General features: G+C 43.5%; 1 protein-coding gene across 1 annotated transcript; it reads right to left on the bottom strand.

Annotated features, from left to right (window-relative positions):
- Window positions 1-38957: 38957 nt before the first annotated feature.
- LOC311110234 (uncharacterized protein) lies at window positions 38958-130343 on the bottom strand (the record flags this gene model as incomplete). The annotated part of the gene is made up of 6 exons (XM_084188771.1): window positions 38958-39090; window positions 39678-39787; window positions 39877-40001; window positions 64509-65132; window positions 65345-65435; window positions 130143-130343. The coding sequence occupies 6 exons, from the start codon at window positions 130341-130343 to the stop codon at window positions 38958-38960; spliced, it is 1284 nt and encodes a 427-aa protein (XP_084044897.1).
- Between the last annotated feature and the right edge of the window lie 13836 nt (window positions 130344-144179).

Genomic DNA, 144179 nt, shown 5'->3' with positions numbered 1-144179 from the left:
CAAGCCACCTTGTCATTCAAGTTACTTGGTTCCCCTTCCATCCAATAGCTATAAACAACACAGAGAATCAGAGTTTAATATCATCCAATAGAAAATAGAGAATCAGACGGTTAACCTAGTCTCCAGGCTCAATTGCTACCATTCGACAGAGAGTGAGAGAGACATCTGGCTGAGGACAAGATTATCGGACTGTAAAAAGTAATTTATTACAACAGAAAAAAAGTCCTCCAGAACCTGTTCACTTACGTAGGTTTAAATGTTGAGTTGCCAACCCACTTCCAGATTCCGTCTTTTTTATATGCACCAATCCAGACATTCTTCTTAAATCCATTGATAAATATCTATAATATCATTTTGTAAATAAAACAATGACCATTATTTAATCTCCACAGCAGAGAAACACTTTTACATGTTTATAAATAATAATAGTAGTAGTAGTCTAATAGTAGTAGTAGTAGTATAATGTACTGAGCCTGGTCAATAGAAATACAAGGGGATTTAGGATGTTTGAAAAGGTCCTGAGTACTTTGATATATGCCTTCTTCAGCGCTCACAAAAAAATACAAAAAGTTGCCGAGCACTGGTGCAAACTCAGGAAGCTTGGAGGGGAAGTGTGCTCACACCACACAGACCAATCTGCACTGACGACTGCGCCACGGCAGTTCACAATGCTCAGGCAAGAGGGAGAGTACTTGATGGAAACAGAGCGTTGTTTTTAATCATTTTTGTTTGAAGCCTTCCCCAACCAATTGCCCTAACCTTAACCCCTAACCATAACCCTTTGAGTTGTTTCTGTTTGAACGCTGTAACCTCACAGAATTAACCCTGTAACCACATGGAATGAATGCGTCAAAAATAGACTTTCATCCAGATTACGTCGAATGTCGAAGTGAAACTATGAGATCAGGTTGCAGCCTCAGCTGCTATACTATAGTATAGGTATAGATATAATTTCATGCAAACTTGCTTTGCTGACAGGAAGTATATTCTATAAATTGACAGTGACATGAACATTGGTGATACAATTATTTACACATATTGAATACTAATCAGAGATGTAGATAATGATTAATAATTATAATAATAATAAAGAAACAGTAGTATTATAGCATTACTAATGTATTCTCTATTACCTGTTCTTCTCTGCTGTTTATAACAACCAAGTCAGCACCCATTGCTCTGCACTGCCGCTGACCGTCCCCGCCTGTGTCCCTCGTGGAGGAGACATAATAACAGCTGGTGCCAAACTTCCACCATTCCTTCAGACAGGGTTTCTCTGAAATAAACGAAATAGAACAGAAGGCATTTCAAAGTCTACAAATATATGAAATCTCTTCTAAGTATGAAATAAAATGATACTTGTAAATTAAGAAAATAAAAGACTGCACTCACCATAGGACCTAAGCCTGGTATTTAACTGGTCTCTCTCAGTGTTCCTGGTATTTAGACTATTCTGTAACTGGTCTCTCTCGGTGGTCCTGTTATTTAGACTATTCTGTAACTGGTCTCTCTCAGTGGTCCTGGTATTTAGACTATTCTGTAACTGGTCTCTCTCCAGAGTTATTGTGGTGAGATTATTCTGCAACTGGTCTCTCTCCTTAGTTTTGGTTGTGAGACTATTCTGTAGCTGGTCTCTCTCTGTGGTCCTGGTATTTAGACTATTCTTCAACTGGTCTCTCTCTTTGGTCCTTGAATTAAGATGATTATTTAATTGATCCCTTTCAGCAGTCATAACGTTAAGTCTATCTTTCTGCTGGTCCCTGTCTTTGGTCCTTGTGGTGAGACTATTTTGTAGCTGGTCTCTCTCTTTGGTCCTGGTATTTAGACTATTTTGTAGCTGGTCTCTCTCTGTGGTCCTGGTATTTAGAATATTCTGTAGCTGGTCTCTCTCTGTGGTCCTGGAATTTAGCCTATTCTGTAGCTGGTCTCTCTCTGTCGTCCTGGTATTTAGACTATTCTGTAGCTGGTCTCTCTCTTTAGTCAGGGTGTTGTAACTGGTCTGTAGCTGGTCTCTCTCTTTAGTCAGGGTGTTGTAACTGGTCTGTAGCTGGTCTACCTCTTTAGTCAAGTTATTATAACTGGTGGGTTGCTGATCTCCTTCTTTAGTCAGAAGGCTGTAACTGGCCTGTTGGTCTCTCTCTGTTGAGTAGTGATGACCAATAACTCCACCTTTAAAAGGGAAAAGTTAATCAATTATTCAAATATGTGTAACTATCACACCATGGAAGTTTACAAATGTTTCTGTCCAAACCTTCTAAACTTACAGTAGACAGACAGGCCTATGATCCCAGCCAGTAGGAGAACACACAGCAGCCCCAGACACACTGCAGCAACTCCAGAGGGTCTCTTCCACCACTGAAAATTAGCTGAATTACAGGGAATTATCATGTAAGGTCTTTGAACTATCTCTGGTAATGTTAAAAATACCTATATCATCCAGGATTGTAAGCAACAAAAGCTGTGTGTTTGTACTTGAATTGATACCTGAAAATGTAACACTGGGCTTGATGGGATACGTGTCGTCATCAATATCCATGGTCTGCATTGTTGGATTCTCCACCTGTGGTTGTATAGATTGTCTCTTACATTTCTAGAAATCAAATGCTATATTTTTCTCTGTTACTTCAGGAATCATCATCTAGATTCAGCCATGGGACCATTTTGTAGGTTTGTATCTGTGCCTTATGTGTCATCAACTCAAATACTTGAGGTGAGCTTGACTTCGCTTACCCGGTACAAAGGAAAAAATAGGATAGTCCCAAGTGCAAATTTTACCCAACTAGTGACACATGCACGGTGGTCAAATTCAATCAAGCTTACTTCAGTATTTGACATACAGTGCATTCGGAAAGTATTCAGACCCCTTGACTTTTTCTACATCTTCTTACGTGGCAGCCTTATTCTAAAATGGATTAAATTACTTTTTTTCCACATCAATCTACACACACAATACCCCATAATGACAACGTGAAAACAGTTTTTTTGAATTTTTGCAAAGGTATAAAAAAACAAAAACAGAAATACCTTAATAACATAAGTGTTCAGACCCTTTGCTATGAGACTCGAAATTGAGCTCAGGTACATCCTGTTTCCATTGATCATCCTTGAGATGTTTCTACTACTTGATTGGAATAAACCTGTGGTAAATTCAATTGATTGGACAGAGTTGACAGTGCATGTCAGAGCAAAAACCAAGCAATTAGGTTGAAGGAATTGCTCAGAGACAGAATTGTGTCGAGGCACAGATCTGGGGGAAGGATACCAAAAAATGTCTGGAGCATTGAAGGTCCCCAAGAACACAGTGGCCTCCATCATTCTTAAATAGAAGAAGTTTGGAACCAGCAAGACTCTTCCTATGGCTGGCCACCTGGCCAAACTGAGCAATCGGGGGAGAAGAGCCTTGGTCAGGGAGGTGACCAACAACCTGATGGTCACTCTGACAGAGATCCAGAGTTCCTCTGTGGAGATGGGAGAACCTTCCAGAAGGACAACCATCTCTGCAGCACTCCACCAATCAGGCCTTTATGGTAGAGTGGACAGACGGAAGCCACTCCTTTGTAAAAGGCACATGACAGCCCACTTTGGAGATTGCCAAGAGGCACCTCAGACTATGAGAAACAAGATTCTTTGGTCTGATGAAAGCAAGATTGAACTATTTAGCCTGAATGCCAAGCGTCACGTCTGATGGAAATCTGGCACCATCCCAACGTTGAAGCATGGTGGTGGCAGCATCATGCTGTGGTAATGTTTTTCAGTGGCAGGGACTGGGAGACCAGTCAGGATTGAGGGAAAGATGAACAGAGCAAAGTACTGAGAGATTTTTGATGAAAACCTGCTCCAGAGCAATGAGGACCTCAGACTTGGGCCAAGGTTAACCTTCCAACAGGACAACAACCCTAAGCACACAGTCAAGACAACTTAGAAGTGGCTTCGGGACAAGTCTCTGAATGTCCTTGAGTGGCCCAGCCAGAGCCCAGACTTGAACCCAATCGAACATCTCTGGAGAGACCTGAAAATGGTTGTGCAGCGATGCTCCCCATCCAACCTGACAGAGCTTGAGAGGATCTGCAGAGAAGAATGGGAGAAACTCCCCAAATACAGGTGTGCCAAGCTTGTAGCATTATACCCAAGAAGACTCAAGGCTGTAATCGCTGCCAAAGGTGCTTCAACAATGTACTGGGTAAAGGGTCTGAATACTAATGTAAATGTATATTTCAGTTTTTTTTTTAAACCTGTTTTTGCTTTGTCATTATAGGATATTGTGTGTAGATGGATGAGGAGAAAAAACAATTTCATACATTTCAGACTAAGGCTGTAACGTAACAAAATGTGGAAAAAGTCAAGGGGTCTGAATACTTTCCGAATGCATTGTAGATATGTACTTTGTCCCAGTTACAGTTCACCTACTTAGTATCCCAGAGACTCTAACATATTACACAATAATTAGACAATGCATAAAATAATAATATCTGGTGAAATAGAGAAAATAAATCTTACCACAATCTTTGAGAGTTGAAAACGGATACATACAACTAAGTTATATTGGTTTGTTATGTCAACCTAATGAATGAGCATGATATGTCAGATTGGAGTAACGTGTCCACAAGTTTTTATAGTCTAAGCGACCCCACCTTTCGTGTCAACATCAGCATTTCCTTTACCTTATTTAGCCTAACAATAATGAACTAATATACCACTGGATGGTAGGTTCAGATATGAGGTAACGTGTGGTTAACATGTGGTCAAGCTCAAGTCAAACTGAAAGTTCAAGTTACAGAATGCTGCATAGAAGAGTTTCATTTCCCCTCTCTCAAGCACATAAGCTACAGGAGTATAGTTTATACTTAAATTTATGGTTGAATGTTCAGCTACTCCAAAATTCTAAAGCTTGGTAAACTTGGAAGACTGAATGTGGCAAGGCAAAATGTGTCTATACCTTATTTAAAGCCCTGTCAACTGCCATTATATAACAATGTTCAGTGTTCAAACTTGGTTCTGAACTTTCTAACCCTTTTCCTGTCCTGACCTACAGTAACTCAGTAACTGGTTGTTGAACCCTGTTCAGGAGGAGGGTGCTAGAATGGTTTTAGCCAACAACAGATTCACCGAAATGTCCATGACAGGCATAGCTGGTAACATCCTAATCATTCTGGATGCAACGTTAAACATTCCCCCTTCACTTTAATGGATTTGACATCCTGCAGTCAGTGCGTCAGCATCCTGTAACGCATTTGTCATTCCCAAGTTTTCATCACTTGTAAAAATACAGCTTTCTCTTTGACATAGGGTTGCTAGCTAGCCTATAGCCTATTGTAGGGGTGCTGGCTTCATTTAGACTTGCTAGTTAGCCTATTGTAGGGTCGATAGCTTAATTTACACTAACTTGGTAGCCTATTGGAGGGTCGATAGCTTAATTTACAGCTACTTGGTAGACTATTGTAGGGTTGCTAGCTTAATTTAGAGTTGCTAGTTTGCATATGACGTGATTTGCATCTCTGGCGGGTTGATTTGTATCTGGCAGGATGATTTGCATCTAAAAGCGGGCGCCCTGCCAGTAAGGCCGGTGAGCAAGTCTGCTGTCTCGCTGCCCAAATCATTTTGGAGAGCCACCTGCCTGCTGAGTGGTTGTTGATAACTGGGTAGCTAGCATCTTGGAGAGCCACCTGCCTGCTGAGTACTTGTTGCTAACTGGGTAGCTAGCTCTTGGAGAGCCACCTGCCTGCTGAGTGGTTGTTGCTAACTGGGTAGCTAGCTCTTGGAGAGCCACCTGCCTGCTGAGTGGTTGTTGCTAACTGGGTAGCTAGCTCTTGGAGAGCCACCTGCCTGCTGAGTGGTTGTTGATAACTGGGTAGCTAGCTGTTGGAGAGCCACCTGCCTGCTGAGTGGTTGTTGCTAACTGGGTAGCTAGCCTGTTGGAGAGCCACCTGCCTGCTGAGTGGTTGTTGCTAACTGGGTAGCTAGCCTGTTGGAGAGCCACCTGCCTGCTGAGTGGTTGTTGCTAACTGGGTAGCTAGCTCTTGGAGAGCCACCTGCCTGCTGAGTGGTTGTTGATAACTGGGTAGCTAGCTGTTGGAGAGCCACCTGCCTGCTGAGTGGTTGTTGCTAACTGGGTAGCTAGCCTGTTGGAGAGCCACCTGCCTGCTGAGTGGTTGTTGCTAACTGGGTAGCTAGCTCTTGGAGAGCCACCTGCCTGCTGAGTGCTTGTTGATAACTGGGTAGCTAGCCTGTTGTAAGCCTTGTAGGGCCTACTATAGGTTAACCAAGATCATGTGGTTTACAAGAAACTGTATAGGACTTTAAGAAGTCACATGGTACCATCGTGGAGTGTTAGGTGGATTCCTTCTCATTACCCTGACACAGCTCCGTCACTTCTCCTTTTCTCTCACCAAACTTTCATATTTTTCATCTTTCACTTTCCTCTCTTTTTCTCTCTTGTTTCTGTAGAATATTTAGACGGATGTAAAATCTAAAGAAAGTGCTGCGTTAGCAGACTCAAGTCAGGGCCCATATTTATCACGTCTCAGTGCAGGAATGCTGATCTAGGATCTGTTTTTTGATCATAATGAATAAGGTGATGTAGACACTGATGACTTGATCCCAGGTAAGTATTCCTGAGATGGTTGATCTCTAGATCTGCATTTGTTTTTGCATTGAGTCAAGGTTTGGGTTTATTTCACTGAAGAAGATTCCCTGCACTGTCATTCACACAGACTACATTAACTTTAGTTACACTTCCTGCCTGTTTCCAACCACCCACACATTCTGTTGTTGCCACATGTTGTATCTGAACCTACCAGACAGCGGTACATTAGTTCATTATTGTTTGGCCAATCTTAATAATGCTCCATCACTACTATTGTGTTATGTTTGTGTTAACAACAAACCAACATGATAAGATTTAGTTTTTTCTTCATTTCACATGATATGATCATTTTATGGATTGTCTGATTCTTATGTAATGTGTTAGTGGTTCTGGGGGACTGAGCAGGGGGTGATAAAATAACATGCCAGCAGGGTTGAAAGCAAATAATCCAACTAGAGCAATGCAGACAATGGATATTGATGTCGACACCTATGCTGACAAGCCCAGAAAAAAGGATGGCATTAGTGTTACATTTTCAGGTTTCAATGCAAGTACAGACAGACACATAGACAGAAACACACACACACACACACACTTTCTGATTTCATATGTAGAATGAACATTTGGTCCATATTCAACTGCTGTCATTTAAATGTATTGATAGCTGTAAAAACGTACAAATGAAATCAGTATGTGGTTAAATTGTTACATCACACTATAATGGTAAATATTGATATTGCAACCACAGCCTATTAGACAAAGGCGTGTGTCCCCTGGACCTGATAAATGATGGACAAGCTCACATAGCTCCAATACAACTCCAATAGACATGGGCTACAGCACGAAACATCGTCGGTAATTTACGTTTGAAGCGACATGCACAGCATTTACCATTAATGCGGTTTCTGCAAACATACTGTAGGGGAAAATGCCTTTAAAAGACGCATTGTCTGCTGTATAGTGCTCCACGCTATAACACGCCTTGCATTGAATCCCAGTCTGTAGCCCTTTACACACGTATCCCATATACGGGTTGAACATGGCAGATTTGGACACGGATAAACGCCTAAATTGGAATGCTGTGGCTGTACAGTAACCTGCTATACATGACATCAGAGCTCAGGGTCTCCCCTTCACAGTTCTGTATGGGTTTTGACAGACAGCTGTTCTGAAATTGAGCGCTGCGCGCCACAAGAAGTTGAACCCATTCCTTATCGCTAATTGGGAAACGTTGAAAATGTTTTGTTGTCTGAGTGAGAGAAATGCTGTAAATTAAGATGACTCAATGTATTTTGAAAGATGAGACGTTGAGGATTATAATAAATACCACGGTGATGTCATACAAGAGCCTATGTTTGTTGTATTGTGAAGACAATTTGCAGCAAATGACGAATCTGAAAGCACTCAAGACTCCATTTTATGCCCACCAAAATTACCATCTGCTTGCATGAATTGCCTTGTGAAAGCTTAACACTGTCAAATCGTATTTTATAATTCTTCTAGTCATGTTGGCAATGATTAAGCTTTCAAATGATGACAACCTGACCCAGATTGTGATTTATAATGGACCGTTTTTGGATTGCGTAAACAACAACAGTAATTGTGTGATGGCGGGGATGCAGGGCTGTTTCCAAACAAAACGATTACACATTTGCTCGCTCTAGTTCCTCAACAGCACAGCTAGGAGAGCTCAACAAATCACCTTTATAGTTGAATACTATTCTTTGAGTCATAAAAGTGCATTGAAATGACTTAGGATCTGTGCACACTTTGGAGAGGTGTGTGGCCACTTGGAGACACCAGTTAGACCTTTCACTCAAACCCTAGTTGTCACGGATTCAGCCGAGGCTGCCCCTCCTCCTTGCTCGGGCAGGCTTCGGCGTTCGTCGTCCCCGGAGTACTAGCTGCTACCGATCTATATTTCGGTGTTTGTCTTGTTTGGTCTTAATTGTGTACACCTGTTCCCAATTATGTTGTATTGTATTCCCTATATAACCCTCTGTCTTTCATTGTGTGTGATTGTTTTCGTCATTTCGGCAGTTGCTTATTGTGCGGGTTATTTTCCTCCCTGTTTGGAGGTTGTTTTGTACTCTGGTTACTTTGTTAGTAATGTACATGTCGTGTATGAAGATTATGACTAGTCTAGAGGGACAAAGAAAATATGTTTATCTTAGTTCAAATGTAGCAGTTGTAGGGTGACGCCCCAGGGGGGATAGGTGATTGGACGAAAGAGGGAGCCACCCATATTCTGCTTTGTTTATAAGTATGAGCTAGACGAAGAGGGGGGCAGAAGCATTCAGATTAATTTGGGACGGTGCTTCTCCAGACACCGCGGGTCTGTAACTTATGCTGTAAACTTGTGATATTAATAAAAGCTTCTAATCAAGGTGCAGCCTAAGCGGACTCTTTGTTTGACAGCAATAGCCACCAACAGCCGACGGGACACGATAGAAAGGAGGCTCCGCTGAGATTGGCCTGCAACTTCCCTTTGTTTCATTCATAAGCAGCGAGGTGACTACCGCTCAAGCCGGCAAAAAAAAAAGGTGAGATTACTCACAAATTTTTGGGCATTAGTTGTTTGGCTGGCTTGTGAATGTGCGCTGGTGAAGGTGTACCATGTAAAATTACTTGGGATTGTGCGGATGTGGTGCTCTTGCGGTCGACTAGGAGTCTGTAATAATTATTCTAAAATGTGGTTGCATTGGTAAACGGTAAATAATTTGAATTTTAGAGCAATCGATGGTAGGGATTAAGGCAGATATTGGCAGATGTACAATTAAGGCAGATATGCGTATACATTAGAGCACTGTACCACGTAAGACCCCAGGGGGGCCATTTAGAATGGGTCGACAATCCGGTTGCGCGTTAGAATGTGCAGTCGGTGTGTTTTAAAGAAAACTTGGGTTGATGGAATTTATCTGATTGTGATTATTGCTCGACTTTCATCCGACGGGGGGTCCGCTTGGGTGTAATTTCTCAGTCGATTGTCATTAAATTCACGGTAGCACAAACGGTAGGAAAATAAGTCAAAAGGAAAGGGCAGTGCAGGATGCTTGTTGCGTGGGGTAGGCCACAGTTAGCTTAAGGCTAATCTTAATGCTAAATGCTGGCTGGGTTTCATGCCACATTGTACATAGCGGCTAATGCTAAGGCTAAATGCTAATTGTGTTGCGTGCTACATGCTAACGGGTGTCCTTAGAGGTCCCATTGCGATGGAATAACCCTCTTAAATGTGTTTGTGTGTGTGGAATTCAGAGTTCTACGCAAATGTGAGCTCTGTTAAATGTTATTGTCTGACTATAAGTGTAAATTAGAGAACTGAGGTAGAATGCTGGCGTTCTATTGTTTGGCAATCGTATTGTTAAATGGATTTGCGCATGCGCTTGATTTTACGGCGCTAAAACTACAACTCGTGGGGATGTGCTAAAACTACAACACGGGATTGTGGGTAAAGTGTCATATTTCTGTGGGGCTGCGCGCTGCAGGGGGAGACAGAGAAATAGCCACAGACAAGAGAGATTTGGACACGAATCTTCTAATCATTAAAGTGACTGTTGTTCGAAAATGAAACTATTTGTTGAGATGTAGTGAATTTATAAATTAGATATATGTTGACGGATTATAATAAATTAAATTAAAAGACGATTAAAATAAATAAAAATTAAATAAAAATGTTATTGAGCTAGTTAGTCCTGAATTAAGTCTTATAGCGAGTGGGGGAATATTGAATGTGGATAACTTAGTTAAGTGTATAAACTTTAAATGCTTGTCTGTCCCGTTTTGTTCCCTTGTCATATGAGAGGCGATAGGACGAGAGCAGAGGAGAGAGAGAGGAGGGGCTGACGTGCGTCACGTGACAAGGTGTGACGCAGGCAGAGGATCAGTCAAAATCAGGCCAGTGTTTTTGTTTACAAATCTTCCCCTACAGGATATTTGATGTTATGACAATTTCTCAGACGCTTGGCAACAGACTGATCATTTGAATAAAATTTGCATTTTGGAGTCTCTGTGCATCACTGGGCTGGATTAGGGGTTCGGTTGGAAATCAAGTACTGACATTATTCTGTGCAATTAAGATACTTGGGTGTATATTAAACAATGGAAGTTATGAGTATTGTAGGGGTTTAGGATTGGAAGTCTTTGGTTTTTGGGATTGCTGTGAAGTTGACTACTTGTATTTACTGTCCGGATGGGTTGTGGTAAGATAGCCACTAATTGATAAATTGGTAAGATAGGATATAGAAATAAAAGATTGGTTTTAATTGTTCATAATTTTTAATTGATTTTTTAATTGATTTTTTATTTTAATTAGAAATATTTTTTGAATAAAATTTTTAATTGAATATTTTAATATTCATATTTTTATTAATTATTTAAAAAAAAAAAGTAAAATAAGTTATTTTTATTTTTATTTTTTTTATTTTTGGGGGGGGGTTGTTTAGGTTATATTAATAATTAAAGGGGGGAAGCCATAGGCTATATAGGCTAAAATAAAATATTTCACAATAAAGGAATATAAAAGAGTAGTTACAATGGGGAGAAAGGACAGCAATGCTATGAAAGTCATTACACCGGTTGATATAGTGGAACATAGTAATCCTTTAGTTAAGGGTATTGCGAGGTTATCCGGCAAATGGAACAAACGTTGGCCTGACATTGAACAACCATGGCCAGTGGAAGGGACTCTTAACCCTGACGTCATCAACATCATGAAAGTGCTTCTGTCAATTTACAAGGCAGATCAAAAGAAGGGAAAACAAAAGGAACGACGTAAAGAAAAGAGACAAAGGGAGCTGGGTGTTCTTAAGCTGTTTGAAGATGAAGGACAAAAACTGATGAAAGATACCAACGATAAGAGAAGCAAAGGTATAGAGAAAAGGCTAAAGGAAGAGAAGTCGACAGAAAAACTAAGGGTAGAAGTCAGTATACCTTTCTCACATACGGATTCAGCGAAAAGACCCCCACCTTATGAGAAGGAAGTAGAGCTTAGGGATGCTTATCCTCAGCTTCCAGTGATCCTCCAGCAGGGTGATTATTGCATCAGAGATGAAGATGAACGAATAATAGAGAGAGGACAAGCAGAAACGACCATAAGAATGCATCCAAGCTCCAAAAGTAAAAAGAAAACGAGAAGTCTGGAAACTAAGGGTGGAATGAGGTTAAGTAGGATGAAACTGGATGAGGACGATGATGATCAGAGTGATTTAGAGGGGATCATGGGTGGATATGATCCTGTGATCAAACGGAGGTTGGCCAGAACGGAGAGAAGGGGTGAGGAAGGTTTGAAGAAGAAGGATACAAGATATTCCAGGGCTGAGGAAGGTTTGAAGAAGAAGGATACAAGATATTACAGTGCTGAGGAAGGTTTGAAGAAGAAGGATACAATATATTCGAGTTCTGATGAAAGCAAAGATGAAGAAAGCGATAAAGAGGAGACTAAAGGTGCTGTGTATTCGAAAGGAGTTTATCCTACAAAGACTGGCACAGAAGAAATAGAAGGAGATATACACCGATGCTTATCAGACCTGGAGAACGCGAGGACTTTAGAAGACGTACTGGAGCTAGAGGAACAACTCAAGACGCTGAGAGTACAGAAGGAGAAACAGCGGAAAAAAGAATCCAAAGAAGTTGAGACAAAATATGCATTAAGGCCAAGGAAAGAGACCACGAGTAAAATGATGCCAGTTATCATTCGAGGTCAAAACTTTGAATATAAGCTGTTGCAAAATACCGATATGTCAAATATACTTGAGAAGCTGCCTATTCTTCAAAATGGGGCCTATCCTTGGATTTCGAAATTGGAAGAAATTACGGTGGGAACACAGTCAGCCATAGGAGACGTTAAGAGACTTTTGGCTAATCTCATTGGGATTCCAGATATGGAAGAAGTCTTTCAGAGAGCTGGACTCATTAGATATGTAGGGACTGCAGTGAACGATCCTGAAATTTTGGCTGCAAGTAGGAATCGTCTGTGGAGAGCATTGAAAGATATATTTCCAACAAATGTGCATCCTGATAATATTCTGATTGACCCGCTAGGACAACAAGAAAATCCGAGAGCCTATGTGTCAAGAGTTCATCAAGTGTGGAGAAATATTACTGGAAATGATCCAGATGTGAGTCAAATTGAGCAGTCAATTTTGAGAGCTAAACTGCAAATGGGACTGCCCTCACCAGTAAGAAGCAAACTGGCAGAAGTGGTTGGACTTGGAAGCATGACAAAAGGCGTCTATACAGATCATATAGCTCATCAAGTGGATCTGTACAGGAAAAAGGAACACAATCAGAAAGAACAGGACGAAGAAACTCTCAGAAAGCTCAATCAGATACAACTTGGGGAGAATAAGAAGGAGAAGAAACAAGCTTTGGTTATGCAGAATCAGTGTGCACCAAATCAACAATCACTGCCACAGCTTCAACCAGAACAGGTCCAACCGCAATTGTACCAGCCACCAATGTCGGCACCAGTTGTTTCATATCCACAGCCAATTTCTGGACAGACACAGAATTGGAGAGGATGAGGACGAGAAGGCTTCGAAGGAAGAGGAAGGTTTCAGCCACACTTCCAGCAATCTCAAGATGTGTGTTATAATTGTGGACAGGGTGGTCACTATGCCCGGGACTGCAATTGGTCAGGAGGAAAAATCTGAGGGAATTTCAGAGGAAGATACAGGGGCCAGTCAAGATCATCTGGAGGATCGGTGAACCCCTACAGGGGTCCGGAGCAAGGATTCTAGAGGTGCCTAGATGATCCGAAAGGGGGGTGTCAGCTGGTAGCATCAGGACCGGAAAAAGACCCAACAATTGAGGTGAAAATAAACAACCGACCATTGGAAGTGATGGCGGATAGCGGAGCTGCGTTCACCTGTGTTCGGCCTGAAGATGCTACACATCTCCCTATGTCCAATCAACTCATTAGGACAATCGGATTTGAGGGAGTAAAACAGCTGATTCCTCTTACGGAACCAATTGAGCTCTGCTATAAAGATCAGAAAATTACAATACCCATACTGGTATCAGAATATACACCTGTTGCATTATTGGGAAGAGATGCATTGTGTAAGTTGAACTGTACAATAAGATGTACACCAGACGGCTGTCTGATAGAAATGCCAAAGGAAAAGGTTGACCAATTGTCGATGATGACAGAGATGGATTCGTCTTCAGTATTCTGGATTGGAAATCTCAGTGAAGATTTTATGAAGCAGGCTAAGATATGGGAGAGATTTATTGTTGCAAATATGCCGGATGCGAAGCTTCCGGAATATCCATTCCATTGTACGCTCAAGTATTTCAAGAAGGCTGCCCAACCACACTCAGAGGAATGGTTGAGTCATCAACCGAAGAATGTTCAACTTAGCTCAAGTTGCATTATTTTAGGACCACAAGGAGCAGCTATGAAGATAAACACAGACGACTATCTGAATAAAGAATTTGAGATTGAGAAGAGTGTGCCACATGTTACCTTATTGGTTTCGGAAGGCTATGAGCAGAAGCAAATGGGAAAAATGATGACAGAAGCAGAGAAACTTATTTTCAGACCAATGAAAGAGAATTTGGCGATCTGGAGAAGTGAAGATCAACGATTTCTTAAAATAATGATTTCGGCTCAAGGACAAGGAGAGCCACAGGCTGTAGGAATGACAAATGAATCTATTTGCAATATGAAGATGGATTCAGACTCTATGAAAGATGTTGCAACAAGTTCCAGAAGGGTTGTGGTCTCAACACAGTACCGATATTGGACTTGTTAAATCAGCCCAACCTGTGAAAGTTGAACTTCGACCAGGAGCCAGACCTCCATGGAAAAATCAGTATCCATTGAAAGATGAAGCAATCCAAGGGATTGAACCACAAATTGACGGACTTTCGAAAGCAGGTGTTTTAAGGACAACAAAAAACCCTCGGAGTTACACGCCTTTGTGGCCTGTGGAAAAACCAGATGGAACTTATCGTGTAGTTCATGATTTGAGAGCAGTAAATGAGGTAGTGACTGACTTTCCAGCAGAAGTGCCAGACCCTCATACCTTGTTAGCCCAAGTTCCTCCTGATGCGACTCATTTTACGGTACTAGACTTATGTGGAGCATTTTTTAGTGTTCCACTTAGTGTAGAGAGTCAGAATTTATTTGGGTTCACATATACAGTGGGGAAAAAAAGTATTTAGTCAGCCACCAATTGTGAAAGTTCTCCCACTTAAAAAGATGAGAGAGGCCTGTAATTTTCATCATAGGTACACGTCAACTATGACAGACAAATTGAGAAAAAAAAATCCAGAAAATCACATTATAGGATTTTTAATGAATTTATTTGCAAATTATGGTGGAAAATAAGTATTTGGTCACCTACAAACAAGCAAGATTTCTGGCTCTCACAGACCTGTAACTTCTTCTTTAAGAGGCTCCTCTGTCCTCCACTCGTTACCTGTATTAATGGCACCTGTTTCAACTTGTTATCAGTATAAAAGTCACCTGTCCACAACCTCAAACAGTCACACTCCAAACTCCACTATGGCCAAGACCAAAGAGCTGTCAAAGGACACCAGAAACAAAATTGTAGACCTGCACCAGGCTGGGAAGACTGAATCTGCAATAGGTAAGCAGCTTGGTTTGAAGAAATCTACTGTGGGAGCAATTATTAGGAAATGGAAGACATACAAGACCATTGATAATTTCCCACGATCTGGGGCTCCACACAAGATCTCACCCCGTGGGGTCAAAATGATCACAAGAACGGTGAGCCAAAATCCCAGAACCACACGGGGGGACCTAGTGAATGACCTGCAGAGAGCTGGGACCAAAGTAACAAAGCCTACCATCAGTAACACACTACGCCGCCAGGGACTCAAATCCTTCATTGCCAGACGTGTCCCCCTGCTTAAGCCAGTACATGTCCAGGCCCGTCTGAAGTTTGCTAGAGTGCATTTGGATGATCCAGAAGAGGATTGGGAGAATGTCATATGGTCAGATGAAACCAAAATAGAACATTTTGGTAAAAACTCAACTCGTCGTGTTTGGAGGACAAAGAATGCTGAGTTGCATCCAAAGAACACCATACCTACTGTGAAGCATGGGGGTGGAAACATCATGCTTTGGGGCTGTTTTTCTGCAAAGGGACCAGGACGACTGATCCGTGTAAAGGAAAGAATGAATGGGGCCATGTATCGTGAGATTTTGAGTGAAAACCTCCTTCCATCAGCAAGGGCATTGAAGATGAAACGTGGCTTTCAGCATGTCAATTATCCCAAACACACCGCCCGGGCAACGAAGGAGTGGCTTCGTAAGAAGCATTTCAAGGTCCTGGAGTGGCCTAGCCAGTCTCCAGATCTCAACCCCATAGAAAATCTTTGGAGGGAGTTGAAAGTCTGTGTTGCCCAGCGACAGCCCAAAAACATCACTGCTCTAGAGGAGATCTGCATGGAGGAATGGGCCAAAATACCAGCAACAGTGTGTGAAAACCTTGTGAAGACTTACAGAAAACGTTTGACCTGTGTCATTGCCAACAAAGGGTGTATAACAAAGTATTGAGAAACTTTTGTTATTGACCAAATACTTATTTTCCACCATAATTTGCAAATAAATTCATAACAAATCCTACAATGTGATTTTCTGGATTTATTTTCTCATTTTGTCTGTCATAGTTGACGTGTACCTATTATGAAAATTACAGGCCTCTCTCATCTTTTTAAGTGGGAGAACTTGCACAATTGGTGGCTGACTAAATACTTTTTTCCCCCACTGTAAGGGACAATTCTATGAGTACAGTAGAATGCCACAGGGGTACCGGCATTCTCCTCATATCTTCAATAAAGTACTAGCCTATTTCCTACTACTCTACTGCTTATTCAGAGGTAGAACTAGTGTTACCACTGTGCTACAGAACAATGGTGGGAGTATATTCAATGTATGACAAAGGTCACAATGACATCGGTCACAATGGGTTACCCAGTAACAATTCTTACCCATCATAGTCTCAGAAATCTTCTGAACTATGGGAAATATACATTGACTATGCCTAGGCTCAGAGACTATCATAGGCTCTTAGAGCAGGAAGATGTCACCCTAGTGACGTGTGATACAGTAAATCCAGCCGAGAGTTTACCAACTTCAGAGGATGGTGAGCCACATGATTGTGTCCAGGAAGGAGAAAGATATTCGAGGCTTAGATCAGATTTACAAGCCTTTCCATTACGTGAGGCAGACCTGGAGTATTGGACTGATGGGTCTTGTCATCGGGTGGGAGATAAATTATGTGCTGGTTATGCAGTAGTTAGAGGCAGAGGAACGGGATTTGTTGTGGAAAAGGCTGAAGTAATACCACAGCCTGCGTCTGCACAACTTGCTGAACTTGTGGGGCTAACAGAAGCATGTTTGTTAGCAGAAGGAAAGCGAGTAACTATATACACTGATTCAGCATATGCACATAGTGTATGTCATTTGTTTGGGGCAGTATGGAAAGGTCGAGGGTTTATGAAAACGGATGGTTCTCCGATACAACATCATGCGCAAATAATGAAACTGTTGCATGCTATGATGAAGCCTAAAGAGATAGCGATAGCTAAGTGTGCAGCTCACAAGACAGATATGTCAAGAGTGACACAAGGGAACAAAGCTGCTGATGAAGCTGCAAAAGCCGTCGCAGGAGCGGATAAATTGGGAAAAGTTTTTCTGGTCACTCATGTAGTGGACTTGGAAGACAAAATTACGCTTCAGGATGTAATTTTGATGCAAGAAGCTGCTTCTATGATCGACAAACAGCTATGGCTAGACCGAGGAGCGGTCAAAGATGCTACTGGTCTGTGGAGAAACCATGAGGGGTTGATAGTAGCGCCTCTAGACCTCTTAGGTCTGATGATTCAAGAAGCACATGGGTTAGCTCATGTTGCGAGGGGGGAGGTTAACAGAAAGATCACAAAGGAATATGGTTTTTGGGCTCCATATTTGTTTGAACAAATTGATTATATGATAGGAAGGTGCACTATCTGTCTTAAAAATAATGTTCGAAGAGGGATAACTGTTCATCCAGGTTACATTCCTACACCAAGGGGTCCTATGCGTGAGTTGGTTATTGACTTTGTTGATATGATAAAACCAGTTGATGGGAAAAGATACATGTTGGTGGTTGTAGATAGATTTTCACGATGGACGGAAGCTTGTCCAACCAAGCGTAAGGATGCTCAGTCGGTTGCCAAGTTCTTGTGTAAAGAAGTCATAAGCAGGTGGGGATTACCCGATCGAATATCCTCAGACAATGGAAGGGAATTTGTGGATAAATCAGTTAAATTGATGTTGCAAAAATTGGGAATTAAGCAACGTCTTGGAGCAGTTTATCACCCACAAAGTCAAGGGATGTGTGAAAGAATGAACGGTGTCTTGAAAAATCGCATTGTGAAAATTTGTCAACATACAGGTCTAAACTGGATAGCGGCGCTTCCTTCAGCACTAATGGTGTGTCGCTCAAGTGAGTTACGTGATCTACGTATGACACCCCATGAGTTGGTAACAGGAAGAAGGATGCCTACGCCTTGTTTGCGAACAAGCGGAAATGGTCCAAGCTTGGCTCTGCTGGAAGATGAAATGAGAGCGTACGTTACATATATGGCCAATTTTCATAAAAGGTTGTCCACATATGTTTCTGACAGGCAAAGACAAGAAGAGGTGCAGAAGGCGCTTGAGGAGGATAAGAGGAATACAGTACAACCGGGAGACAAAGTATTCGTAAAGGTATTCAGAAGGAAGTGGTATAACGAACGTCGTGAAGGACCATTTGAAGTGGTTCGTAGTACTGGAACAGCTGTCCAGGTTAAGGGGTCTCCTACGTGGTATCATTTGTCACATTGTGTTAAAGCGCCTACAGAAGAGGTGCCACGCGCAGAGAGTGAGGATGGAGATAGGAGAGAACAGGAAGAGGGAGAGATTGTCAATGTTGGGGATAACGTTGATAATGTGTACACTTCTGATGATGCCAGAGATGACTATGCAAGGGATGGAAAGGAAAGGGGATTTGGGGAAATTGATTTTCAATACGTCCCAGAAGCAACAGGGAATATTTCAGTCGAATGTGAAGCAGCAGAGACCACCAAGGGCAACTCTGTTACAGGAGAAGCTAGTGATTCAGTTAGACAAAGTAGGCCTAGACCAGTTAGGAGAAAAGTCAGACCAAAACGTTACGAAAACTAGGGATGAAGTAACAACAATGACATCAACACTTCAGTCTGTTATAACAACAGTGGGAAGCAATTTAACTCTTTCAACATTGGTAGTTATTAAAGCCATAAATATATTGCGTTTGATTACAAGGGAACCAATAGCTCCAGCACCAATTTTAGAAGAAAAGACTGTTATTAAGGTTAGGAGGGGTGAGACAGCTCATCTTCTGTGTAGCTGTGAGAGATGGAGTGGGGGAGGGGACGTTCCTCCCACATGGAGAGATAATTATGGAGAAGAAGTATTGTTATCAGGACCAGATGTAGAAGCGGTGCCCCCTAGTCAAAGGAAGTATATTTTGTACAACAATATGGAGGGGAAGAGGGTTATGAGTGATTGTTCACTTATTTTGCGTAATGTTACAGAGAAAGATCAGGGAGAATATATGTGTACTTATCTAGTGCAAGCATTAAAATTTGTTCCGGTTAAGAATTATTGGTTAAAAGGCTATGTAATTCGTAAAATAACGCTTATAATGGAAGAGTTGAGGTCTGTTGTAGCCTCCACGGTCACCAAAGGAGTTCAGGATAAGTTTATTACAGTAGTCACTCCAACAATGAATAATACACAGAGTATATCGGTAACTTTCCCACTAGAAGTAATTAAGGGCGTTAATTCATCAACTAAATCAACTACTTTAATGGTAACTTTGGAAGGAATTAATGGTACGACGGCAATAACAAATGTAGGAAGTATGACACCGACACCGACAACAACTTTTCTGAAATTAAAGGATGTAGCAGGAATGACTCAGCAAATAGTGGTAGAGAACAATATAGGTTCATCTGAAATAGTACAGGATAATATCATGGAGGTACAGGATGAGTTCTTTGGGTTCAACATAACATCAGAAGATACATCTGATCAATAACGCTCGTTAGGGAAAAGAGAAGCTAAATGGAAAGCATATGGATTTGATTCGTCTGTTTTGAAGATTAAAGATGAATGGGCAGGGAGAAATCTTTGGTTCCAGCAGTTAACTCATTCTGTAAGATCAGTGAGGAATCTTGAGGGTCCATGTCTGTTGAGAATTCCAGCACCAGAGACGTGGGGTTCCATTTTAGAGACGGTCGCTCAACCGCTATCAAGTGTGTGTCAGTCTTATGCGTTGTTATGGCTGTTGTATCAGCAACGAGCATTGACAGATAAAGTAATGTCGTTGTCAAAACATTTGTTTAAGCCTAGGTTTAGGTGTTCTTGGTTAAATGAATTACCCTATGTGAATTTGTTGGATGGTAAGGAAAGTCAGGTAACAGCGACCCCTGAAGCATTGGAGGTGAAAGCAGTGAGGGCTAAAAGTTGTTTTTGTTCTAATAAAACATATGATGTAAAGGGTATGTTCATGGGAATATCAGATTGTGATGATTATATGATGACTTTGGATAAGCATGAACATAAGGTTAGAGAGGACAAATATAATGTAACTTTTTATGTACCAGATAGTAAGAAGAGCAGGACTTTGATGGTGAAAGATCAACGTTTGCCTGGCAATGTGACTATTGGGAATTTTAGAGATATTTGGTGGGTTTGTGGTGATAAAGCATATTCTTACCCTATGGATGGACAGGATGTTGTTACATGTCGACGTTGAAGCTTCCATATGAGGCTTTTACTATTAAAAGAGGGGTAGCACCGAACACAGATCAATCTGAAACTAGAGTTGAAAATAGGGTGAAAAGAGACATGGCTACATTTCATAGTCTTGAAGCCTACCATTGGAGAATAAGTCTGGGAGAGAAGTGGGGACTCGGTCTTTTTCCATGGTATGGTGTAACATTTTTGGCAGATCATATTGATAATATTACATATACTTTGCAGGGGTTTGCGAATGAAACAATAAGAGGGTTTAACCTTCTGTCAAATACTCAAAGAAGTCACAGACTGACGCTGTTGAAACATGACATGGCTCTTGACTATATTTTAGCAAAACAAGGTGGCTTATGTTTGGCTATGAATATGTCGTGTATGAAGATTATGACTAGTCTAGAGGGACAAAGAAAAGATGTTTATCTTAGTTCAAATGTAGCAGTTGTAGGGTGACGCCCCAGGGGGGATAGGTGATTGGACGAAAGAGGGAGCCACCCATATTCTGCTTTGTTTATAAGTATGAGCTAGACGAAGAGGGGGGCAGAAGCATTCAGATTAATTTGGGACGGTGCTTCTCCAGACACCGCGGGTCTGTAACTTATGCTGTAAACTTGTGATATTAATAAAAGCTTCTAATCAAGGTGCAGCCTAAGCGGACTCTTTGTTTGACAGCAATAGCCACCAACAGACGACGGGACACGATATACGTTTCCAGTAGCTCGGTGTCCTGCGTTTGACTTCGCCTACCGCATTCACGTCGCACATGACAGAATCACACACCACTGACATGGAGTCAGCAGGAGCAGCGGTGCCAGCTGGATCAATGGAAGAACGCGTACAACAACAAGCGGCCATGATCCAGGCTCTCAGCACCGCCATGGAACGGGTAGTAAACACCATGGAGCGATGGGAGTGAGGAGGTCTGCCTACACCTCCTCCGACTATACCACCACCATCAGCGATGCCCATCGCTTCACCTCCGGGGTCCAGTGGGATTCGGCTCTCGCTCCCGAGGGCTTATGATGGCACAGCTGCCGGGTGTCAGGGTTTCCTGCTCCAGGTCGAACTATACCTGGCGTAGAGTGTCCGGCGTGTCCGCCTTCATCTCCTGTCTGTCCAGCAAGGTGCTGGAATGGGGGGGAATAGACGCCGCTACTGTCAACTATGCAGAGTTCACCCGCCGCTTCAGGGCAGTATTCGATCATCCACCAGAGGGTAAAGCGGGTGAGCGTCTATTCCACGCAGGAGTTCGCACTGGACTTCCGGACGCTGGCTGCCAATGCGGGATGGAATGAGTGGGCCCTCATCGACCACTACCAATGTAGCCTGAGGGAGGACGTGTGTCGGGAATTTGGCCTGCAGGGACACCAACCTAAGCTTCGACCAACTGGTGGACATGTCGATTCGCCTGGATACCCTGTTGAATACCCGCGGACGTCTGGATTCGGGGCCGTCCATTCCATCCCCCAGCATTTCCGAACCGACCCCTATGGAACTCGGCGGTGCTGGTACCAGGGAGACCAGGAGTGGGGCCGTCCCCTGCACCAACTGTGGCCGCAGAGGACACAATTCTGGTCGGTGCTGGGGAGGGTCTCCTAGGAATCGAGGCAGTAGGCAGCGCACTGATGAGTCATTCCAGGTGAGTAGGAACCCAACTCACCCAGAGCTCCCTGTTGCGCATATGTGTATTAAAGTTGTGTTTCCCGAGGTTTCTCCTCATTCCCAGCATAAGGCGCTAGTAGATTCAGGCGCAGCTGGGAATTTTATAGATCGCCAGTTTACCTATAAGTTAGGGATTCCTATTGTTCCAGTTGATGTGCCCTTCCCTATCCATGCCCTAGATAGCCGCCCTTTGGGGTCAGGGTTGATTAGGGAGGTCACAGCGCCTCTCAGGATGAAAACGCAGGAGGGCCATGAGGAGATCATTCGTTTGTATTTGATTGGTTCTCCTGCGTTTCCCGTGGTGTTGGGGCATCCCTGGTTAACTTCTCATGACCCCAACATTTCATGGCAACAGAGGGCTCTCAAAGGATGGTCTGATCAGTGTTTGGGGAGGTGTGTAGGTGTTTCCGTAGGGGCAACGACGGTGGAAAGTCCGAACCAAGCACATTCCACCTGTATATGCCGATTTGGCTCTCGCCTTTTGTAAAAAGAAGGCGACTCAATTACCACCCCATCGACAGAGGGATTGTGCGATAAACCTCCAAGTAGGCGCTGCGCTTCCCCGAAGTCATGTGTATCCTCTGTCTCAGGAGGAGACGGCAGCTATGGAGACATACGTCACCGAATCTCTGAGACAGGCATAAATACGGCCGTCCACTTCCCCTGCGTCATCGAGTTTATTTTTTGTGAAGAAGAAGGATGGGGGTTTACGCCCGTGTATTGATTACCGTGGTCTCAATCAGATCACAATCAAATACAGCTATCCTCTCTCTCTGATTGCTAGTATGACTGAGTCATTACACGGGGAGCGATTCTTCACAAAATTGGATCTCAGGAGTGCGTACAACCTGGTGCGTATTAGGGAGGGAGATGAGTGGAAGACAGCATTTAGTACCACCTCGGGTCACGATGAGTACCTCGTAACACACAACAAAGTTACCAAACAGAGTAACCAGCAAATGAGTGATTACACAAAACACAGGACACCACAGTATCCATGCTCACATACGGAAAAATAGTCTCTCCCTACAAACACAACTGACCGGCTTTTAAACAATGGGATGTGTGATTGAAAAACCAGAAACAGGTGGTGCAATTCAGAGGAATGTCCACTGATTGGTCCACCTCAGCAATCAGCAGACACCCCAACGACCACCAATCAGGAACATACAGGACACCTGTGATTAGGGCAGAAGGAGAGGAAAAACACAAAAAGACACAGGATACCTGTATCCGTAACTCCTCGGCTCCGGTGCTGGCACATCCGGATCCCTCTTTGGCCTTCCAAGTTGAGGTGGATGCGTCCGAGGCTGGGATCGGTGCTGTACTGACTCAGCGCTCGGGTACGCCACCAAAACTCCGTCCCTGTGCTTTCTTTTCTAAGAAGCTCAGTCCGGCGGAGCGCAATTATGATGTGGGGGACAGGGAGCTGTTAGCTGTGGTTCAAGCCCTGAAGGTGTGGAGGCATTGGCTTGAGGGGGCTAAACACCCTTTTCTAATTTTGACTGACCATCGTAACCTGGAGTACATCTGGGCGGCGAGGAGGCTGAACCCTCGCCAGGCAAGGTGGGCTATGTTTTTCATCCAATTCGTATTTACGCTCACCTACAGACCAGGTTCCCAGAACGCTAAGGCAGACGCCCTGTCCCGACTATATGACACAGAGGAGAGGTCCATTGAGCCCACTCCCATACTTCCGGAGTCTTGTCTGGTGGCACCGGTGGTATGGGAGGTTGATGCGGACATCGAGCGGGCGTTACGTACCGATCCTTCTCCCCCACAGTGTCCAGAGGGTCGGAAGTACGTGCCGCTCGAGGTTCGTGATCGATTGATATATTGGGCTCACATGTCACCCTCCTCTGGTCATCCTGGTATTGGTCGGACAGTTCACTGCCTTAGTGGGTAGTACTGGTGGCCCACGTTAGCTAAGGACGTGAGGGTTTATGTTTCCTCCTGCTCGGTATGCGCCTAGTGTAAGGTGCCTAGACACCTGCCCAGAGGGAAATTACAACCCCTACCCGTTCCACAACGGCCGTGGTCTCAACTATCGGTGGACTTTGTTACGGACCTTCCCCCCTCACAGGGGAACACTGCGATCTTGGTCATTGTGGATCGGTTTTCAAAGGCCTGCTGTCTCATTCCTATGCCAGGTCTCCCTACAGCCCTACAAACTGCTGACGCCCTGTTTACACACGTCTTCCGGCACTACGGGGTACCTGAGGATATAGTGTCTGATCGGGGTCCCCAGTTCACTTCTAGAGTCTGGAGGGCGTTTATGGAACGTCTGGGGGTCTCGATTAGCCTTAGCTCAGGTTTTCAACCCGAGAGTAATGGGCAGGTGGAGAGTGAACCAGGATGTGGGTAGGTTTCTGAGGTCCTATTGCCAGGACCAGCAGGGGGAGTGGTCGGGATATATCCCCTGGGCAGAGATAGCCCCCCCCCAAAAAAAGTTAAATGCACAAGAAATCAACTGATTAATGTTTGGATTCAGTCTTGTCAGATGAACTGTTGTGTTCTCACCTTTAGTGTAATACATTTCCCATAAACTGTTCCCTTGGGATTGCTACCATGGTTATGCATATGCTTTCCATAATTATTCTGTATTTAACATTTCAATTGAGCCCTATCCATACAGTCCAATTCCCATAAAGGTGTGCATTTTACAATTTAACAACATAACATTTTGATGTGATAAACGTGTTATTCCACCTTGTAGACAAGTACCAGAAAATCAATATATGATTAAAGATGTATGTATACTGTACTACTAGCTGTTGTAATGTACTAATACTATATTAACACCAGTATTTCACTTCTAAATGGTGTCAGTTATACCTTGGCAAAACACAGTTTGAAAAAAATCTAATTGAATAGATAGAAACCAATGATAAACCCCGGAGTGGTGATGCTATGTATTGGCCAATGAGAGGCTTTGAAGCCACCGGTCGGCCATATTGGCCCTCCCCAGTAGGAGCAGTCCTCCATAGGAATGAATGGAATTCTACAGTATTTCAATGAAATGTTTCAAGGCCCAAATGACATGTATTTAAGTATTTCTTTGTTGTAGTGGTGACAGTAACATTAGTACTCTCTAAAATCTATTTGAAGGAATGTTTTTATATGGATGGTTTAGCTGACAACTTCACTAAAACAATGTGCACGCTTCCATGGGACAGAAGTCAGACTATAGTCTTCCTAAAGAGCATGATGAAAAGTCAATACACCCTGTTCCTATTGGACGGTTGAGTAACTCAGAGATTCTAGAAAACCTTGATGTCTTTTCGGCATACTTGTCTCCGGAGGAAAAAGGGGACATTGTTGCACTGCTTTTAGAATATCAGGGTTTATTATCAGATGTGCCAACTCCGACATATGTACTAGAGCATGACATTGACGTTGTGGACTCTGCCCCAATCAAACAACATGCCTATCGAGTGAACCCTGAAAAGAGAGAGAAGCTCCGCAGTGAGGTAGTTCATGCTTGAGCATGGCATTGCAGAACATGGCAACAGTCTGTGGAATTCGCCCTATATACAGCTGTGGAAAAAATTAAGAGACCACTGCACATTTTTCTTAAAATCAGCATCTCTGCATGTATGACAGCCATTCTATTCCAGTGTCTGTTGAATTCCAACACAGGCACACCTCATTCTACTGAATTAGGTACTGATTAGGTGATCACATGAACCAAATCTTATTTAAATGAGGAAAAGTATAAAAACCACTGCTGTGGTCATCACTATCCTCTTGCATTAGGACCAGCTGGATGGCAAAAACAGTGCTGATAGTACCTCAAAAGTAATATTAATCAAAAAATAACTATTGCCCATGCCAAAAGAGTTGAAAAGGAAAGTTTTGAGTAAGGAAAAGAAGGGTTCAATTCTGGCTTTACTGACAGAGGGATACAGTGAGCGTCAGGTTGCTTCCATTCTTAAAATGTCAAAGACGGCGGTTCATAAGAACAAGGTCAAGCAGCAGACATTGGGGACAACAAAGCTACAGACCGGCAGAGGGCGAAAACGACTCTCTACTGACCGGGATGACTGCCAACTCATTCGAATGTCACTCAACAACCATAGGATGACATCAAGTGACCTACAAAAAGAATGGCAAACGGCAGCTGGGGTGAAGTGCACGGCGAGGACGGTTCGAAACAGGCTCCTAGGGGCAGGGCTGAAGTCGTGCAAAGCTAGAAAAAAGCCCTTCATCAATGAGAAGCAAAGAAGAGCCAGACTGAGGTTTGCAATAGACCATAAGAATTGGACCGTAGAGGACTGGAGTAAGGTAATCTTCTCTGATGAGTCCAATTTTCAGCTTTGCCCAACACCTGGTCGTCTAATGGTTAGATGGAGACCTGGAGAGGCCTACAAGCCACAGTGTCTCGCACCCACTGTGAAATTTGGTGGAGGATCGGTGATGATCTGGGGGTGCCTCAGCAAGGCTGGAATCGGGCAGATTTGTCTTTGTGAAGGACGCATGAATCAAGCCACGTACAAGGTTGTTCTGTAAGAAAACCTGCTTCCTTTTGCTCTGACATTGTTCCCCAAATCTGAGGATTGGTTTTTCCAGCAGGACAATGCGCCATGCCACACAGCCAGGTCAATCAAGGTGTGGATGGAGGACCACCAGTTCAAGACCCTGTCATGGCCAGCCCAATATCCAGACCTGAACCCCATTAAAAACTTCTGGAATGTGATCAAGAGGAAGATGGATGGTCACAAGCCATCAAACAAAGCCGAGCTGCTTGAATTTTTGCGCCAGGAGTGGCATAAAGTCACCCAACATCAATGTGAATGACTGGTGGAGAGCATGCCAAGACACATGAAAGCTGTGATTGAAAATCAGGGTTATTCTACCAAATATTGATTTCTGAACTCTTCCTAAGTTAAAACATTACTATTGTGTTGTTTAAAAATGAACATGAACTTATTTTCTTTGCATTATTAGAGGTCTGACAACACTGCATCTTTTTTGTTATTTTGACCAGTTGTCATTTTCTGCAAATAAATGCTCTAAATGACAATATTTCTATTTGGAATTTGGGAGAAATGTTGTCAGTAGTTTATAGAATAAAACAAAAATGTTATTTTTACCCAAACACATACCTATAAATAGTAAAACCAGAGAAACTGATAATTTTGCAGTGGTCTCTTAATTTTTTCCGCAGCTGTATATATTCGGATGTGTCTCCGCGGTTTATTTCCGAATTTCGGAAACTCAATGCCGTTACTAAGTCTGACTCGTACCCTTTGCCCAGGGTCGACGATTGTGTGGACCGTGTTGGCGCTGCTAAATACGTTAGAAAGTTCAATCTACTGAAGGGATATTGGCAGGTCCCTCTAACTCAGAGCGCCAAAGAATTGTCTGCTTTTGTCACTCCTGACTGTTTGTTTTCCTACCTTTGTCTTCCGTTCATGTTATGAAATGCTAACAACTTTTTGGTCTCTTCACCAGTGCTAACTGCTCCAGATTTCCGTCGTCCATTTGCTTTGTACACCGACTCCAGCGACGTAGGAGCAGGGGGAGTTTTTCCCCTTGAAATCAGAGATATCTGCAGTAAGGACAACTTGGTTGCTGATTGTCTTTCAAGGGTGGGCAGTCAATACGTTTTGTGTTTAGCCAGTGTGTAGCTCTGGCTCACAATTTATTGACTGCACGTTTTGCCGTTTTGGGCATTCGTTTTGCTTTGGTTAAAAGTTATAGAAACGTACGTGATTTTACCTATGTTTCTCTAACTCAGAGCGCCAAAGAGTTGTCTGCTTTTGTCACTCCTGACTGTTTGTTTTCCTACCTTTGTCTTCCGTTCATGTTATGAAATGCTAAGACCTTTTCGGTCTCTTCACCAGTGCTAACTGCTCCAGATTTCCGTCGTCCATTTGCTTTGTACACCGACTCCAGCGACGTAGGAGCAGGGGGAGTTTTCCCCTTGAAATCAGACATATCTGCAGTAAGGACAACTTGGTTGCTGATTGTCTTTCAAGGGTGGGCAGTCAATACGTTTTGTGTTTTGTGTTTAGCCAGTGTGTAGCTCTGGCTCACAATTTATTGACTGCACGTTTTGCCGTTTTGGGCATTCGTTTTGCTTTGGTTAAAAGTTATAGAAACGTACGTGATTTTACCTATGTTTCTCAAAACTTCTGCGTTTTAGGCAACTAAATAAAAGTTAAGGAAAAAAAAGTGTCTGTTTTGTCTTGTCTTTAAGTGTTGACAGCCAGTAGACACCATGTTTATATTGAAGGAGGCAATGATTAAGTTGATCATATTGTGAGAGATGGAAGAAACTTTCGGTTGGTTGTGAGCAAACTTGTCTTAAGGGGTAATGTGTTACAGGCTTTGGTTTTTCCATTTCTATTTTGAGGTTGGATGTTAGAACATTAGTCAGTATGTCTTACACCTTCTTCTTCTATGGTATCTTGGCGATCACACAATTGAATGTGTATCCCGCCACCTACTATGCGGGATGGAAACAGGATTCCCCTGAAAAAAACTGAACTACCAAAAAATGACCAAAAAATGAATAAATCTAATAAATCAAACAACTTTTCTGTTAAAAATATATAAATAAAACAGATCTGATCCCTACACAGGCTCAAGGGGAACATGGGAGCGCGGGTCTTCCAGTACAACCTTGTAAGTCTTTGGATGTAAAATCCCTGAGTCCCAAAAACCTTTCTGCTGCAGCCACAATAATGTCCAGTTTCTTCGACTTCTTTGAGACTTGTGCCGTACAGTTTATAACTGTGGCAAGGAACGCAACAAAATCCACCTTTTTAACACACAGGGTATGTTTTGTCTGGCAGCAAACATTTACTACATGCTGTGGTGTATCCACTACCATCTCTTCACTAGCATCACTTGTTTTCTCAATTATTTTAATCACCTCCACATAGGAGATTCGATTGACCGCTAACTTTTGCCACCTCAATCTCCTTCACCCTTACACGTCACTCCAGGAACTCAGGATCATGATCCCCACCACAATTGCAACACCGTCGTCCTTCTACACACCTTTCTTCAGTATACTCTGTTTGTCTGCACACACCGTTGAAACATGGCCAAATCCTTTACAATTCTTAGACTGCAGTGGTTTGGGAACGAAAGCTCTTACGGCGTATCTTACATAACTAAGCTTCACATACGCAGGTATTTGCTCTTTATCAAAAAACAACAGGACCGACAGACTTTCTTATTTTTCTCCATTCACCCAGCGGGTCAGACGCCGAGCACCAACCACACCAGGAATTCTCTTCAGGTATTCAACCTGAACATCTGTTATCACCCCTGAGATGACTCCTTTGACGGATGTGTCATGAGTCTCTCACTCCACCGGGTTACCACCTTAATTTTCTTCCACTCTGCTCACCACTCTCTCTACTCAGCCTAACTAGCTCCACCTGTCCCTGCTCTGCTCTGCTCTAATTACTCTGCCAGCTGCGCTGCATTACCCACTACCTCTCCCAGTATTTAAAGCCCTGTCTTTCAGCTCTCCGGTGTCAGATCGTCTGCAAAGCTCACACCCGGAACCTGTTTGCTCGCGCTTCTGGCTCACCCTGGTTTTGTGACCCCGGACCTGCCTGATTTTTGGATACTCTTCTGCCCCAGGAGATCCAGACCTGCTTTCTGCCATAACGACTCCTGACTACTCTTCAATCCCGGTAACTCTGACCAGCCTTCTGCCTTGCTACTACGTATTTTGGATTTCCCTTGAACTGTACTGCTGCCTTGTTTCATTCCGCCCTGTTGTGTCTGTGTCTCCCCCCCCCCAGGACTTCTGGACCACCCACCACCGGCTTCATAGGACGCATCGCTGCCACTGGGGGGGGCACAGACCCAGCACATTGGACGGGATCCCTGTTACCCCTGGAGCCTTTATTCACTCCCTACTTCCCTTTTCCCTTAAGTTTTAATAAACTTTCTGGTGTGACGCAATTGTGGTCCTCTGGTCGTCTGTCTGAACCGTGACAGTACGATCTGACCATTATGGACTCAGCGCACACTTTCCCCGACATGGAAACCGACGAGCATGAGCAGCAGTTCCAGCAGCAGCAACAACAACTCGCCATGATCATTCAACTCCTCACCAACCTTACCCCAGCCAGTCTGCCCACCAGCCCTGCCCCCGAGTTACCTGCCCCGGTCATTGCAGCCGCTGCTCCGGAACCCAAGATTGGAAACCCCGAGCGGTTCAACGGCGATTCAACCCAGGTCCGGCCATTCCTGACTAGCTGCCGACTTCAGTTCTCCTTGCAGCCAAGGACCTTCGCCACGGAGGGGGCTAGAGTTTGGTATGCCATCACTCACCTGACGGGCCGAGCTCGACTCTGGGGAACAGCAGAGTTCGAACGTCAAACCCCCGCATGTGCAACCTTCGACCTGTTTGCTGAGGAGATGCTGAAGGTGTTTGACCTGGATTCATCAACCGCAGAGGCGTCTCGTGAACTGTTCAGTATTCGACAAGGCAGACGTACAGTCGCAGACCATTCCATCGACTTCCGAACCCTGGCTAGACGAAGTTCTTGGAACACACCATCGTTGGTGGACGCGTTCTTCCATAGTTTGGCTGACTATATCAAGGACGAGTTGGTTTCCCATGAACTGCCTTCCACTCTTGATGAAGCCATCGCACTGACTGTCAGGATCGACAGAAGGATACAGACCCGTCGTCGTGAGAGGGGGCGCCAAGGTCCACCTACTACCGGCATTCGGAGAGATCCGACTGGGCTCCTGTCATCTACTGCCACTCACCCAGGTCAGCTTGATCAGTCTGAGCCTATGGAGATTGGGCGAGCCTCTCTCACTCCTGCAGAGCGCCAGCGCCGCCTCACCTCAAACCTCTGCCTCTATTGTGGAGGTGATGGACATCGTGTGGTAACCTGCCCTTTAAAGGGCCGAAGCTCACCGGGCATAGGGGGAGTCCGGTTGAGTTCAATGACCATCCAGTCCTCCGACCGCAAACCCCTGCTGCAAGTTCACCTCCGCCTCTCTGACTCAACTCACACCCTGGCTGCTCTGGTGGATTCTGGCGCCGAAGCCAACATAATGGACATCAAGCTGGCACGCCAACTGGGACTGGAGAACCTCCGTTTGACACCTCCTATTCCTGCCCGGGCACTGGACGGACACTTACTCGGATCGGTCACTCATGTCACAGCCCCGGTCTCGATGGGTCTGTCCGGAAACCATCAAGAAACTATCCAGTTTCACCTGCTCCCCTCTCCAGGCCAACCCCTCATCCTGGGTTACCCATGGCTCCGCCGGCACAACCCTCAGCTCGACTGGGTGACCGGGGTGATCAGGGAGTGGGGAGAGGACTGCCACCGAACCTGCCTGCTTGCTGCCGCACTACCCCCTCGGCCAGTACCTACTAACTCCGCTCCTGACCTCTCCAATGTCCCAGAATGCTACCATGGTCTCAGAGAAGTGTTTAACAAAGCAAGAGCCACATCTCTGCCCCCTCACCGACCGTACGACTGTGCCATCGACCTCCTCCCTGGAACAGCCCCTCCTAAGGGCCGTCTTTATTCGTTGTCTGCTCCTGAAAGAAAGTCCATGGAGGACTACATCAATGGCTCTCTGTCCGCAGGATTAATCCGTTCATCTTCATCTCCTGCTGGTGCTGGCTTCTTCTTTGTGGGGAAGAAGGACGGATCTCTTCGCCCCTGCATCGACTACAGGGGACTCAACGACATCACAGTGAAGAACCGTTACCCTCTGCCTCTGCTCACCTCTGCTTTTGAGTTGCTCCAGGGAGCCACTGTTTTTACCAAGTTGGATCTCAGAAACGCTTACCACCTAGTGCGGATCCGGGAGGGAGATGAATGGAAAACCGCATTCAATACACCAACAGGCCACTACGAGTATCTGGTTATGCCTTTTGGCCTCACCAATGCTCCTGCTGTGTTCCAGGCTCTAGTGAATGATGTACTGCGGGACATGTTAAACAAGTTTGTCTTCGTTTACCTGGATGACATCTTAATCTACTCCAGAAACCTGTCTGAACACACCCGCCATGTCCAGCAAGTCCTTCATCGTCTTCTGGAGAATTCCCTCTACGCCAAGGCAGAGAAATGTGAGTTTCACGTCAAGACAGTGGCCTTCCTGGGGTACATAGTGGCAGAGGGAAGTATCCAAATGGATCCTGCCAAAGTATCAGCAGTCACTTCATGGCCAGTTCCGGAGAACAGAAAGAAGCTGCAACAGTTTCTGGGGTTTGCTAACTTCTATAGAAAGTTTATCCGGAACTACAGTACCGTTGCTGCCCCTCTCACTGCTCTAACCAGCACCAAGCAACCCTTCACCTGGACCCCAGCAGCCGACAAAGCCTTCAGTACCCTCAAGGTGAGGTTCACCTCCGCTCCCATCCTCCAGATGCCTGATGTGGACCGGCAATTCATTGTGGAGGTGGACGCCTCGGATGTGGGAGTTGGTGCTGTGATTTCTCAGTGGGCTGCGGAGGATAGGAAGCTCCATCCCTGTGCCTTTTTCTCACGTCGGTTGTCCCCCTCTGAGTGCAATTACGACATAGGGAACCGTGAGCTGCTGGCTGTGAAGCTTGCCTTGGAGGAGTGGCGTCACTGGCTGGAGGGGTCCACCATTCCATTTCTCGTTTGGACCGATCATAAGAACTTGGAGTACATCCGCACGGCCAAACGGTTGAACTCCAGGCAGTCCCGCTGGGCCCTGTTCTTCACCAGGTTTAATTTCACTCTGTCATACCGGCCTGGATCACGCAACACCAAGCCAGACGCCCTCTCCTGTCAATTCCAGAAGGATGACACCCCCTCCAAGGACCCTGTGTCGATTCTGCCAAGTCCCTGCATCGTAGCAGCTCTGACCTGGGCTGTTGAGGAACAGGTGCTGGAAGCTCTCCGTAACCAGCCAGGTCCCAGCACTTGCCCAGCTGACCGCCTTTTTGTCCCCGAAAACCTGAGGTCCCAGGTCGTTCAGTGGGGACATGACTCCCGCCTAGCTTGTCACCCTGGCTCCACCCGCACTTACAACCTGCTCGCCCAGAGGTTCTGGTGGCCCTCTCTGAGAAAGGATGTACGGGAATTCGTCCAAGCCTGCCCCATCTGCAACCAACACAAGTCGTCCTGCCAGCCCCCAGCCGGATTGCTGCAGCCCCTGCCTGTGCCCAGACGTCCCTGGTCTCACATCGCCCTTGACTTTGTCACGGGGCTGCCCCCTTCAAGTGGCATGACCGTCATTCTCACCATAGTTGACCGTTTCAGCAAGATGGCACACTTCATTCCCCTCCCCAAGCTCCCAACCGCCAAGGAGACCGCCCAGGTGGTCCTGGAACACGTCTTCCGGATCCACGGACTGCCAAAGGATGTAGTTTCTGACCGTGGTCCACAATTCTCCTCCGCTTTTTGGAAGGAGTTCTGTCACCTGCTGGGAGCCACAGTCAGTCTGACTTCCGGATTCCATCCCCAATCCAATGGGCAGTCAGAGCGGGCAAATCAGGAGCTCGAGAAGGCACTGCGATGCATGACTTCACGCAACCCCCACTCCTGGTCGCAGCAATTGACATGGGTGGAGTACGCACACAATTCTCTGACCTGCTCTGCCATCGGTATGTCCCCTTTCCAATGTGTTTATGGATACCAGCCTCCTCTATTTGCCAGCCAGGAAGAGGAGGTTACTTGCCCATCTGCACTTGCTTTTGCCCGTCGATGTCGCCGCACCTGGTCACAAGCCCGAGCCACACTCCTCAGATCCGTTGCCAGCTACACTACCGGGGCCAACCGTCGGAGAATTCCTGCTCCCACCTACCATGTTGGTCAAAAGGTGTGGTTGTCATCGAAGAACCTGCCACTCAGGGTGGAGTCGCAGAAGCTGGCACCTCGGTTCATTGGCCCATTCCCTATCATAAGAGTGATTAGCCCAACTGCTGTCCGGCTCCAACTGCCTAATTCCCTGAGGGTGCACCCCACTTTCCATGTGTCTAAGATTAAGCCCATCCATGAGAGTCCGCTGGTCCCTGCTGCGCCTTGTCCTCCTCCTCCACGGCTCGTCGATGGTGGTCTGGTTTACACCGTCCGCCGCCTGCTTCGGTCCAGACGGAGGGGTAGGGGTCTCCAGTATCTCATTGACTGGGAGGGCTATGGACCTGAGGAAAGGACCTGGGTGCCAGCTAGTCGGATTGTGGATAGGACTCTCATCACCGCCTTCCACCAACGGCATCCTGATCAACCTGCAATCCGTAGGGGCCGCCCCAGAGGGGTCCCTAACCGTCCTGCCCGCTCGGCTTCCTGTCCTGTGCCTGATCCTGTCTCGGGACCTGTCCCATCTCCCGACCACGGCCCTCCGGCTTCCTCCGAGGATGAGGACGTTCACTCGGACCGTTCGGAGGAGTTCTAGCCCTCCTCCGGCTCCCCTCCTCCCGCCCGGCGTGGTGTTGCTCTTGGGACTTCTGGGGCCGTCCCTTGGGGGGGGGGTTCTGTCATGAGTCTCTCACTCCACCGGGTTACCACCTTAATTTTCTTCCACTCTGCTCACCACTCTCTCTACTCAGCCTAACTAGCTCCACCTGTCCCTGCTCTGCTCTGCTCTAATTACTCTGCCAGCTGCGCTGCATTACCCACTACCTCTCCCAGTATTTAAAGCCCTGTCTTTCAGCTCTCCGGTGTCAGATCGTCTGCAAAGCTCACACCCGGAACCTGTTTGCTCGCGCTTCTGGCTCACCCTGGTTTTGTGACCCCGGACCTGCCTGATTTTTGGATACTCTTCTGCCCCAGGAGATCCAGACCTGCTTTCTGCCATAACGACTCCTGACTACTCTTCAATCCCGGTAACTCTGACCAGCCTTCTGCCTTGCTACTACGTATTTTGGATTTCCCTTGAACTGTACTGCTGCCTTGTTTCATTCCGCCCTGTTGTGTCTGTGTCTCCCCCCCCCCAGGACTTCTGGACCACCCACCACCGGCTTCATAGGACGCATCGCTGCCACTGGGGGGGGCACAGACCCAGCACATTGGACGGGATCCCTGTTACCCCTGGAGCCTTTATTCACTCCCTACTTCCCTTTTCCCTTAAGTTTTAATAAACTTTCTGGTGTGACGCAATTGTGGTCCTCTGGTCGTCTGTCTGAACCGTGACAGGATGCTCTACTCCGAAGTTCAAAACATAAAACTTCTGTTGTCCGGATTCTTTTGAGGCCCACTACAATCTTCATCTGCTCTTCAGAAATACAATGAATCAAAATAAGACCACTCCTGGTCACTCTGACAGACTCCACTTTTCCCAGCGCATACTTCACCATTTTTGACACCTCAAACGTGTTTCCCATATCCTTACTCAACAAACACATCCCAACAAGAAGCCATTCATTATCATTTACACACGTATCTTCCACTCCAGTTTTAGACAATTTCCTTTTTGTTCCAGTTTTCGATACTACTATTGTCCATTCAGAACATTCGTCTTCACCATATTTACTCGACGCGCTGCTTAATTCGAACTCACCATGTGTTACACCTGTGCTGGCTTGTCCATCTCATTAGTCGAAGGTGTTGGCCCAGTGATCCAGTTGTGTTGAGAGATGTGGAGGGTCAACACCTTTAGTTGGTGCTCCCTATTTGATTTCTATGAAAACATGCCTTTGTCTGATCTTCCCTGATTTCGTTTTGCTCCACTTTTTGGTTTGCTTCCTGTCTTTCAGTTTGGGTTTTTTCTTTTGTTTGGCTCTTCTTGGGCAATTTTAGTGGGCGCTCATGGTGGGTGTCTTCTAGGTTCCAGTTGTTGTTGCTAGTCAACTTCCAGTGGACATCTCCATGAGTGTTTTTCATAACCCCTCCTAAAAAGCACTGGTTTCTTTTTGGTTGTGGTCAGTGACTCTTTGTTAGTTCCCCTTCTATTTGATCTACGTTATTTGGCTTTCTTGCTGGGGAATATAAAAGTGGTTCTGGATTCTGGATGGCCAGATTGCTAGTAAGAATTACAAGAAACTGCCATGTGGGGAGTGGCTTGTTTCATCTTGTCATTCATACCATGTCTTGTTTTGAGGTGTTTTGACTGACTTCACATCAAAACTTACAGTGAGGGAAAAAAGTATTTGATCCCCTGCTGATTTTGTACGTTTGCCCACTGACAAAGACATGATCAGTCTATAATTTTAATGGTAGGTTTATTTGAACAGTGAGAGACAGAATAACAACAAAAAAATCCAGAAAAATGCATGTCAAAAATGTTATAAATTGATTTGCATTTTAATGAGGGAAATAAGTATTTGACCCCTCTGCAAAACATGACTAAGTACTTGGTGGCAAAACCCTTGGCCACCAGGTTTGCACACATCTCAGGAGGGATTTTGTCCCACTCGTCTTTGCAGATCTTCTCCAAGTCATTAAGGTTGAGGCTGACGTTTGGCAACTCGAACCTTCAGCTCCCTCCACAGATTTTCTATGGGATTAAGGTCTGGAGACTGGCTAGGCCACTCCAGGACCTTAATGTGCTTCTTCTTGAGCCACTCCTTTGTTGCCTTGGCCGTGTGTTTTATGTCATTGTCATGCTGGAATACCCATCCACGACCCATTTTCAATGCCCTGGCTGAGGGAAGGAGGTTCTCACCCAAGATTTGACGGAACATAGCCCTGTCCATCGTCCTTTGATGCAGTGAAGTTGTCCTGTCCCCTTAGCATGAAAACATCCCCAAAGCGTAATGTTTCCACCTCCATGTTTGATGTTGGGGATGGTGTTCTTGGGGTCATAGGCAGCATTCCTCCTCCTCCAAACACAGCGAGTTGAGTTGATGCCAAAGAGCTCGATTTTGGTCTCATCTGATCACAAGACTTTCACCCAGTTCTCCTCTGAATCATTCAGATGTTCATTGGGAAACTTCAGACAGGCCTGTATATGTGCTTTCTTGAGCAGGGGGACCTTGCGGGCGCTGCAAGATTTCAGTCCTTCACGGCGTAGTGTGTTACCAATTGTTTTCTTGGTGACTATGGTCCCAGCTGCCTTGAGATCATTGACAAGATCCTCCTGTGTAGTTCTGGGCTGATTCCTAACCGTTCTCATGATCATTGCAACTCCACGAGGTGAGATCTTGCGTGGAGCGCCAGGCCGAGGGAGATTGACAGGTCTGTTGTGTTTCTTCCATTTGCGAATAATCGCACCAACTGTTGTCACCTTCTCACCAAGCTGCTTGGCGATGGTCTTGTAGCCCATTCCCTGACATCCTTGGAGAGCTCTTTGGTCTTGGCCATGGTGGAGAGTTTGGAATCTGATTGATTGATCGCTTCTGTGGACAGGTGTCTTTTATACAGGTAACAAGCTGAGATTAGGAGCACTCCCTTTAAGAGTGTGCTCCTAATCTCAGCTCGTTACCTGTATAAAAGACACCTGGGAGCCAGAAATCTTTCTGATTGAGAGGGGGTCAAATACTTATTTCCCTTATTAAAATTTTTGTTATTCTGTCTCTCACTGTTCAAATAAACCTACCATTAAAATTATAGACTGATCACTTCTTTGTCAGTGGGCAAACATACAAAATCAGCAGGGGATCAAATACGTTTTTCCCTCACTGTATATGGGTAAAATGTGCTATCTAACCAACAACAGTAACGATGTACAGTACCAGTCAAAAGTTTGGACACCTACTCATTCAAGGGTTTATCTTTTTTTTTTACATTGTAGAATAATAGTGAAGACATCAAAACTATTAAATAACACATATGCAATCATGTAGTAACCAAAACAGTGTTAAACAAATAAAAACATATATATACATATTTTATATTTGAGATTCTTCAAATAGCCACCCTTTGCCTTGATGACAGCTTTGCACACTCTTGGCGGAATTGGTGGAATGGTATCAAACCCATGGTTTCTATGTGTTTGATGCCATTCTACTTGCTCTGTTCCAGCCATTATTACTAGCCGTCCACCCCTCAGCAGCCTCCACTGATGTATATACTTTTACATTAATCATACATGAATCTCACACACACCATGCCTAAGGCTGTCTCTCTGATATCTGAGGTCATTGCCACCTGTCCTACTGTAGTCAATGATTAGTCCCAGATAGTTTAGTAACAAAATCATAGACACTGTTTTCATAACTGATGGTGGTTTATGACCCAACCCTTCATTCTGGTGATGTCACTGCAAAGAGGTTAAAAAATATGAGTTTAAATGGAAACAGTAACATTCACACTCTATCCATAAGTGGCAGAGAAGTGTCTTGTCCTTCTAGATTCCATGTGAATATTAAATAAAGTATAAAACAGAGGTGTCTTGTCCTTCTAGATTCCATGTTAATATTAGATCAAGTATAAAACAGAGAGGTGTCTTGTCCTTCTAGATATCATGTTAGATAAAACAGAGTACAGAACAATAATGTACTAGACAGGAAGTGTCTTTAATCTAGGTTAAATTATTTATTAAAATAGCAGGACGTAGACATTGTTTATGTTCAGTATGATAAAAGCACAAGAAGCAAACATACAGTATATCTGAAACATATACAGTCATTTCAAATGTATTTAGTACTGTAAAACTTAACAGTAATTGATTGACAGCGGCTATTGAATGATATACCCCTATTATACAACTCATTGTTTGACATATTAATAAATGATTGTGTGTCAGCTTGTGTAGAGGACATGTGTCGGTCATGATTGGTTGCTCATGGTCACGTGATGAGGTAGCCCCGCCTGCAACTTCAAAATCAGTGTCTCGGCCCAAAAGGGAATTTCATCTAACTAAGAGGTTGTTTTCTCCCGTTGGAGACTCAGGTTCAGATCAGTGTGTGTGTGTGTGTGTGTGTGTGTGAGCGCGTGCGTCTGAATGTGTGTTTGTGTGTTTCTCTCCTACCTGTAGTTCATAGTACCATTCTACCAAATCACACCAGTCTTCAGACCATCATTAACATAAAGTAGATTAATCAGCAGTGCAGAGAAATTACCTATGAGAAGCTTATTTCTCACAGATCCATTGTTGTGAAAATGAACACTCATAATCCCTCCATACTTCATGGCCTGGTGACAGGTAAGAGATTTCCCCACAGTTCTCCACTCCACCACCATCAGGCTCTCCACTCCTCCAATAGCTGCAGTAGAAACAACAGAGTTAGACTGGCCACTCTCTCAGAACCTAGAGTATGAACAAAACAGAGAGTCAGTCCTACTCCTTACACTGTGGTCAGTGTTATTACAGCAGTAGTCTCTTACCGTGGGGTGGTCAGTGTTATTAGAGCAGTAGTCTCTTACCTTGGGGTGGTCAGTGTTATTAGAGCAGTAGTCTCTTACCTTGGGGTGGTCAGTGTTATTAGAGCAGTAGTCTCTTACCTTGGGGTGGTCAGTGTTATTATAGAGCAGTAGTCTCTTACCTTGGGGTGGTCAGTGTTATTAGAGCAGTAGTCTATTACCTTGGGGTGGTCAGTGTTATTAGAGCAGTAGTCTCTTACCTTGGGGTGGTCAGTGTTATTAGAGCAGTAGTCTCTTACCTTGGGGTGGTCAGTGGTGTGCCGTCCACCCATTTCCAGGTCCAGTGTTATTATAGAGCAGTAGTCTCTTACCTTGGGGTGTTCAGTGTTATTAGAGCAGTAGTCTCTTACCTTGGGGTGGTCAGTGTTATTAGAGCAGTAGTCTCTTACCTTGGGGTGGTCAGTGTTATTATAGAGCAGTAGTCTCTTACCTTGGGGTGGTCAGTGGGGTGCCGTCCACCCATTTCCAGGTCCCCTCAGTAACAGAGTCAGTCAGACCAATCCAGACATAAAGGACTGATTCAAACCCATTGATGAATGCCTGTTGTGGTGGCACAGAAAAAGCATTGTTAATAATACATGATAAATACAGTAGTTCTCTCTGTCTCTGTCTCTGTCTCTGTCTCTCACCTGTTCCTCTTCACTGTTAATGATCACCAGGTCTGCTCCTCTCTCCAGACAGTCCTGTCTACTCTCAGTCCAGGATTTCATCTCAGTAGAGAGATAGTAACATCTGCAGCCAAACCTTCTCCATCCTTCAGGACAGGACCCTAGAAGTTTGACATTTTTAATATCTTTGACACTCGAATGTTACAAAAAAGAATGTATGAAAAATAAAAAAAGGACATGACATAGAAAAGTTAAAATATTTAAATAAAATATTATAATAAACTCTTCCAATGAGCTGATTGAGATGTCACCTTGCAGCTTTAGGTAATAATTCAAATGTTCTGGGGATTTCACAGAGCAATTGTTTGTGTGAATTGCCTGTTTGCCTATAGCTTTTACACTGAACAAAAATATAAACGCAACATGCAACAATTTCAAAGATTCTACTTAGTTACAGTTTATAAGGCAATCAGTCAATATTTCCCCACTCCACATCAATGGCTGCGCAAAGTTGCTGGTTATTGGCGGGAGCTGGAACACGCTGTTGCACACGTCGATCCAGAGCATCACAAACATGCTCAATGGGTGACATGTCTGGTGAGTATTCAGGCCTTGGAAGAACTGGGACATTTTCAGATTCCAGGAATTGTGTACAGATCCTTGCTACATGCAGATGAGCTTCCCTGAGACGATTTCTGACAGTTTGCGCAGAAATTATTTGGTTGTGCATACCCACAGTTTCATCAGCTGTCTGGGTGGCAGGTGAAGAAGCCAGATGTGGAGGTCCTGACCTGGCATGGTTACACGTGGTCTGCGGTTGTGAGGCCATTTGGACGTACTGCCAAATTCACTAAAACGACATTGGAGGTGGCTTATGGTAGAGAAATGAACATTCAATTATCTGGCAACAGCTCTGGTCGACATTCTTGCAGTCACCATGCCAACTGCATGCTCCCTCAAGACATGTGAAGAGTCGTCGTCGTCGGGTGAGGTTGTGTCTCTCTCTGGCGGGAGGTAAGCTTGGCTTATATGGCTTATATACATAGTTTGGGCTTTGTCGAGTAAAGCTTAAACTATGTATTTAGATTGTAGTTAGGTATTGTAGGTAGTTATCGTGGGTTGTTGTATGTTAATTATTGTAGGTTAGTATTGTATTCGGCTGAGCCCGGTGAAGCACGAATCTAGCTAGCCCACTACCTGGACTAGCTAGCGGGTAGCTACTGGTAACTATTAGCAACTGTGGATAGTTGTTTCACGCCTGAGAGTACCTGTAATTACGCCAGCTAGCTGCCTACAATAATTACATAAAATAATGCCTACCATTCAGCTGTTTTTCTAACCTCATTCTTCTGAAGCGTTAACGTTAGGTAGTAAGTGGCTACTGTGCTTGAAATTTAGCTAGCTTGTTGCTACCTGGATAGCTACTAAACAATAGCTGGAACGACCTAGCGAACAGACGCGAACTGGCTGAGTCAATTCAGTGACTAGCTTTGCACTTGGCTAGCTAACAGTAGCTGCTAGGGGTAAGTTATAACCTACATTTGTGTTTTGTTTTTACATACTGGTAGCCAGAGTCGTTCAAGGGAATTCAGGACATGTGTGACTAGTTAACGTTAGCTTGGCTCTCTCTGTGTGTTCGTGCCGTGGGAGGAGGGGTTTCTTCTTTGTCTGAAAGCAATGGCTAGCTAGTATGCTAACTATTCTAGCTTTCTAGCTAACCCTCCAGTCCCTCTACTTCTTGGCGCTGACGGAAACATGGATTACCACAGAAAACACTGCTACTCCTACTGCTCTCTCCTCGTCTGACCATCTGTTCTCGCATACCCCGAGAGCATCTGGTCAGCGGGGTGGTGGCACAGGAATCCTCATCTCTCCCAAGTGGACATTCTCTCTTTTTCCCCTGACCCATCTGTCTATCTCCTCATTTGAATTCCATGCTGTCACAGTCACTAGCCCATTCAAGCTTAACATCCTTGTCATTTATCACCCTCCAGGTTCCCTTGGAGAGTTCATTAATGAGCTTGACGCCTTGATAAGTTCCTTTCCCTCACAGTTCTGGGTGACTTCAACCTCCCTACGTCTACCTTTGACTCATTTCTCTCTGCCTCCTTTCCACTCCTCTCCTCTTTTGACCTCACCCTCTCACCGTCCCCCCCTACTCACAAGGCAGGCAATACGCTTGACCTCATCTTTACTAGATGCTGTTCTTCTACTAATCTCACTGCAACTCCCCTCCATGTCTTCGACCACTACTTTGTATCCTTTTCTCTCTCGCTCTCCTCCAACACTACTCACTCTGCCCCTACTCAGATGGTAATGCGCCGTCGCAACCTTCGCTCTCTCTCCCGCTACTCTCTCCTCTTCCATCCTATCATCTCTTCCCTCTGCTCAATCCTTCTCCCTCCAATCTCCTGATTCTGCCTCCTCAACCCTCCTCTCCTCCCTTTCTGCATCCTTTGACTCTCTATGTCCCCTATTCTCCCGGCCGGCTCGGTCCTCCCCTTCTGCTCCGTGGCTTGATGACTCATTGCGAGCTCACAGAACAGGGCTCCGGGCAGCCGAGCGGAAATGGAGGAAAACTAGACTCCCTGCGGACCTGGCATCTTTTCACCCCCTCCTCTCTACATTTTCTTCATCTGTTTCTGCTGCTAAAACCACTTTCTACCACTCTAAATTCCAAGCATCTGCCTCTGACCCTAGAAAGCTCTTTGCCACTTTCTCCTCCCTGCTGAATCCTCCTCCCCCTCCCTCTCTGTGGATGACTTCGTCAACCATTTTGAAAAGAAGGTTGACGACATCCAATCCTCGTTTGTTAAGTCAAATGACACTGCTGGTCCTGCTCACACTGCCCTACCCTATGCTTTGACTTCTTTCTCCCCTCTCTCTCCAGATAAAATCTTGCAACTTGTGAAGGCTGGCCGCCCAACAACCTGCCCACTTGACCCTATCCCCTCCTCTCTTCTCCAGACCATCTCCGGTGACCTTCTCCCTTACCTCACCTTGCTCATCAACTCATCCTTGACCACTGGCTATGTCCCTTCTGTCTTCAAGAGAGCGAGAGTGCAAAGAGTGCAAAGAGCCTTGGCGTGACCCTGGACAACACCCTGTCATTCTCCGCTAACATCAAGGCGGTGACCCGATCCTGTAGGTTCATGCTCTACAACATTCGGAGAGTACGACCCTGCCTTACACAGGAAGCGGCACAGGTCCTTATCCAGGCACTTGTCAAATCCTGTCTGGATTACTGCAACTCGCTGTTGGCTGGGCTCCCTGCCTGTGCCATTAAACCCCTACAACTCATCCAGAATGCCGCAGCCTGTCTGGTGTTCAACCTTCCCAAGTTCTCTCACGTCACCCCGCTCCTCCACACACTCCACTGGCTTTCAGTTGAAGCTCGCATCTGCTACAAGACCATGGTGCTTGCCTACGGAGCTGTGAGGGGAACGGCACCTCCGTATCTTCAGGCTCTGATCGGTCCCTACATCCAAACGAGGGCATTGCGTTCATCCACCTCTGGCCTGCTGGCCCCCCTACCTCTGCGGAAGCACAGTTCCCGCTCAGCCCAGTCAAAACTGTTCGCTCCTCTGGCACCCCAATGGTGGAACAAGATCCCTCACGACGCCAGGACAGCGGAGTCACTCACCACCTTCCGGAGACACTTGAAACCCCACCTCTTTAAGGAATATATGGGATAGGATGAAGTAATCCTTCTAACCCCCCTTACACCACCCCCCAAAATGTTTTTTTTAAATATATATATATATTGTAAAGTGGTTATCCCACTGGCTTAAGGTGAATGCACCAATTTGTAAGTCGCTCTGGATAAGAGCGTCTGCTAAATGACGTAAATGTAAAGTGACATGTATGGCATTGTGTAGTGGACAAAACTGCACATTATAGAGTGGCCTTTTATTGTCCCCAACACAAGGTGCACCTGTGTAATTATCATGCTGTTTAATCAGCATCTTGATATGCCACACCTGTCAGGTGGATGGATTATCTTGGCAAAAGAGAAATGCTCACTAACAGTGATGTAAACAAATTTGTACATACAGAACATTTCTGGGATCTTTTATTTCAGCTCATGAAACATGGGACCAACACTTTACATGTTGCGTTTATATATTTTTTTCTTCAGTGTATGTGTGACATTTTCACATTAAATGTAACTTTTGCAACTACTATTTAATCACACATTCAATAAGTGAGTAGCTTTGCACGAGCCTTGGCTTGAGAGAGTCCGGAACAGCTCATAGGATCTAGGCTCCTGCTCCTGTTTCTGTAGCGTGACCATAGTCACCAAGAAAACAATTGGTAACACACTACGCCGTGAAGGACTGAAATCCTGCAGCGCCCGCAAGGTCCCCCTGCTCAAGAAAGCACATATACAGGCCCGTCTGAAGTTTGCCAATGAACATCTGAATGATTCAGAGGAGAACTGGGTGAAAGTGTTGTGGTCAGATGAGACCAAAATGGAGCTCTTTGGCATCAACTCAACTCGCCGTGTTTGGAGGAGGAGGAATGCTGCCTATGACCCCAAGAACACCATCTCCACCGTCAAACATGGAGGTGGAAACATTATGCTTTGGGGGTGTTTTTCTGCTAAGGGGACAGGATAACTTCACCGCATCAAAGGGACGATGGACTGGGCCATGTACCGTCAAATCTTGGGTGAGAACCTCCTTCCCTCAGCCAGGGCATTGAAAATGGGTCGTGGATGGGTATTCCAGCATGACAATGACCCAAAACACACGGCCAAGGCAACAAAGGAGTGGCTCAAGAAGAAGCACATTAAGGTCCTGGAGTGGCCTAGCCAGTCTCCAGACCTTAATCCCATAGAATATCTGTGGAGTGAGCTGAAGGTTCGAGTTGCCAAACATCAGCCTCGAAACCTTACTGACTTGGAGAAGATCTGCAAAGAGGAGTGGGACAAAATCCCTCCTGAGATGTGTGCAAACCTGGTGGCCAACTACAAGAAGCGTCTGACCTCTGTGATTGCCAACAAGGGTTTTTCCACCAAGTACTAAGTCATGTTTTGCAGAGGGGTCAAATACTTATTTCCCTCATTAAAATGCAAATCAATTTATAACATTTTGACATGCGTTTTTCTGGATTTTGTTGTTGTTATTCTGTCTCTCACTGTTCAAATAAACATACCATTAAAATTATAGACTGATCATGTCTTTGTCAGTGGGCAAACACACAAAATCAGCAGGGGATCAAATACTTTTTTCCCTCACTGTAACAGAAACTCAGATTTGTTGTGTGCAAAAATATGTGAACCCCTTCAGTCAATAGCTGGTGGCACCTCCTTTAGCAGCGATAACTTGGACTAAACGTCTCCTATAGCCAGTAATTAGTCTCTGACATCTCATTTGAGGGATTTTTGCGCACTCCTCCTTACTCAGCATCTCGATTGGATTTACATTTTATATTTTAGTCATTTAGGTCAGGACTTTGACTTGGCCAATCCAAAACACAAATCTTCTTTCTCTTGAGCCATTGTTTGGTAGATTTGCTTTTATGCTTTGGGTCGTTGTCTTGTTGGAAGATCCATTTTCGGCCCAGCTTTAGATCCTTGACTGATGGCCTGACCTTCTGTTCAAGAATCTCCTGGTATACCTCAGAATTCATGGTTCCCTTAATGATGTGGAGTCGTCCAGGTCCAGAGGAGGAAAAGCAGCCCCATATCATGACATTCCCACCACCATGCTTGACCGTTGGGTTAAGGTTATTTTAGTGGTAGGAGGTGTTGGGTTTTCACCAAACATCGCGGGGTGTTGATTGTGACCAAAAAGGTCAATTCTGGACTTGTCGGTCCAGAGAATGGACTTCCAGAAACCTTCAGGTTTGTCCAAGTGGTCCATGGCAAAGTTAAGATGGGCAGTTTGGTTCTTTGTTGACAGCAGAGGCTTCTTCCTAACAACCCTCCCATGAATGGCATTTCGATTCAGTATTCTTATTGTTGAAGCATGCACAGTTATCTGAGAAGCAGCAAGGGAGGTATGCAAATCTCTAAGATGTTTGGGTTGGCTTTTACCTGATTTATGATTGTTCTTGTGGACCTTGGGGATAAGTCCATCCACTCCTAGGCCGAGTTGCTGTCATGTTAAATGCTCTCCATTTGTAAATGATTTGCCTCAGTGGACTGATGGAGCTCAAATCTTTTTTAGATTATTTTATAGCCTTCCCCAGACTAATGTGCTCTCACTACCCTCGTCCTGATGTCCTCTGAGATCTCCTTTCCTCTCGGCATGGAGTGCTTTGCATTCACCTGGATGAGTAACACCAAACTGACCAGGTTTCTATTTATCAGAAACCCGCCCAAACGCTTTCCTAATGATCTCTCCTTTGATTGGTTCATTTGGTTGCTAATTATTTACCCACCTGATTCTACTTACCTACTTGATTTAACCAATGCAACTTGGGGTTCACTTATTTTTGCACCTGCACTAATTCCTTTTAAATCGTGTTTTTCTACTACAGGCATGATTTCCTCTACACCAACATATGGTATTGGGAAATATAAACCTGTTATGTCAGATAAAAAAAGACTGGTTCTGATTAAATGAAGATTTCATAGTAAAAACAGAAAAATCTGTAATTGCACAAGGGGTTCACATACTTTCAAGCAGCACTGTATGTCTTGTGTCTGTGTAGTTGTGCATATACCTTCGCACTTTCTCCACATTTTGTTACGTTACAGCCTTATTCTAAAATGTGTTAAATTGTTTTTTTTTACCTCATCAATCTACACACAATACCCCATACAGTGGGGAAAAAAAGTATTTAGTCAGCCACCAATTGTGCAAGTTCTCCCACTTAAAAAGATGAGAGAGGCCTGTAATTTTCATCATAGGTACACGTCAACTATGACAGACAAAATGAGAATTTTTTTTCCAGAAAATCACATTGTAGGATTTTTAATGCATTTATTTGCAAATTATGGTGGAAAATAAGTATTTGGTCAATAACAAAAGTTTCTCAATACTTTGTTATATACCCTTTGTTGGCAATGACACAGGTCAAACGTTTTCTGTAAGTCTTCACAAGTTTTTCACACACTGTTGCTGGTATTTTGGCCCATTCCTCCATGCAGATCTCCTCTAGAGCAGTGATGTTTTGGGGCTGTCGCTGGGCAACACGGACTTTCAACTCCCTCCAAAGATTTTCTATGGGGTTGAGATCTGGAGACGGGCTAGGCCACTCCAGGACCTTGAAATGCTTCTTACAAAGCCACTCCTTCGTTTTCCGGGCGGTGTGTTTGGGATCATTGTCATGCTGAAAGACCCAGCCACATTTCATCTTCAATGCCCTTGCTGATGGAAGGAGGTTTTCACTCAAAATCTCACGATACATGGCCCCATTCATTCTTTCCTTTACACGGATCAGTCATCCTGGTCCCTTTGCAGAAAAACAGCCCCAAAGCATGATGTTTCCACCCCCATGCTTCACAGTAGGTATGGTGTTCTTTGGATGCAACTTTGTCCTCCAAACACGACAACTTGAGTTTTTACCAAAAAGTTATATTTTGGTTTCATCTGACCATATGACATTCTCCCAATCCTCTTCTGGATCATCCAAATGCACTCTAGCAAACTTCAGACGGGCCTGGACATGTACTAGCTTAAGCAGGGGGACACGTCTGCCACTGCAGGATTTGAGTCCCTGGCGGCGTAGTGTGTTACTGATGGTAGGCTTTGTTACTTTGGTCCCAGCTCTCTGCAGGTCATTCACTAGGTCCCCCCGTGTGGTTCTGGGATTTTTGCTCACCGTTCTTGCGATCATTTTGACCCCACGGGGTGAGATCTTGCGTGGAGCCCCAGATCGACGGAGATTATCAGTGGTCTTGTATGTCTTCCATTTCCTAATAATTGCTCCCACAGTTGATTTCTTCAAACCAAGCTGCTTACCTATTGCAGATTCAGTCTTTCCAGCCTGGTGCACGTCTACAATTTTGTTTCTGGTGTCCTTTGACAGCTCTTTGGTCTTGGCCATAGTGGAGTTTGGAGTGTAACTGTTTGAGGTTGTGGACAGGTGTCTTTTATACTGATAACAAGTTCAAACGGGTGCCATTAATACAGGTAACGAGTGGAGGACAGAGGAGCCTCTAAAAGAAGAAGTTACAGGTCTTAGAGAGCCAGAAATCTTGCTTGTTTGTAGGTGACCAAATACTTATTTTCCACCATCATTTGCAAATAAATTCATTAAAAATCCAACAATGTGATTTTCTGGATATTTCTTTTCTCAATTTGTCTGTCATAGTTGAAGTGTACCTATGATGAAAATTACAGGCCTCTCTCATCTTTTTAAGTGGGAGAACTTGCACAGTTGGTGGCTGACTAAATACATTTTTTCCCCACAGTAAATGACAAAAGGGAAGACATTTTTTTTTTAGACATTTTTTCTAATTGATTTAAAATAAAAAACAGAAATATCACATTTACATAAGTATTCACACCCTTTACTCAGTATTTTGTTGAAGCACCTTTGGCAGCGATTACAGCCTTGAGTCTTTGTAGTGTATTAGGATTATGTCTTTGTTAATGTTTTTCATGAAGAAATGGAATGTTGTTTATGTTAGTTCAAAAGTAGCCAGTTGTAGGGTGACGCCCCAGGGGAGACAGGTGATTGGACAGCAGAGGGAGCAACCCATATTTTTACATTGTTTATAAGTATATGCTGGAGGCAGGGGGTGTTAGAAACAGACAGATTAGTTTGGGACGCTGTTTCTCCAGCATATACTTATGCTGACATCTTGTGATATGAATAAAACTTCTAATCAAAGTGCAGTCTAAGCGGACTCTTTGTTTGACAGCAATAACCACCAGCATCCCACTTCTGACACGATAGACGACAAATGGAGGCTCCGCTGAGATACTGACTGCATCGTTCTTGGTTCCCTTCCTGAGTCGCGAGTTGACTACCGCTCAAGCCGGCTTTAAAGTGAGATTTCTCACACAATTTGGGCATTAGTTGTTTCGATGGCTCATTGAGGGGAATTGGAATGGTGTACCGTTAAAATTACTTAGGTTTGTGCTGGGGTGGTCTTATTGCGGTCGACTAAGGGTCTGTAATAATTATTCTAAAATTTGGTTGCATTGGTAAACGGCGTAAATAATAGGAAGTCTAGAGCAATCGATGGTAGTAAATGAGGCAGATACAAGGCAGATGTGAAAGGTAGATATACATATATGATTTTAGAGCATTGCAGGATTTGGCAAGCCCTCAAAACGAGGCGACCGCATGGTGGGCCATAAATCCTGGTAACGCGTTAGGGGTTTCAGGTCAGTCAGTCTTGGACTGGGGTTTGGTTATAGATTTATTGTAAGTTGCTTGCCCATCTTCTATCCGACGGGGTATCTGCTTGGGGTACCGCTCATAAATATCCATACTCACGGCAGAATAAAGTTAGAAACATAGAAAAATAAATTTAAGGCGCAATACAGGGTTTTGTTACATGTTGCACGCCACATGATAAATGCTTATGCTAAATGCTGATGCTAAATGCTGGTTGTGTGTCATGCCACATTGTACATAAAAGCTAATGCTAATGCTAGATGCTAATTGTGTTGCGTGCTACATGCTAACGTATGACCGTAGAGGTCCACTGCGATGGAATAAAGCCTCTTAAATTATGTTTGTGTGTGTGTGAGCTCTGTTAAGTGTTATTGTTTGACTATAAGTGTAAAAGAGAGGGGCTGGGGTAGAATGCTGGCGTTCTATTGTTTGGAAATCATATCGTTAAATGTATTTGCGCATGCGTTTAATTTTACGACACTACACTACAAAACGGGGGAGTTTACGGCACGAGATTATGAGACGTTTTGTTTTACGGCACTAGACTAGAACACGTTGTTTGCTAAAACTACAACACGGGATTGTGGGTAAATGGGTCATATTTCTGTTAGACTGGGCTGCAGGGGGAGACAGAGAAACACACAGAAAAAGGGGAGATTTGGACACGAATCTTCTAGTAGTTAAAGCGGCTGTGGTTTGAAATTGAAACTATTTGTTAGGATGTAGTGAATTTATAAATTAGATATATGTTGACGGATTATAATAAATTAAATTAAATGACGGATTAAAATAAATAAAAATGTTATTGAGCTATTTAGTCCTGAGTTAAGTCTTAGAGCGAATATGAGTGGGGGAATATTGAATGTGTATAACTCAGTGTATAAACTTTAAAGGCTTGTCTGTCCCTTTTTGTTCCCTTGTCATATGAGAGGCGATAGGATGAGAGGAGTGTCAGAGGAGAAAGAGAGGAGGGGCTGACTGACGTGACAAGGTGTGACGCGGCAGAGGATCAGATATCAGGCTAGTTTACAAAATCTTCCCCTACAGGATATTTGATGTTATGACAATTTCGCAGACGCTTGGCAACAGACTGATCATTTGAATAAAATTTGCATTTTGGAGTCACTGTGCATCCCTGGGCTGGATTAGGGGTTCGGTTGGAAATCAAGTACTGACATTATTCTGTGAAATTAAGATACTTGGGTGCATATTAAACAATGGAATTTATGAGTATTGTAGGGTTGTAGGATTGGAAGTCTTTGGTTTTTGGGATTGCTGTGAAGTTGACTACTTGTATTTACTGTCCGGATGGGTTGTGGTAAGATAGCCACTAATTGATAAATTGGTAAGATAGGATATAGAAATAAAAAATTGGTTTTAATTATTCATAATTGTTAATTGATTTTTTAATTGATTTTTTATTTTAATTAGAAATATTTTTTGAATAAAAATTGTAATTGAATTTTTTAATATTCATATTTTTATTGATTTATTTTTATTGATTTATTTTCTTTTGGGGGGGGGGTTGTTTAGGTTATATTAATAATTAAAGGGGGGAAGCCATAGGCTATATAGTCTAAAATAAAATGTTTCACAATAAAGGAATATAAAGAGTAGTTACAATGGGGAGAAAGGACAGCAAGGCTATGAAAGTCATTACACCGGTGGATATAGTTGAAAATAGTAATCCTTTAGTTAAGGGTATTGCGAGGTTATCCGGCAAATGGAACAAATGTTGGCCTGACATTGAACAACCATGGCCAGTGGAAGGGACTCTTAACCCTGACGTCATCAACATCATGAAAGTGCTTCTGTCAATTTACAAGGCAGATCAAAAGAAGGGAAAACAAAAGGAACGACGTAAAGAAAAGAGACAAAGGGAGCTGGGTGTTCTTAAGCTGTTTGAAGATGAAGGACAAAAACTGATGAAAGATACCAACGATAAGAGAAGCAAAGGTATAGAGAAAAGGCTAAAGGAAGAGAAGTCGACAGAAAAACTAAGGGCAGAAGTCAGTATACCTTTCTCACATACGGATTCAGCGAAAAGACCCCCACCTTATGAGAAGGAAGTAGAGCTTAGGGATGCTTATCCTCAGCTTCCAGTGATCCTCCAGCAGGGTGATTATTGCATCAGAGATGAAGATGAACGAATAATAGAGAGAGGACAAGCAGAAACGACCATAAAAATGCATCCAAACTCCAAAAGTAAAAAGAAAACGAGATGTCTGGAAACTAAGGGTGGAATGAGGTTAAGTAGGATGAAACTGGATGAGGACGATGATGATCAGAGTGATTCAGAGGAGATCATGGGTGGATATGATCCTGTGATCAAACGGAGGTTGGCCAGAATGGAGAGAAGGGGTGAGGAAGGTTTGAAGAAGAAGGATACAATATATTCTAGTTCTGATGAAAGCAAAGATGAAGAAAGCGATAAAGAGGAGACTAAAGGTGCTGTGTATTCAAAAGGAGTTTATCCTACAAGGACTGGCACAGAAGAAATAGAAGGAGATATAGACCGATGCTTATCAGACCTGGAGAACGCGAGGACTTTAGGAGAGGTAAGAGAGCTAGAGGAAGAACTCAAGATGCTGAGGATACAGAAGGAGAAACTGCGGAAAAAAGAATCCAAAGAAGTTGAGGGAAAATATGCATTAAGGCCAAGGAAAGAGGCCACGAGTAAAATGACACCAGTTATCATTCGAGGTCAAAACTTAGAATATAAGCCGTTGCAAAATACCGATATGTCAAATATACTTGAGAAGCTGCCTATTCTTCAAAATGGGGCCTATCCTTGGATTTCGAAATTGGAAGAAATTACGGTGGGAACACAGTCAGCCATAGGAGACGTTAAGAGACTTTTGGCTAATCTCATTGGGATTCCAGATATGGAAGAAGTCTTTCAGAGAGCTGGACTCATTAGATATGTAGGGACTGCAGTGAACGATCCTGAATTGTTGGCTGCAAGTAGGAATCGTCTGTGGAGAGCATTGAAAGATACATTTCCAACAAATGTGCATCCTGATAATATTCTGATTGACCCAGTAGGACAACAAGAAAATCCGAGAGCCTATGTGTCAAGAGTTCATCAAGTTTGGAGAAATATTACTGGAAATGATCCAGATGTGAGTCAAATTGAGCAGTCAATTTTGAGAGCTAAACTGCAAATGGGACTGCCCTCACCAGTAAGGAGCAAACTGGCAGAAGTGGTTGGACTTGGAAGCATGACAAAAGGTGTCTATACCGATCATATAGCCCATCAAGTGGATCTGTACAGGAAAAAGGAACACAACCAGAAAGAACAGGACGAAGAAACTCTCAGAAAACTAAATCAGATACAACTTGGGGAGAATAAGAAGGAGAAGAAACAAGCTTTGGTTATGCAGAATCAGTGTGCACCAAATCAACAATCACTGCCACAGCTTCAACCAGAACTGTTCCAACCGCAATTGTACCAGCCACCAATGGGGGTACCAGTTGTTTCATATCCACAGCCAATTTCTGGACAGACACAGAATTGGAGAGGAAGAGGATGAGAAGACTTAGAAAGAGGAAGATTTAAGTCATCCTTCCAGCAACTTTCAGAAGCATGTTATAATTGTGGACAGGTTGGTCACTTTGCCTGTGGGTGCAATAAGTCAGGAGGAAACATCCGAGGGAATTTCAGAGGAAGATACAGGGGCCAGTCAAGATCATCTGGAGGACCGGTGAACCCCTACAGGGGTCCGGAGCAAGGATTCTAGAGGTGCCTAGATGATCCGAAAGGGGGGTGTCAGCTGGTAGCATCAGGACCGGAAAAGGTTCCAACAATTGAGGTGAAAATAAACAACCGACCATTGGAAGTGATGGCGGATAGCGGAGCTGCGTTCACCTGTGTTCGGCCTGAAGATGCTACACATCTCCCTATGTCCAATCAACTCATTAGGACAATCGGATTTGAGGGAGTAAAACAGCTGATTCCTCTTACGGAACCAATTGAGCTCTGCTATAAAGATCAGAAAATTACAATACCCATATTGGTATCAGAACATACACCTGTGGCATTATTGGGAAGAGATGCATTGTGTAAGTTGAACTGTACAATAAGATGTACACCAGACGGCTGTCTGGTAGAAATGCCAAAGGAAAAGGTTTACCAAGTGTTGATGATGACAGAGATGGATTCGTCTTCAGTATTCTGGATTGGAAATCTCAGTGAAGATTTTATGAAGCTAAGATATGGGAGAGATTTATTGTTGCAAATATGCCGGATGCGAGGCTTCCGGAATATCCATTCCATTGTACGCTCAAGTATTTCAAGAAGGCTGCCCAACCACACTCAGAGGAATGGTTGAGTGATCAACCGAAGAATGCTCAACTTAGTTCAAGTTGCATTATTTTAGGACCACAAGGAGCAACTATGAAGATAAACACAGACGACTATCTGAATAAAGAATTTGAGATTGAGAAGAGTGTGCCACATGTTACCTTGTTGGTTTCGGAAGGCTATGAGCAGAAGCAAATAGGAGAAATGATGACAGAAGCAGAGAAACTTATTTTCAGACCAATGAAAGAGAATTTGGCTAATGGAGAAGTGAAGATCAACGATTTCTTAAAATAATGATTTCGGCTCAAGGACAAGGAGAGCCACAAGTGATAGGAATGACACATGAATCTATTTGCAATATGAAGATGGATTCAGACTCTTTGAAAGAGGAGATGTTGCAACAAGTTCCAGAAGGGTTGTGGTCTCAACACAGTACCGATATTGGACTTGTGAAATCAGCCCAACCTGTGAAAGTTGAACTTCGACCAGGAGCCAGACCTCCATGGAAAAATCAGTATCCATTGAAAGATGAAGCAATCCAAGGGATTGAACCACAAATTGAAGGACTTTCGAAAGCAGGTGTTTTAAGGACAACAAAAAACCCTCGGAGTAACACGCCTTTGTGGCCTGTGGAAAAACCAGATGGAACTTATCGTGTGGTTCATGATTTGAGAGCAGTAAATGGGGTAGTGACTGACTTTCCAGCAGAAGTGCCAGACCCTCATACCTTGTTAGCCCAAGTTCCTCCTGATGCGACACATTTTACGCTGCTAGACTTATGTGGAGCATTTTTTAGTGTTCCACTTAGTGTAGAGAGTCAGAATTTATTTGGGTTCACATATAAGGGACAATTCTATGAGTACAGTAGAATGCCACAGGGGTACCGGCATTCTCCTCATATCTTCAATAAAGTACTGAAGGAGGATTTGGTAGGGATAGATCAGATATTGCAGAGCACTGTCATTCAGTACGTGGATGATATAATGGTTTGCTCACAAAATAAGGAAACATGTCATAGAGACTCAATTAAATTGCTACAGGTATTGGCAGAAAAGGGGCATAAGGTTTCACAGAAAAAGCTGCAATATTGCCAGGAGAAGGTTGTGTATTTAGGTCAAAACATAACGCATGGCCACAGAAATATTTCGGACAGGCAAGTGGAAACTATTCGTAAGGCTCCAAAGCCTAGAACGGTCAGAGAGATGATGACATTTCTGGGTATTGCTGGTTATTCCTCAGCTTGGGTGGAGGGTTATACTAGTTTGATGGCACCTTTGAGAGCTATGGTTAGGGGTACTGAGAGTGGTCAACTCCATAGCAATCTTTCCTGGACACAGGAAGGCCATGTGGCATTTGAAACGATCAAACAGAGGTTGCAGGAGGCACCTGCACTTACACTACCAGATTACTCAAATAACTTTTTGCTATATGTGTCTACTTCTACTGGAGGTAGATATGCGTGTGCGGTTCTTTGTCAACCGACAGGCATGGGGACGAATCCTCAGCCTATTTCCTACTACTCTACTGCTTATTCAGAGGTAGAACTAGGGTTACCACTGTGCTACAGAGCAATGGTGGGAGTATATTCAATGTATGACAAAGCATCATCGGTCACAATGGGCTACCCAGTAACAATTCTTACCCATCATAGTCTCAGAAATCTTCTGAACTATGGGAAATATACATTGACTATGCCTAGGCTCAGAGACTATCATAGGCTATTAGAGCAGGAAGATGTCACCCTAGTGAGGTGTGATACAGTAAATCCAGCCGAGAGTTTACCAACTTCGGAGGATGGTGAGCCACATGATTGTGTCCAAGAAGCAGAGAGATATTCGAGGCTTAGATCAGATTTACAAGCCTTTCCATTACGTGAGGCAGACCTGGAGTATTGGACTGATGGGTCTTGTTATCGGGTGGGAGAGAAATTATGTGCTGGTTATGCAGTAGTTAGAGGCAGAGGAACTGGATTTGTTGTGGAAAAGGCTGAAGTAATACCACAGCCTGCGTCTGCACAACTTGCTGAACTTGTGGGGCTAACAGAAGCATGTTTGTTAGCAGAAGGAAAGCGAGTAATGATATACACTGATTCAGCATATGCACATAGTGTATGTCATTTGTTTGGGGCAGTATGGAAAGGTCGAGGGTTTAAGAAAACGGATGGTTCTCCGATACAACATCATGCGCAAATAATGAAACTGTTGCATGCTATGATGAAGCCTAAAGAGATAGCGATAGCTAAGTGTGCAGCTCACAAGACAGATATGTCAAGAGTGACACAAGGGAACAAAGCTGCTGATGAAGCTGCAAAAGCCGTCGCAGGAGCGGATAAATTGGGAAAAGTTTTTCTGGTCACTCATGGAGTGGACTTGGAAGACAAAATTACGCTTCAGGATGTAATTTTGATGCAAGAAGCTGCTTCTATGATCGACAAACAGCTATGGCTAGACCGAGGAGCGGTCAAAGATGCTACTGGTCTGTGGAGAAACCACGAGGGGTTGATAGTAGCGCCTCTAGACCTCTTAGGTCTGATGATTCAGGAAGCACATGGGTTAGCTCATGTTGCGAGGGGGGAGGTTAACAGAAAGATCACAAAGGAATATGGTTTTTGGGCTCCATATTTGTTTGAACAAATTGATTAAATGATAGGAAGGTGCACTATCTGTCTTAAAAATAATGTTCGAAGAGGGATAACTGTTCATCCGGGTTACATTCCTACACCAGGGGTCCTATGCGTGAGTTGGTTATTGACTTTGTTGATATGATAAAACCAGTTGATGGGAAAAGATACATGTTGGTGGTTGTAGATAGATTTTCACGATGGACGGAAGCTTGTCCAACCAAGCGTAAGGATGCTCAGTCGGTTGCCAAGTTCTTGTGTAAAGAAGTCATCAGCAGGTGGGGATTACCCGATCGAATATCCTCAGACAATGGAAGGGAATTTGTGGATAAATCAGTTAAATTGATGTTGCAAAAATTGGGAATTAAGCAACGTCTTGGAGCAGTTTATCACCCACAAAGTCAAGGGATGTGTGAAAGAATGAACGGTGTCTTGAAAAATCGCATTGTGAAGATTTGTCAACATACAGGTCTAAACTGGATAGCGGCGCTTCCTTTAGCACTAATGGTGTGTCGCTCAAGTGAGTTACGTGATCTACGTATGACACCCCATGAGTTGGTAACAGGAAGAAGGATGCCTACGCCTTGTTTGCGAACAAGCGGAAAGGGTCCAAGCTTGGCTCTGTTGGAAGATGAAATGAGAGCGTACGTTACATATATGGCCAATTTTCATAAAAAGTTGTCCACATATGTTTCTGACAGGCAAAGACAAGAAGAGGTGCAGGAGGCACTTGAGGAGGATAAGAGGAATACAGTACAACCGGGGGACAAAGTATTCGTAAAGGTATTCAGAAGGAAGTGGTATAACGAACGTCGTGAAGGACCATTTGAAGTGGTTCGTAGTACTGGAACAGCTGTCCAGGTTAAGGGGTCTCCTACGTGGTATCATTTGTCACATTGTGTTAAAGCGCCTACAGAAGAGGTGCCACGCGCAGAGAGAGAGGATGGAGATAGGGGAGAACAGGAAGAGGGAGAGATTGTCAATGTTGGGGATAACATTGTTAATGTTTACACTTCTGATGATGCCAGAGATGACTATGCAAGGGATGGAAAGGAAAGGGGATTTGGGGAAATTGATTTTCAATACGTCCCAGAAGCAACAGGGAATATTTCAGTGGAATGTGAAGCAGCAGAGACCACCAAGGGCAACTCTGTTACAGGAGAAGCTAGTGATTCAGTTAGACAAAGTAGGCCTAGACCAGTTAGGAGAAAAGTCAGACCAAAACGTTACGAAAACTAGGGATGAAGTAACAACAATAACATCAACACTTCAGTCTGTTATAACAACAGTGGGAAGCAATTTAACTCTTTCAACATTGATAGTTATTAAACCCATAAATATATCGCATTTGATTACAAGGGAACCAATAGCTCCAGCACCAATTTTAGAAGAAAAGACTGTTATTAAGGTTAGGAGGGGTGAGACAGCTCATCTTCCTTGTAGCTGTGAGAGATGGAGTGGGGGAGGGGACGTTCCTCCCACATGGAGAGATAATTATGGAGAAGAAGTATTGTTATCAGGACCAGATGTAGAAGCGGTGCCCCCTAGTCAAAGGAAGTATATTTTGTACAACAATATAAAGGGGAAGAGGGTTATGAGTGATTGTTCACTTATTTTGCGTAATGTTACTGAGAAAGATCAGGGAGAATATATGTGTACTTATCTAGTGCAAGCATTAAAATTTGTTCCGGTTAAGAATTATTGGTTAAAAGGCTATGTAATTCGTAAAGTAACGCTTATAATGGAAGAGTTGAGGTCTGTTGTAGCCTCCACAGTCACCAAGGGAGTTCAGGAGAAGTATGTTACAGTAGCCACTCCAACAGTAAATAATACACCGAAAATATCGGTAACTTTCCCACTAGAAGTAATTAAGGGTGTTAATTCATCGACTAAATCAACTACTTTAATGGTAACTTTGGAAGGAATTAATGGTACGACGGCAATAACAAATGTAGGAAGTAGGACACCGACACCGACAACAACTTTTCTGAAATTAAAGGATGTAGCAGGAATGACTCAGCAGATAGTGGTAGAGAACAATATAGATTCATCTGAAATAGTGCAAGACAAAATCATGGAGGTACAGGATGAGTTCTTTGAGTTCAACATAACATCAGAAGATACATCTGATCAATACCGCTCGTTAGGGAAAAGAGAAACTAAATGGAAAGCATATGGATTTGATTCTTCTGTTTTGAAGATTAAAGATGAATGGGCAGGTAGACATCTTTGGTTCCAGCAGTTAACTCATTCTGTAAGATCAGTGAGGAATCTTGAGGGTCCATGTCTGTTGAGAATTCCGGCACCAGAGACGTGGGGTTCCATTTTAGAGACAGTTGCTCAACCTCTATCAAGTATGTGTCAATCTTATGCTTTGTCATGGCTGTTGTATCAGCAACAAGCATTAACAGATAAAGTAATGTCATTGTCAAAACATTTGTTTAGGCCTAGGTTTAGGTGTTCTTGGTTAAATGAATTACCCTATGTGAATTTATTGGACGGTAAGGAAAATCAGGTAACAGCGAACCCTGAAGCATTGGAGGTGAAAGCAGTGAGGGCTAAAAGTTGTTTTTGTTCTAATAAAACATATGATGGAAAGGGTATGTTCATGGGAATATCAGATTGTGATGATTATATGATGACTTTGGATAAGCATGAACATAAGATTAGAGATGACAAATATAATGTAACTTTTTATGTACCAGTTAGTAAGAAGAGCAGGACTTTGATGGTGAAAGATCAGCTTTTGCCTGGCAATGTGACTATTGGGAATTTTAGAGATATTTGGTGGGTTTGTGGTGATAAAGCATATATATTCTTACCCTATGGATGGACAGAATGTTGTTACATGTCAACGTTGAAGCTTCCATATGAGGCTTTTACCATTAAAAGAGGGGTAGCACCGGACACAGACAAATCTGAAACTAGAGTTGAAAATAGGGTGAAAAGAGACATGGCGACATTTCATAGTCTTGAAGCCTACCATTGGAGAATAAGTCTGGGAGAGAAGTGGGGACTCGGTCTTTTTCCATGGTATGGTGTAACATTTTTGGCAGATCATATTGATAATATTACCTATACTTTGCAGGGATTTGCGAATGAAACAATAAGAGGGTTTAACCTTCTGTCAAATACTCAAAGAAGTCACAGACTGACGCTGTTGAAACATGACATGGCTCTTGACTATATTTTAGCAAAACAAGGTGGCTTATGTTTGGCTATGAATCTGACGGAGGATGATTGTTATACTTTGATCCCAGATAGTTCCGATAATATCACGAGTGTTATAGATGCGTTTAAGAATATAAGGGATGCGTTTGGTAGATCTGAAGGAGCTGGATGGTCAGCGAAGTCTTGGTTGCAAGATCAGTTAGGCCCAGTAGGAGCAGTGATGGTTCAGATTTTAGTTGCAGCTCTGATAGCGTTGTGTGTGATGTTTTGCTTTTGTACTTTGTTACTGACCTTTGCGAAAGCTATGATATTAAGATGGGTTGGAGTTGTGATGCCTGGAGACAACACTCAGATGCCGTTGTTGACTGTTCCTGATCTGGATGAAGATGGACAAGGGGGTCTGGATGGAGTATTAATGGATAAATATCCTTTTTGATTATTTGATCATTTTTCAATTTTTTTTTCAATATTAGTGTGATTTTTATTATGATTTTATGAATCAAAGGGGGGAATAGGATAATGTGATTCATACATCATTTATATATCATTTTTATATTCTTAGTTGATCTTGATGTTTAACTTGAAGGTGTTTGTTTTGCAAAAGATACTGTTTGGTCTTTTCTTTTCTTCCAGAAGTGTTTGGGGGGAAAATGTAAAGATTGAAATACTCAAAGAAAGGACAATATGAAAGGACAATGACTGGAGGAGATGGAACAAGGAAGGTGTGGAAAGGTTCCGATTCCATCATCAACAATGCATTGGAAGTTGAGACTACGGGGGAGATGAAGTGTAGTGGACTACATTCCAGTGTCTGCAATGAAATATAGACATATGTGCATGTGTAATACATAATTTGTGTCATAGTCTTAGGTATTAATTTTTGTAGAATGATAATTGATGTTATTGAATACATGTGGGGAACTTAGATGTTTTTGTTTATTTCGTGAATGCTTAGGGACAGGGAGTCTAGGCAGGGATAGAAGTCCACTATAGGGTCCGATGGGTTGACCAGCCTTGGTGTGGACATTTTGGATAGTATTTTGTTTGCAGGGGCTTACATGTATATTTAATTGCATCATAGTTTCAAATGCATTTATGAAGATTTATGAAGTCATCGGGAGTACCTAGGTGGTTGCCTGGGGCAGAGGGACCGTGAGAGAATTTTACTGTCTTGATTGATGGATGGATTTGGAACGAATGTTGCCAGACAGTTTTTCGCTCTCACACTCCATAAAGATTTGTTCATATTTCAGAGTAATGTATTCGCACTCCATAAACATTTGTTCATATTTCATAGAAAGGTATTTACACTCTAGAGATAAATGTTTTTTTGGTTTAATGTTAAAGATACTCAATAAGATAAATTGTTACTTGTCATAATCCTGTTTTGTTTGTTTTCGAGACTTTTAGTTCGTCTCGAAGGGGGGAATGTAGTGTATTAGGATTATGTCTTTGTTAATGTTTTTCATGAAGAAATGGAATGTTGTTTATGTTAGTTCAAAAGTAGCCAGTTGTAGGGTGACGCCCCAGGGGAGACAGGTGATTGGACAGCAGAGGGAGCAACCCATATTTTTACATTGTTTATAAGTATATGCTGGAGGCAGGGGGTGTTAGAAACAGACAGATTCGTTTGGGACGCTGTTTCTCCAGACACTGCGGGTCTGTAAACTTATGCTGACATCTTGTGATATGAATAAAACTTCTAATCAAAGTGCAGTCTAAGCGGACTCTTTGTTTGACAGCAATAACCACCAGCATCCCACTTCTGACACGATAGACGACATCTTCTTGGGTATGATGCTACAAGCTTGGCACACCTGTATTTGGGTAGTTTCTCCCATTCTTCTCTGCAGATCCTCTCAAGCTCTGTCAAGTTGGATGGGGAGCGTCGCTGCACATCTATTTTCAGGTCTCTCCAGATCGGGTTCAAGTCCGTGCTCTGGCTGGGCCACTCAAGAACATTCAGAGACTTGTCCCGAAGCCACTCCTGCATTGTCTTGGCTGTGTGCTTAGGGTGGTTGTCCTGTTGGAAGGTGAACCTCGCCCCAGTCTGAGGTTGTGAGCACTCTGGAGCAGGTTTTCATCAAGGATATAAGCACTTTACTCCGTTCATCTTTGCCTTGATCCTGACTAGTCTCCCAGTCCATGCCGCTGAAAAACAACCCCACAGCATGATGCTGCCACCACCATGCTTCACCGTAGGGATGGTGCCAGGTTTCCTCCAGATGTGACACTTGGCATTCAGGCCAAAGAGCTCAATCTTGGTTTCATCAGACCAGGCAATCTTGTCTTCATGTGCCTTTTACTGAGGAATGGCTTCCGTCTACTATAAAGGCCTGATTGGTGGAGTGCCTCACAGATGGTTGTCCTTCTGGAAGGTTCTCCCATCTCCACAGAGGAACTATAGAGCTCTGTCAGAGTGACCATCAGGTTCTTGGTCACTTCCCTGACCAAGGCCCTTCTCTCCCGATTGCTCAGTTTGGCCGGGTGGCCAGATCTAGGAAGAGTCTTGGTGGTTCCAAACATCTTCTATTTAAGAATGATGGAGGCCACTGTGTTCTTGGGGACATTCAATGCTGCATACATTTTTTGATACCCTTCCCCAGATCTGTGCATCGACACAATCCTGTCTCGGAGCTCTGCAGACAATTTCTTCGACCTCATGGCTAGGTTTTTGATCTGACATGTACTGTCAACTGTGGGACCTCATATAGACAGGTGTGTGCCTTTCCAAATCATGTCCAATGAGTATAATTTACCACAGGTGGACTCCAACCAAGTTGTGGAAACATGTCAAGGATACATTTCGAGTCTCATAGCAAAGGGGCTGAATTCTTATGTAAATCTGTTTTTTATTTTTAATAAATTGGCAAAACATTTATAAAAACCTGTTTTCGCTTTGTCAAGGGGTATTGTGTGTAGATTGCTGAGGATTTTTTCTTAATTTAATCCGTTTTAGAATAAGGCTGTAACGTAACAAAATGTGGAAAAAGGGGTCTGAATACTTTCCGAAGGCAATGTACAGTTGAAGTCGGAAGTTTACAAACACTTAGGTTGGAGTCATTAAAACTCGTTCTTCAACCACTCCACAAATTTCTTGTTAACTAACTATAGTTTTGGCAAGTCGGTTAGGACATCTACTTTGTGCATGATACAAGTAATTTTTTCAACAATTGTTTATAGACAGATTATTTAACTTACAATTCACAGTATCACAATTCCAGTGGGTCAGAAGTTTACATACACTAAGTTGACTGTGCCTTTAAACAGCTTGGAAAATTCCAGAAAATGATGTCATGGATTTAGAAGCTTCTGATAGGCTAATTGACATCATTTGAGTCAATTGGAGGTGTACCTGTGGATGTTTTTCAAGGCCTACCTTCAAACTCAGTGCCTCTTTGCTTGACATCATGGGAAAATCAAAAGAAATCAGCCAAGACCTCAGACATTTTTTTGTAGACCTCCACAAGTCTGGTTCATCCTTGGGAGCAATTTCCAAACGCCTGAAGGTACCATGTTCATCTGTACAAACAATAGTACGCAAGTATAAATACCATGGGACCACGCAGCCGTCATACCGCTCAGGAAGGAGATGCGTTCTGTCTCCTAGAGATTAACGTACTTTGATGCGAAAAGTGCAAATCAATCCCAGAACAACAGCAAAGGACCTTGTGAAGATGCTGGAGGAAACAGGTACAAAAGTATCTATATCCACAGTAAAACGAGTCCTATATCGACATAACCTGAAAGGCCGCTCAGCAAGGAAGAAGCCACTGCTCGAAAACCGCCATAAAAAAGCCAGACAACGGTTTGCAACTGCACATGGGGACAAAGATCGTACTTTTTGGAGAAATGTCCTCTGGTCTGATGAAACAAAAATAGAACTGTTTGGCCATAATGACCATCGTTATGTTTGCAGGAAAAAGGGGGTCGCTTGCAAGTCGAAGAACACCATCCTAACCGTGAAGCACAGGAGTGGCAGCATCATGCTGTGGCGATGCTTTGCTGCAGGAGGGACTGATGCACATCACAAAATAGATGGCATCATGAGGAAGGAACATTATGTGGATATAGCAGCATCTCAAGACATCAGTCAGGAAGTTAAAGCTTGGTCGCAAATGTGTCTTCCAAATGGACAATAACCCCAAGCATACTTCCAAAGTTGTGGCAAAATGGCTTAAGGACAACAAAGTCAAGGTATTGGAGTGGCCATCACAAAACCCTGACCTCAATCCTATAGAAAATATGTGGGCAGAACTGAAAAAGCGTGTGCGAGCAAGGAGGCCTACAAACCTGACTCAGTTACACCAGCTCTGTCAGGAGGAATGGGCAAAAATTCAGCCAACTTATTGTGGGAAGCTTGTGGAAGGCTACCCGAAACGTTTGACCCAAGTTATACAATTTAAAGGCAATGCTACCAAATACTAATTGAGTGTATGTAAACTTCTGACCCACTGGGAATGTGATGAAAGAAATAAAAGCTGAAATAAATCACTCTACTATTATTATTTCTTAAAATAAAATGGTGATCCTAACTGACCTAAGACATGTAATTTTTACTAGGATTAAATGTCAGGAATCGTGAAAAACTGAGTTTAAATGTATTTGTCTAAGGTGTATGTAAACTTCCGACTTCAAATGTATGTGTTTATTTCTCTGTATTTAAAACAGGGCTGTCCTTACCTTTGATATTACAATTCAGCCTTTCTATCTCCTTCTGTAGCTGGTCACGCTCCATAGTTCTAGTGTTCAGACTATTCTGTAGCTGGTCTCTCTCTGTGGTCCTGGTATTTAGACTATTCTGTAGCTGGTCTCTCTCGGTGGTCCTGGTATTTAGACTATTCTGTAGCTGGTCTCTCTCGGTGGTCCTGGAATTTAGCCTATTCTGTAGCTGGTCTCTCTCCTTAGTTTTTGTGTTCAGGCTATTCTGCAATTGATCCATTTCCTGTGTTTGTGTGGTGAGAGTATTCTGCAACTGGTCTTTCTCCTTAGTTTTGGTTGTGAGACTATTCTGTAGCTGGTCTCTCTCTGTGGTCCTGGTATTTAGACTATTCTTCAACTGGTCTCTCTCTTTGGTCCTTGAATTAAGATTATTATTTAATTGATCCCTTTCAGCAGTCATAACGTTAAGTCTATCTTTCTGCTGGTCCCTGTCTTTGGTCCTTGTGGTGAGACTATTTTGTAGCTGGTCTCTCTCTTTGGTCCTGGTATTTAGACTATTCTGTAGCTGGTCTCTCTCTGTGGTCCTGTTATTTAGACTATTCTGTAGCTGGTCTCTCTCTGTGGTCCTGGAATTTATCCTATTCTGTAGCTGGTCTCTCTCTGTCGTCCTGGTATTTAGACTATTCTGTAGCTGGTCTCTCTCCTTAGTTTTTGTGTTAAGGCTATTCTGCAATTGATCCATTTCCTGTGTTTGTGTGGTGAGAGTATTCTGCAACTGGTCTTTCTCCTTAGTTTTGGTTGTGAGACTATTCTGTAGCTGGTCTCTCTCTGTGGTCCTGGTATTTAGACTATTTTGCAACTGGTCTTTCTCCTTAGTTTTGGTTGTGAGACTATTCTGTAGCTGGTCTCTCTCTTCAGTCAGGGTGTTGTAACTGGTCTGTAGCTGGTCTTTCTCTTTCTGTAGCTGGTCTCTCTCTTCAGTCAGGGTGTTGTAACTGGTCTGTAGCTGGTCTTTCTCTTTCTGTAGCTGGTCTTTCTCTTTCTGTAGCTGGTCTCTCTCTTTAGTCAGGGTGTTGTAACTGGTCTGTAGCTGGTCTCTCTCTTTAGTCAGGGTGTTGTAACTGGTCTGTAGCTGGTCTCTCTCTTTAGTCAGGGTGTTGTAACTGGTCTGTAGCTGGTCTCTCTCTTTAGTCAGGGTGTTGTAACTGGTCTGTAGCTGGTCTACCTCTTTAGTCAAGTTATTATAACTGGTGGGTTGCTGATCTCCTTCTTTAGTAAGAAGGTTGTAACTGGCCTGTTGGTCTCTCTCTGTTGAGTAGTGATGACCAATAACTCCATCTTTAAAAGGGAAAAGTTAATCAATTATTCAAATATGTGTAACTATCACACCATGGAAGTTTACAAATGTTTCTGTCCAAACCTTCTAAACTTACAGTAGACAGACAGGCCTATGATCCCAGCCAGTAGGAGAACACACAGCAGCCCCAGACACACTGCAGCAACTCCAGAGGGTCTCTTCCACCACTGAAAATTAGCTGAATTACAGGGAATTATCATGTAAGGTCTTTGAACTCTCTCTGGTAATGTTAAAAATACCTATATCATCCAGGATTGTAAGCAACAAAAGCTGTGTGTTTGTACTTGAATTGATACCTGAAAATGTAACACTGGGCTTGTTGGGATACGTGTCGTCATCAATATCCATGGTCTGCATTGTTGGATTCTCCACCTGTGGTTGTATAGATTGTCTCTTACATTTCTAGAAATCAAATGCTATATTTATCTCTGTTACTTCAGGAATCATCATCTAGATTCCGCCATGGGACCATTTTGTAGGTTTGTATCTGTGCATTATGCATCATCAACTCAAATACTTGAGGTGAGCTTGACTTCGCTTACCCGGTACAAAGGAAAAAATAGGATAGTCCCAAGTGCAAATTTTACCCAACTAGTGACACATGCACGGTGGTCAAGCTCAATCAAGCTTACTTCAGTATTTGACATACAGTGCATTCGGAAAGTATTCAGACCCCTTTACTTTTTCGACATCTTCTTACGTGGCAGCCTTATTCTAAAATGGATTCAATTACTTTTTTTTCCACATCAATCTACACACACAATACCCCATAATGACAACGTGAAAACAGTTTTTTTGAATTTTTGCAAAGGTATAAAAAAACAAAAACAGAAATAGCTTAATAACATAAGTATTCAGACCCTTTGCTATGAGACTAGAAATTGAGCTCAGGTACATCCTGTTTCCATTGATCATCCTTGAGATGTTTCTACTACTTGATTGGAATAAACCTGTGGTCAATTTAATTGATTGGACAGAGTTGACAGTGCATGTCAGAGCAAAAACCAAGCAATTAGGTTGAAGGAATTGTCCGTAGAGCTCAGAGACAGAATTGTGTCGAGGCACAGATCTGGGGGAAGGATACCAAAAAATGTCTGCAGCATTGAAGGTCCCCAAGAACACAGTGGCCTCCATCATTCTTAAATAGAAGAAGTTTGGAACCAGCAAGACTCTTCCTATGGCTGGCCACCTGGCCAAACTGAGCAATCGGGGGAGAAGAGCCTTGGTCAGGGAGGTGACCAACAACCCGATGGTCACTCTGACAGAGATCCAGAGTTCCTCTGTGGAGATGGGAGAACCTTCCAGAAGGACAACCATCTCTGCAGCACTCCACCAATCAGGCCTTTATGGTAGAGTGGACAGACGGAAGCCACTCCTTTGTAAAAGGCACATGACAGCCCACTTTGGAGATTGCCAAGAGGCACCTTAAGGACTCTCAGACTATGAGAAACAAGATTCTTTGGTCTGATGAAAGCAAGATTGAACTATTTAGCCTGAATGCCAAGCGTCACGTCTGATGGAAATCTGGCACCATCCCTACGGTGAAGCATGGTGGTGGCAGCATCATGCTGTGGTAATGTTTTTCAGTGGCAGGGACTGGGAGACCAGTCAGGCTTGAGGGAAAGATGAACAGAGCAAAGTACTGAGAGATTTTTGATGAAAACCTGCTCCAGAGCACTGAGGACCTCAGACTTGGGCGAAGGTTAACCTTCCAACAGGACAACAACCCTAAGCACACAGTGAAGACAACTTAGGAGTGGCTTCGGGACAAGTCTCTGAATGTCCTTGAGTGGCCCAGCCAGAGCCCAGACTTGAACCCAATCGAACATCTCTGGAGAGACCTGAAAATGGTTGTGCAGCGATGCTCCCCATCCAACCTGACAGAGCTTGAGAGGATCTGCAGAGAAGAATCGGAGAAACTCCCCAAATACAGGTGTGCCAAGCTTGTAGCATTATACCCAAGAAGACTCAAGGCTGTAATCGCTGCCAAAGGTGCTTCAACAATGTACTGAGTAAAGGGTCTGAATACTTATGTAAAACAGTTTTTTTTAAACCTGTTTTTGCTTTGTCATTATAGGATATTGTGTGTAGATTGATGAGGGGAAAAAACAATTTCATACATTTCAGACTAAGGCTGTAACGTAACAAAATGTGGAAAAAGTCAAGGGGTCTGAATACTTTCCGAATGCATTGTAGATGTGTACTTTGTCCCAGTTACAGTTCACCTACTTAGTATCCCAGAGACCCTAACATATTACAAAATAATTAGACAATGTATAAAATAATAATATCTGGTGAAATAGAGAAAATAAATCTTACCACAGTCTTTGAGAGTTGAAAACGGATACATACAACTAAGTTATATTGGTTTGTTACGTCAACCTAATGAATGAGCATGACATGTCAGATTGGAGTAACGTGTCCACAAGTTTTTTATAGTCTAAGCGACCCCACCTTTCGTGTCAACATCAGCATTTCCTTTACCTTATTTAGCCTAACAATTATGAACTAATATACCACTGGATGGTAGGTTCAGATATGAGGTAACGTGGTTAACATGTGGTCAAGCTCAAGTCAAACTGAAAGTTCAAGTTACAGAATGCTGCATAGAAGAGTTTCATTTCCCCTCTCTCAAGCACATAAGCTACAGGAGTATAGTTTATACTTAAATTTATGGTTGAATGTTCAGCTACTCCAAAATTCTAAAGCTTGGTAAACTTGGAAGGCTGAATGTGGCAGGGCAAAATGTGTCTATACCTTATTTAAAGCCCTGTCAACTGCCATTATATAACAATGTTCAGTGTTCAAACTTGGTTCTGAACTTTCTCACCCTTTTCCTGTCCCGACCTACAGTAACTCAGTAACTGGTTGTTGAACCCTGTTCAGGAGGAGGGTGCTAGAATGGTTTTAGCCAACAACAGATTCACCGAAATGTCCATGACAGGCATAGCTGGTAACATCCTAATCATTCTGGATGCAACGTTAAACATTCCCCCTTCACTTTAATGGATTTGACATCCTGCAGTCAGTGCGTCAGCATCCTGTAACGCATTTGTCATTCCCAAGTTTTCATCACTTGTAAAAATACAGCTTTCTCTTTGACATAGGGTTGCTAGCTAGCCTATAGCCTATTGTAGGGGTGCTGGCTTCATTTAGACTTGCTAGTTAGCCTATTGTAGGGTCGATAGCTTAATTTACACTGACTTGGTAGCCTATTGGAGGGTCGATAGCTTAATTTACAGCAACTTGGTAGCCTATTGTAGGGTTGCTAGCTTAATTTAGAGTTGCTAGTTAGCATATGACGTGATTTGCATCTCTGGCGGGTTGATTTGTATCTGGCAGGATGATTTGCATCTAAAAGCGGGCGCCCTGGCAGTAAGGCCGGTGAGCAAGTCTGCTGTCTCGCTGCCCAAATCATTTTGGAGAGCCACCTGCCTGCTGAGTGCTTGTTGATAACTGGGTAGCTAGCATCTTGGAGAGCCACCTGCCTGCTGAGTGGTTGTTGATAACTGGGTAGCTAGCATCTTGGAGAGCCACCTGCCTGCTGAGTGGTTGTTGATAACTGGGTAGCTAGCCTGTTGGAGAGCCACCTGCCTGCTGAGTGCTTGTTGATAACTGGGTAGCTAGCCTGTTGGAGAGCCACCTGCCTTCTGAGTGCTTGTTGATAACTGGGTAGCTAGCTGTCGGAGAGCCACCTGCCTGCTGAGTGCTTGTTGATAACTGGGTAGCTAGCCTGTTGGAGAGCCACCTGCCTGCTGAGTGGTTGTTGCTAACTGGGTAGCTAGCCTGTTGTAAGCCTTGTAGGGCCTACTATAGGTTAACCAAGATCATGTGGTTTACAAGAAACTGTATAGGACTTTAAGAAGTCACATGGTACCATCGTGGAGTGTTAGGTGGATTCCTTCTTATTACCCTGACACAGCTCCTTCTCTTCTCCTTTTCTCTCACCACACTTTCATATTTTTCATCTTTCACTTTCCTCTCTTTTTCTCTCTTGTTTCTGTAGAATATTTAGACGGATGTAAAATCTAAATAAACAGCTGACACTCGTTGCCTCTGATTGGGAACCACTCTGGCCAACACAGAAATACAATACATAGAATATACACACCCTGGCTCAACATATAGAGTCCCAGAGCCAGGGTGTGACATCAGGGCCCATATTTATCACGTCTCAGTGCAGGAATGCTGATCTAGGATCTGTTTAGCCTTTTGGATCATAATGAATAAGGTGATGTAGACACTGATGACTTGATCCCAGGTAAGTATTCCTGAGATGGTTAGATCTGCATTTGTTTTGCATTGAGTCAAGGTTTGGGTTTATTTCACCAAAGAAGATTCCCTGCACTGTCATTCACACAGAACACATTAACTTTAGTTACACTTCCTGCCTGTTTCCAACCACCCACACATTCTGTTGTTGCCACATGTTGTATCTGAACCTACCAGACAGCGGTACATTAGTTCATTATTGTTTGGCCAATCTTAATAATGCTCCATCACTACTATTGTGTTATGTTTGTGTTAACAACAAACCAACATGATAAGATTTAGTTTTTCTTAATTTCACATGATATTATCATTTTATGGATTGTCTGATTCTTATGTAATGTGTTAGTGGTTCTGGGGAACTGAGCAGGGGGTGATAAAATAAAATGCCAGCAGGGTTGAAAGCAAATAATCCAACTAGAGCAATGCAGACAATGGATATTGATGTCGATACCTATGCTGACAAGGCCAGAAAAATTGATGGCATTAGTGTTACATTTTCAGGTTTCAATGCAAGTACAGACAGACACATAGACAGAAACACACACACACTTACACACTACTCATTTCATAAGTAGAATGAACACATGGTCCATATTCAACTGCTGTTATTTAAATGTATTGATAACTGTAAAAACGTACAAATGAAATCAGTATGTGGTTAAATTGTTACATCACACTATAATGGTAAATATTGATATTGCAACCACAGCCTATTAGACTATTAGACAAAGGCGTGTGTCCCCTGGACCTGATAAATGATGGACAAGCTCACATAGCTCCAATACAACTCCATTAGACATGGGCTACAGCACGAAACATCGTCGGTAATTTACGTTTGAAGCGACATGCACAGCATTTACCATTAATGCGGTTTCTGCAAACATACTGTAGGGGAAAATGCCTTTAAAAGACGCATTGTCTGCTGTATAGTGCTCCACGCTATAACACGCCTTGCATTGAATCCCAGTCTGTAGCCCTTTACACACGTATCCCATATACGGGTTGAACATGGCAGATTTGGACACGGATAAACGCCTAAATTGGAATGCTGTGGCTGTACAGTAACCTGCTATACATGACATCAGAGCTCAGGGTCTCCCCTTCACAGTTCTGTATGGGTTTTGACAGACAGCTGTTCTGAAATTGAGCGCTGCGCGCCACAAGAAGTTGAGCCCATTCCTTATCGCTAATTGGGAAACTTTGAAAATGTTTTGTTGTCTGAGTAAGAGAATGCTGTAAATTAAGAGGACTCAATGTATTTTGAAAGATGAGACGTTGAGGATGATAATAAATACCACGTTGATGTCATACAAGAGTCCAAATCTGCACTTCACATTTCCTTATCATAAAACTCATGTAATATAGTGTCAATGTTTATGATCACAGAATGAGCCTATGTTTGTTGTATTGTGAAGACAATTTGCAATTTCCATTTTATGCGCACCAAAATTACCATCTGCTTGCATGAATTGCCTTGTGAAAGCTTAACACTGTCAAATCGTATTTTATAATTCATCTAGTCATGTTGGCAATGATTAAGCTTTCAAATGATGACAACCTGACCCAGATTGCGATTTATAATGGACCGTTTTTGGATTGCGTAAACAACAACAGTAATTGTGTGATGGCGGGGATGCAGGGCTGTTTCCAAACAAAACGATTACACATTTGCTTGCTCTAGTTCCTCAACAGCACAGCTAGGAGAGCTCAACAAATCACCTTTATAGTTGAATACTATTCTTTGAGTCATAAAAGTGCATTGAAATGACTTAGGATCTGTGCACACTTTGGAGAGGTGTGTGGCCACTTGAAGACACCAGTTAGACCTTTCACTCAAACCCTAGTTGTCACGGATTCAGCCGAGGCTGCCCCTCCTCCTTGCTCGGGCAGGCTTCGGCGTTCGTCGTCCCCGGAGTACTAGCTGCTACCGATCTATGTTTCGGTGTTTGTCTTGTTTGGTCTTAATTGTGTACACCTGTTCCCAATTATGTTGTATTGTATTCCCTATATAACCCTCTGTCTTTCATTGTGTGTGATTGTTTTCGTCATTTCGGCAGTTGCTTATTGTGCGGGTTATTTTCCTCCCTGTTTGGAGGTTGTTTTGTACTCTGGTTACTTTGTTAGTAAAGTACGTTTCCAGTAGCTCGGTGTCCTGCGTTTGACTTCGCCTACCGCATTCACGTCGCACATGACAGAATCACACACCACTGACATGGAGTCAGCAGGAGCAGCGGTGCCAGCTGGATCAATGGAAGAACGCGTACAACAACAAGCGGCCATGATCCAGGCTCTCGGCACCGCCATGGAACGGGTAGTAAACACCATGGAGCGATGGGAGAGAGGAGGTCTGCCTACACCTCCTCCGACTATACCACCACCATCAGCGATGCCCATCGCTTCACCTCCGGGGTCCAGTGGGATTCGGCTCTCGCTCCCGTGGGCTTATGATGGCACAGCTGCCGGGTGTCAGGGTTTCCTGCTCCAGGTCGAACTCTACCTGGCGTAGAGTGTCCGGCGTGTCCGCCCTCCTCTCCTGTCTGTCCGGCAAGGTGCTGGAATGGGGGGGAATAGACGCCGCTACTGTTAACTATGCGGAGTTCACCCGCCGCTTCAGGGCAGTATTCGATCATCCACCAGAGGGTAAAGCGGCGGGTGAGCGTCTATTCCGCGCAGGAGTTCGCACTGGACTTCCGGACGCTGGCTGCCAATGTGGATTTGGAATGAGAGGGCCCTCATCGACCACTACCGATGTAGCCTGAGGGAGGACGTGCGTCGGGAATTGGCCTGCAGGGACACCAACCTAAGCTTCGACCAACTGGTGGACATGTCGATTCGCCTGGATACCCTGTTGGCTACCCGCGGACGTCCGGATTCGGGGCCGTCCATTCCATCCCCCAGCACTTCCGAGCCGACCCCTATGGAGCTCGGCGGTGCTGGTACCAGGGAGACCAGGAGAGGGGCCGTCCCCTGCACCAACTGTGGCCGCAGAGGACACAATGCTGGTCGGTGCTGGGGAGGGTCTCCTAGGAATCGAGGCAGTAGGCAGCGCACTGATGAGTCATTCCAGGTGAGTAGGAACCCAACTCACCCAGAGCTCCCTGTTGCGCATATGTGTATTAAAGTTGTGTTTCCCGAGGTTTCTCCTCATTCCCAGCATAAGGCGCTAGTAGATTCAGGCGCAGCTGGGAATTTTATCGATCGCCAGTTTACCTATAAGTTAGGGATTCCTATTGTTCCAGTTGATGTGCCCTTCCCTATCCATGCCCTAGATAGCCGCCCTTTGGGGTCAGGGTTGATTAGGGAGGTCACAGTGCCTCTCAGGATGAAAACGCAGGAGGGCCATGAGGAGATCATTCGTTTGTATTTGATTGGTTCTCCTGCGTTTCCCATGGTGTTGGGGCTTCCCTGGTTAACTTCTCATGACCCCAACATTTAATGGCAACAGAGGGCTCTCAAGGGATGGTCTGATAAGTCTTTGGGGAGGTGTGTAGGTGTTTCCGTAGGGGCAACGACGGTGGAATGTCCGAACCAAGCTCCCACCATGCACATTCTACCTGTATATGCCGATTTGGCTCTCGCCTTCTGTAAAAAGAAGGCGACTCAATTACCACCCCATCGACAGGAGGATTGTGCAATAAACCTCCAAGTAGGCGCTGCGCTTCCCCGGAGTCACGTGTATCCCCTGTCACAGGAGGAGACGGCGGCTATGGAAACATATGTCTCCGAATCTCTGAGACAGGGATACATACGGCCGTCCACTTCCCCTGCGTCATAGAGTTTATTTTTTGTGAAGAAGAAGGATGGGGGTTTACGCCTGTGTATTGACTACCGTGGTCTCAATCAGATCACAATCAAATACAGCTATCCTCTCCCTCTGATTGCTAGTATGACGGAGTCATTACACGGGGCGCGATTCTTCACAAAATTGGATCTCAGGAGCGCGTACAACCTGGTGCGTATTAGGGAGGGAGATGAGTGGAAGACAGCATTTAGTACCACCTCGGGTCACTATGAGTACCTCGTCATGCCATACGGTTTAATGAATGCTCCTTCAGTCTTCCAATCGTTTGTGGATGAGATTTTCCGGGACTTGCATGGACAGGGTGTAGTGGTGTATATTGATGACATTCTAATATACTCCGCTACACGAGCCAAGCATGTGTCTCTGGTTCGTCGGGTGCTTGGTAGACTGTTGGAACATGACCTGTATGTGAAGGCGTAGAAATGTCTGTTCTTCCAGGAGTCCATCTCCTTCCTGGGACACCGGTTGTCCGCGTCAGGTGTGGAGATGGAAATTGACCGCGTTTCGGCTGTGCGCATTTGGCAGACTCCCACCACGGTGAAGGAGGTGCAGCGGTTCTTGGGTTTTGCCAATTACTACCGGAGGTTTATCCGGGGCTTTGGGCAGGTAGCAGCTCCCATTACTTCCCTGCTAAAAGGGGGGGTCCGGTGCGTCTGCAGTGGTCGGCTGAGAAGGACAGGGCTTTTTGGCATCTGTCCTGTTACGATCCCCGTGGCTTTAAACGTCTAGGGTGGATGGACAAGAGACCCGTAACATAATTCATGCAAATTAGAGTCATGACATGGAAACAGTGAGAACAAAAACTACACGACTACCGTCAAACATAAAATGTTTATTTTTGAACACACTGTAAATTTTTGGGAAAAAGGGCTGAACAGGACCCAAGAAATGAAACAATAGTGTAAAAAAAACCTAAACTGATCTTGCCTGCCTCAAGAACCGCTAAGCTACTGCTAATCATACAAAAATTACAGTGGGTGGTCCGCTCAGGTCTAACTAGTGTTTTTAGACAGTTTTCTTCCTACGGGTAATGTATGCCCAAGGGCAACTTGCTTAAATTCCCCTTTTCCCAGAAACACACAACAAAGTTACCAAACAGAGTAACCAGCAAATGAGTGAGTACACAAAACACATGACACCACAGTATCCATGCTCACATACGGAAAAATTGTCTCTCCCTACAAACACAACTGACCGGCTTTTATACAATGGGATGTGTGATTGAAAAACCAGAAACAGGTGGTGCAATTCAGAGGAATGTCCACTGATTGGTCCACCTCAGCAATCAGCAGACACCCCAACGACCACCAATCAGGAACATACAGGACACCTGTGATTAGGGCAGAAGGAGAGGAAAAACACAAAAAGACACAGGATACCTGTATCCGTAACACCTCGGCTCCGGTGCTGGCACATCCGGATCCCTCTTTGGCCTTCCAAGTTGAGGTGGATGCGTCCGAGGCTGGGATCGGTGCTGTACTGTCTCAGCGCTCGGGTACGCCACCAAAACTCTGTCCCTGTGCTTTCTTTTCTAAGAAGCTCAGTCCGGCGGAGCGCAATTATGATGTGGGGGACAGGGAGCTGTTAGCTGTGGTTCAAGCCCTGAAGGTGTGGAGGCATTGGCTTGAGGGGGCTAAACACCCTTTTCTCATTTTGACTGACCATCGTAACCTGGAGTACATCTGGGCGGCGAGGAGGCTGAAGGTAGGCTATGTTTTTCATCCAATTTGTATTTACACTCACCTACAGACCAGGTTCCCAGAACGCTGAGGCAGACGCCCTGTCCCGACTACACAGAGGAGAGGTCCATTGAGCCCACTCCCATACTTCCGGAGTCTTGTCTGGTGGCACCGGTGGTATGGGAGGTTGATGCGGACATCGAGCGGGCGTTACGTACTGATCCTACTCCCCCACAGTGTCCAGAGGGTCGGCAGTACGTGCCGCTCGAGGTTCGTGATCGATTGATATATTGGGCTCACATGTCACCCTCCTCTGGTCATCCTGGTATTGGTCGGACAGTTCACTGCCTTAGTGGGTAGCACTGGTGGCCCACGTTAGCGAAGGACGTGAGGGTTTATGTTTCCTCCTGCTCGGTGTGCGCCTAGTGTAAGGCGCCTAGACACCTGCCCAGAGGGAAATTACAACCCCTACCCGTTCCACAACGGCCGTGGTCTCACCTATCGGTGGACTTTGTTACGGACCTTCCCCCCTCCCAGGGGAACACTACGATCTTGGTCATTGTGGATCGGTTTTCTAAGGCCTGCCGTCTCATTCCCCTGCCAGGTCTCCCTACAACCCTACAAACTGCTGACGCCCTGTTTACACACGTCTTCCGGCACTACGGGGCACCTGAGGATATAGTGTCTGATCGGGGTCCCCAGTTCACCTCTAGAGTCTGGAGGGCGTTTATGGAACGTCTGGGGGTCTCGATTAGCCTTAGCTCAGGTTTTCACCCTGAGAGTAATGGGCAGGTGGAGAGTGAACCAGGATGTGGGTAGGTTTCTGAGGTCCTATTGCCAGGACCAGCAGGGGGAGTGGTCGGGATAGCCCAAAACTCACTCCGCCACTCCTCAACTAACCTGACGCCTTTTCAGTGTGTGCTAGGTTATCAGCCGGTCCTGGCACCTTGGCATCAGAGCCAGATCGAAGCTCCTGCGGTGGACGAGTGGTTTTGGCGCTCGGAAGAAACCTGGAACGCTGCGCATGTCCATCTGCAGCGGGCTATCAGGCGACAAAAGGCGAGCGCCGATCACAACCGCAGTGATGCTCCGGTGTATGCACCGGGAGATCGGGTCTGGCTCTCGACCCAAAACCTGCCCCTTCGCCTGCCCTGCCGGAAGCTGGGTCGGCGGTTTGTGGGGCCATTTAAAGTCCTGAGGAGATTGAACGAGGTATGTTATAGGTTACAACTGCCCATTAATTACCGCATTAACCCCTCATTCCATGTGTCTCTCCTCAGGCCGGTAGTAGCTGGTCCACTCCAGGAGAGTGAGGTACGAGAGGTTCCTCCGCCCCCACTGGACATCGAGGGGGCTCCGGCGTACTCAGTACGTTCCATCTTGGATTCGAGGCGTCGGATGGGGGGCCTGCAGTATCTCGTGGAGTGGGAGAGGTATGGTCCGGAGGAACGGTGCTGGGTCCCTAGGAGGGACATCATAGATCCCTCCATGTTGAGGGATTTCCACCAGAATCATCCGACTCGCCCTGCTCCGCGTCCTCCTGGCCGTCTCCGAGGCCGGGGTCGGCGCACGGCTTGAGCCGCGCGTCAAGGGGGGTGGGGGGTGGGTACTGTCACGGATTCAGCCGAGGCTGCCCCTTCTCCTTGCTCGGGCAGGCTTCGGCGTTCGTCGTCCCCAGAGTACTAGCTGCTACAGATCTATGTTTGATCTTAATTGTGTACACCTGTTCCCAATGATGTTGTATTGTATTCCCTATATAACCCTCTGTCTTTCATTGTGTGTGATTGTTTTCGTGATTTCGGCAGTTGCTTATTGTGCGGGTTATTTTCCTCCCTGTTTGGAGGTTGTTTTGAACTCTGGTTACTTTGTTAGTAAAGTACGTTTCCAGTAGCTCGGTGTCCTGCGTTTGACTTCGCCTACCGCATTCACGTCGCACATGACACTAGTACATTTTTGTCTTATGCTGCACCTATCCCAAATGTTCCAAGAATATGTGTAACGTTTATTGAATGCATCCAGAGTATTTACAGATTTCGTTATCAAGAAATGCGGCGAGAAGTACAATAAATATGTAAAATGCACAAGAAATCAACTGATTAATGTTTGGATTCAGTCTTGTCAGGTGAACTGTGGTGTCCTCACCTTTAGTGTAATACATTTGCTATAAACTGTTCCCGTGGGATTGCTACCATGGTTATGCATATGCTTTCCATAATTATTCTGTATTTAACATTTCAATTGAGCCCTATCCATACAGGCCAATTCCCATAAAGGTGTGCATTTTACAATTTAACAACATAACATTTTGATGTGATAAACGTGTTATTCCACCTTGTAGACAAGTACCAGAAAATCAATATATGATTAAAGATGTATGTATACTGTACTACTAGCTGTTGTAATGTACCAATACTATAGTAACACCAGTGTTTCACTTCTAAATGGTGTCAGTTATAAGTTGACAAAGCGGATTGAATAGATAGAAACCAATGATGTATATAAACCCTGGTTTGCTGATGCTATGTATTGGCCAATGAGAGGCTTTGAAGCCACCGGTCGGCCATATTGGCACTCCCCAGTAGGAGCAGTCCTCTATAGGAATGAATGGAATTCTACAGTATTTCAATGAAATGTTTCAAGGCCCAAATGACATGTATTTAAGTATTTCTTTGTTGTAGTGGTGACAGTAACATTAGTACTCTCTAAAATCTATTTGAAGGAATGTTTTTATATGGATGGTTTAGCTGACAACTTCACTAAAACAATGTGCACGCTTCCATGGGACAGAAGTCAGACTATTGTCTTCCTAAAGAGCATGATGAAAAGTCAATACACCCTGTTCCTATTGGACGGTTGAGTAACTCAGAGATTCTAGAAAACCTTGATGTCTTTTTGACACACTTGTCTCCGGAGGAAAAAGGGGATATTGTTGCACTGCTTTTAGAATATCAGGGTTTATTATCAGATGTGCCAACTCAGACAAATGTACTAGAGCATGACATTGATGTTGGGGACTCTGCCCCAATCAAACAACATGCCTATCGAGTGAACCCTGAAAAGAGAGAGAAGCTCCGCAGTAAGGTAGAGTTCATGCTTGAGCACGGCATTGCAGAACATGGCAACAGTCTGTGGAATTCGCCCTATATACAGCTGTGGAAAAAATTAAGAGACCACTGCACATTTTTCTTAAAATCAGCATCTCTGCATGTATGACAGCCATTCTATTCCAGTGTCTGTTGAATTCCAACACAGGCACACCTCATTCTACTGAATTAGGTACTGATTAGGTGATCACATGAACCAAATCTTATTTAAATGAGGAAAAGTATAAAAACCACTGCTGTGGTCATCACTATCCTCTTGCATTAGGACCAGCTGGATTGCAAAAACAGTGCTAATAGTACCTCAAAAGTAATATTAATCAAAAAATAACTATTGCCCATGCCAAAAGAGTTGAAAAGGAAAGTTTTGAGTGAGGAAAAGAAGGGTTCAATTCTGGCTTTACTGACAGAGGGATACAGTGAGCGTCAGGTTGCTTCCATTCTTAAAATGTCAAAGACGGCGGTTCATAAGAACAAGGTCAAGCAGCAGACATTGGGGACAACAAAGCTACAGACCGGCAGAGGGCGAAAACGACTCTCTACTGACCGGGATGACTGCCAACTCATTCGAATGTCACTCAACAACCGTAGGATGACATCAAGTGACCTACAAAAAGAATGGCAAACGGCAGCTGGGGTGAAGTGCACGGCGAGGACGGTTCGAAACAGGCTCCTAGGGGCAGGGCTGAAGTCGTGCAAAGCTAGAAAAAAGCCCTTCATCAATGAGAAGCAAAGAAGAGCCAGACTGAGGTTTGCAAAAGACCATAAGAATTGGACCGTAGAGGACTGGAGTAAGGTAATCTTCTCTGATGAGTCCAATTTTCAGCTTTGCCCAACACCTGGTCGTCTAATGGTTAGACGGAGACCTGGAGAGGCCTACAAGCCACAGTGTCTCGCACCCACTGTGAAATTTGGTGGAGGATCGTGATGATCTGGGGGTGCCTCAGCAAGGCTGGAATCGGGCAGATTTGTCTTTGTGAAGGACGCATGAATCAAGCCACGTACAAGGTTGTTCTGAAAGAAAACCTGCTTCCTTTTTCTCTGACATTGTTCCCCAAATCTGAGGATTGGTTTTTCCAGCAGGACAATGCGCCATGCCACACAGCCAGGTCAATCAAGGTGTGGATGGAGGACCACCAGATCAAGACCCTGTCATGGCCAGCCCAATATCCAGACCTGAACCTAATTAAAAACTTCTGGAATGTGATCAAGAGGAAGATGGATGGTCACAAGCCATCAAACAAAGCCGAGCTGCTTTTTGCGCCAGGAGTGGCATAAAGTCACCCAACATCAATGTGAATGACTGGTGGAGAGCATGCCAAGACACATGAAAGCTGTGATTGAAAATCAGGGTTATTCTACAAAATATTGATTTCTGAACTCTTCCTAAGTTAAAACATTACTATTGTGTTGTTTAAAAATGAACATGAACTTATCATGACTGTAAGTCGCTTTGGATAAAAGCGTCTGCTAAATGGCATATTATTATATTATTATTATTATTTTCTTTGCATTATTCGAGGTCTGACAACACTGCATCTTTTTTGTTATTTTGACCAGTTGTCATTTTCTGCAAATAAATGCTCTAAATGACAATATTTCTATTTGCAATTTGGGAGAAATGTTGTCAGTAGTTTATAGAATAAAACAAAAATGTTATTTTTACCCAAACACATACCTATAAATAGTAAAACCAGAGAAACTGATAATTTTGCAGTGGTCTCTTAATTTTTTCAGCAGCTGTATATATTCGGATGTGTCTCCACGGTTTATTTCAGAATTTCGGAAACTCAATGCCGTTACTAAGTCTGACTCGTACCCTTTGCCCATGGTCGACGATTGTGTGGACCGTGTTGGCGCTGCTAAATACGTTAGAAAGTTTGATCTGCTGAAGGGATATCGGCAGGTCCCTCTAACTCAGAGCGCCAAAGAGTTGTCTGCTTTTGTCACTCCTGACGGTTTGTTTTCCTACCTTTGTCTTCCGTTCAGGTTATGAAATGCTAAGACCCTTTTGGTCTCTTCACCAGTGCTAACTGCTCCAGATTTCCGTCGTCCATTTGCTTTGTACACCGACTCCAGCGATGTAGGAGCAGGGGGAGTTTTTCCCCTTGAAATCAGACATATCTGCAGTAAGGACAACTTGGTTGCTGATTGTCTTTCAAGGGTGGGCAGTCAATACGTTTTGTGTTTTGTGTTTAGCCAGTGTGTAGCTCTGGCTCACAATTTATTGACTGCACGTTTTGCCGTTTTGGGCATTCGTTTTGCTTTGGTTAAGAGTTATAGAAACGTACGTGATTTTACATCTGTTTCTCAAAACTTCTGCGTTTTAGGCAACTAAATAAAAGTTAAGGGGAAAAAAGTGTCTGTTTTGTCTTGTCTTTAAGTGTTGACAGCCACTAGACACCATGTTTATATTGAAGGAGGCGATTATTAAGTTGATCATATTGTGAGAGATGGAAGAAACTTTCTGTTGGTTGTGAGCAAACTTGTCTTAAGGGGTAATGTGTTACAGGCTTTGGTTTTTCCATTTCTATTTTGAGGTTGGATGTTAGAACATGTAGCACGGGTGGTGCACCGATTGGTGTCACCTCATTAGTCAGTATGTCTTACACCTTCTTCTTCTATGGTATCTTGGCGATCACACAATTGAATGTGTATCCCGCCACCTACTATGCGGGATGGAAACAGGATTCCCCTGAAAAAAACTGAACTACCAAAAAACAACCAAAAAATGAATAAATCTAATAAATCAAACAACTTTTCTGTTAAAAATATATAAATAAAACAGATCTGATCCCTACACAGGCTCAAGGGGAACATGGGAGCGCGGGTCTTCCGGCTCCAGTACAACCTTGTAAGTCTTTCGATGTAAAATCCTTGAGTCCCAAAAACCTTTCTGCTGCAGCCACAATAATGTCCAGTTTCTTCGACTTCTTTGAGACTTGTGCCATACAGTTTATAACTGTGGCAAGGAACGCAACAAAATCCACCTTTTTAACACACAGGGTATGTTTTGTCTGGCAGCAAACATTTACTACATGCTGTGGTGTATCCACTACCATCTCTTCACTAGCATCACTTGTTTTCTCAATTATTTTAATCACCTCCACATAGGAGATTCGATTGACCGCTAACTTTTGCCACCTCAATCTCCTTCACCCTTACACGTCACTCCAGGAACTCAGGATCATGATCCCCACCACAATTGCAACACCGTCGTCCTTCTACACACCTTTCTTCAGTATACTCTGTTCGTCTGCACACACCGTTGAAACATGGCCAAATCCTTTACAATTCTTAGACTGCAGTGGTTTGGGAACGAAAGCTCTTACGGCGTATCTTACATAACCAAGCTTCACATACGCAGGTATTTGCTCTTTATCAAAAAACAACAGGACCGACAGACTTTCTTATTTTTCTCCATTCACCCAGCGGGTCAGACGCCGAGCACCAACCACACCAGGAATTCTCTTCAGGTATTCAACCTGAACATCTGTTATCACCCCTGAGATAACTCCTTTGACGGATGCTCTACTCCGAAGTTCAAAACATAAAACTTCTGTTGTCCGGATTCTTTTGAGGCCCACTACAATCTTCATCTGCTCTTCAGAAATACAATGAATCAAAATAAGACCACTCCTGGTCACTCTGACAGACTCCACTTTTCCCAGCGCATACTTCACCATTTTTGACACCTCAAACGGGTTTCCCATATCCTTACTCAACAAACTCAACCCAACAAGAAGCGATTCATTATCATTTACACACGTATCCTCCACTCCAGTTTTAGACAATTTCCTTTTTGTTCCAGTTTTCGATACTACTATTGTCCATTCAGAACATTCGTCTTCACCATATTTACTCGACGCGCTGCTTAATTCGAACTCACCATGTGTTACACCTGTGCTGGCTTGTCCATCTCATTAGTCGAAGGTGTTGGCCCATTTCTGTCCAGTTGTGTTGAGAGATGTGGAGGGTCAACACCTTTAGTTGGTGCTCCCTATTTGATTTCTATGAAAACATGCCTTTCTCTGATCTTCCCTGATTTCGTTTTGCTCCACTTTTTGGTTTGCTTCCTGTCTTTCAGTATGGGTTTTTTCTTTTGTTTGGCTCTTCATGGGCAAATTTAGTGGGCGCTCATGGTGGGTGTCTTCTAGGTTCCAGTTGTTGTTGCTAGTCAACTTCCAGTGGACATCTCCATGAGTGTTTTTCAGAACCCCTCCTAAAAAGCACCGGTTTCTTTTTGGTTGTGGTCAGTGACTCTTTGTTAGTTCCCCTTCTATTTGATCTACGTTATTTGGTTTTCTTGCTGGGGAATATAAAAGTGGTTCTGGATTCTGGATGGCCAGATTGCTAGTAAGAATTACAAAAAACTGCCATGTGGGGAGTGGCTTGTTTCATCTTGTCATTCATACCATGTCTTGTTTTGAGGTGTTTTGACTGACTTCACGTCAAAACTTACAGTGAGGGAAAAAAGTATTTGATCACCTGCTGATTTTGTACGTTTGCCCACTGACAAAGACATGATCAGTCTATAATTTTAATGGTAGGTTTATTTGAACAGTGAGAGACAGAATAACAACAATTTTAATAAGGGAAATAAGTATTTGACCCCCTCTCAATCAGAAAGATTTCTGGCTCCCAGGTGTCTTTAATCTAGGTTAAATGATTTATTAAAATAGCAGGACGTAGACATTGTTTATGTTCAGAATGATAAAAGCACAAGAAGCAAACATACAGTATATCTGAAACATATACAGTCATTTCAAATGTATTTAGTACTGTAAAACTTAACAGTAATTGATTGACAGCGGCTATTGAATGATATACCCCTATTATACAACTCATTGTTTGACATATTAATAAATGATTGTGTGTCAGCTTGTGTAGAGGACATGTGTCGGTCATGATTGGTTGCTCATGGTCACGTGATGAGGTAGCCCCGCCTGCAACTTCAAAATCAGTGTCTCGGCCCAAAAGGGAATTTCCTCTAACTAAGAGGTTGTTTTCTCCCGTTGGAGACTCAGGTTCAGATCAGTGTGTGTGTGTGTGTGTGTGTGTGTGTGAGCGCGTGCGTCTGAATGTGTGTTTGTCTCCTAGCTGTAGTTCAGAGTACCATTCTACCAAATCACGCCAGTCTTCAGACCATCATTAACATAAAGTAGATTAATCAGCAGTGCAGAGAAATTACCTATGAGAAGCTTATTTCTCACAGATCCATTGTTGTGAAAATGAACACTCATAATCCCTCCATACTTCATGGCCTGGTGACAGGTAAGAGATTTCCCCACAGTTCTCCACTCCACCACCATCAGGCTCTCCACTCCTCCAATAGCTGCAGTAGAAACAACAGAGTTAGACTGGCCACTCTCTCAGAACCTAGAGCATGAACAACACAGAGAGTGTCTTCTTTACTGAAGACTTATCTCTTCAGTAGGTCATATGATTGAGTGTAGTCTGGCCCAGGAGTGTGAAGGTGAACGGAAAGGCTGGAGCAACGAACAGCCCTTGCTGTCTCTGCCAGGCCGGTTCCCCTCTCCACTGGGGTTCTCTGCCTCTAACCCTGTTGCAGGGGCTGAGTCACTGGCTTGCTGGTGCTCTTTCATGCCGTCCCTGGGAGGGGTGCGTCACTTGAGTGGGTTGAGTTACTGACGTGATCTTCCTGTCTGGGTTGGCGCCCCCCCCTTGGTTTGTGCTGTGGTGGAGACCTCTGTGGGCTATACTCGGCCTTGTCTCAGGATTGTAAGTTGGTGGTTGGGGATATCCCTCTAGTGGTGCGGGGGCTGTGCTTTGGCGGAGTGGGTGGGGTTATATCCTTCCTGTTTGGCCCTGTCCGGGGGTTTCTTCGGATGGGGCCACAGTGTCTCCGGACCGCTCCTGTCTCAGCCTCCAGTATTTATGCTGCAGTAGTTTATGTGTCGGGGGGCTGGGGTTAGTTGGTTATACCTGGAGTACTTCTCCTGTCTTATCCAGTGTCCTGTGTGAATTTAAGTATGCTCTCTCTAATTCTCTCGTTCTCTCTTTCTCTCTGAGAACCTGAGCCCTAGGACCATACGTCAGGACTACCGGGCATGATGACACCTTGCTGTCCCCAGTCCGCCTGGCCTTGCTGCTATTCCAGTTTCAACTGTTCTGCCTGCGGCTACGAAACCCCTACCTGTCCCAGACCTGCTGTTTTCAACTCTAAATGATCGGCTATGAAAAGCCAACTGAGAGACCTGAGCCCTAGGACCATACGTCGGGACTACCGGCCGTGGTGACTCCTTGCTGTCCCCAGTCCGCCTGGCCTTGCTGCTATTCCAGTTTAAACTGTTCTGCCTGCGGTTATGGAACCCCTACCTGTCCCAGACCTGCTGTTTTAAACTCTAATGATCGGCTATGAAAAGCCAACTGAGATTTATTCCTGATTATTATTTGACCATGCTTGTCACTTATGAACATTTTTGAACATCTTGGCATGGTTCTGTTATAATCTCCACCCGGCACAGCCAGAAGAGGACTGGCCACCCCTCATAGCCTGGTTCCTCTCTAGGTTTCTTCCTAGGTTTTGCCTTTCTAGGGAGTTTTTCCTAGCCACCGTGCTTCTACACCTGCATTACTAGCTGTTTGGGGTTTTAGGCTGGGTTTCTGTACAGCACTTCGAGATATTAGCTGATGTAAGAAGGGCTATATAAAATAAAATTGATTGATTGATTGATTGAGAGTCAGTCCTACTCCTTACACTGTGGTCAGTGTTATTACAGCAGTAGTCTCTTACATTGGGGTGGTCAGTGTTATTAGAGCAGTAGTCTCTTACCTTGGGGTGGTCAGTGTTATTAGAGCAGGAGTCTCTTACCTTGGGGTGGTCAGTGTTATTAGAGCAGTAGTCTCTTACCTTGGGGTGGTCAGTGTTATTATAGAGCAGTAGTCTCTTACCTTGGGGTGGTCAGTGTTATTAGAGCAGTAGTCTATTACCTTGGGGTGGTCAGTGTTATTAGAGCAGTAGTCTCTTACCTTGGGGTGGTCAGTGGTGTGCCGTCCACCCATTTCCAGTGTCCAGCGTCACTTGAGTGGGTTGAGTTACTGACGTGATCTTCCTGTCTGGGTTGGCGCCCCCCCTTGGTTTGTGCTGTGGTGGAGACCTCTGTGGGCTATACTCGGCCTTGTCTCAGGATTGTAAGTTGGTGGTTGAGGATATCCCTCTAGTGGTGCGGGGGCTGTGCTTTGGCAGAGTGGGTGGGGTTATATCCTTCCTGTTTGGCCCTGTCCGGGGGTTTCTTCGGATGGGGCCACAGTGTCTCCGGACCGCTCCTGTCTCAGCCTCCAGTATTTATGCTGCAGTAGTTTATGTGTCGGGGGGCTGGGGTTAGTTGGTTATACCTGGAGTACTTCTCCTGTCTTATCCAGTGTCCTGTGTGAATTTAAGTATGCTCTCTCTAATTCTCTCGTTCTCTCTTTCTCTCTGAGAACCTGAGCCCTAGGACCATACGTCAGGACTACCGGGCATGCTGACACCTTGCTGTCCCCAGTCCGCCTGGCCTTGCTGCTATTCCAGTTTCAACTGTTCTGCCTGCGGTTACGAAACCCCTACCTGTCCCAGACCTGCTGTTTTCAACTCTTAATGATCGGCTATGAAAAGCCAACTGAGAGACCTGAGCCCTAGGACCATACGTCGGGACTACCGGCCGTGGTGACTCCTTGCTGTCCCCAGTCCGCCTGGCCTTGCTGCTATTCCAGTTTCAACTGTTCTGCCTGCGGTTATGGAACCCCTACCTGTCCCAGACCTGCTGTTTTCAACTCTTAATGATCGGCTATGAAAAGCCAACTGAGATTTATTCCTGATTATTATTTGACCATGCTTGTCACTTATGAACATTTTTGAACATCTTGGCATGGTTCTGTTATAACCTCCACCCGGCACAGCCAGAAGAGGACTGGCCACCCCTCATAGCCTGGTTCCTCTCTAGGTTTCTTCCTAGGTTTTGGCCTTTCTAGGGAGTTTTTCCTAGCCACCGTGCTTCTACACCTGCATTACTAGCTTTTTGGGGTTTTAGGCTGGGTTTCTGTACAGCACTTCGAGATATTAGCTGGTGTACGAAGGGCTATATAAAATAAAATTGATTGATTGATTGTTATTATAGAGCAGTAGTCTCTTACCTTGGGGTGGTCAGTGTTATTAGAGCAGTAGTCTCTTACCTTGGGGTGGTTAGTGTTATTAGAGCAGTAGTCTCTTACCTTGGGGTGGTCAGTGGGGTGCCGTCCACCCATTTCCAGGTCCCCTCAGTAACAGAGTCAGTCAGACCAATCCAGACATAACGGACTGATTCAAACCCATTGATGAATGCCTGTTGTGGTGGCACAGAAAAAGCATTGTTAATAATACATGATAAATACAGTAGTTCTCTCTGTCTCTGTCTCTGTCTCTCACCTGTTCCTCTTCACTGTTAATGATCACCAGGTCTGCTCCTCTCTCCAGACAGTCCTGTCTACTCTCAGTCCAGGATTTCCTCTCAGTAGAGAGATAGTAACATCTGCAGCCAAACCTTCTCCATCCTTCAGGACAGGACCCTAGAAGTTTGACATTTGTACTATCTTTGACACTCGAATGTTACAAAAAAGAATGTATGAAAAATAAAAAAAAGGACATGACATAGAAAAGTAAAAATATTTAAATAAAATATTCTAATAAACTCTTCCAATGAGCTGATTGAGATGTCACCTTGCAGCTTTAGGTAATAATTCAAATGTTCTGGGGATTTCACAGAGCAATTGTTTGTGTGAATTGCCTGTTTGCCTATAGCTTTTACACTGAACAAAAATATAAACGCAACATGCAACAATTTCAAAGATTCTACTTAGTTACAGTTTATAAGGCAATCAGTCAATATTTCCCCACTCCACATCAATGGCTGCGCAAAGTTGCTGGTTATTGGCGGGAACTGGAACACGCTGTTGCACACGTCGATCCAGAGCATCACATACATGCTCAATGGGTGACATGTCTGGTGAGTATTCAGGCCTTGGAAGAACTGGGACATTTTCAGATTCCAGGAATTGTGTACAGATCCTTGCTACATGCAGATGAGCTTCCCTGAGACGATTTCTGACAGTTTGCGCAGAAATTATTTGGTTGTGCAAACCCACAGTTTCATCAGCTGTCTGGGTGGCAGGTGAAGAAGCCAGATGTGGAGGTCCTGACCTGGCATGGTTACACGTGGTCTGCGGTTGTGAGGCCATTTGGACGTACTGCCAAATTCACTAAAACGACATTGGAGGTGGCTTATGGTAGAGAAATGAACATTCAATTATCTGGCAACAGCTCTGGTCGACATTCTTGCAGTCACCATGCCAACTGCATGCTCCCTCAAGACATGTGAAGAGTCGTCGTCGTCGGGTGAGGTTGTGTCTCTCTCTGGCGGGAGGTAAGCTTGGCTTATATGGCTTATATACATAGTTTGGCCTTTGTCGAGTAAAGCTTAAACTATGTATTTAGATTGTAGTTAGGTATTGTAGGTAGTTATCGTGGGTTGTTGTATGTAATTATTGTAGGTTAGTATTGTATTCGGCTGAGCCCGGTGAAGCACGAATCTAGCTAGCCCACTACCTGGACTAGCTAGCGGGTAGCTACTGGTAACTATTAGCAACTGTGGATAGTTGTTTCACGCCTGAGAGTACCTGTAATTACGCCAGCTAGCTGCCTACAATAATTACATAAAATAATGCCTACCATTCAGCTGTTTTTCTAACCTCATTCTTCTGAAGCGTTAACGTTAGGTAGTAAGTGGCTACTGTGCTTGAAATTTAGCTAGCTTGTTGCTACCTGGATAGCTACTAAACAATAGCTGGAACGACCTAGCGAACAGACGCGAACTGGCTGAGTCAATTCAGTGGCTAGCTTTGCACTTGGCTAGCTAACAGTAGCTGCTAGGGGTAAGTTATAACCTACATTTGTGTTTTGTTTTTACATACTGGTAGCCAGAGTCATTCAAGGGAATTCAGGACATGTGTGACTAGTTAACGTTAGCTTGGCTCTCTCTGTGTGTTCGTGCCGTGGGAGGAGGGGTTTCTTCTTTGTCTGAAAGCAATGGCTAGCTAGTATGCTAACTATTCTAGCTTTCTAGCTAACCCTCCAGTCCCTCGACTTCTTGGCGCTGACGGAAACATGGATTACCACAGAAAACACTGCTACTCCTACTGCTCTCTCCTCGTCTGACCATCTGTTCTCGCATACCCCGAGAGCATCTGTTCAGCGGGGTGGTGGCACAGGAATCCTCATCTCTCCCAAGTGGACATTCTCTCTTTTTCCCCTGACCCATCTGTCTATCTCCTCATTTGAATTCCATGCTGTCACAGTCACTAGCCCATTCAAGCTTAACATCCTTGTCATTTATCACCCTCCAGGTTCCCTTGGAGAGTTCATCAATGAGCTTGACGCCTTGATAAGTTCCTTTATCTCACAGTTCTGGGTGACTTCAACCTCCCTACGTCTACCTTTGACTCATTTCTCTCTGCCTCCTTTCCACTCCTCTCCTCTTTTGACCTCACCCTCTCACCGTCCCCCCCTACTCACAAGGCAGGCAATACGCTTGACCTCATCTTTACTAGATGCTGTTCTTCTACTAATCTCACTGCAACTCCCCTCCATGTCTTCGACCACTACTTTGTATCCTTTTCTCTCTCGCTCTCCTCCAACACTACTCACTCTGCCCCTACTCAGATGGTAATGCACCGTCGCAACCTTCGCTCTCTCTCCCGCTACTCTCTCCTCTTCCATCCTATCATCTCTTCCCTCTGCTCAATCCTTCTCCCTCCAATCTCCTGATTCTGCCTCATCAACCCTCCTCTCCTCCCTTTCTGCATCCTTTGACTCTCTATGTCCCCTATTCTCCCGGCCGGCTCGGTCCTCCCCTCCTGCTCCGTGGCTTGATGACTCATTGCGAGCTCACAGAACAGGGCTCCGGGCAGCCGAGCGGAAATGGAGGAAAACTAGACTCCCTGCGGACCTGGCATCTTTTCACCCCCTCCTCTCTACATTTTCTTCATCTGTTTCTGCTGCTAAAACCACTTTCTACCACTCTAAATTCCAAGCATCTGCCTCTGACCCTAGAAAGCTCTTTGCCACCTTCTCCTCCCTGCTGAATCCTCCTCCCCCTCCCTCTCTGTGGATGACATCGTCAACCATTTTGAAAAGAAGGTTGACGACATCCGATCCTCGTTTGTTAAGTCAAATGACACTGCTGGTCCTGCTCACACTGCCCTACCCTATGCTTTGACTTCTTTCTCCCCTCTCTCTCCAGATAAAATCTTGCGACTTGTGAAGGCTGGCCGCCCAACAACCTGCCCACTTGACCCTATCCCCTCCTCTCTTCTCCAGACCATCTCCGGTGACCTTCTCCCTTACCTCACCTTGCTCATCAACTCATCCTTGACCACTGGCTATGTCCCTTCCGTCTTCAAGAGAGCGAGTGTGCAAAGAGTGCAAAGAGCCTTGGCGTGACCCTGGACAACACCCTGTCGTTCTCCACTAACATCAAGGCGGTGACCCGATCCTGTAGGTTCATGCTCTACAACATTCGGAGAGTACGACCCTGCCTTACACAGGAAGCGGCACAGGTCCTTATCAAGGCACTTGTCATCTCCCGTCTGGATTACTGCAACTCGCTGTTGGCTGGGCTCCCTGCCTGTGCCATTAAACCCCTACAACTCATCCAGAATGCCTCAGCCCGTCTGGTGTTCAACCTTCCCAAGTTCTCTCACGTCACCCCGCTCCTCCACACACTCCACTGGATCCAGTTGACGCTCGCATCTGCTACAAGACCATGGTGCTTGCCTACGGAGCTGTGAGGGGAACGGCACCTCCGTACCTTCAGGCTCTGATCAGACCCTACATCCAAACGAGGGCATTGCGTTCATCCACCTCTGGCCTGCTGGCCCCCCTACCTCTGCGGAAGCACAGTTCCCGCTCAGCCCAGTCAAAACTGTTCGCTGCTCTGGCACCCCAATGGTGGAACAAGCTCCCTCACGACGCCAGGACAGCGGAGTCACTCACCACCTTCCGGAGACACTTGAAACCCCACCTCTTTAAGGAATACATGGGATAGGATGAAGTAATCCTTCTAACCCCCCTTACACCACCCCCCAAAATGTTTTTTTAAATATATATATATATTGTAAAGTGGTTATCCCACTGGCTATAAGGTGAATGCACCAATTTGAAAGTCGCTCTGGATAAGAGCGTCTGCTAAATGACGTAAATGTAAAGTGACATTTATGGCATTGTGTAGTGGACAAAACTGCACATTATAGAGTGGCCTTTTATTGTCCCCAACACAAGGTGCACCTGTGTAATTATCATGCTGTTTAATCAGCATCTTGATATGCCACACCTGTCAGGTGGATGGATTATCTTGGCAAAAGAGAAATGCTCACTAACAGTGATGTAAACAAATTTGTACATACAGAACATTTCTGGGATCTTTTATTTCAGCTCATGAAACATGGGACCAACACTTTACATGTTGCGTTTATATATTTTTTTCTTCAGTGTATGTGTGACATTTTCACATTAAATGTAACTTTTGCAACTACTATTTAATCACACATTCAATAAGTGAGTAGCTTTGCACGAGCCTTGGCTTGAGAGAGTCCGGAACAGCTCATAGGATCTAGGCTCCTGCTCCTGTTTCTGTAGCGTGACCATAGTCACCAAGAAAACAATTGGTAACACACTACGCCGTGAAGGACTGAAATCCTGCAGCGCCCGCAAGGTCCCCCTGCTCAAGAAAGCACATATACAGGCCCGTCTGAAGTTTGCCAATGAACATCTGAATGATTCAGAGGAGAACTGGGTGAAAGTGTTGTGGTCAGATGAGACCAAAATGGAGCTCTTTGGCATCAACTCAACTCGCCGTGTTTGGAGGAGGAGGAATGCTGCCTATGACCCCAAGAACACCATCTCCACCGTCAAACATGGAGGTGGAAACATTATGCTTTGGGGGTGTTTTTCTGCTAAGGGGACAGGACAACTTCACCGCATCAAAGGGACGATGGACTGGGCCATGTACCGTCAAATCTTGGGTGAGAACCTCCTTCCCTCAGCCAGGGCATTGAAAATGGGTCGTGGATGGGTATTCCAGCATGACAATGACCCAAAACACACGGCCAAGGCAACAAAGGAGTGGCTCAAGAACAAGCACATTAAGGTCCTGGAGTGGCCTAGCCAGTCTCCAGATCTTAATCCCACAGAATATCTGTGGAGGGAGCTGAAGGTTCGAGTTGCCAAACGTCAGCCTCGAAACCTTAATGACTTGGAGAAGATCTGCAAAGAGGAGTGGGACAAAATCCCTCCTGAGATGTGTGCAAACCTGGTGGCCAACTACAAGAAGCGTCTGACCTCTGTGATTGCCAACAAGGGTTTTGCCACCAAGTACTAAGTCATGTTTTGCAGAGGGGTCAAATACTTATTTCCCTCATTAAAATGCAAATCAATTTATAACATTTTTGACATACGTTTTTCTGGATTTTGTTGATGTTATTCTGTCTCTCACTGTAAAATTAAACCTACCATTAAAATTATAGACTGATCATGTCTTTGTCAGTGGGCAAACACACAAAATCAGCAGGGGATCAAATACTTTTTTCCCTCACTGTAACAGAAACTCAGATTTGTTGTGTGCAAAAATATGTGAACCCCTTCAGTCAATAGCTTGTGGCACCTCCTTTAGCAGCGATAACTTGGACTAAACGTCTCCTATAGCCAGTAATTAGTCTCTGACATCTCATTTGAGGGATTTTTGCGCACTCCTCCTTACTCAGCATCTCGATTGGATTTACATTTTACATTTTAGTCATTTAGGTCAGGACTTTGACTTGGCCAATCCAAAACACAAAACTTATTTCTCTTGAGCCATTGTTTGGTAGATTTGCTTTTATGCTTTGGGTCGTTGTCTTGTTGGAAGATCCATTTTCGGCCCAGCTTTAGATCCTTGACTGATGGCCTGACCTTCTGTTCAAGAATATCCTGGTACACCTCAGAATTCATGGTTCCCTTAATGATGTGGAGTTGTCCAGGTCCAGAGGAGGAAAAGCAGCCCCATATCATGACATTCCCACCACCATGCTTGACCGTTGGGTTAAGGTTATTTTAGTGGTAGGTGGTGTTGGGTTTTCACCAAACATCGCGGGGTGTTGATTGTGACCAAAAAGGTCAATTCTGGACTTGTTGGTCCAGAGAATGGACTTCCAGAAACCTTCAGGTTTATCCAAGTGGTCCATGGCAAAGTTAAAGATGGGCAGTTTGGTTCTTTGTTGACAGCAGAGGCTTCTTCCTAGCAACCCTCCCATGAATGGCATTTCGATTCAGTAATCTTATTGTTGACGCATGCACAGTTATCTGAGAAGCAGCAAGGGAGGTATGCAAATCTCTAAGATGTTTGGGTTGGCTTTTACCTGATTTATGATTGTTCTTGTGGACCTTGGGGATAAGTCCATCCACTCCTAGGCCGAGTTGCTGTCATGTTAAATGCTCTCCATTTGTAAATGATTTGCCTCAGTGGACTGATGGAGCTCAAATCTTTTTGAGATGATTTTATAGCCAGCCCAGACTAATGTGCTCTCACTACCCTCGTCCTGATGTCCTCAGATCTCCTTTCCTCTCGGCATGGAGTGCTTTGCATTCACCTGGATGAGTAACACCAAACTGACCAGGTTTCTATTTATCAGAAACCCGCCCAAACGCTGTCCTAATGATCTCTCCTTTGATTGGTTCATTTGGTTGCTAATTATTTACCCACCTGATTCTACTTACCTACTTGATTTAATCAATGCAACTTGGGGTTCACTTATTTTTGCACCTGCACTAATTCCTTTTAAATTGTGTTTTTCTACTACATGCATGATTTCCTCTACACCAACATATGGTATTGGGAAATATAAACCTGTTATGTCAGATAAAAAAAGACTGCTTCTGATTAAATGATGATTTCATAGTAAAAACTGAAAAATCTGTAATTGCACAAGGGGTTCACATACTTTCAAGCAGCACTGTATGTCTTGTGTCTGTGTAGTTGTGCATATACCTTCGCACTTTCTCCACATTTTGTTACGTTACAGCCTTATTCTAAAATGTGTTAAATTGTATTTTTTTACCTCATCAATCTACACACAATACCCCATAAATGACAAAAGGGAATACATTTTTTTTTTTGTGACATTTTTGCTAATTTATTTAAAATATAAAACAGATATCACATTTACATAAGTATTCACACCCTTTACTCAGTATTTTGTTGAAGCACCTTTGGCAGCGATTACAGCCTTGAGTCTTCTTGGGTATGATGCTACAAGCTTGGCACATCTGTATTTGGGTAGTTTCTCCCATTCTTCTCTGCAGATCCTCTCAAGCTCTGTCAAGTTGGATGGGGAGCGTCGCTGCACATCTATTTTCAGGTCTCTCCAGATCGGGTTCAAGTCCGGGCTCTGGCTGGGCCACCCAAGGACATTCAGAGACTTGTCCCGAAGCCACTCCTGCATTGTCTTGGCTGTGTGCTTAGGGTGGTTGTCCTGTTGGAAGGTGAACCTCGCCCCAGTCTGAGGTTGTGAGCACTCTGGAGCAGGTTTTCATCAAGGATATAAGCACTTTACTCCATTCATCTTTCCCTCTATCCTGACTAGTCTCCCAGTCCCTGCCGCTGAAAAACAACCCCACAGCATGATGCTGCCACCACCATGCTTCACCGTAGGGATGGTGCCAGGTTTCCTCCAGATGTGACACTTGGCATTCAGGCCAAAGAGCTCAATCTTGGTTTCATCAGACCAGGCAATCTTGTCTTCATGTGCCTTTTACTGAGGAATGGCTTCCGTCTACTATAAAGGCCTGATTGGTGGAGTGCCTCACAGATGGTTGTCCTTCTGGAAGGTTCTCCCATCTCCACAGAGGAACTATAGAGCTCTGTCAGAGTGACCATCAGGTTCTTGGTCACTTCCCTGACCAAGGCCCTTCTCTCCCGATTGCTCAGTTTGGCCGGGTGGCCAGATCTAGGAAGAGTCTTGGTGGTTCCAAACATCTTCTATTTAAGAATGATGGAGGCCACTGTGTTCTTGGGGACATTCAATGCTGCAGACATTTTTTGATACCCTTCCCCAGATCTGTGCATCGACACAATCCTGTCTCGGAGCTCTGCAGACAATTTCTTCGACCTCATGGCTTGGTTTTTGATCTGACATGTACTGTCAACTGTGGGACCTTATATAGACAGGTGTGTGCCTTTCCAAATCATGTCCAATGAGTATAATTTACCACAGGTGGACTCCAACCAAGTTGTGGAAACATTTCAAGGATACATTTCGAGTCTCATAGCAAAGGGGCTGAATTCTTATGTAAATATGGTATCTGTTTTTTTATTTTTAATAAATTGGCAAAACATTTATAAAAACCTGTTTTCGCTTTGTCAAGGGGTATTGTGTGTAGATTGCTGAGGATTTTTTCTTTATTTAATCCGTTTTAGAATAAGGCTGTAACGTAACAAAATGTGGAAAAAGGGGTCTGAATACTTTCCGAAGGCAATGTACAGTTGAAGTCGGAAGTTTACATACACTTAGGTTGGAGTCATTAAAACTCGTTCTTCAACCACTCCACAAATTTCTTGTTAACTAACTATAGTTTTGGCAAGTCGGTTAGGACATCTACTTTGTGCATGATACAAGTAATCTTTTCAACAATTGTTTATAGACAGATTATTTCACTTACAATTCACAGTATCACAATTCCAGTGGGTCAGAAGTTTACATACACTAAGTTGACTGTGCCATTAAACAGCTTGGAAAATTCCAGAAAATGATGTCATGGATTTAGAAGCTTCTGATAGGCTAATTGACATCATTTGAGTCAATTGGAGGTGTACCTGTGGATGTATTGCAAGGCCTACCTTCAAACTCAGTGCCTCTTTGCTTGACATCATGGGAAAATCAAAAGAAATCAGCCAAGACCTCAGACATTTTTTTGTAGACCTCCACAAGTCTGGTTCATCCTTGGGAGCAATTTCCAAACGCCTGAAGGTACCATGTTCATCTGTACAAACAATAGTACGCAAGTATAAATACCATGGGACCACGCAGCCGTCATACCGCTCAGGAAGGAGACGCGTTCTGTCTCCTAGAGATTAACGTACTTTGATGCGAAAAGTGCAAATCAATCCCAGAACAACAGCAAAGGACCTTGTGAAGATGCTGGAGGAAACAGGTACAAAAGTATCTATATCCACAGTAAAACGAGTCCTATATCGACATAACCTGAAAGGCCGCTCAGCAAGGAAGAAGCCACTGCTCGAAAACCGCCATAAAAAAGCCAGACAACGGTTTGCAACTGCACATGGGGACAAAGATCGTACTTTTTGGAGAAATGTCCTCTGGTCTGATGAAACAAAAGTAGAACTGTTTGGCCATAATGATCATCGTTATGTTTGCAGGAAAAAGGGGGTCGCTTGCAAGTCGAAGAACACCATCCTAACCGTGAAGCACAGGAGTGGCAGCATCATGCTGGGGCGATGCTTTGCTGCAGGAGGGACTGGTGCACTTCACAAAATAGATGGCATCATGAGGAAGGAACATTATGTGGATATAGCAGCATCTCAAGACATCAGTCAGGAAGTTAAAGCTTGGTCGCAAATGTGTCTTCCAAATGGACAATAACTCCAAGCATACTTCCAAAGTTGTGGCAAAATGGCTTAAGGACAACAAAGTCAAGGTATTGGAGTGGCCATCACAAAACCCTGACCTCAATCCTATAGAAAATATGTGGGCAGAACTGAAAAAGCGTGTGCGAGCAAGGAGGCCTACAAACCTGACTCAGTTACACCAGCTCTGTCAGGAGGAATGGGCAAAAATTCAGCCAACTTATTGTGGGAAGCTTGTGGAAGGCTACCCGAAACGTTTGACCCAAGTTATACAATTTAAAGGCAATGCTACCAAATACTAATTGAGTGTATGTAAACTTCTGACCCACTGGGAATGTGATGAAAGAAATAAAAGCTGAAATAAATCACTCTACTATTATTATTTCTTAAAATAAAATGGTGATCCTAACTGACCTAAGACAGGGAATTTTTAATAGGATTAAATGTCAGGAATCGTGAAAAACTGAGTTTAAATGTATTTGTCTAAGGTGTATGTAAACTTCCGACTTCAACTGTATGTGTTTATTTCTCTGTATTTAAAACAGGGCTGTCCTTACCTTTGATATTACAATTCAGCCTTTCTATCTCCTTCTGTAGCTGGTCACGCTCCATAGTTCTAGTGTTCAGACTATTCTGTAGCTGGTCTCTCTCTGTGGTCCTGGTATTTAGACTATTCTGTAGCTGGTCTCTCTCGGTGGTCCTGGTATTTAGACTATTCTGTAGCTGGTCTCTCTCTGTGGCCCTGGTATTTAGACTATTCTGTAGCTAGTCTCTCTCGGTGGTCCTGGTATTTAGACTATTCTGTAGCTGGTCTCTCGGTGGTCCTGGTATTTAGACTATTCTCTAGCTGGTCTCTCTCGGTGGTCCTGGTATTTAGACTATTCTGTAGCTGGTCTCTCTCGGTGGTCCTGGTATTTAGACTATTCTGTAGCTGGTCTCTCTCGGTGGTCCTGGTATTTAGACTATTCTGTAGCTGGTCTCTCTCGGTGGTCCTGGTATTTAGACTATTCTGTAGCTGGTCTCGCTCTACAGTGGCATCTGTAAAAGGGAAAAGTCAATCAAAATGTGTAACTGTCACAACATTGATTACAAATGTTTTAGTAAAAAAATTAAACAAACTTACAGGAATCCCCCAGGCCTATGATCACAGCCAGTAGAACACACACTGCAGCAACTCTGGAGGGTCTCTTCCACCACTGAACATGAACTGAATCACAAATTATTAAAGTAAAATCTTTGGTAATGTGTTAATGTGTTTTACTTGTATCATCAGTGCTTTATTTGAGCTGGATCCTGTGGGAACAGGATCCGGCACCTCTCCATTTTGGACTGATGCGTTACAGAACCTATTTAGCCGGATCCGCTACCTTTCGTAGCATGAAAAAATAATTGTTACTGTTTGCAATGTAGAAATTATGATTAAAGACCTCAAAGTATCCTCGTTAATTCTCCTGCCCCCTAAAAAAAATGCAATGTGAAAATGTCGATTTTCAGCCCGCGCCTGATATTCTGAGAATACTAAACTTTTAACTACTTTATTACACATGATGTTATTTCTAAATGGTTCACCCGATATGGATGAAAATACCATCAAATTAAAGCTGACTGTCTGCACTTTAACCTCAGTCATGATTTCAAATCCAAACTTTTTGAGTATAGAGCCATAAGAAGAAATGCTGCACTGTCGAGGACACTAGGTAGGGGTAAGGTAGAGGAAGGTAGCCTTGAGGTTATAGTGTTGGGCCTGTAACCGAAAGGTTGCTCGTTCGAATGCCGGAGCGGACAAGCTGAAAAATATGTTGCTGTGCCCTTGAGCAAGGCACTTAATCTGAATTGCTCTAGGGGCACTGTGCATTGGAGCCATTGTGATCATTGTCAAGAAGCCGCACCCATCCCATTCGCGTTCAGAGTGAGAAAGTAAAGGCTATAGAGAAATAATTACGCTCTAATGATGAGGATTTCTATCATCTTTAACAGGAGGAAAAGTAGAATATTAGTCAAAGTAGAAAATATACTGTACCTTTACTTCCCATGCTGACAAATCCATTATGATTAGTTCAGTCATTTTGATAACTAGTTAAAAATAAATAAACTTTGACACCAGACATAATACTTTAGTAGAGTACTTCCTTACCTGTGGTGAGGGTTGTTGACACCAGTTGACTTTGCTTTCCATTTTCCAGCACAGTGCAGACAGTGACAGAGTACTGAGTACCACCTTGCAGGTCAGAGAGGGTGATGCTGGGTGAAGATGTGGTAGTGATGTGTGGTTCTGTCCCTGGACAGTGGTAGGAGATCTGGTAATGATGTTGGGTTTGGTCCAATCCTGGTGGCTGGCTCCAGCTAACAGCAGCTGATGTGGTGTTCACTGAGTCAACAGTCAGCTGGTCTGGAGCAGGAAGTACTAAGTGAAAATACATTATTGTCAGTGTTACAGTTTAACTCCAGAAATAAACTGCACTAAGAAAAGTAAAATAGTAGTAAAAGTAGAAAAGGCCTTCAATTATTTTAGGTTTGGGAAGATATAAGCTAAAAAACAGAAGTCACACAACAAAAGTTGAATTCGTAAAGTAACAAAAATAAAGGCTTTCTGCTGTATTTACATTTACATTTACATTTACATTTTAGTCATTTAGCAGACGCTCTTATCCAGAGCGACTTACATATTATTATTATTTTTTTATACTGGCCCCCTGTGGGAAACGAACCCACAACCCTGGCGTTGCAAACGCCATGCTCTATCAACTGAGCTACATCCCTGCCGGCCATTCCCTCCCCTACCCTGGACGACGCTGGGCCAATTGCGCGCCGCCCATGAGTCTCCCGGTCGCGGCCGGCTGCGACAGAGCCTGGATTCGAACCAGGATCTAGTGGCACAGTTTTGCACTGCGATGCAGTGCCTTAGACCACTGCGCCACTCAGGAGCTGTATTCATTTAGCAATGGCGCTGTGCTGCTAAATTGTTGCCGCCACTCCAAAAAATATATAAATAGAAATTAAAATATGATTATAAATCCTCACCACAATAACAAGGTGTTTAACACTGTAGTACTGGTAAAGTTAAAGCAACCAGAGGCAGATCAACTCCTTGACTTAATGACTCACAGGAATGGAATTAAGCATTAATTCAGATACTGTACTATAAACAACGTTTAATGATTTCAGCACCAAACTGCATTACAACATCTGGGGAATTTACCATAATATATTTCTCATCAGGGAAGATACTGTACCATTACATCCCATGCTGACTTTTACGGGTTTCGGTTCTGTTACGGTTTTTCGATTCATTTCGAGGTTGACTAGGTTGGGCGCTCTGATTGGAGTCATCTCGTTAGTCAGGATGTGTTACAGCTATGCTGGCCCTTTAAGAGCTGCTGGCCCTTTAAGAGCTGCTGGCCCTTTAAGAGCTGCTGGCCCAGTGCATCAATTGGAGAGATGTTGGGAGAGCTACACCTCTCCAGGGGCAGTGAAGGGAATGGTGGTGTCTCCTTATAATAATAATAATATGCCATTTAGCAGACGCTTTTATCCAAAGCGACTTACAGTCATGCGTGAATACATTTTTGTGTATGGCCTTTAAGAGCTGCTGGCCCTTTAAGAGCAGCTGGCCCTTTAAGAGCAGCTGGCCCTTTAAGAGCTGCTAGTTTAACTCCAGAAATATATTACAGGAGGAAAAGTAGAAATGGCCGGCTTACAATTCCTTTTGATATGGAAAGAAATAAGCTAAAAAAAATAGTCACACAACAACAAAAAATTGTTCTGCAATGTTGAAAATCCAAATAACAAGGTGTGGATACCAACAGTTGTTTTCAATTTCAACTTATTTCAGAAGAAATAGGGAATTATTTAAGAGCTGAAGAGCTGAGTCAAAGATCCATTTTCAGAAGCTCTGTGCACAGGCATAAAAACAGGTCTAATTCACTTTAAACAAAAGTCTACTGAAGTTAGACTTTGTCCTTGTGTTTCTTGGCTATTTTGTTCACAAGCTAGGTTGTTTTTCAATGTTTGAGTTTCAACTGCTAGGGAAGAGAAGACTATGCTTCTACTAATCAGACTCAATCTCACAGGCACAAACAGGGTTGGCAGGTGAAGCTAAAATTTCCAGCCCAATGACCACTCAAAACCCACACAAAGGCCTGAAAACTAGCCCCATTTGTTTTTTCACAGCAAGGGAAGAGTTTCCATATTTATACAATAAACCCTTTTCTCATAACGCTAGAGACAATTAAGAATAAATATATTACTACAATTCAGGTTTCCTCAAAATAATAATTATCGCAAGCTATGACATGACATAATAAAGACATTTGAATATGTGGCAAGAGAAAAGATAATTAGCCCTTATTTAACTCGCCAGATCATTTTCCATTAACGGATGTCGATTTAACTTGTTTGACTGCTATGATTAAGCAATAAGGCATAAGGGGGTATAGTATCTGGCCAATATACCAAAGCTAAGGGCTGTTTTTAACATGACACAACGCAGAGTGCCTGGATACAGCAGTTAGCCGTGGTATATTGGCCATATACCACAAACCCCAGGGGTGCCTTATTGCTATTATAAATTGATTTCCAACATAATTAGAACAGTATAAAGTAATATTTTTTTCATACCAGTAGTATATGGTCAGTTATAAACTGTGTGGTTCCGCGTTGCGTCTTAGCCGTGGTATATTGGCAATATACCAGACTTGCTTGGGCCTTATTGCTTAACTATACCACCGCTTTCAGCCAATCAGCATTCAGGGCTGGAACCAGGTTTATAATTGTAAATAAATCACCTTTGTGCATGTGTTTAACTATAGATAAATCCGACAGGAGAGTTTGAGTGATGAAAGTTGGACAGAAGATCTTGAAATCTCTGAACAAGATACACTTGTTTCTGGCAATTGTGCTGTTATTATGTGCCAGATGTTAAGACTACAAACCGTTATAAATGGCCCATTTTACGAGATTGACTTGTCATTTCAATAGGCATAGGCCACAGACTAAAATCTGGGTTTATGATTGTAATTTAATTTTGTCATGGTTTGCTTAGATAAAGGCAGGTAGCCTATATCCCCTTGTAGGCCTACATCTCATTTCAGGTAGTCTAAAGTAGCCTAGACAAGATGTAGGCAAGATGTAAACTGAACGATTCATCAGCTTGGTTAATTCAAATTAACAGACTCATTTATTAAACATGAATAGCGAGGCGATTTTATTTGTTAGTTCCCTTTTCTGTGAGCGATGACATTGTGTTTGTCTTTTGGGAACGTAACACTGACACATCCATTATGATTTGTTAATTTACATGAGTGTCACGTGAATTTCTATCTCTAATTCAACCTAAGCTTGAATCATTACCAGAGGTTGTAAAGCTCTGGTTTTAATCATCAATGATTCAAGGTCCACAATCCACAAGTAATTATCGGTACATTTTATTCAAGGAGAGCTCTGCTCAAAAACACAAATATACTGTTTTTATACCCCTTGACAAACAAAGGCACTATGCTCCTCCCACCTTTAGGTGTCTTTCTTAAACAGTTCCCGCCTTCCCCCTTGAATGGTTAGTAACGCCCCCTCTGTTAGTGGGTTGACACTACATGATAATTCTAACATTTATACTGTGTTTGGGGTGAAATTCTTTAGTCATTATTCTTAAAATCCAAATTAATCTAACAATCCACCCCTTTGACTAAATATTCCCACATTCAGGATAAATGTATTTTACAAGCATGATTAATGTCAGAGATCACATCAGAACTAATAAACATTTCATCCAATTGCGGTCTTTCAGGGTCCAAATCCTCATCATCCACCAAGCCTGGAGGATCGTTTTTCACATTCCCCTGGTCAGAGTCCGGAGTCCATCTCTCATCATTGTTTAGATACTGCATTTCACCAACGCCTGACTCACCAATCCTCGGACACAGGGAACAAGACAACAACCACATAATACAAGAATACCCATACAAACACTGATCGCTCCTAAGATGGTGGCTGCTAGGGTTTTCCATTTACCAAATATTTCATCAAACCACCCTATCCACAATGTACTAACTTCTGAGTTCAGTTCATCCTTCACTTAGTGCAGTTAATTCTGTAAGAGCTCTGGTGACTGTCCCATCCAGTGTGGTGTTGTTAGGGATAAATATGCAACAATGGCTTATCTTTCTATAGACACCGGCCCTTTCTGCCTGATCTAGAACCAACCTCTACTAAGTTATGAGCGGGATGACGGATAATCGCTCAGAGATCCCCTTTACTGCATCTCTAGTCTTGTCAATAAATCGTTGTTGGTTGTAATAGATATAATTTATCCAATCCATATTTTTGTTTGTCACCCACCAGAAAAATGTTGTAGTAAAACTCTCCCATATTTGATTTATAGCTTTGTATTCGTCTGGAACACCCCTGGGGATGCCTATACCATCTATCCAAATTGGGCTATTTCCTTATTTATTTTTCTCCTAATTATTCTTCCTGTCACTGGTCTTTGATGACCAATTCTTACAGGTTGGACCAACAATACTGGTGCACAAGTACCCACCCATCCCTCTGGTAATGTCTGCCGAATGCTCCCTTTGTTAGTGCATGCCCACCACACATCAGTCAGAGGGATGGTTAGGCTCCTAATTTTTTCCCCTCCCTTCCTTATCTAAATCAGTCACATTAATTATCTCCTTACAGCCATCAAAATCACCCAAGTTACGGGTGCCCTTTCTATGTCTGTAACACTGGTATTCGCCAGGAGTTAAAGTGAATCTAGGTGGGCTGGCCCAGTATGTCAATTTTGCCAGCCCAATCCCTGTGCAATTTGGCTCTTTTTGATTGGACCCCAGGTCTAATACACAGGGAAATATTGCCTTTGGCAATGGAGCATGCATAACAATTGGTCTCCCCCAAGGCCCTAGCGGTGTATTTCATCCACTTTAACCAGAGATTCTTATCAGGGACCCCCTCCACTTCCACATTCTTCCATTCTTGGAGGAGAAAATCTTTCATAGTGGACGGGTTAGTTGAATTGACTCCGTCATCCCTTGACTGATTTACTCGGTCTATTGCTGTTAGTGGATTAATGACAGTACCTGCTCCCTCTATATCTTTTGACTCCATCAAATATAATCTTAGACAAGTATCCCGTCCGTATACGTCCGCGCAAGCCCAGTAAGTTCTTCTCATGTCCTCTTTAGTGACTTTTACTATTGTTACTACCATTTCCGTGGGGATGTCGTTATACCTTCTTATCCTCCATCTTGACGTCCAGCCCCCCCCCCCCCCCATCTCATATCTCCGTCCCCCAGTATATCTAAATACCTGAGCCCAGGAACAATCTGCAGAGGGAGCTGAACATAAATACAACGGGATCTTATAATCCCCTGTTGCTTGCTTATCCGCTCTGATAAGATCCCTAATCATAATAATTTTTAATCTTACTCCCCACCCTTCTCTGACTCCTATTTTGTAGATCACTCGCCCTTGATGGTCAGTATGTCGGGTCGCTTCCCTTTTATTTCTTAATAATGGTAAGGCCATAGCGTAATTGGTGCAAGGTGGTGGTGGATCTTGACATACCACGACTATTGCCGAGACTATGATGCAGCTCAGGGTCACCCATATTCCCAAAAACCGCCAACCCTCTCCTGTCTTGAGTCCTTCTGCTCGGTACCACCCCATACTCACACCCTAGGAACACACTACAGTGATGATAGGTCTGGGTAGGAGATCTTCGTTGACAGAGGTGACCCCCGGACCATGTGGCCCAGTTCCGCTCGTCAACTCTGCGTGTGCTAAGCGATGCTTGTATGTGGTCTTACCTTCTTGCAGTGGGTAACATGGACCCAGGTTCCTCTCTCTGCTATTCTAATGGCCAAGGTGGTGACCAACATAACCTGATAGGGCCCTTCCCAACAGGCCTGCTTCCAGTTTTCCTTCTAGTGACTGGATGCTCACCAGTCACCTGGTTAGATAGTGGGTCACCTTCTCCTTTAGTTCACCTGTGGGGCACAAAACCTCTGACATACGGGTGTGGTTAATAAACTATCTTCACACATGTTCAGATTAATCTAACAATTTCTGACTGCATTCTCTTTTTAGACTGTATCTAAAAAAAAGGTTGTTTTTTTTAAAGTATTTTGTCCTCTCCTTCGTATATTATTTAATACAATTAGCCTCTTCCCCCCTCTTGACACATAGTTCTGCTTATGTGTCAATTTTTTCCACCTTCCTAAACATTCCCTTAGGTTATTTATCAACCAATTGCCATGCCTTTCATTTTTGAGATTGTCTTTTGCTTCTTTATTGCTCCTCCCACTTCCTTTGTCTTTATGGCGGCTAAATTCGACTTTCATTCAGTTCAGAATCAATTAGTAATCCAATCAAACAATCTCTTATCTTGTAAAAACACGTATGTTTAGTTCAACTTCTGTTCTACCCTGGCTCTCCCGGGCTTGACCTGAAGACTGATTGTTGGACATGACAAGTCCATTTTTAGGTCACCTAAGTATTCTGCCTAGCAACAAAGAATAAAAACCTCTATGTTCGTGATTAACCCAGTTATTTCTAATAGCCCACCAAAAAAACCCATCATCTTTAAACCACGACCAATGTCATCCCTCTTTACTCTCTACCATTTGGGTAACATCGCTGATATATTTATGAAAAGCTAAGACTGTTTGGGAAGAGAGCAACAACATAACCTGTTCTTCCTCCTCAGAGTTCCAAATGATTTTACCATGGGCTGCCATTGCCTTCCCATAGATAAGATCACTTAATTTACCCGTATGCAGTACATAATGAGTACCCAAGCTTTACAGCAGTCTATCTTTACCAAAAAGCTCATCATTCTTCATCTAATTTTTTTCTTTTTTTTTCTAGTCCTTATCTACCTGATCCTATTGCTAAATCAATGATCTAGGCAATAGTTGTCTCGCCTTAGATTGTACATTCTTCTGATTACTGCAGCTTATTCCATTAATTTAGTTTCAAATATCACCCAATAAACCGTTCCATCCCACAGCATAGTAAACACCACCTATGAACTGTTGAAAATTCCCTAAATTCAACATAACAACCCTTTATAAACATCATGCTGGGTGTGTTTTTATTTTATTTGAAAAACCCAATTGAAAAAGAACAATCAAAGATAGTTAGGCTCAACTTAATTTGGTAGCTCCCTCTTATGACCTAAATACTGCCTAACTTCATAAAATCCCTCAAAATTCCTCGAGTATACAATGATTATTTAATTGATTACTCTAAATCTGCTACATGTGATCTCATTCAAATGATCCATTATCAATTATTTGATCCACCCCCTAGTAAAATCTCTCTCCCCTTCTATTCTGGAGTTATACCTCTCCCAGCTATTTCCCCTAGTGGCCATTAAATACTCTGCTCTCGTCTGTTCCTTTTCTTACTCTGTTAGTCTCTGCTTTTCAAGCTCCAGAAACTGTTATCTCTGTCTCTCAGCCTGCTTGTTTTTCAAACCTAAACAGTTTCCTTCTCTCTTTTTCCTTTATTCTCTCCCTCTCTAACTTCCTCTGTCTCTCTAAGTCTGTCTCTGCCTCTCCTTTTTCCCGCCAACCAGAGCCACAAATCATTCTCCTTGTCCTCAACTCAACCCTCACAGCTCTATCGCTACTTCCCTCCTATCATTACTGAATCAATGATAATACATTTACATTCTAGTCACCCAGCAGACGCTCCTATCCAGAGCAACCTAGTGAATACATTTTTATTATTTTTATCTTTATATTTTTTTTTTACTGGCCTCCCCCCGTGGGAATCGAACCCATAACCCTGGCGTTGCAAACACCATGCTCTATCAACTGAGCTCCATCCCTGCCGGCCATTTTCCCCCCTACCCTGGACGACGCTGGGCCAATTGTGCGCCGCCCATGAGTCTCCCGGTCGCTGCCGGCTGCAACAGAGCCTGGATCCGAACCAGGATCTCCAGTGGCACAGTTAGCCCTGCGATGCAGCGCCTTAGACCACTGCGCCACTCAGGATAATAATAACTGCAATAACTATCAACAATAATTATAATAACTATCACGAACTACATTGTCCTTTTTCTGTTGTTCCAATTGTAGTCTATTCCATCACCTTAGTTCAAAATATAAAGTTATTCACAACAAATCCAGAACCCACCACAGGCTGGCGCCATTCCCCCAGCACAACAGCCAATGCCACTTGCTTCCCTGTAACGAAAATAAATTATCGTTTTAAAAATCTTCCAACCATTTGTATTTTCCCGCTAACCCACCTCAGCTCGCTATTCAATATCTTTAACAGTTTTCTCTGATTCGGCCCCAATCAACAAAACAAATGCTTGATATTGTTTATCAGCATACACTTAATGACATTCCTACCATTTGAACTATGTCCTGTCTCTCACTCCCCCCCTCTCCTGCTCCTTCCTACATTATGGGGGAGGCGTGGGAAACTTCCCTACAATCTACCTGCTTAGGAAATAATGTCATTCGTACTTGTAACATATTTTCATAGATTATTTAGAATACTACTAAAGTTATCTTATGCAACTTTTAATACACGTAAAAACTATCTCTCCACCCATTCTCTATTGAATAAGTGCGTCTTCCTAGTTACCCCATAACCACGCCTCAAATCTTTTATTTAGCATTTAACCAACCAAATACTAAGTAGTATCCGGTTATCATTTATACCCGCCGTTGAATTTCCTCATACACACATATTTCACCTTATGCCATTCAAATGCCCAACACAACAGAATAGTTCCGTGCAATTCTCTATTGGTTCTTACAAGTCGCTCCGGACCAGAGCGTCTGCCAACTGACCAAAAATGCAAATATTCTCTACTTTCTCACTCATTACGTACGTCTACGTTTGAGTGTGAAAGTTCATACACATGCATTTACATTTTTTTACATTTTAGTGATTTTGCAGACGCTCCTATCCAGAGCGACTTACATGAGCAACTAGGGTTAAGTGCCTTGCTTAAGGGCACATCGACAGATTTTTTCCCCTAGTCGGTTCGGGGATTAGAACCAGCGACCTTTCGGTTACTGGCACAACGCTCTTACCCACTAAGCTACTTGCCGCCCATCGTTGAACTTTATAGGTACCTCTCAAATAATAGCTTTGTCGTGTTTTTAGCCAATTCTTAATTGACACGAATCATTTTTTCAACCATTTTACCCGTTGAACCAAAAAATTGACTGTCCTATTCCTTTTCCCCTGCAGTCACGATGGTTAAATATTCCTTTGTCCCCGTTAAAGCATTTTCGCGCTTAAAAAAAACACTCGCTGTCTCCAGCCCCTCCTTTCGCTGTTATTTCAAATTAGTTCCAGTCTACATGCATCTGTTTGATCATAAATTCTAATTTTTCTACTTCGAGATGCCCAATAAATTCATACCTCTTCTCCCACATGGATCCATAAAACATATTTCTTTCATCTCCCGTTAATTCTCGGACTTGTTTAGAAGATGTCTTTCCCATGGTGGAACAATAAGAAACCCCCCCCCCCCCCCCCTTTTTGTTTTTTAAATAATTCACTCCCGAATTATTTTCGTAGGAGCTAATATCTTAGTGCGCCTCTTGCTTTTGTAATTAACAATTTAAAATGATTTAACCCCTAACCCAGAGTTTCTATTTAAAACTCCGGTTTCATGAAAAGAGTAAGTTACCCGATTTTTCTCACGCAACATTTTTTTCTCCACCCCTGAAATAATGATCACGTCTCCCGAGGGATTAAGTCTCACACACATATGACCTTGTCATCTGCCAAACTTGTTTGCAAAGTTCTAGCAAATGCCCAGTCGTATATAGAACTCCCGACACATCCCTCTCATACGATGATAATTATTTCCCTGTTTATACTGAACATTGCAATTTGTACAATGACAATATTAACTAGTTTACCTTTTGTGATTGCAATTCACTCCATGTCATTTCGGACTAGTTTTTTTTTGTAATAGCTATTTACCCCCAGGATCAATTGCGGACCCTTCCTGTCGTAATAATTATTACCTTCTTTGAGATTTTGGTAACCTGTCTGCCCTTCACAAGAATTCCTATTCTTATACAATCATTTCACCAAAACCATGAATAAAATTACTGACCTTTTCCTTGTAGTTTGGATTCAAATAATTTTTCAAACTCGTTAACGTCTTTATCGTTCATAAAGAGTAATCACCGGCCTGTTTTATAACCTTAACGTCGAAGGCCAGGACTATTCTTCACGGATGCAATCACCCGGCCGTGCACGGATTTCGGTGAAGATGTATTAAGCTCCGCTCAGAAGGACCAATCTGTCACTTGAATTTCTATCTCTAATTCAACCTAAGCTTGAATCATTACCAGAGGTTGTAAAGCTCTGGTTTTAATCATCAATGATTCAAGGTCCACAATCCACAAGTAATTATCGGTACATTTTATTCAAGGAGAGCTCTGCTCAAAAACACAAATATACTGTTTTTATACCCCTTGACAAACAAAGGCACTATGCTCCTCCCACCTTTAGGTGGCTTTCTTAAACAGTTCCCGCCTTCCCCCTTGAATGGTTAGTAACGCCCCCTCTGTTAGTGGGTTGACACTACATGATAATTCTAACATTTATACTGTGTTTGGGGTGAAATTCTTTAGTCATTATTCTTAAAATCCAAATTAATCTAACAATGAGTCTTTTTGATAACTAGTCCAAGTTTGACACCAGACATAATACTTCAATACCTGTTGTGAGGGTTGTTGACACCAGTTGACTTTGCCTTCCATCTTCCAGCACAGTGCAGACAGTGACAGAGTACCGAGTACCACACTGCAGGTCAGAGAGAGTGATGCTGTGTGAAGATGTGGTAGTGTTGTGGGGTTCTGTCCCTGGACAGTGGTAGGAGATCTGGTATTGATGTTGGGTTTGGTCCAATCCTGGTGGCTGGCTCCAGCTAACAGTAGCTGATGTGGTGTCCACTGAGTCAACAGTCAGCTGGTCTGGAGCAGGAAGTACTAAGGGAAAACACATTATTGTTAGTGCAGCTACAGTTAAACTCCAGAAATATATTACAGGAGGAAAAGTAGAAATGGCCGGCTTGCAATTCCTTTTGATATGGAAAGAAATAAGCTAAAAAATAGTCACACAACAACAAAAAATGGTTATGCAATGTTGAAAATCCAAATAACAAGGTGTGGATACCAAAGGTTATTTTCAATTTCAACTTATTTAAGAAGAAATAGGTAATTAGTTAAGAAAAGTGCAAGGGGGGCAATATATTTGGCCACAACTGTATATAAATGAAAAGAATGCTGTGATTATAATTTCTCTCCACAATAACAAGGTGTTTTACACTGTAGTACTGGTAAAGTTAAAGCAAACAGAGGCATATCAAGTCCTTGACATAATGACTCACAGGAATGGAAGAAAGCATTAATTCAGATATGAGGTGCCAAACCATTGAGCTCCAAAAAACAAATCTTCTGGTACACAAATGAAAATGTGAATTTGTCAGCTCCCTCTATTGCTATAAAACTATATCAGTAGCACTTTACATTACAACACAACATTAAAAGGTAATAATATGGTAATAGTATAGTAACAAGTTACTGTTTCTCACCATGAATACATTATTTTGCCCAGTTACTCTTTAGTGTAATTATATTATTGTTTCAGGGTAACACACCACATACATAAGAGGGGTAACAATACAATAACAATATGGTAACTTAGCTGCAAGCAGCCATGCCGGGGTTCAAGCTTTGGTCCCATAGCGCCAACATCAGGACATATTGGAAACATTGCCCTTGGATGAGCTACTTCTGTACTCCTTACCATGCTTGCCAAATATCAGAACTCAACATTGAAAAGATCATTCAATATGCGTTACATTTATTTTTGGACCATTTTAAATGATGTTGACTGCTTTAAATGTCTTCTCCAGAACCGCTCGGCCGATTTGCACCAAATTTGGTATAGCATCTATGGACCCACGTCTATGTTTTCCAGGACTCTAGATCAAATAATATGGCTGCTATGAGCCAATGAGCTTGCATGAATGTGTTTTCCTATCCAACAGGTTAACTAGAATCACATCCCTGAGCATGTGTGCCAAATGAAAACGAAGGAGTGGCTTTGTAAGAAGCATTTCAAGGTCCTGGAGTGGCCTAGCCAGTCTCCAGATCTCAACCCCATAGAAAATCTTTGGAGGGAGTTGAAAGTCTGTGTTGCCCAGCGACAGCCCCAAAACATCACTGCTCTAGAGGAGATCTGCATGGAGGAATGGGCCAAAATACTAGCAACAGTGTGTGAAAACCTTGTGAAGACTTACAGAAAACGTTTCACCTGTGTCATTGCCAACAAAGGGTATATAACAAAGTATTGAGAAACATTTGTTATTGACCAAATACTTATTTTCCACCATAATTTGCAAATAAATTCATAAGAAAATCCTACAATGTGATTTTTCTGGATTTTTTTTTTCTCATTTTGTCTGTCATAGTTGACGTGTACCTATGATGAAAATTACAGGCCTCTCTCATCTTTTTAAGTGGAAGAACTTGCACAACTGGTGGCTGACTAAATACTTTTCCCCCCCACTGTATATCTGATCTCATAAATTACCATATCTGATCTGATCTCATAATAGCTCCATTTGGATGATGTCATTGAGAAGCTATTTCTTAGGACCTTCTTTATAATTACAGAATGTAGAAATTACGTTTTCACATATGTAGACACTGGTATATGGTGCTGGAGATAATGAATATGAGATTGAAAAGTGGTGGAATTTCTCTTTAAATATCTCAATGGTTTTGCAGCTCATATCTGAATTCACCATTCCTGTGATTCATTGGGCTTCATTTTCCTCATCTTAACACTGATCTAAACACACAGATGAACACAACGTTTAAGACTGTCACACCCTGATCTGTTTCACCTGTCTTTGTGCTTGTCTCCACCCCCCACCAGGTGTATCCCATCTTCCCCCATTATCCCCTGTGTATTAATACCTACGTTTTCTGTTTGTCTGTTGCCAGTTAGTCTTGTCCCATCAAGTTCTACCAGCGTGTTCCCTGTGCGCTAGTTTTGTTTTTCCTAGTCTTCCCAGTTCTGACCTTTCTGCCTGTCCTGACCATGATCCTGCCTGCCGTCCTGTACCTGCCTGACTCTGATTTGGATTACGACTCTTTGCCTGCCTTGTCTACCCTTTTTGCATGCCCCTTGTTCTGTAATAAACTCTGAGACTCGTACTATCCGCCTCCTGTGTCTGCATCTGGGTCTTAGCCTGAGCCGTGATAGTAGGAACTGGCCATAAACAGGTTCCATTCACATTCATGTCTCACAGCTCTTTGTCTCCTGTTACCCATAAAGACGCAATCTTTGAAGTTCAGTATGTTCCTCTAGCACTTCATCAGGAGGTCATGTCTACCGTAGTAAATGGGCAGAATATTTGAATGACTAATCTCAATTATTAATCTCAATAATAATGTAATTAAGGTCTGCACCAATTGTGCTAGTGAATCAGTGTTATCCTATGTGGCACAAATGTTTGAATGGAGAGGCAACAGGAAAAAGGGAACGCTTCACACAGGGGAATTATTACAGGGGAATTCACACATAGGAATTTTTGTGTGTAAAATATTCTTGATCGTTGCATTCTTAAAATATATTGACAGTACTGTATAGGCTATAGGCAATAGCAACACTGTATAATACATTAATTTGTTTAAGTTAATGATGAATGCAAAAGAGAAATAAGGCTCAAGTTCAAGTTTACTGATATATGTAATGCTGCATATAAATTCTTAGTCTACTTGCGAGAGCTAAAAAGCTATTTTAGCCAAATGTAAAAAGTAGGTAACCACACCAGCCTTGTTTAAAGCATAGGCCTACGATATTATGTTTTTGTATTTTTTTTATCCCAGACCATTACTGTCCTTGTTTTATTCTCTTCTCAAAGCCTCTTGATACATTCATTAAATTATATTTTATGTGGAAAGGCTAATAAGCATACTGTCCAATGTTCTGCTCCACAGGTGCAAAGTGTTTACTGAGATAGCTTTGAAGAAAACAAGGTAGGGGCGTGGATCAGAAAACCAGTCAGTATCTGGTGTGACCACCATTTGCCTCATGCAGCGCAACACATCTCCTTCGCATAGAGTTGATCAGGCTGTTGATTGTGGCCTGTGGAATGTTGTCCCACTCCTCTTCAATGGCTGTGCAAAGTTGCTGGATATTGGCGGGAACTGGAACACGCTGTCGTACACGTCGATCCAGAGCATCCCAAACATGCTCACTGGGTGACATGTCTGGTGAGTATGCAGGCTATGGAAGAAATTTGACATTTTCAGCTTCCAGGAATTGTGTTCAGATCCTTGTGACATGGGGCCGTGCATTATCATGAAACATGAGGTGATGGCGGCAGATGAATGGCACGACAATGGGCCTCAGGATCTCGTCACGGTATCTCTGTGCATTCAAATTGCCATCGATAAAATGCAATGGTGTTCGTTGTCCATAGCTTCCCCCTGCCCATACCATAACCCCACCGCCACCATGGGGCACTTTGTTCACAACGTTGACATCAGCAAGCCGTTCGCCCACACAACACCTACACGCTGTCTGAAACCGGGATTAATCCGTGAAGAGCACACTTCTCCAGCGTGCCAGTGGCCATCGAAGGTGAGCATTTGCCCAATGAAGTCGATTACGATGGCGAACTGCAGTCACGTCAAGACCCTGGTGAGGACGACATGCACGCAGATGAGCTTCCCTGAGATGGTTTTTGACAGTTTTACAGAAATTATTTGTTTGTGCAAACCCACAGTTTGATCAGCTATTCAGGAGGCTGGTCTCAGACGATCCCGCAGGTGAAGAAGCCGGATGTGGACGTCCTGGGCTGGCGTGGTTACACGTGGTCTGTGGTTGTGAGGCCGGATGGACGTACTGCATAATTCTCTAAAACAAAGTTGGAGGCGGCTTATGGTAAAGAAATTAACATTAAATGATCTGGCCGTCATTGTAAATAAGAATTTGTTCTTAACTGACTTGCCTAGTAAAAAATAGCTCTGGTGGACATTCCTGCAGTCAGCATGCCAATTGAACGTTCCCTCAAAACTTGTGGGATTGTGTTGTGTGACAAAACTGCACATTTTAGAATGGCCTTTTATTGTCCCCAGCACACATTAGATGTTGCATTTATATTTTTGTTCAGTGTAAAAGTTTTTGTGTTTTATACTTTTTCATAATGACAAGGACAAGTTTGATGTCGGCGACAATAGAATGTTCATTATGTCACCGCTACAACTGTCTACATACATGTCGATAGACCAACTGTAAAGCAGACTATACTCCTAACCTTTAAATAGTTTAGAGATGCGTATTAATTCATTTATGACAGTGTTACCAAATCTTATGTCATTGAAAGTGGAGTGTGCCGTGGTAAACATTTAAATTAGGGTCATTTAGCAGACATTAGGAGTGAGGGCAATGAAAGGAGCTGGTATGAAGAACTTTAACAGGAGACAATACCTTGGGTTGTTTTTATGTTTTCACTTGAGAATCCCTCCTCTGGTTTCGACTGATCTCTGACTTCCTCTTCAAAGTTCTATAAAAAGTTGAATTCACAGATTAACATGTTTAATACATTATGACATTGAATCTACAACTCCGGGTCTGTTGAAAATAAAGCACAACAGGTTCAGAATTAGGGATAGTTAATGCCGTGTTTGGCATGTCTAGATTCGGTTTAATTCACACTAAGGGTACAGCCAGACTGAGTCACATGAACATGGCTGAAATCGTATATAACATACATCATTGTCAGTTTTTGTGTATCAAAAGTATCAGTCAAGTCAAATATTTTCTGATGCCTGACGAGTTGCATACCTTAAAAGACGGAGCGTTTGTGATTTGTTTTTTTTGTCTTACATCTCCATTGTCGTTCATCCAGCAACAGATGACTCCCATTAAAAAAGCAGTAGTTCCACACAAAATCCATTTGGAAAAAGTTACTTTACATTTTTAACATGAAAATGTGCCATTTTGAGCCCAAACTCTACTGGATTCCATGCTGCCAACCCGTTTTTGGAAAAGTAAAGTAACGTTATGGCAAGCCGTTTTATTTACATGGCAATTTCCAAATGTCCATTAGCGGCAACGTGCCTGTTACCATATAGTACAGGGATATTCAAACCTTTCCTCGGGGACCCCCAGACGTTTCACAATTTTGTTGGAGACCTGAACTAGCTCACTGGTTCACCTAACCAAGGGCTTGATGATTAGTTGACTAGTTGAATCAGTTGTGCTAGCAACAAAACCAGGACATGGTAACCCACATCGAAAGTACGGCTTCAGGGCTTTCGATTGTACCAAACTTTCATTTCTGTTTGCACCTTCTCCAGATTCTTATTGGCAAACTCACATCTGTATCGAAAAGTGTTAACGTGCTCCAACAAATTAGTTTTCTTTTTTGAGGTGTTTTCCTGCAACAACTTCTCTTTTAGCAAGCTCAAAGGACCTCTGATATGATGTCCAAACATGAGCTCATTCGGAGCAACTATTGCTCAGCTGCGAAGTGGTAGGCCACACAAGCTCACAGAACGGGACCACTGAGTGCTGAAGCGTGTAGCGCGTAAGAATTGTCTGTCCTTGGTTGCAACACTAACTACCGAGTTCCAAACTGCCTCTGGAAGCAACATCAGCACAAGAACTGCTCGTTGGGAGCTTCATAAAATGGATTTCCATGGCCGAGCAGTCTAAGATCACCATGAGCAATGCCAAGCATCGGCAAGGTAGTTTATTTGTCAACAAACTCATCTGCAAGGACTGCAGCTTTCTCAAGTGTGAAATCTTTGTGCTCATAAATATTGGCAGCAACCCTTTCGTGAAGGAAATTCTTGAACTGCTCGATTAGTAAGAGTGCCTTTAAATCTTCAAGGTCTTTGACCTCTTGAGAACTACACCACCGATCAAAAAGACACGCTTGTTCCCTTACAAATTCAACATGGCGCTGTGATTCTGTCTTCCGTCATTTACATAACTGCTGTCTGTATGCCTCTGGGAGCAACTCATAAACCCAAAGGATAGCAGCTTCATTTATATCATAATCTGAACTACTCTGATCAAGAGATGAAGCGGCATACAGTTTATGAGATTTCCCACAAGAACACATTACAGGAGCAGTGACCAGAAATCATGCGGCCATTTTAGGGATGTGGCAATCCGCTCAAACAGAATAATATATAAATATACGTCCATCTCCTTTTCATTTAAATGTGGTACAAGTCGGCTGTTCTGACCAAGATCAAACTCTGTTGAGGGTGCCTGACTGGATTCGGAGTGCTTCCAGATTCAATTCTCTTAATCGAATGGCTGCTCACGTTCTTCTTGTTTTTCATTGTGCTCAAACTCTTATTTCTGTTGCTCCAACTTTGCCATTAGTTCTAACTCCCTCAGTTGCAAGTCTACGGGGACTCTACCACATGTAGGACCCTTTCCATTATCCTCCCTCTCTGGGAGGATTTCCTCCTCCACCAAAGCAGTACCAATTAACTCTGACTAATGCTTTTGGATTGGTATGTGCCACTTTGATGACATAATGCCTTACAGTGATGAGCAGTTTCACCTTCATACATTTATCAAGCATCTCCCAAGTAGGATTTTCCACAAACGCTTCCAACTTCATGTCCATATTTTTTATTTATTATCCTGTGTGTTTATGCAACTTTCAAAAAGATTTCACCAATCTTATAGCCCCTCTGAGTGATTGTCAGTGACAGAAACTCTACCACAAAAGTGTATTTTAAACACTCAAATATCTGGGCACAGTAGAGATTCAGAGTAGGTGATTAGAGCTCATTGGAAACAAAATTCCGGACGAGCCCCCATTTTGTTACGGTCATTTGGTGTCCACTGAAAGTTGACTAGCAATGAGAATATGGGACCTAAAAGACCCCCACCATGAGACACCCATGCTTGAAACAACTTTAGAACCAATTATCCACAGTTGCTAATAGTTACTGGTAGCTAGCTAGCTAGCTTTATTGGTCTAGGGAGTAGGTTAGCTAGCCCCTAGCTTCACTGGTAAAACTCCAGTATTACCGCTAAACTCTGTATTCATCCATTATTATTCAATTCCTTTGCAGAAGAGGGAGGAGGAGAGTGGATAGTCTCCGTTAACTGTGCTGTGCTCCGTAGCAATTAGCACAAGGAGGAAGGTGGAGATGTGCACGCCCGATTAATCAATATTTATAAGGATACATACATTTGTGTTCTGAGTGTGGAATGAAACAAGCATTTCCACACTACAACAGGAATTAGGTCTAAATAAAGTACCACAGTATGAGTCATAATACCCATAAAACCTAGCGGTAAAACACAGAAATGGTTCCAATAGTTTTTTCACCATTCATTTTTCCCAAAGGGGATTTTAGAAACACTTCAAATAAGGGCTGTGTTTCGTGTAGGCTTACTCTGGCATGACATTTAGATAACCGTGTAAATCTATCTTGGACAAGGTGACTTTTATCAATCTATTTGCCTGTATTTAACCCCAAAATGTAAATGCTAGTTAGCTGATAATGTGGCTATCATACAGAACTACAAATTCCTTTTTCAAGCTGCATGATACTCACCAGTGCCGTGATGATCTGGACAATACTGACAAATCGAGGCAAAGGTAAGAATCTCTGGATGAACTATCTAATGTTAGCTAAATGTAGTAATTAATGAATTGCCTAAATTTGTTGAAATGTATAATTCTGTAAACTGTCTTGGGCAAGTTTTAAATTTACACAATACCTGTTAGCTAGTTAACAACATTAGCCTGGCTAAATGGCTACATTAGCCATCTATTTGTCTAGCCATTTAAATGCATAAAAAAAATCCCCAAAAATAGTTGAGCTTTCTTTGGCTTTCAAAACCAACAGTCTAGCTTGCTAGTTAAAACCCCCTAGAGTCAATTGATGCACCGGTGCATCAATCTAAATTACATAACAAAAAAATCCACAACAATATCTGTCAGTTTAAGCTAGAGATATGTTTTTTTTGCATTGGATGCATCTCAATCCACTGCATCCGTCAGTGTCGCACTTCCACATATGCGGTGAAGGGTGGCAGACCTAGAATGGTGTTTGTCAGACCATGAGACATCTCTTAAGATAATTTCTATCTCTAATTCAACCTAAGCTTGAATCATTACCAGAGGTTGTAAGGCTCTGGTTTTAATCATAAATGATTCAAGGTCCACAACCAGCAAGAATGATCTGTATTTTTCTGTATTCATGGAGAGCTCTGGCGCCAAAACCCATACACTCCTGTTTTATACCTCTTGACACACAAAGGCACTTTGCTCCGCCCACCTTTAGGAGGCTTTCTTAAACAGTTTCCACCTTTCTCCTTCACCCTGGAATGTTTAGTCCCGCCCCCCTCTGTTAGTGGGTTGATAATTCTAACACAGTTTACACATTTATACTGTATTTGGGGTGAAATCCTTTAGAAATTATTCTTAAAATTCAAATTAATCTAACAACATCCCAAACGGTTTGACCTACAAACTAATGTGAGCCCACTGTGAACACGATGGTGTTCTTCTTTGCTCTACGACCCACACAAGTTTCACTGAACTCGTCTGAGGGTAACCGGTACCGGTCAAAACAGAGTAGCTGCGGTGGAACTGGAAGAGGGTGTGCAGCCGGTGGCTGGTTGGCTGGCAGGAGTAGGGGGCAGGGCCAGAGTAAGAGAGGTGACCAGAAGGATGTGAGGAGGGGGAAAGAAGGGGAAAGGTAAGGGTCTGGGGAGGGGCGTTGGGAGGCCGGCGTGCAACGCAGGGGAGTGTCTTAAACCTGTGGAGATGGGGACTGGCATCAAGCATACTGTGTCTTAAACCTGGGGGGAGGGGGACAGGCATCAGTTGGCATCAAGCATACTGTGTCTTAAACCTGTGGGGAGGGGGACAGGCATCAGTTGGCATCAAGCATACTGTATCTTAAACCTGGGGGGAGGGGGACAGGCATCAGTTGGCATCAAGCATACTGTGTCTTAAACCTGTGGGGAGGGGGACAGGCATCAGTTGGCATCAAGCATACTGTATCTTAAACCTGGGGGGAGGGGGACAGCCATCAGTTGGCATCAAGCATTCTGTGTCTTAAACCTGGGGGGAGGGGGAAAGCCATCAGTTGGCATCAAGCATACTGTATTTCTGTAACCTCCCTAAACCAGCCTGATCTGGCAAGATCACATTCTGTTTCACTGCTAGTAAAACTGTCCTGTGAGGGTGTGTCCTGTGAGGGTGTGTCCTGTATGGGTGTGTCCTTTGTGGGTGTGATTGTCCCTCAGCCCTGTCTGCAGCCTCAGCAGCATGTTGTCCAGTCACTCGCTCCAGTTCCTGCCTGTCCTTGTCATCGTGGGAACAGCTTCTAGTGTCCTCCTCACGATGGTCTGAGAGCCGACAGTCCACCACACAGAGAAGGAGAGAGAGAAAGAGACAGAGAGAGACAGAGAGAGACCGAGAGAGACAGAGAGAGAATTTATTATTTCATGAATCCATAACACATACTATAAAAAAAATACATTTTGAGTCACTAAAGGGCTATAGGGTAACCAGAATGACATTATCTGATTTACAGCAAACACTTTCACACATTGCTTGTTTCAAGATAGGTTCATCCATCACATGGTTGTGTGCCATCAGATGATGAGGGACAGTAATGGTGGAACAAGCACAAATAATGGCATCCTATCTAGCTAAATTATATCTAACGGTACAATAGTATAAATAGATATCTGTCAAGCAGGAAAACCATGTCAGAAAACCTACCATAAAGGCCTGATTGGTGGAGTGCTGCAGAGATGGTTGTCCTTCTAGGAAGTTCTCCCATCTCCACAGAGGAACTCTGGAGCTCTGTCAGAGTGACCATCGGGTTCTTGGTCATCTCACTGACCAAGGCCCTTCTCCCACGATTGCTACATTTGGCCGGGCGTCCAGCTCTAGGAAGAGTCTTGGTGGTTCCAAACTTCTTCCATTTAAGAATGATGGAGGCCAATGTGTTCTTGAGGACCTTCAATGCTGCAGTAATGTTTTGGTACTGTTCCCCAGATCTGTGTCTCGACACAATCCTGTCTCGGAGCTCTACGGACATGCACTGTCAACTGTGGGACCTTATATAGACAAGTGTGTGCCTTTCCAAATCTTGTCCAATCAATTGAATTTACCACAGGTGGACTCCAATCAAGTTATAGAAACATCTGAAGGATGATCAATGGAAACAGGATGCAACTGAGCTCAATTTCGAGTCTCATAGCATAGGGTCTGAATACTTATGTAAATAAGATATTTCAGTTTTTATTTGTAATACATTTGCAAACATTTCTAAAAACCTGTTTTCGCTTTGTCATTATGGGGTATTACGTGAAGATTGGTGAGGAAAATGTTTATTTAATACGTTTTAGAATAAGGCTGTAACGTAACAAAATGCCGAAAAAGTGGGCAACTCAAAAACAGAATACTTGAGTGTCCCGAATAATAACGGGATATTGGTGTGCATGTAAACGTGGTCAGTGAGGTAAATGGAGGATTTGCTCCATGACTTTTCATTGAAGTAAAAAAAAAAAGTTCCCGCTCGTAAAGCCCTAAACCAATTATATCTGGGTGTAGCTCATGTTGTCATGTGTAAATGGCAATTTTCAGAAATAAAATTGGTCATTGGGCGTCAGTGTTATTAATGCTTTAAAGTGTCAGTATTTAACTTTTTGAGCGACCTGACCAAATTCACATAGAAATGTGAATTATAGATCTGTAATTCTCATTGAAAGCCTGTCTAAGAAGTGGTAGACCTGTTCTATGTGTGGCATTTCTATGCTTCCTGTTGTTACATTTAGTTTTGTGTCTTTTATTTTTGGTTTTGTAAACCAGCTTCAAAAAGCAGAAAATACAATATTTTTGGTTATGGAAAATATATTTCACAGTGGTTTAGATGGTACAATGATTCACTACTCTATACTAGCTTATTTTGTCACATAAAGTGAAATTAGGTGAACTACTAGAATTTTAGCAACCAGGAAATGGCGGAGCAATTTCTGCATAGTGTAACTTTAAACCATCGTAACTATTATTTCGAAATTAGAATGCTCCGGCTGGAAAGGGCTAGCTAGCTGTATTATTCTGGTCTGGCTTTTTGAAAGGTTTCCTAGATGGACTGATTAGCATCCTCTCTTGAGTCAAGTGCGCTTACTTTACTGCGGGAAGACGTTGATCTGTTTGCTGATACCCCCTGGATAGCAGATCATTAGTTATGTAACCTTATTTAGTCCTACCTGCTATGGTGGGTTATACATTAATTGGTATTCACAGGTTTTGAGGTAGAATTACTGTCATGTTATTGATGCCAAATTGCAAACCAATGGGTGGGCCTGAGTCTCATCACCTCTCAACTAAACTGTTTCAACCTGGAACACTATTCTCCTCTTTTGGTCTGTTTCAGTCATTGCAGGAAGTCCTGAAGAGCAGGAGTGTGTCAAGTTGTTTTCTTCTTCCCAGCTCAGCTCTAACACCTGATTTAAATAATGAACATAACAAATATAATATAATATGATATATAATATGCCATTTAGCAGACGCTTTTATCCAAAGCGACTTACAGTCATGCGTGCATACATTTTTGTGTATGGGTGGTCCCGGGGATCGAACCCACTACCTTGGCGTTACAAGCGCCGTGCTCTACCAGCTGAGCTACAGAGGACCACAGTTATGATTTGTAATCAGGTATGAGCTGGGCTGGAACAAAAGCTTATACACACTCCTGCCATTCAGATCTGGAGCTGTCCACCCTTTAAAGTCATTATTCTGGACTATGGGCTCTCCTCTCCTCTCCTCTCCTCTCCTCTCCTCTCCTCTCCTCTCCTCTCCTCTCCTCTCCTCTCCTCTCCTCTCCTCTCCCCTCCCCTCCCCTCCCCTCCCCTCCCCTCCCCTCCCCTCCCCTCCCTCCCTCCCTCCTTCAACTCAAGTTGAAGTTGAACATGTTGACTGATGCCAAGGCGGCAGCTGCCAAGATGAAGGGAGCAGCTGCGGACCAGAAGACTGCAGCCAAGGCAGCACTGGTCCACACCTGCTCTGTCTGTGGGTTGAGTAGTATTGGTTGGTACTGTATGTGCCTTTAGGTTCCTCTCCATGTGTACTGGCCTTTTGATTTGATTTATTAGGATCCACATTAGCAGACGCCAATGGCAACAGCTAGTCTTACTAGGGTACAACACATAACGAACACGACATTACAGACAAAATACTTTACAATTGACATACATTTAAAAACATGAACGTGTAGTGTGTGTGAATCTATCAGTTATTGCTTAGTTTATAATTTCTGTCAACTTTGAATTCAATCTCTGCCACAGATTCTTAACTTCCTCCATTTTATACTTGACCTTTATAGATGCAGACCCGAAGACATTCAAGCAGCACTTTGAGAGCGAGCATCCCATGTCTCCAATGGTCCCAGTACTGGTTGATGTTCAGGCCTAAGTGACCACACACTCAAATGGACCTACAACTGGGGTAAGATTCTTCCATCATTCACACACACTAGGCATAGTGTAAACCATCATGTTGTCAATAAAATTCTGGCCCCAATGCTTAAGTTGTATTGTGTATGGCTCAATTTGTGGAAATGCTGTGATCACTCATCGTCTTTAATGTTGTGATTCACAGACACACGATGAGCACGATTTGACTGCTGCAACTAAGACAGAATGCCTTCGAGGGACACACGATGAGACCCTGAGTATGACTGGACAAGGGCCAGATATTTGTGACAAAGACCTAAAAGGGGAAACACACCAGCACCTCATTTTGTTTATTCCATGGCCAATCATCCCTCTAGCTACCCCTTCTTCCACTTCGGACACTCTAGAACTCTCCATGTTATCTCTGTAAACCCAGCCTACCTTTACCCATCTGCCCTCTGCTGCTTCCTTCCATTGTTCTTCTCCTGATTTGATAACATCTAGACTCAGTGACATGTTTTAAAATTGTTGCGGTATGAAGTTTTTTAGGGTTGGGCGGTATCCATATTTTCATACCGTCATACCATTTCTGTACCATACCGAGGTATACGGTATTATCGGAAGTGCACACAAGGGCCGATATTTGGACGTACAAAACAATTTAGGCAACGGGGATCTTGGTCCCTTTTTTATGGTATTGAAAATCATACCGTCCGTATATTTTGAAATGTCCCAGTATACAGTATAAATAGTATATTGCCCAAACCTACTGTTTTTGCTACCTTTTTTCCCCTGTGTAATGCTGTCATCCTGCTTATTCTGGGGTTCAGACTGAATGCAGTGGTAAATGAGCTGCTCATAATTGACAGCAGCAACATGGACCTGTTAAATTGACAGGGTCCTGGGCTGGGGTGGTTACACATGGTCTGGGGTTGTGAGGCCGGCATTGTGTTGTGTGACAAAACTGCACATTTAGAGTGGCCTTTTATTGTCCCCAGCACAAGGTGCACCTGTGTAATGAGCATGCTGTTTAATTAGCTTCTTGATATGCCACACCTTTCAGGTGGATGGATTATCTTGGCAAAGGAGAAATCTCACTAACAGGGATGTAAAAAATTAGCATTTTCAAATCTGAGATTAAATAGAGCCGGATATATTGATAAAAGTCACCCTGTCCGAGAGAGATTTACATGGTTATCAAAACGTCATGCCAGGGAAAGCCTACATGAAACACAAACCTTGTTTGAAGTGGTTCTTAAAATCCCCTATAGGAAAAATGTATGGTGAAAAAATGATTGGAACCATTTCCGTGTTAGACCGCTAGGTTTTATGGGTATTATGATGCGTCCACTGTGGGGCTCTATAGTGGCGGTAATGTCCTCTGGAGGGGGCCTTTAAACAGTGTGCGTCCTATAGACGGGCTGTGTTAAAGCCTGGATTTTGTCGTTCTGAGCCATCTCTGCCTCTGACGTAAAAAACGTTTTTATCTCCCACACAAAATTACTTCTATACTTATTTTTAGTGATGGGATGATTGATACCGGAGCTCCGACACTCTGATGCAGCTTTCAAAGCACTACTGATTCGATATAATGTACTGATGCTGATGATGACGTTCGAAGCTTCAGACATCACACTACAATCTGACAGGTGTCGGAACTCGGAACTGATGCTCTGCTGGAAGCTTTTTGTTTTTATCTAGATATTTCACCTTCTTAGCAGGTGGAAAGATCAACAAGTTCTCACAGTCTCACCTCAGAATTAGACATTCATCCATGTTTCTCAAACAACAAATGTAAAAAAATTTCCAAACGTCAAACTTCGAAGTGTTTAAGCTCAGGTCGAGTCAAGTCACAAGTTCCTAATTTTGGGTTTTGAGTACTCAAGGCCACTTGTTCGAACTAGGTGAAAGATCTGCCGATGTGCCCTTAAGCAAGGCACTTAACCCTATTTGCTCCTGTCGGTCGCTCTGGATAAGAGCGTCTGCTAAATGACTAAAATGTAAATCGGGTCCCACTCCCATCATTGCCCATATATATATTTTTTACAACTAATGAATCACTGTCAGACCCTATAGGGTCTGGATTTATACATGGTTAGGTTACCAGATCAGGAAAAACTCTGGGTCCCAGGGAAAACAATTTGCCCCACCACTCCGGGACCTGTGGTGCCACCTCTGCATCAGGACATCATCACAACGCACAGAATCTGCAGCACTCCAATATTGTGAGCGAGATGACAAATCGAATCTCGAGTCATACAGCTCAAGTCCATGTTAAGTCACGAGTCATAGATGCTCAAGTCGAAGTCGAATGGCAAGTCACAAAATGTGCTACTCGAGTAGTACTCAAGTCCAAGTCACGTGACTCAAGACTCAAGTCTCTGCCCATGTCTATGCTTCCCATCCTTAAGTTTCCTTTTTTGCATAATTTTACTTTAGTTTTGTACACCAGCTTCAAACTGTTGAAAATGCAATATTTTTGGTTATTCCAAAGATATTTCACTGCAGTTTAGACGTTACAATGATTCTCTACACTATATATTGCTTGATTTGTCACATAAATTGAAATGAGCCAGTTTAGAATTTTAGCAACCAGTTAATGGAGGAGTGATTTCTAAAGCCGGAGTGATGTAAAGAAAACTGAAAAAACATAACACATTACAGGAACATGATCAGCATGACCACTGAGGATGTAAACGATGGAAGTGTGTCTTACCATCTCTGCTTCCCCCTCCTTGTCAAGGTGTTCACCTAATACCTCCTCTGCTGGGCCTTTCTTGTCAAGGTGTTCACCTAATACCTCCTCTGCTGGGCCTTTCTTGTCAAGGTGTTCACCTAATACCTCCTCTGCTGGGCCTTTCTTGGCAAGGTGTTCACCTAATACCTCCTCTGCTGGGCCTTTCTTGTCAAGGTGTTCACCTAATACCTCCTCTGCTGGGCCTTTCTTGTCAAGGTGTTCACCTAATACCTCCTCTGCTGGGCCTTTCTTGTCAAGGTGTTCACCTAATACCTCCTCTGCTGGGCCTAGAATGAAGGGTGAGATATAGTATTGTACATCAGCATACATGCAGAAAGTGGTTCTTATGCAGAATGAACATATGCAGAGTTTCATTGTTGTGTATTGTGTCTTTATCCTTAAAGAGCTGCATGTTGAACAACTCATCTGGTGACTGAAGCTTACAATTGAGTCATTTAGCAGATGCTCCCATCCAGAGCGTCCCACAGCTAATGCATTCATCTTACGATAGCCAGGCGAGACAACCTTATGATAGCCAGGTCGTGACCCCTCTGCCAGTAGAAATGTACATGTAGTGCTATGTATGTTATGTATTTTATTTGTTGTGCTGTTTCCTGTTTGGACCTCAGGAAGAGTAACCGCTGCCTTGGCAGCAGCTAATTGGGGATCCTAATAAAATACTAAATACTAAACACCAGAGCTGCCGGAAAGCGTGTGGCGAGACCACATTTGCTCCAGTACTTTTCAATCTGGTGTGGTCCTGCTACACCACTTTCAGAGCAGCAGCACCAACCGAGACAGTTCAACGTTTACCTGCTCTGTCGCAGTCTACCATTCTTCTTCTGTGGGTTTTATGGCGGACTACAACCCCAAAAGGTGTATTGCCGCCACCAACTGGACAGGATTGAAAAAACATACATACTTGATAGGGAAAACTAACTTAATCCACCCAAATAAAAACAGTACAAAACAAAAATCAAACACAAAACTCCCACTTCTTCCTTCCTTCACATCTCCCTTCTCAGGCTCTGGGGCCTGAGAGGCTGGTACGGATTGTGACAATACTCCATGCAACTCCTCCGCTGAGAAGCCTTTCAGTCCCATGAACCGCTCCGCCGCATCCAAAATTACATCTATTTTCCTGGACTTCCTCTCCACCTTGGCAGTACCATTAATCACCATAGCTATAAAGGCCACAAAGTCCACCTTCTTAACCTTTAAAATATCTGGGTCCTGCTGGTTTAAGGCAACCCCTGCAGCTTTCAGTGAAGGCCTATCCACCATCATGGACTCTTTAGGAGCACCATTCAACCCTGAACCCTTTTAACAGCCACTGCATATGAAATGCTCTGGACAGCCCTGACTTTGGCCACCTCATTCTCTTTCACCCTTGTCGGGCATTCAAAAGACGTGGCTTCATGGTTCCCACCACAATTGCAACATGTCACATTTTCATCACTTTTAAAACACATGATATGATATTTTCCACAACTTGGACATCTCGGCTTCTCTCTTCTGCAAACACTTGAAACATGTCCAAAAGCTTTACAGTGATCACACTGCATTGGTCTTGGGATAAATGCTCTGACTCTGTAGTTTATATACCCCAACTGCACTTGAGTAGGGAGAGACTCCATATCAAAAAACAAAAGAACAGATACACTTTTTCTTCATTCACCACATGATTCATCCGACGTACATCAATCACTACAGGAATATTTTAAATCTCTGCAACATCGACTTCCCACGAGATGAGGGGTGCCCTGTTCCGAAGAGACACACGACAAGTCAAACTTCTCAAATCGGGTGAGACGCAACACACATTCCTTCTGATCCTCAGAAGCAGTGGCGGCTCCTGAAAAAATTCTCAGGGGGGGCAATTTTTCTGATGATTTAGGTGACCTACACACATTTTTAAAAAGATATGTCCAGCAACAACATGAAGACAGGGGCAGCATATAAGTCAATACCAGAAGCATTTATTGACTGATCTCAAAAGTGTTGGCTTACAAAATCAAAATAAGTTATCACAGTAAAAATAATCAAGGGTGTTCTTTCACATTCCTCAACACTGCATAAACAATATACATTTCCATAAACAAATGAAATATCAGCTGAAAATACAGCATCTTGGTATTTGTTCAGATTGCAGGATCAACAAGAGCTTTTACCACATTTTTTGCCTCATGGTTGAATTGGAAATATGTGCACCTGAGCATAATTCACAACAAGTAAGCAGGAGCTTTTGATAGAGGCTACTGAAAACATTGATGCAAGTTATTGGTTATAAGACATTTTTATAGACTTCCATATTCTGCCCTCTTGTATAGATTTGTGAAAATGAACAGTGATAGACATTTTGCCTGAAAACAGAATTTGAAAGTAATTTCTAGAAAAGGTAAACACAGCTATCTGTATGGCTTTGTAAAAATGAACAACCATATTCTGGCCAATTGTATAGATTTGTAAATATGAACAACCATATTCTGGCCAATTGTATAGATTTGTAAAAATGAACATGAACAGATTATTTTTTTAAAAACTTTTTTTTAAATGAAAAATAACTATTTTAAACAACATCAACTGTGAACTGATTTGGGCGTGTGTGTGTTAAAGAGACAGACAGGGAGGGACAAAGAGAGAGAGAGGCTACATTACTTGTACTGAAACTGTTCTCTTCTCTGTTTCAATACAGCAAAGCGTTCAATGACTTTCTCATTGAAATCAGGCATGCTGAGGACTAGTTCCCTCTCCATGGAAAGCATGGCCAGTGCATTCAGACGTTCCTGGCCCATTGAATTTCGCAGGAATGTCTTAACTCGTGTCAAAGTTGAGAAACATCTCTCAGCTTCAGCTGTTGTCATGGGAGTAGTTATGAGGATGTTCAACAGAGTCACAGTCTCAGAGAACGTATCCTGGAGGTTGTAGCTCATGAGAACCTGGTACAGTGCCAGTGCACCACAGCCTCCCTTGAATTCAGGATTCTCATAGATCAGAGATAGTTCTGTCTTGAGCTTTGCCTTGCTCAGCATGGGGTATGCATTCACAGTGGCATTCAGAGCCTCATCAGGAAATGAATGGCAGTACCTTTCAAACATGTCTGCTTGCAGTAAGGTAGCACTCACAAGGTGGCCAGAGAAAGAGAACCTTTCTTTGGTGTGATCCAGGATGGTGTTGCAGACCTCTTCAGACAGCCTCTGCTTCTCCTCTTCTCTCAAAGCTGTTCTGGGTCTTTTGGCTCCTGTTGCTTCTTGCAGCTGCTGTTGAGAGGAGTCCCTGAAGGCAAACAGACCAATGTGTTTGTTGGCTTTGTACAGTATTGTTGTCTATGTGATGCACAGGTATATGCAATGTATCCATGTATAGTACAAATACTTCAGTTCCACTTAAAATGGGCAGGGATGCATAAAGTCTTTAGTGTTTAAGTTAGCCTTTGTGTCTCACATAGCCTGGATGTTCAGCACAGTATACAGTGGTGCTCATAAGCTTATGATCCCATGCTAAAGTTGACTAAAAAGAGGAATAAAAAAGAAAAGAAAATTGGTGTCCTTAAAGGTTGGATTTTCCAAATTTTTTAATTAAGTCATTAAGATCAATTTCCAAAAGATGATTTTTTTATTCAACTTTTTAGTCAACTTTAGAATGTGTTCATACACTTATGAGCACCACTGTACAGTACACATAGTATATAAAATAAGCTAGATTACACCACTGGCCATATATAATGAGAATAATGTAATTTCAAACACAAATGCAGTCTCCTTTCATGCATACATTTTCAAATAAAGCTCTGCTTTGAGAAAGATCGAATGATATTGTTTAATCTTACCTTATGGCCTGCACACTGCTTGTGAAGCTGTCGAGGGCACGTTTGATAAAGACAGCATCGATGTCCTTCTTCTGTAGCTTCTGGTACAGAATGTCGACGTGGGGCATGATTTTGTGAAAAAGCCGCAGGAAAAAAATAAAATCTTCATCATGTAGCATCCTCACGTAGCCAGATGCCTCTCTCACGGTGGGCTGGTAGCAGAAAACTGCATTAGCTACATCGCAGCCTGCTAGCCAGATTTTTCGTTCATACCAATTTTTGGAAAATCCTCGGGTGTAGGACTTTCCCCCTTTAGTAGAAACCTGTTGAATTATTAAATTTGGTCTGGGAGGTCCTAATTGTTTCGTTGCCAATTTCTCTTGATTTGTTCGCCGACAAAAAGGAACTTCTTTCAAAGAGACAATCGAGTTGCACTGAAGGCTAGCCATTTTGACAGTAGTAGTGAACTGATTGATGAGGCTACCCGCTCTTTTCTTAGTTACGTTCATGGTTATGTTACGTATGACGAAAGCACGTAAGTGCAAGCCCTCAGAAACCCATAGAGATTGTATTGAAAGCTCTGATATTTGAAAAAAATTGATTTTACATTAGAGGCTATGAGAGACTTCTGGGCGATTTTCAACCTGACTGAAATCGCCCCAAAACGGGCGGGGACATTTGAAGCACGACTTTAGCCTGATTGGACATTTAGTGGCAGATCAGACGTCTAGATTAGAACACTGATAACTACTGTTGCCGTGATATAATTGATTAGAAAAAAAATCCCTTCCTTTTCCCGTTTGGCAGTGCGTCGCCCATATCGCCCTAATGAACACACCGCCCCTGCTCAGAAGTACAAAAAAGTCGAAACAAGCCCGCCTCTAGTGATCCTCACAGCCTTCACTGTACCCAGTACTCTCTCCACCAGTTTGGATATCTCAAATGGTTTCTCCAAGATTGGTAATCCAATCAGCTGCTCCTCATTAACAAACTGTACTCCTACAAGACACGAAGGGACATTCTCAGCACTGTACGCTACTTTGCTCCGTTGTCCATTCTTTTGGACAATAGTCCAATTCTCCTTGATTCCACCGCCATTAGATTCAAGATCCACATTGACCTTTGCGAAGCCTCAGTTCCGCAGTCTACCATTGAAAACCATTGAAGACTACACGCAGAAAAGTCGTGCTATCGGTCACTACCTCAAGAAGTCTGATAAGAAGCTGAGCTGAGACTAGGTATGTAACAATGAAATGTCGTCCAATTGAGTACTCACTCTCTTAAACTTTAAATCTTGAAAGAAATTATTTGTTTGTGCTTGTGAACATGATTTAGTGTGGTGAATGTAAACTCAGCTGATTTCGAACAGGTAAGATGTATTCCAAAGAATTTAACATAAATACAGGAAATGTGTGCAATAGAAGTATACCTGCTGTTCTTCTAAGCCACCGTACCAACTTTCACTTCTTTCAACTTGCTGCTTCAGAGAGAGCAGTCATCAATATTTTTGTTACATGATGAGGTGGGATTGGATTTTGCTGTTTTTTTCCATTCTGTGTTTCTTGCTGATATCTGCAGGGATCCTCTAAAACAGGTTTCACCTACTATTTTTGTAAATGTCTGTTATAGATGGTGAAATTTGAACGCAAGCTATGTTCCAAGTTTATGGTTCAAGCAGCTCTGCAGTGCCATGAGGAGCCTTGTAAAATTGCCTTTAAAGAAAAGGCAAACCATTTACCAGGTTAGTATTTGACTATTATTATGATCAAACACTGTGATATGTGATATTTAGCCTTGTACCTTATACCGATATGCTGTATCTGTGACAGGAAGAAAGTTGAACATTAGGTTCACAACCAGGGCTAAATTTAACAGATTACTTGATGAGGGTGACATCACACCACAGCAGGTGGATTCATTCCATGAAGCTGTGTTGTGTTTCCTGACAAGTGCTGTGGACTATGCACTTAAGAAGCTGCCACTGGAAGAGCCACTGATCAAGCACGCACAATTTGTAGATGTACGGCAGAGGGCTGAAAGTGACATCGAAGATGTCCTGTACTTTGTTGAAAGGTTAGTTTTTTCTCTCCAATTATTGTCTATCATCTTAGCTAAAATACCCTGTGTTTTATGATGAGGTGTGTTCACTCCTAAACTGCACATGAGATATTCTTATGTGGCTTCTCCTCAAAGATGTGTATGAACTGCTGCTGGTTGATGACTATATACCTAAAACGTAACAACTTGTAACTCTAAGGAAAAACCCCAGGCCCCAGAAAAGACATGTACACATTTGCGACTACACTTTTGAACCTGTGGTGCAACTTCTGCTAAACACACTGTTGCTTTGTCTTTCCTTTCTGCACCTCCTCCTGTAGCTGGCTGATCTGCTGCTGTATCTTCTGCATCTGTTGCTGCTGCTGTTGATTCAACATGAAGCCCTGTAGCATTACTAACATCTCTTGTGTGTTATCAGAAGTGCCAGTGCTGTGAACAGGTGTGGTGTCTCTTCTGTCCCCTTCACCACCCGTTGCACCTGGTGACTCCTCATCATCAGGCCTCTCCATCACTATAACCCCACCTGGTGACTCCTCATCATCAGGCCTCTCCACCTCTATAACCCCACCTGGTGACTCCTCATCATCAGGCCTCTCCATCACTATAACCCCACCTGGTGACTCCTCATCATCAGGCCTCTCCATGACTATAACCCCACCAGGTGACTCCTCATCATCAGGCCTCTCCACCTCTATAACCCCACCTGGTGACTCCTCATCATCAGGCCTCTCCATCACTATAACCCCACCTGGTGACTCCTCATCATCAGGCCTCTCCATCACTATAACCCCACCTGGTGACTCCTCATCATCAGGCCTCTCCATCACTATAACCCCACCTGGTAACTCCTCATCATCAGGCCTCTCCATGACTATAACCCCACCTGGTGACTCCTCATCATCAGGCCTCTCCATCACTATAACCCCACCTGGTGACCCCTCATCATCAGGCCTCTCCATGACTATAACCCCACCTGGTGACCCCTCATCATCAGGCCTCTCCACCTCTATAACCCCACCTGGTTACTCCTCATCATCAGGCCTCTCCATGACTATAACCCCACCTGGTGACTCCTCATCATCAGGCCTCTCCATGACTATAACCCCACCAGGTGACTCCTCATTATCAGGCCTCTCCACCTCTATAACCCCACCTGGTGACTCCTCATCATCAGGCCTCTCCATGACTATAACCCCACCTGGTGACTCCTCATCATCAGGCCTCTCCATGACTATAACCCCACCTGGTGACCCCTCATCATCAGGCCTCTCCATGACTATAACCCCACCTGGTGACTCCTCATCATCAGGCCTCTCCATGACTATAACCCCACCTGGTGACCCCTCATTATCAGGCCTCTCCATGACTATAACCCCACCTGGTGACTCCTCATCATCAGGCCTCTCCATCACTATAACCCCACCTGGTGACCCCTCATCATCAGGCCTCTCCATGACTATAACCCCACCTGGTGACTCATCATCAGGCCTCTCCATGACTATAACCCCACCTGGTGACCCCTCATCATCAGGCCTCTCCATGACTATAACCCCACCTGGTGACTCCTCATCATCAGGCCTCTCCATGACTATAACCCCACCTGGTGACTCCTCATCATCAGGCCTCTCCATCACTATAACCCCACCTGGTGACCCCTCATCATCAGGCCTCTACATGACTATAACCCCACCTGGTGACTCCTCATCATCAGGCCTCTCCATCACTATAACCCCACCTGGTGACCCCTCATCATCAGGCCTCTCCATGACTATAACCCCACCTGGTGACTCCTCATCATCAGGCCTCTCCATCACTATAACCCCACCTGGTGACCCCTCATCATCAGGCCTCTCCATCACTATAACCCCACCTGGTGACCCCTCATCATCAGGCCTCTCCATGACTATAACCCCACCTGGTGACTCCTCATCATCAGGCCTCTCCATCACTATAACCCCACCTGGTGACCCCTCATCATCAGGCCTCTCCACCTCTATAACCCCACCTGGTGGGGAATCCCAACACCTAAAGGTGGATGGGCTGCAGCAGTCTTCTAAAGAAAACATGTTTTTCAGAGTTTGTCCAAGTAAAGTAATAAACATTGTTAGTGGTTTATTCTCACAACAAATACAATTAGTGTTGGTTGATCATTCACTCAAGACAGCTGGGCAAAGATACATCAAAATGTATTCTGTTTCAAAGTACAAAATACCCTCCAACAAATTATCAACAGGATCAAAGTACTGATGGGAAACTGAGGCTTTCTGAAGGCTTCGGAGCTTTACATCACGCTTCCCTTTTTTGCCTTCAAGTTGACTATTAAAAAAAAAGAAAAATAATCTATGGCATTATTTAGGATGCGTAAGACAGAAGCTTATACTATACTAAATAAAACAAATTATGCAGAAAGTGTGGTTTCACATGAAAAAAAAATCTACAATATTTAGCCTTTGACAGGATAGGACCTCATACCCTTATGTACCTGAATGTTCCATAGTTCCCTGCTCTACCTGCTAAGCTACCAGTCAGGCAAAACTACATGTAGAAAATCCTAACTATATGTGTAAGTATGGTGTCCAATAGAGGTTGGTGTTTGAAAGCAACTTAGAATCGGAGAAAGCACCAGAACCATGGTGAAATCAGTGGGATCTCGCATTTTGCAACACTGTGTGAAAAGCATGTGATCAAACGATGCTTCAGACGTCATTGATGACATACTTCTGATAAAGTGATACACGTATCCGCACACTGCTTCGAAGTTAGCTGCTTAGCGATTTCGACGCATGTGTCGGAGCTCCAGTAGTAAACGTAACATCACTAATTTCCAGTGTGTGAGTGACTCCAATTTTTGGACAGTACATGCTCTGATTGTATGTTTAGTGTACAGACACCGGGGACAGGCCCGACGCAGCTGCGATAGGCTATACCCAACGCTACAACCCAGCAGGCTCGTCACCGACAGAGAAACAGCCCAGCAAGCAGCAACCGAAAACCGAGCCAGGCTGCCAAGAGCTCAACTCATTCAACGCTTTCTATAGCACTACTAAAGGAAAGTGCTTATTCCTCAACAAGCTCTGTCTCGCTGCAGAATTAGACGGTCATCCACGTTCTGCAAACGTTACATTTTGGAAGTTGCCCCAAACGTCAAATGTCTAAGTGTTTTTGTTGCTTCTGCTGTTCTGTATCGTTCCATTTCTCCAAACGTCACATTTCAAAGTTAAGGGTTAAGTTTAGACACTCATTCTGAATGGTTAAGGCAGTGGTTCCCAAACTAGTGGTTGAGACCCTATGTGTGGTCGCCTGAAATGAAAATGGGGTCGCGGGAGAATAAAAAAAATCCTGGTATATTATATCATCTTTGTCTCTCAAAATCATTGTAATGTGGTTAACCATAACAAACCTAAATGAAAATTCATTAAATCTAAAAGTTCTAATTCAACCAGAGAGCACCCTCAGATTGTGGGAAAAGGCAGCACTTGACCGTTGCATTTGAATCATTCCCACTGTGAATGGCTAGGCCCACTATGCTATGAAACCACACACTATTGCAGAGACTTTGATATTACTGGCTGCAATTGATATGGTGAAAAAAATGTGTGGGACCTGGGGAGGCACAGAAACTCAAATCAATACCTTTGTCAGATAACACTGTGAAACTAAGAATGGATGCTATAACTAGCTCTCCAAATAGATGTTAGCTGAGAGGTCCGAGATGTATTGACTCCTGTCAGGGGATGCTATTCACGAGGACATAATTGTTCTGTCTCACGATTCCCGAGCATGAAACGGCACAGGGGATGTTCAGTGTGCTGCGTGGCTATATTAACAAAAAACTGATTCCATGGGATCGAATGGTGGGCTTTTGCACAGATGGGGCTCCATCTATCACGGGACGGCGGGCAGGCCTCTGCACTCTAGATATGAAGGTGTCTCCCTCTGCCATATGGACCATTGTATGATACACACATTGAGCTATAATGGATACCCCGAGAGCAACTGGCAGCAAAAGAGCTGAGCGTAGAACTCAGAGATATGCAGCAGGTAACTTTAATTGTAAACTACATCGCGCACGCCTGTTCGCAAAACTTTGTGGAGATATGGGATCAGAGCATGACAATGTTGTATTCACACCAGGCTTGGTGGTTATCAAGGGGTAGTGTTGGAACAATTTTTCAACTTGAGACAGGAACTGTTATTCGCAATGGATATAAAAAACAGACTTTGTTGACTTTCTGTGTAATGAAAAGAAAATGTATCTCCTTGTCGCAGGCATGCAGGGGAAATACAATCTACAGATGAGTGACAGAATCAGCTAAATCCGTTTGACTATCAAATCCGTTGATCCTGGCTCAGTTGACATGCCAGTAAGTGACATTGAACAGCTGATCTAGCTGTCATGTGTTTGAATGCTACAGACAACTCATTCACGAGTCACTATGGAGGAGTTTTAGTTCCTGCCCACATCATCATTTAATTATCATAATACCCACATCATAATTTCTTTATCATAATACCCACATCATAATGCCTTATAATAACTATATTTACAAATTAAATGTATGCATTGTTATTATCGTAACTTATTACGGAAGGCTTTGTATAAAATAAATTACATAATGTCTTTACAAAAGTCATACTCCATTTTATATGTCAATTTGGAAAGACAAAACACCCATGTATTGTATCAGGCTTGTGTCTTGTAATAGTAACTTTATAGATGTCCTTACCTTTGCCTGTTGAGTTGGGTATCTGGAGTCGTATGTCTACTATAAAAGCTGACGTTTTATAGCGATGTGGGGCCTAGTTGTACTTCATGATGTGATTGAGCACCTTTAGCTTGAATGTTTTTCTTTTGTAGTCAGTCAGGTGATTTCTTGTAAATCATGAAGGTTGTTCCAGTCTGTCTAGTTCAGGTGCAGGAGCAGTTGCCCCTCCCTCGCATGCTTCCTGCCTCACCTGGGACAAATTTAGAGATTCCTGTTTTTCTACGGTCAAAAGACTACAACAGCCACAAGGCTGTTGGCAACCGTGAATGCAGTTGTTTAACATAGCAGTCAACCTATTTCCTGTAGTCTCAAAATGATTAAACATTTTGTTTAATCTAATAAAGTTTACTTTCAATGTATTCTTCAAATGGAGAACATGTATTAAATCATATCAGAATATATATAAGTTGACTCACCCAAATACAGTGGGGTCGGAATTATTGGATCCCTTGATAAAGATGAGCAAAAAATATTATAAAATAAATCATACAAATATTGTATGCAAAACAATACATAATTATATATATAAATATACTAATACAATTGCTCAGAGAAAGAGATTTTGTATAACAAGTAATAAAAAAAGCAATATCAAAAAGATAGGTGTCAAAAATTATTGGATGCCCTGTTTTCAATACCCTATCACCTTCCCCTTGCAAGCATAACGACGCTGAGCCTTTTTTCAACCACAACAAAATATGAGATTGGAGAACATATTAGGAGGGATCTTAGACCATTCCTCCATACAGAATATTTCCTTATCCTTGATATCCTTCATCTGCGTTTATGGACTGCCCTCTTCAATTCAAACCACAAACCCCACCATCGAAAGCTGAGACTCACATGAACACATACATGTCAGTTGTTTTGCTCTGCGATGAACACAAGCCTCACAGGACTCGTCTGAACCAGGTACCAGTTTAAAAAATATAATTGAATTACTTTAATGACAAAAAAGGGGTTAAATATGGGTAAAATAAATATATAATAATTCCCTGAGCTTTCTTATATCTCAGATATAGGACAGACAATTTAAAACATATTTCCTTTTTTAATAAATGTTTAACTATCTGGTTTGTTATTCAGTGTGTTTCTATGGGCTAATAGCAGTAAGGCTAAATTCATTTTTTTTATATACCTACAGGGGTCTTAAAATTCAAAATCAAATAGATAAATGATCCTTGGTATGACCATCTTAAAACAATCATCTAAGGATACCTTGACTTGCATTACACACCCTCACTGAATAAAAAATGTCCATGAAATCATGTAAACGCACCCTTCTACAAGCATGAGAGAAGTTATGGACGAACCAGAAAGGTGACATATCTGTTAGACAGTTCACACAGTCATCATCCAGGATTACTGTCTTGTCATCTTTTTGGCTAACCACACTGGAACATTCTAATCTTTAAGTACATGAACTGACAGAACAGGTTTAAGCGAAGTACAGTGCCATTGTTGTCAGGAAGCTGTCTCCATGGTGATAGGAGGGAAAGGAGGCAGACTAGGGACAAGGGCAGGGCAGCCACCTGAGGTCAATAACTGCCCTACAAAGGCAAAGAGCAGTAACTATGCAAACAGCGAAACTGAGAAAAATAGCTTTAAAGGGGCAATCTGCTGTTGCTACATCATTTATTTTAATTTTTCTGAATGATATATACCTATTTATTCTAGAAGAATATAACTTATAAATACCTAATGAGCTTAGATCAGAACCCAAAATATATAAGCTTGTTTTACTCCAATGTTTTTAAACAATGTAAATGTAAACAAACACTGTATAGCCTCAAAACATGGTTAAAACTATAATGTTGATATCATGGATGGTCAGTCCTTGTATCCATGGCTTTGTCTATGAATTTGAGAGTGGCTACATTTCTCCAGGCCCATCCCTCAACTTTGGCCCTTTTAAAGTGTTTTGGCTGTCCAGAAAAAATATATTGTAGGTAGATAAGAGATAATGCACCGAGGGACTATTATCTTATTATGAAGTAATTTTGTATGCATATCAACCATGAACACATGACCTATGACCCCTAAAATGTTGATACTGCACTCTGCCTTTGTATGACCTTAAACAACTATATGGGTAATGCAAACGCAAAGTGCATTATCTAAAATCTAAATGTGTTAAAGGGATAGTTCACCCAAATTACAAAATTACATATTGGTTTCCTTACCCTGTAAGCAGTCTATGGACATAGTATTATTATTATTATTTTTTTTTAATGACAGCAATCAATGTTTGGTTTTGTTTCCTGGCAACAGGGCCGGCGTTATGGGCGGGCCTTAGGAGGCCTGGCCCGCCCTACCGTACATCCTTGCCCGTCCAAATAAAATATTAAAATATTGATCATTTATTTGACCCAGTTGCGTGCCGACGGAAAGAAGCATCCATTTCAGATAAAGCGTCCAAGCGAGCAAAACAGCGCCCCTCTGTCTCAGTATGTGTAGACCGTGTATCTGATGCTGTCTGGACCAAAAGAGTATGGCATGTCATACCATTTCTGGCCAGACAACATTAGAGACATGGGCTACACACTGTGTAGTAAGACAGAGGGGCGCTGTTTCGCTCGCTCGGATGCTTTCTCCCGTGAGATAGTTTCAGCGGAGAGGAAGAGGCGAAGCGAGAGGGCTCACTCTCGCCAAAATCTGTCCAGAGTTAACCCAATGTGTTTCTATGAGCATAATATGCATACCTAAGCTTGTAGCCTGCCTTCCTGCCTTTGGGACAACTAATCCCATTGTTAGGGCAGAGACATGAGCCTCATGTCATTATATACAGATCTCTGGTTTCAGCCTCTTGCGAATTGGAAGGGAAAGTTGCCGGGTGCACACTGTACCAAAATTATACAATTACGCCAGCCTAAATAAAATCATTAAAAATACTTCACCAGAGAACATGACTTCACCACAATGTTTTTGTTGTTGCTGTGGATTGATACAAATCACAAGTGCCTAGGCCAAGGCCTATTTGGGATGCCCGCAATTTAGGAAGCGTGCGTGGCAATAGGACTAGCTGATTGAGTTGCGGCTGTCAGTGAAAAGCATAAGAAATGTGTGAAGATAATGTGTCTTGAGTATAATTGAAAATGTTGGTATCGTATATGAAGATTATGACGTTGTTAATGTTTTAAGTGGAACCGGAGAGGACGTTGATTTTAGTATCAAGAGGGAATGTTTTAGTGTAACGCCACATACAACAGACAGGAAGTGTGTTGTAGACAGGGGATTGGACAGTAGAGGGAGCCACCCACATCTGGGGGAGATTATATATACTGGGGAAAAACGAAGAAGAAGTCAGAACGGCCATTGCAATCTGGGATGCCGTTCTCCGGGTGTCATGACATCTGTCACTTATGCTGAAAGCTTGTAATATGAATAAACTTATGATCAAGGTTCAGTATGAGCAGACTCCTTTGTTTATCAGCAATAATTGCCAGCACTTACGCGATACGACATTGGAACAAGAAGAAAGGGAGGGGAGTGTGGCGGATATATGGCATGTCTCTCTCCAGAATGCATGCACTTCAGCAGCTCTCCATAATGCACTCAGCTGTCTCCCGCCAATTCGTGAGCATTCATTGTTTAATTGTGTGAATTGTTTGCCTTTGTTTATTTTGGATCAATTGCCCATTACATACAGTGGCTTGCGAAAGTATTCACCCCCCTTGGCATTTTTCCTATTTTGTTGCCTTACAACCTGGAAATAAAATGGATTTTTGGGGGGTTTGTATCATTTGATTTACACAACATGCCTACAACTTTGAAGATGCAAAATATTTTCTATTGTGCAACGAACAAGAAATAAGACAAAAAAAACAGAAACTTGAGCGTGCATAACTATTCATTGAGGTGATGTGAAGTAGTCAGGCGCAGGAGGGTAAATCACAGAATAACAAGCTTTATTCTGCGAATACAGAGTTACGCGGTAATGCGTTAAAAACACTCCAGTGGGCAAAACAGGCACACTGGAAAATACAAGGCACCCGGGGAAATACAGTGAGGGAAAAAAGTATTTGATCCCCTGCGGATTTTGTACGTTTGCCCACTGACAAAGAAATGATCAGTCTATAATTTTAATGGTAGGTTTATTTGAACAGTGAGAGAGAGAAATACAACAAAAAAATCCAGAAAAACACATGTCAAAAATGTTATAAATTGATTTGCATTTTAATGAGGGAAATAAATATTTGACACCCTCTCAATCAGATTTCTGGCTCCCAGGTGTCTTTTATACAGGTAACGAGCTGAGATTAGGAGCACACTCTTAAAAGGAGTGCTCCTAATCACAGTTTGTTACCTGTATAAAAGACACCTGTCCACAGAAGCAATCAATCAATCAGATTCCAAACTCTCCACCATGGCCAAGACCAAAGAGCTCTCCAAGGATGTCAGGGACAAGATTGTAGACCTACACAAGGCTGGAATGGGCTACAAGACCATCGCCAAGCAGCTTGGTGAGAAGGTGACAACAGTTGGTGTGATTATTCGCAAATGGAATAAACACAAAATAACTGTCAATCTCCCTCGGCCTGGGGCTCCATGCAAGACCTCACCTCGTGGAGATGCAATCATCATGAGAATGGTGAGGAATCAGCCCAGAACTACATGGGAGGATCTTGTCAATGATCTCAAGGCAGCTGGGACCATAGTAACCAAGGAACAAACAATTGGTAACACCACGCCGTGAAGGACTAAAATCCTGCAGCGCCCGCAAGGTCCCCCTGCTCAAGAAAGCACATATACATGCCCGTCTGAAGTTTGCCAATGAACATCTGAATAATTCAGAGGAGAACTGGGTGAAAGTGTTGTGGTCAGATTAGACCAAAATCAAGCTCTTTGGCATCAACTCAACTCGCCGGAATGCTGCCTATGACCCCAAGAACACCATCCCAACCTTCAAACATGGGAGATGGAAACATTATGCTTTGGGGGTGTTTTTCTGCTAAGGGGACAGGACAACTTCACCGCATCAAAGGGACGATGGACGGGGCCATATATCGTCAAATCTTGGGTGAGAACCTTTCCCTCAGCCAGGGCATTGAAAATGGGTTGTGGATGGGTATTCCAGCATGACAATGACCCAAAACCCACGGCCAAGGCAACAAAGGAGTGGCTCAAGAAGAAGCACATTAAGGTCCTGGAGTGGCCTAGCCAGTCTCCAGACCTTAATCCCATAGAAAATCTGTGGAGGGAGCTGAAGGTTTGAGTTGCCAAACGTCAGCCTCGAAACCTTAATGACTTGGAGAAGATCTGCAAAGAGGAGTGGGACAAAATCCCTCCTGAGATGTGTGCAAACCTGGTGGCCAACTACAAGAAACGTCTGACCTCTGATTGCAAACAAGGGTTTTGCCACCAAGTACTAAGTCATGTTTTGCAGAGGGGTCAAATACTTATTTCCCTCATTAAAATGCAAATCAATTTATAACATTTTTGACATGCGTTTTTCTGGATTTTTTTGTTTCTCACTGTTCAAATAAACCTACCATTAAAATTATAGACTGATCATTTATTTGTCAGTGGGCAAACATACAAAATCAGCAGGGGATCAAATACTTTTTTCCCTCACTGTATTTAAGTATTTCTTTGTTGTAGTGGGGACAGTAACATTAGTACTCTCTAAAATATATTTGAAGGAATGTTTTTATATGGATGGTTTAGCTGACAACTTCACTAAAACAATGTGCACGCTTCCATGGGACAGAAGTCAGACTATAGTCTTCCTAAAGAACATGAAGAAAGCCCAATACACCCTGTTCCTATTGGACGGTTGAGTTACTCAGAGATTCTAGAAAACCTTGATGTATTTTCGGCATACTTGTCTCCGGAGGAAAAAGGGGATATTGTTGCACTGCTTTTAGAATATCAGGGTTTATTATCAGATGTGCCAACTCAGACAAATGTACTAGAGCATGACATTGACGTTGTGGACTCTGCCCCAATCAAACAACATGCCTATCGAGTGAACCCTGAAAAGAGAGAGAAGCTCCGCAGTGAGGTAGAGTTCATGCTTGAGCATGGCATTGCAGAACATGGCAACAGTCCGTGGAATTCGCCCTATATACACTGCTAAAAAAAATTAAGGGAACACTTAAACAACACAATGTAACTCCAAGTCAATCACACTTCTGTGAAATCAAACTGTCTACTTAGGAAGCAACACTGATTGACAATACATTTCACATGCTGTTGTGCAAATGGAATAGACAACAGGTGGAAATTATAGGCAATTAGCAAGACACCCACAATAAAGGACTGGTTCTGCAGGTGGTGACCACAGACCACTTCTCAGTTCCTATGCTTCCTGGCTGATGTTTTGGTCACTTTTGAATGCTGGCGGTGCTTTCACTCTAGTGGTAGCATGAAACGGAGTCTACAACCCACACAAGTGGCTCTGGTAGTGGAGCTCATCCAGGATGGCACATCAATGCGAGCTGTGGCAAGAAGGTTTGCTGTGTCTGTCAGCGTAGTGTTCAGAGCATGGAGGCGCTACCAGGAGACAGGCCAGTACATCAGGAGACGTGGAGGAGGCCGTAGGAGGGCAACAACCCAGCAGCAGGACAGCTACCTCCGCCTTTGTGCAAGGAGGAGCAGGAGGAGCACTGCAAAATGACCTCCAGCAGGCCATAAATGTGCAGGTGTCTGCTCAAACGGTCAGAAACAGACTCCATGAGGGTGGTATGAGGGCCCGACGTCCACAGGTGGGGGTTGTGCTTGCAGCCCAACACCGTGCAGGACGTTTGGCATTTGCCAGAGAACATCAAGATTGGCAAATTCGCCACTGGCGCCCTGTGCTATTCACAGATGAAAGCAGGTTCACACTGAGCACGTGACAGACGTGACAGAGTCTGGAGACACCGTGGAGAACGTTCTGCTGCCTGCAACATCCTCCAGCATGACCGGTTTGGCGGTGGGTCAGTCATGGTGTGGGGTGGCATTTCTTTGGGGGGCCGCACAGCCCTCCATATGCTCGCCAGAGGTAGCCTGACTGCCATTAGTTACCGAGATGAGATCCTCAGACCCCTTGTGAGAACATATGCTGGTGCGGTTGGCCCTGGGTTCCTCCTAATGCAAGACAATGCTAGACCTCATGTGGCTGGAGTGTCAGCAGTTCCTGCAAGAGGAAGGCATTGATGCTATGGACTGGCCCGCCCGTTCCCCAGACCTGAATCCAATTGAGCACATCTGGGACATCATGTCTCTCTCCATCCACCAACGCCACGTTGCACCACAGACTGTCCAGGAGTTGGCGGATGCTTTAGTCCAGGTCTGGGAGGAGATCCCTCAGGAGACCATCCGCCACCTCATCAGGAGCATGCCAAGGCGTTGTAGGGAGGTCATACAGGCACGTGGAGGCCACACACACTACTGAGCCTCATTTTGACTTGTTTCAAGGACATTACATCAAAGTTGGATCAGCCTGTAGTGTGGTTTTCCACTTTAATTTTGAGGGTGACTCCAAATCCAGACCTCCATGGGTTGATAAATTTGATTTCCATTGATAATTTTTGTGTGATTTTGTTGTCAGCACATTCAACTATGAAAAGAAAAAAAGTATTTAATAAGATGATTTCATTCATTCAGATCTAGGATGTGTTATTTGAGTGTTCCCTTTATTTTTTTGAGCAGTGTATATTCGGATGGGTCTCCGCGGTTTATTTCAGAATTTCGGAAACTCAATGCCGTTACTAAGTCTGACTCGTACCCTTTGCCCAGGGTCGACGATTGTCTGGACCATGTTGGCGCTGCTAAATACGTTAGAAAGTTTGATCTGCTGAAGGGATATTGGCAGGTCCCTCTAACTCAGAGTGCAAAAAACACTACTAGACTATCGAGAAGGAGACGCTTGCTTTGGTACTGTCTCTTCAGCATTTCGAGGTTCATGTATTGTTCTCTACCCCTATGGTGGTCTATACCGATCACAACCCTCTAGTTTTCCTGCAAAAGACGAGCTCCACGAACAGCCGACTCCTTCGCTGGAGTCTCATATTGCAGGAGTCTTCCCCCTTGAAATCAGACATATCTGCGGTAAGGACAACTTGGTTGCTGATTGTCTTTCAAGGGTGGGCAGTCTATACGTTTTGTGTTTTGTGTTTAGCCAGTGTGTAGCCCTGGCTCACAATTTATTTTGACTGCACGTTTTGCTGTTTTGGAGATGAGTTTTGTTTTGGTTGAGAGTTATAGAAATGTACATGATTTTACCTCTGTTTTAGGCAGCTATATATACAAATAATATAAAAGATTATACGAAAAAAAAGTGGCTGTTTTGTCTTGTTTCTTTTGAAGGAGGCGACGCATTTAAGTTGATCATATTGTGGGATGGAAGTTACTTTCTGTTGGTTGTGAGCAAACTTGTCCAACAAAAATATAAGATATATTTGTTGTCTTAAGTGGGAAGGTGTTACAGGCTTTGGTTTTTCCATTTCTATTTTGAGGTTAGACGTTAGCTCATTTAGCATGTGGGGCGCACCGATTGGTGTCACCTCGTTAGTCAGTAGGTGTTACACCTGTGCTGGCTTGTCCATCTCGTTAGTCGAAGGTGTTGGCCCAGGTGATATTTAAGACTGGCTGGCCCAGCACTCCAGTTGTGTTGAGAGTAAACACCTTTAGATGTCTCTCTCTATTTGAGATCTAGAAAACATCCCTTTGTCTGATCTTCCCTGATTTCATTTTGCTCCACTTTTTGGAGCAAAAAGGGTTTTCTTTTGTTTGGCTCTTCTTGGGCAATTTTAGTGGGCGCTCATGGTGGGTGTCTTCTAGGTTCCAGTTGTTGTTGCTAGTCAACTTCCAGTGGACATCTCCATGAGTGTTTTTCAGAACCCCTCCTAAAAAGCAACGGTTTCTTTTTGGTTGTGGTCAGTGACTCTTTGTTAGTTCCCCTTCTATTTGATCTACATTATTTGGTTTTCTTGCTGGGGAATATAAAAGTGGTTGTGATTCTGGATGGCCAGATTGCTAGTAAGAATTACAAGAAACTGCCATGTGGGGAATTGTAAGTGGCTTGTTTCATCTTGTTATTCATACTGTGTCTTGTTTTGAGGTGTTTTGATTGACTTCACGTCAAAACTTACAGTGAGGGAAAAGTATTTGATCCCCTGCTGATTTTGTACGTTTGCCCACTGACAAAGACATGATCAGTCTATAATTTTAATGGTAGGTTTATTTTGAACAATGAATAACAACCAAAAAATCCAGAAAAACACGTCAAAAATGTTATTAATTGATTTGCATTTTTATGAGGGAAATAAGTATTTGACCCCTCTGCAAAACATGACTAAGTACTTGGTGGCAAAACCTTTGTTGGCAATCAGAGGTCAGACGTTTCTTGTAGTTGGCCACCAGGTTTGCACACATCTCAGGAGGGATTTTGTCCCACTCCTCTTTGCAGATCTTCTCCAAGTCATTAAGGTTGAGGCTGTTTTGGGTCATCGTCATGCTGGAATACCCATCCATGACCCATTTTCAATGCCCTGGCTGAGGGAAGGAGGTTCTCACCCAAGATTTGACAGTACATAGCCCTGTCCATCGTCCTTTGATGCGGTGAAGTTGTCCTGTCCCCTTAGCAGAAAAACA

This window comes from Coregonus lavaretus, assembly GCF_964263955.1.
Source record: "Coregonus lavaretus genome assembly, contig: SUPER_35_unloc_2, whole genome shotgun sequence".
Classification (NCBI taxonomy): Eukaryota; Metazoa; Chordata; class Actinopteri; order Salmoniformes; family Salmonidae; genus Coregonus; species Coregonus lavaretus.
The sequence above is the reverse complement of the archived record's forward strand: the minus strand, read 5'-3'. Positions and strand labels throughout refer to the sequence as shown.